Source organism: Paramormyrops kingsleyae, chromosome 3 (assembly GCF_048594095.1).
Source record: "Paramormyrops kingsleyae isolate MSU_618 chromosome 3, PKINGS_0.4, whole genome shotgun sequence".
NCBI lineage: Eukaryota > Metazoa > Chordata > Actinopteri > Osteoglossiformes > Mormyridae > Paramormyrops > Paramormyrops kingsleyae.
This window is the reverse complement of record NC_132799.1, coordinates 15,522,396-15,666,574: the sequence shown is the minus strand read 5'-3', so window position 1 is coordinate 15,666,574 and position 144,179 is coordinate 15,522,396. Positions and strand designations below refer to the sequence as shown.

General features: G+C 46.9%; 1 protein-coding gene and 1 long non-coding RNA gene across 6 annotated transcripts in view; one reads left to right on the top strand and one right to left on the bottom strand.

Moving 5' to 3' along the window:
- Positions 1 to 43,411, top strand: part of LOC111840016 (uncharacterized) — a 45,571-nt gene extending 2,160 nt beyond the window's left edge. The window contains exons 2-7 of one of the 5 annotated variants that reach the window (XR_002837258.2): positions 35,251 to 35,358; positions 36,211 to 36,384; positions 37,175 to 38,980; positions 42,316 to 42,338; positions 42,424 to 42,644; positions 42,738 to 43,411. This is a non-coding gene — a long non-coding RNA (uncharacterized lncRNA). Of the gene's footprint in view, positions 1 to 35,247; positions 35,359 to 36,210; positions 36,385 to 37,174; positions 38,981 to 42,315; positions 42,339 to 42,423; positions 42,645 to 42,737 lie in introns of all 5 variants that reach the window. The other 4 variants (XR_002837263.2, XR_002837262.2, XR_011989501.1 and 1 more) reach the window with 4 other exon arrangements.
- Positions 43,412 to 80,968: 37,557 nt separating this feature from the next.
- srbd1 (S1 RNA binding domain 1) lies at positions 80,969 to 143,711 on the bottom strand. Its single transcript, XM_023804389.2, has 22 exons — positions 143,570 to 143,711; positions 143,368 to 143,444; positions 142,559 to 142,632; positions 142,088 to 142,355; positions 140,876 to 141,121; positions 140,136 to 140,302; positions 135,965 to 136,082; positions 135,573 to 135,711; positions 134,853 to 134,949; positions 134,596 to 134,737; positions 127,795 to 127,898; positions 121,866 to 121,973; positions 121,597 to 121,754; positions 121,123 to 121,213; positions 120,843 to 120,950; positions 109,674 to 109,765; positions 106,517 to 106,599; positions 91,916 to 92,022; positions 90,553 to 90,729; positions 90,302 to 90,442; positions 83,719 to 83,903; positions 80,969 to 81,810 (listed from the first exon to the last, which is right to left on the bottom strand). Exons 3-22 carry the CDS (start codon positions 142,630 to 142,632, stop codon positions 81,518 to 81,520), a joined length of 2,898 nt encoding a protein of 965 aa, XP_023660157.1. The 5' UTR covers positions 143,368 to 143,444; positions 143,570 to 143,711; the 3' UTR covers positions 80,969 to 81,517.
- Positions 143,712 to 144,179: the final 468 nt, after the last annotated feature.

Below are 144,179 nucleotides of genomic sequence, written 5' to 3'. Positions count from 1 at the left end.
GTCGTGATATCAATAGGAGAGAAAACGGGTGTTTACAATTTAATAAAAATGACTCGGGTTTCGCCTTAAGCGAGCAGAATGGTGCTCGGGTATTATCTTGTCTCGCGCTAATCGCTAGGGGACCAGACAGGAGAAATTGATATTCATAGAAAACAATTATTCTATTTAATCTCATAAACGTGCATGAATATATGAAAAAATTATTACTTCGCGATATTAATCTTAATGAATTACGGACTTTAACATGTTTAGGCGTTTATTAAATTTAGCTACTCTGAAATGAATTATTATAATTTATTCAAGCCAGGTTATTAATTATTATATACGGTGTATGATATTCGTTGTTGAATATCTCCACTTGATCGGTTTATGGAGCTGCTCAATTTGTGCACGCGGTGAAAGCAATAAGCACACGTTTTAAGAATGAGCTCTTGAAAACTGTTTGACAGACTGATCACTTAGGGGCGGCTTTTAAATTCGCTTATCCGCCTCTGCAATCTTAAAGAAACAGCAAATGGTGTTCTTTTTGAACACACACATAGTTCCTAAAATGTGTATGATAAATATTCCTGAGCCACTAACAATAATCTCCTATTGGGGACTTATTAACAAGCTCTTTATTAGATTTTATCTTATATAGCCTACACATGCACACTCGTGTATTTTATAACAAAGATACGGTTTTAAAGGGTTGCCCTGTTTTAAAAAAGCTTCCATTATGAAGTTAAGACTTATTTAGAATAGTTGTATTTAGGTATGCAGTCTTAACATTATTTAGTCTGCAACTGATACGCATAGCACAATAATTATTTGCATATACTATTGGAAAAACACCTTTATTGACTAGATCAAAACCATAAAAAGGTAGCTAACGCTTAATTTTTGTTTTGCACGATAATCGTTGCATGGTATCCGACGAATGAAATCCCACAATTTAGGTTATAAACACACATATTTAGTGATGACTGTGCATAAATCCTCTTACGGTGTTTTAGTGATAAATTCCTAATGACCAGCGACCACACTGGCCGTCGCGCCATGTAAGCTGGGAGAGTCACAACAGCGTGGCTATCAGACTCAATCTGTCTCAAAAGACTGGGAGACCCCGGCAGTGACGGGGCGAATCAGGGTACCAGCTCTGCTCTGACAGTGTTTGTAAACCTCTTGTTTCCACTGATCATTTTGATCAGAGCTTCGCCATGCCCGCGTGGCTCTCCCGAGCGATGATTATTACAATACTGATGAATGGGGATCGCGTTGCCTCTAATAGCTAGCCGCTATTTTCACAACCTCCCGCCGCTTACCAGAGAGCTCGCTGCCGCGACCTCCACTAATTGGACTGATTACTGCAAGATGTTCCGGGGAGCGCATGGTGGTTGCAGAAGGGGGGTCTCGGTGGGCCTACTCCGAAGATGGGTCTGATCTCTTAAAGTCGGGGAAATACGGCCGAATAATCAGAGCGCATGTGCACGTGATTACTTAAAGTGAACTAAATGAACTGCTGAATGTGTCCGTTAACTTATCGTATTCTCTTGTTCATCTCCGAATTAACTATCACAGCAAAATGGAAAAAAGTGAATAAGCAGCCAATTAATTTTCTGGGTGTACATACCATAAGCAATACAGTAAAATTACTTCACCTATTATTATAATTAAAGGTTTCCCTTTATCCTTTTTATTGGCTTTTAATGATGAAAATATAATCATGTGCGACCACATGAGGGCAAATAGACAGAAAAATACAGATAAATAGGCTACCGAAGAATAACAATTTACAGAGACGTTACACAACCGCTCGGTTAAACACGTGTATTAAGACGATTACGCATTAATTTACCCATCCTTGGCGCCTACAATAAAATTCTCAATTCTAGCGCTGGAATTTTTCAGGCTCGCGAATGGCTGGGCTACCAAAAATGCATCAGATGGATTTCTTGACCCCCAGCGGCTGAAAGAGCAACAAGATCTACGACAAGCTACTGACTGGGCTACACTAATGATGATAAACCCATTAACTAATTTATTCTTAAATAATTGAATATATGATTTACTACATCATATGTGCCATGAGCGGAATTTAAACGTATGTTTCTTCGCCACTTATGGGTTTACTGTTATGGTTGAGGCTGGGTAACAGTCATGTCCCAAGAGATAGATTGAGCGTGATATTGCGCGTACCTGTGTCTTGTCAAAAGAATATATGACGACGTGGCAACCAAAGGAGCCAACATGGACCATAATTACAAAATTGCACACATTTGCTACTTTCTGGTGGCTGTGTTTTGTAAAATAAACGCAAAAGTCTATTACCGGAGTAATTCCTTCAATAACGTAAAGAAAACGTTGCATACTAAGAGCCATAGTTAAAAAAAAAAACTTTACCTTATAGCTCGCCTGCAAAAATGTAAACAATGCACACTGCGAGAACGGTATGATAACCAAATGAAACCGAAATTCCGATTTAAAATGAAATCAATGCATTGAAAAGTCAGTTCCACGATGGCGACTTATTAATTTCAGTCAACTACAGAAAATTGCTACAATTAGAGACCCAAATACTACAAACGTTAGCCAATGAATTTCACGCACTAGTCGATGTGGAGGCCAGTGGTAAAGCACAAATAATTCATGAAACCGTTATTGCATAAGTATTACAACGGGTCCTTATTTGTGCCGTTATTCGGTACCGTTAAGGTACCGTCCATAACGTCCGCATAACACCCCGGCCGTGATGCTTTTGCAGAGAAGGGGCCGAATCTTAAAGATTACGGTTAGTATGAAACATTTTTCAATCGATACTATTATTGTGGTTGTAATTCAATGTCGTTTAAAGACTATAACCCAGACGAACGTAGTCCTAAATATTCCAGATAATATTTACTTTAAATGAATTTATAATAGTTCAAAGGTTGCGCCCTGGGATTGTATTTTGAACTTTAGCAGAATTTAAATGCAAATAATTGAAAGAATATTATAGTATATGGTATACAAAATTGCTATAGTGTTGCCTAGTGATAATGCACATAATCATCGTAATTATTATTATTATTATTAATAATAATAATAATAATAATTATTATAATAATAATATCAATCCAGGCATCTACATTTATATAATCAGGATGTTAAAAATCTTACTGGTTAATTAAATGAAATTCAGGTATTCACCTGCATATGAAAAGTCGAACAAGCTCTCCACGAATGTTGTAATTGTATCGGATAAGCACGGTTAACACAGAACGAATTAGACCAAAGAAAAACTTTTTACTCGTATAGACATTCACCAATTTAATTGTTTAATGGACTTCCTGTTATCTATCCGTAGTTAACAAAACATGTAGCTGAAATATTTATGTGCCCCTGTTCTACATTCAATAAAATGACAAAACTAAAAGCAAAAATGTATGAATCATAATAGATTACCAGTGTCTATGCAACCTAAATAGCACTACAACTGTCCACGTTACACGAAAGCAACTCCTCTAACTACACTTTAAGCTGGGTTGTACACTGGGGAAAGCTATATGAATTATTTAGCTGATGAGGGGTACTGATCTTAAATTCATTTTAGGCCCTAATTGTAAAAGTTGTATAATAATGTTTTTTCCCCTAAACCAGAAAGTAGATAGTTAGGCCTAGTGGTTATACTGTGAATAAGAGCGCTGTAAATTCTTAACCAATGCCCAATTCATATAGGCAAGTCATTAACAAACTTTCCGACTACTTTGGTGACTGGCATTTAAAAAAAGGCGGGGAGACTTTGGCTGGGACCTCAAGGGAGAGCAGGACTGGCACACAAGGCAGCGGTCCTGTTTTTACTTCAGGCTTCGGCGCAAACGTACTGGCTTCTCGTTAACACCCTGCCGTGCCGTCTCAAATATTGCCCAGGGACCAATGCACTTTCGTAGTGACGGATCGGATGTCGTTGAAAGAAAAAAGTAAACACACAACAGTTAAAATAGAATGCCCATTGAGTGGGCATTTTACGGCGATCATCTCGAGGGATTTGTAAATGAAGATTTATAAGCGCTGGGGCACATTACGCATTAAGAAGTCGTTTCATGGGTGTAAAACGGGCTGCTTGACGTGCGCTTCTTTCGCAGTTCATCTGTTATTTGTCGTCTGCAAGCGCCGTTTATTCAAAGGGTTTGCACAAGTTCAACGCCGTCAAACAGGCAAATAGGGAGCATAATTATGGAGAGTAAACGTTTAAATGACAGCCTGTCTGTCTCTGAAATGGCCACCCAAACTGGTTTAGATGATCAAAGAATAGAATCAATTTAGAGTATTCTGGATTCAGTTTTTTTTTTTTTTTTTTTTTTACTTTTTAGAACGTTTTTCCGCTAAACTGGTTGAAGTTTGAAGACATTATTTAGCTCCAAAACATCTTAAATATACTCCGAGAAGTATATTGTTCAGTCTGCATGGATAACTGTACGATGAGCTAATTTTCCTACATAAATCAGCTGTACCAGAGTAATGAAAGACAGAGCTCCAGCAAACTTCTGACTATGGGAGAATATAATCTATGGATGCTACCATGTTAAGTATGTTCAAAATTTGTATTAAACTGACTCTAAGCCCAATAACATTGCTTTACAACAAACTGATGACCTACGAATCATGTCAATATCAGAATAAGAGCATGTAGTTTTGCCAAGATGACAAGGGATTTAAAAAAATGTTTTCACTAAAAAATTAACTATAAAGTAAGCAGGAAATGGCTCCAGTCAGCATAAGGCCTTCGCACACTGTCTAAACTGCATGCTGATACAACTCCGAGAGATTAATTACATGGCCTTTGTAAACACAGAATTAAAGATTTGACAGAGCTAGCTGCTGTGTTTACTTAACTAAATGAATTATACAGAAATTATTCATCAGGCACTTCCAAAGCTGGGGCTGAGAGACTGATAAGGTCCCAGTAATATATAAGGCGATTAAATATTTCAGAACAAGTCCCGAAATATGCTCCTTTATAAATCTGACAGACTTGGCCATTTTATGGAGGGGGAGGTAATGACATACTAATGATGTAGGAACACTTTTTCAGCATACGTGAGAAATCTTACACGAACATCTGGGAAAAACACAGTTTTCTAGATGAAGGATTCACATCTCGAGGACCTTGGTGGGCCTATTGAGCTGGATGACGAACAGCGAAGCACTGCAGGGGAGACAAAGTGCTGATTCTGCTATTTGCTGAGGATGTTTCGGTCATGGGAGACGGACTGGTCTACCTACCCTGGTCACATCACGTTTGGATTTAAGCAAACATCCAGGTTTCTCTCAAAGCAAAGTTTTTCGCCAGAGGGCTCGTCTAAATGCCTCCGGGTGAACTTTGTAGCAGGGAATTGGAAATTCCTGAATCCATGGTAAAGTAGAAAAGAAGCCCAGATCCTGCAGACTGCGAGGTCGCGGGCGGCCTTTTCGCCACCCGCCTTCCAGGCACGTTTAATGCCCCAATAGGGCACTATGCTCCCCTGCTTGGTTCATCAGCCTCCTGTAAATTCGGCAGCAGTGACACAAGCAGGGACGTGTCCATGAAGCCGACCCTCAGGATTTAGATCCAAGGTCTATTTTTGGTTATTTCTCATTTACAAACTTCCAACCTTCTTCTAACTCATAAATAAAGACGGCAAAGGTGTTTATTACAATTACAGTTGGCCTGCTGAGTGTCATCTATGATTGGGCCAAGAATCCAACATGCCAACTTGGTTGGAAAAGGGTGAAACATGGCCAACGGACCACAGGGACTTTCAGAGGAACGGGTCAATTTGCAGCCGAGGACAACTATTAAAACAAGAAGGATCTGGGCCATTCTGGGAACACATACACTATTGTGATACTTGCCCACATCCTGGAACTACAAGCTATGCAGACCCTGATGAGTTTTGGGCAAAGATGGGACATTTCCCTCCCCCACTCTTTCAGAAGCTGGCCAGTTTATATGTTTGCAGGCTAATTTCCACCTGGAGAGGGAGCTTCCAGCAATTTGATGCGTGACTAGGCAAGCTGTGTACTTCTACAAAGCCTAGGACATTTCTAGCAACCACTGGGTATCTGTACAACGTATATGGCTCATTTTTATCTCGGGGGGGGGGGGGGGGGCGGGGTTGTCTCCTTCTTTATATCAAGTCTCAGTTTATAGAAAAGCGACAGACCACTTCATGCATTTTTCCTTCATTATCTCCATTAGTGGCTTTGGAGATTATATGTCTGATAAAGGTTTTTATTAAAGCGACCCAAAAAATTAGTTATGTGCTAACACTGAATCTGTGCCCCTTTTTGTAGCCAGGGATTTTACTGCACTTTGTGGTTCTGCTTGAAACAGGAAGGTCACGGCGTGTCACCAGCCACATGGTCTGTAAATATTTCCTCGATACAGTCAGCCGTGACAGTATGGAGTTAAAATCCGTGGGGCAACCCAGACGTTCGCTATTTAAACTGGCTTGGCTGAACTCGGACAAAGTTCAGGGAGGACCGTGGTTTATAACTGTGTCGTAACCCCGTTAATACATGCATTTTACTGATGCGTGTTCCGGAGTTTTAATACAGACAGCTCGTCGGCGGAAATTAAGGGAACTTTTAACGCAATGATGCGTGTTCTGCATTAATCTCTCTAATCAGACCTGACACACAGATGGCTTGTCATTAATACACGTCTCTGTTACATTTGTCACTTAAGATGTACTTAAGCTTGACTTCATTAAGACCTTGATGGTAATGGATTTGCAGAACACTTAGCACTATAACCGAAAATTAGAATCACATCCGTTTCATATGCCAAATCGACAATCCTGATCCCATCTTTCAGCTATTCACAGTGAATCTCCATTTCAGAAGATAATCGTTTCATTTGTGTAGCTTTTCTTATTCGGAAATGTGATACAGTGATCGACAGTGGAAATGCCAAATTGGACGGGATCATAAAATCAGCTGGTCCGGCAAGTATTTGAGAATTCTGATAAACGAACGGAGGCAAGCCAAACCACAGGCTGCAGAGATTAAGTAAGAAACATTAGCCCAGTAAGAGGAGATGGGCACATTCTCTGCGGCCGGATTGAGTTACTTCATTGTTTTTAATACACCAAGCCAGCCTAATTAAGTGCTTGGGAAATTCAAACTTTTTTTCCCCTGCTCTCTTCCAGGAGGCTACCAATTACAATCAGTTTGGATATGCAACCACATTAATTTACTGGGAAGGGGGGGTGACTGAGATACATACAGGACAAAATGGATAGAGGCAGAGAGCACGTGCAGCAAAACAATTATTACTGACATTTCATAGCTACGCATGTATCGAACGACTTATTTCGCAAACTGAGGAAAAACCTAACCTTCACATGCTTTGAGAGTACTCGAGCTGCAATATTCAGACTTCCCCCCCCCCCGCTTCTCTGATGAATGAAACATTCTGCTCAGGAAATCATCTGCTGGGATGCCGCATTGTCAATTATCAAGGCGTGCACGCAAAGCATGAAGAGACTCCACGGGCATCCAGAGTCTCCCTGTGGCGATGGGATCTTCGTGGGCCACTTACAAACAGCCCTAATTCCCAGACAGCTGGCCACCCACACATATAATTGTGTACACGCTGGCGATAATCAGGCACACGTGTCCGTCGCAGGAAACCTGTGCGGCAGACAGTCCGCTGCCTTCCTATTCATAACCTCTTCCATAAAAGTGGACCTGCCTGTCAGTGCAGCTGTTCCAATCATCCTACTGAAACCAGTACTGCTGATTAAGTCGTCGCAAAAAGTTAAAGTGTTGACAGGCATATGTACCCCCCCCCCCCATCTGGCCAGCCAGAGATGTTCCCGACTGCAGAAGCGGACATCAAAGGAGTTGGCCTTCCTCGCCGTTCATTAGACTCGCCACCAGATGGTTAATTGACTAACTAGGCCCGAGATTTCGGGATCGAGCTGGCGGCCATCTTCTGCCTGGGGCTTTAGATTAGTATCAGGTACGTATTAAAATCGGCAGAATCACAGCCCCCTCCGTGTTATTGGTGCAGCCACATTAAATAATGACACCCCCCTCCTCTGAAATTGGCGGGACATCAATGTTGCGGGGGGGGGGAGGGGGGTTTGTGGAGCAGCTGTGATTTTTGGTGGAGCTGGGGCTGCATCTGGATATCAGTTGGTACACAGTAGTACAGAACATTCAAGCGGACTTTGCACCAACAGGTCAGAGGATATTACACACACACAGCGGGGTGGGGGGGGATGCGGGGGGGAGACTGACAGTGTAGCTTGTCAGCTGGATGTGGAAATGAGGGAGACACTGTGTGTGGGGGGGGGGGGGGGTGAACAACATCACACCACAGACAGCCTCCGTCGTGCTTCTGGACCATTGTCGACGCCCCCCTGAGACGCGTGTTAATCGAGTCGTGATGCGTCACCAAACCACAAATATGACATGAAGAAAAAGTAAATACATGGAAAAACAACACAGGAGGTGAATGAAAACGCTTTGCTGAGTCGATGGTGCCGCTTATCGTTTCCTACAAACTTTCCCATTTCCTGTGGCGCTCTGACTTGCCAGCAGGGGGGTCATGCTTTGAGTGCTATGGTGTGAACTGGGGGTGGGCTCATGTTTACGTCAAAACGGCTTGATGTGGTTAATGATCCTGTCGAGCCAGGCACTTGGGGGCCTGGCATCCAGAGGTGGTGGGGGGGGGGGGGGGCAATGGATGGATCCCAGCTTGTAAAACCCTCTGTGGGGTTTGGATTATAGTGGGGTGGGGGGGCTGATACCAGTCACATCATCCCCGGTGAGAAACAGCAACAATACCTGAATGTCCTTCTCTGCTGAAGCCCCCCAGAGCCCCCTCTCGTACCTACACTGGAAACATGGGCGTTAAATGGTTAGACTATCAACGCTAAGCCAGTATGAAACCAGCACACATTTATTTGAATAAAACCTATGTAACAAAAGGCTTCAAGTGCTAAAATCGGGGAATCAGTCAACGTTTGTAGCTCAACTGGAGTCCTATAGGGATCTGCACCTTCTGCACCCCCCTCCCGACTTTAGCGCAGGGGGTCCCGGGTGCTTTTTCGGAGTGGAAGTGATACAAGATACGCCGAGATGAAAATTGCCCCACTTAGCCGAACAAACTGCAGGGCCCCGAACCCGCTGTCTCCCATGGCCAGTGAAAGCGAGACGCGAACCTCCCCAGTGATGGTGAAATCAGCGAGCCCAAGTGCATCCCCGGTTAATGACAGTTCATTTCAGTAGGTTTCAGCAAGGTCGGCGAGCTCTTTGGGTACGTGGGACGCACATAATACCCTGTACATTGCTTTTATAAGCTATTAGCCTGCTGGAACCCAAAACCACCTGGACAGAAGACAGACCCTCGCATACAAAAAAAACACAGCAAATTCTGCACTTGGACTTTGATGTTCTGCATGACCTTTGTTACAGGCAAACTCCCATCCACAAAATTTCCCCCTCTCCCACCCCCCATCCTCCTTTAAACTTGCATTCAAGCTATAATCCGAGTCACCCCATAAATCGGAGGTCTGCAATCATCAGATCGGGAAAAATTGAGCATTCCAAGGAGATGCAGGAGTTCTTACACTCTAATACTAGAAATACTTGGGTTTTATTAGGATGGAGGCAGAGCTGAGGGGGGGGGGGAGAGTGGAATTGGGAAGGGGGGGGCTCTCTAATGGGCACTTTGGAAGCCAAATGTCCTTCATGTCAGCCCGAAATTCTACAGTTACAGTTTAGGTTAGTGTGAAAGACAGACAAGTTGTATAATAGGAGGCCTTGGGGCTTTAAAAACGATCCCACTGTATCGCATTACCGCCAATAAATTCAAACCCGCGATAGCGCTGACATAAATTAGGAGGGCCGGGTCTTGCAGAGAACGTGCGTCCGAGAGCTGTCCTGACGCTAGGGCCCGCCGCACGCACCCGCCAGCTGTTTGCCGGCTGTTAATCTCTGCTCCACCGATGGTACGGCACCGAACCATGAGTTTGGGCCCTAAAACATCCCTCTCTTTGGGGACCAGAGCACGAAACCAGAACATTCTCCCCGTCCCGAGGGCTCGCTGAGAGTTTAAGACATTTTTAAATTCAATATCCAAGTTCAGCACACTTAATACAGGGTTGATAAAGCACTCTGCATTGATCTTAGCTCCCCGTACATTATTTGTGAGGTTAAATTTTGATAATACGGTCCCTCCATGGGGAACAAACAGAAAGAAACAAAAATATTATTTTTTAATGTTGCATACAAGCATTTCTGAATAATGTTAAATAGGAAGTTAAACACCTGAAAACCACAATTTGTCAGGCTGGCCGATTTGCGTACACACAGTTTGTCTGCACCTGAAGGACTTCTCATGAAAAACCCACGTCTATAGATGGATATTGATATGTATGATCTGTACTGGGCGATTTTCTCCCAATGAGAATTTCCAGCTGTAGTATCTTTCCCAGTGGTTATCCGTTCAGGGAAAAAAAAAACTGTCCGTCTGGTAAAAATGTTAACAAGAATTGGGATTTACAGGAGTGAAAAGGGACAGAGCGAGAGAGAGTCATGCAGGAGTCCAGACCGTCCCTCTGACCTCCCCAAGCACAGGATGTGAAAATGATTACGTCCCTTCCTGGGGTTTATGGAGAGACGTGGGGGTTTGTTATTCGACATAGATGGAGATTTACTCAAGGAGACGGAACTGTCTGGTGGCTCTACCTGTTCGATGGGTTGTCGAGTTGTCGTACCATGTGGTACAGTGACCAGCCGAAGATGGAGGTCAAAGCGACGGCCCTTATAACGCATCGCTTCCACAAACGCCGGCAGTTCATTTTTGACCCCCCCCCCCTTTCATGGCGGGAAGACAGCCTGCCACCTGTTAGCACTTCACCTGTTTGTGTGAGCCTCCCTGTCACAGGTCAGCCACTGAAAACATCACAGACACGGGCCCTCGAACAGTGAGCCAGATGAGCCACGACCCAAGTCACACTCGTTTATCTCTAATGCCAGAACGCTGCGTGTAGATTGCACAACTCAAAAGTGCTTCAATTAGGGGGGGAAAAATTTCATGCGGTATTTAAAACCAAGAGCTGAAAGCTTATCTTGTGCATCTCAGCATGTTTGTAGATATTAACTTTCCTGGCCTCATGCAATCTTGCGTGTAATTTGATAAATTCCGGCAGCTTCACGCAGGCAAAGACGACCCAGGACTGGGAAGGCAAAAGCTTTTTCTGAGGTGTAGCCGAGTCGAGGTCGATGGAAATGTGATTGGACGCATATACCTGCGTGTCACTTTTCCCGTTTACACTCCGGCTCAAAACTCCGGGTTTGAGTTTGCTTTAGTAATTTCTTGGATATCCCACCCCCCCCCCCGCCCCGAGTACCTTTCAGAGGACGTGGCAGGATAACGTTCCTGATGGAGTTTGTGCCTCGCGTCGGATGAACATTAAGTCATGGCTGGGAAAACGGGTGCTGTTGACTTTACTGAAGAGGAGGGAGGGGGCAGGAAAGGAACAGACAGTTGTGGTGCAAACCAGGATGACCTGTGTGGATTGTAAACAGGACTACGGAGATAATAGTACAATGGCAAGTGATACAAGATGCGTCTGGTTTTCATGACGACAGAATGGAGAATCAGACATGAGTCATGTCATTGGTATAATATCCCAAGCTGAACAGTGATGAACGTGACCTTGAGAGACAAGTGACTTATACTGAAAAAATATTTGTATAGAAATATAACGCATTACAGAAAAACTGACTGACAAATGACAAACTGTCAATGAACAAAACCACAAGCAGAATAAGAACCTCTGGAGAGGAGACGCAGGGTTTGTTCTATAGTTATTCAGGTATAGAACTTCCTTTTACCTACAACCTCAAATCAGAAAAAGCTGGGACAACATGGAACATGCAAATTTAAAAAATGCAGTGATTCAGTAATTGACTTTTATTTCATTGCAGATAGTATGAAGCAAAGATATTTCATGTTTTGTCTCATCAACATCATTTCTTTTGTTTACATCCTCTCCTGCATTTCAGGCCTGTTTCATATTCCAAAAAAAGTTGGAATGGTAACATATTCACCACTTTGTAATGCTGCCATTCCGTCTCACAGCACTGAACAGAGGTTTTGGCACTGAGGATTCCAAGCGATGAACTGTTTCAGGTGGTATTTTGTCCTATTCTTCCTGCAAACACGTCTGAAGGTGTGCAACAGTACGGGGCCGTCGTCAGTACATTCTCTATCGGGGACCAGGGAAGACTGCAAGCAGGCCAGTCCAGTAGCTATAGACTTTTCTGTTGCAGCCATGTCTTTGTAATGAGTGCAGAATGTGGTTTTGCATTGTCTCGATGAAAGTGCATGGACATCTCGGGAAAAGATGTCGTCTTGACAGCAGCATATGTTGCTCTAAAATCTCAGTGCACTTTCTGCGTTAATGGTGCCATCACTGAGATATAAATCACCTTTGCCAAGGGCTCTGACACAACTGCAGGCCATGACAGATCCTGGCCGGTAACAGTCTGGATGGTCCTTTTCGTCTTTGGTCCAAAGCACACGGTGTCCATTTCTTCCAAAAATGATCTGAAATACTGATTTGTCTGACCACAATACACGTTTCTACTGTGTGATGGTCTATCCCAGATACCTCCGAGCCCAGAGAAGTTGATGCCGCTTCTGGACATGGTAACATAAGGCTATTTTTGCACAATAAAGTTTTAAGCAGCATTTGTGAATGTAACTCCATATTGTAATACCTGACAAAGGTTTGCCAAACTGATCAATTACCCATGTGGTTATTTCAGCTATAGATGAATGTCGATTCTTAATGCAGCCGTCTGAGGGATCAGACGTCACTGGTGTTCAGCTTAGGCTTGCGCCCTTGCTGCACTAAAATTCCCGCAGATTCCTTGAATCATTTAAAGATATTTTGCACTGTAGATGGATAAATATGCAAATTTGTTCCAATCTTTCTTTGAGGAACATTGTTTTTAAACATTTCAATAATTTCCCCATGCATTTGTTGACAATCTGGAGATTCTTTGCCCTTCTTTGCTCTTCAAAGATTTTTGCACCAAATCATGATTACAGGGACCTGTTTGAAATCGCATCATTATTTAATTTTGTTTACCTCATTACAGTGGTACCTCAGAACTCGAATTTAATCCGTTCAGAACTCCAGATCGAATCCTAAAAAGTTCGAATTGTGATCGAATTTTCCCCTTAAGAAATAATGGAAAACCAATTAATTGGTTCCCGGCCCCCAAAAATTACACCTAAATATGTTTTTTTAGCATTTAAACACAAAATGAACCGGATACAAGAGCATATACTGTACTAAACAAATCTAATCACATTTATCAAAACAGTAATTTGTAAAGTAAGAAAATAAATGTATCCAAACAATGTGTCCTGCCCCAATCGTCTGCTCCTTCCGTGTGCCACGCCCCCTCATTAACCCCATGTGGAATCCCCATGTGACCAGCTGTTTCTGGTTGTTGTCATTAGTCCTCTGTATTTACTATTTAGTCCGTGTTTCAGTTTGTTTCCCCAGTCCGGTTATTGTATAGTCTGTCTGCGTTTTGTCTGCCTTACCTGTAATTAAACCCCATATTCCCTGATACTCTGACGTCTGCGCCTTTGTCTCCATTCCGTCCCAGCTTAGCACAACAATATTATTATGATTAAATGTATTAATGGTTTATTATTAATATTAAAATAAGAAATCTTAAAAATAATAATAAAAATGTATTTTATTATATAATAATAATTACTGTTACTGTCTATCATTGTCAATGTATTTTTACTGTCTAAATATATGTATTCAGCTAGTGTAAACATGCACGATAATATCACAGCGAATGCAAGGCTGAGACTGAAGCTTTACCCTTTGTTTCCGCTGAGAGATGTGCCGCATGACTCATTTCCCCACGTGTACAAGTTATTTTAGGTCGGCATTCACGGTTTGACTTCTGAGATTCAGATCGAGCTCTAGGTAATTTTTTTTCGAACTGGTTGGTTTGATTTTTAAGAAATTCGAGTTATGAGTTCGAGAACTGAGGTACCACTGTACTAGCCCTAAATTGCCCCGTCACAGAATTTTTTTGGAATGTATTGCAGGCCTGAAATACAGGAATGGATGTATATTAACAAATGAAATTAAATTGACCAGACATACAGGACTGTCACAGAAAATTAGAATATTGTGATAAAGTTCTTTATTGTCCGTAATGCAATTAAAAAAACAAAAATGTCATACATTCTGGATTCATTACACATCAACTGAAATATTGCAAGCCTTTTATTGTTTTAATAGTGCTGATTATGCCATACAGCTTAGGAAAACTCAAAAATCCTATGTCAAAAAATTAGAATATCATGAAAAACTATACTAGCAGGCTATTTAACTAATCACTTGAATCGTCTAATTAACTCGAAACACCTGCAAGGGTTTCCCTGAGCCTTTAAAAACAGTCAGCTTGGTTCAGTAAACTAAATCACAAGTATGGGGAAGACTGCTGACCTGACTGCTGTCCAGAGGACCATCATTGACACTCTCCATCAGGAGGGTAAGACACAAAAAGAAATCTCCAAAAGAGCAGGCTGTTCACAGAGTGCAGTTTCAAAGCACATTCACAAAAAGTCTGTTGGAAGGAAGAAATGTGGCAGGAAACGCTGCACAACCAAGAGAGAGGACCGCAGACTTAACAGCATTGTGAAGAAGAGCCGCTTCCAGAATTTGGGTGAGCTTCAAAGACAGTGGACTGAAGCCGGAGTTCAGGTATCAAAAGCCACTGTTCACAGACGTGTCCGGGAAATGGGCTACAATAGCCGTATTCCCATGGTCAAGCCACTCCTGAACTCAAGACAACGGAAGAAGCGTCTGACCTGGGCTATGGAAAAGAAGCACTGGACAGTTGCAGAGTGGTCCAGAGTCCTGTTTTCAGATGAAAGCAAGTTTTGTATTTCATTTGGAAGTCAAGGCGCTAGAGTCTGGAGGAAGGCTGGAGAGGAGCAAAATCCAAGTTGCTTGAAATCCAGTGTGAAGTTCCCACAGTCAGCAATGGTTTGGGGAGCTGTGTCAGCTGCTGGTGTTGGTCCGTTGTGTTTCATCAAGTCCAGAGTCAATGCAGCTGTGTACCAAGAGATTTTGGAGCACTACATGCTTCCATCTGTTGAACAGCTCTATGGAGATAATGATTTCATTTTCCAGCATGATCTGGCACCTGCCCACAGTGCCAAAACCACCAGTAACTGGTGTATTGACCATGGCATCACTGTCCTCGATTGGCCTGCCAACTCCCCTGACCTGAACCCTATAGAGAATTTGTGGGGTATTGTGAAGAGGAAGCTGAAACACACCAGACCCAATAATGCAGTTGAGCTAAAGGCCGCTATTGAAGCATCCTGGGCATCCATAACACATCAGCAATGCCACAGGTTGATTGCCTCCATGCCACGCCGAATTGATGCAGTAATCCGTGCAAAAGGATTCCCAACCAAGTACTGAGTGCATTAATTGACATTTTCAAATGTTTGATTTTGTTTTGCTGTTACAAATCTTATTTTTTTACTTGGACTGAGGAAATATTCTAATTTTCTGAGATGGGATTTTTGAGTTTTCCTAAGCTGTATGGCATAATCAGCACTATTAAAACAATAAAAGGCTTGCAATATTTCAGTTGATGTGTAATGAATCCAGAATGTATGACATTTTTGTTTTTTTAATTGCATTACAGACAATAAAGAACTTTATCACAATATTCTAATTTTCTGTGACAGTCCTGTATCTTGGGTTCATACTGTCATGAAATAAACCTGTAATGAAAAAGTCAATTTCAGAACAGCTTTTATTATTTGCATTTTCCATGCTGTCGCAACGTTTTGTTACGGAGTTGTACTCGGAAATCACATACACCTTGGCCCGAGGTGCCGCCGGTGTCATCTTCACTCCAAAGGCCACCACAACAGGAAGAGCCTCACGATCCCACCGTGACACGACACTGACGGATGAGCGAAACCAAACCTTGGCGCAGTGAGAGGGAAAGGTGTGTCCAACCCGCCATTTTTATGGCTCCTCTGCAAACAGTCAGTATGCATCCACTGGCAGACAGCCGGAGTCGGGCAACGAGGAAGGCGAAGAGAGAGGAAGAGGAGGAGGAGGGAAAGTAGAGGAGGAGAGGGCATTCCTTGAAAGACAACGGACCGGTGCAAGACTTTTCGATGGGTCTCAACCTGGCAATCTATGGTATATCATTGTACCAGAGAAAATGAATCCGTTATAGCAGCATAAATCAAACCTGACACCCTAAGCCTCTTTCAACATGAAGCGTTCTGTCACCGCATCGAGCAGGCGAAAATGCGGCCCCCACCCATTAGTGGTATCCCCCCCCCACCTGGGAGATCTCTCTCTTGAATCAGATCGAAGAATCCAAAAGGACCAGTCGGGACTGTTGGAGAGTTCAGTGTTCTGTCTCGCATCTTGATTCGACAGCTGTACAGCAACACCTACACGACAAGCCTGAAAAAATATATATAATAATAAATCCATATTACGGGGCTCTGAAGAGGCTGAATTGATCAAGCAGACGCGCTTCTGGATATGGATTTGACCGCGTTCTCCAAAACAATCGCGTCATTGTTCTTGATCGATTCTGCACACTTAATTAAGAGGCAAATTATGGGATGCCTTCAGGTCGAACGTCCACAGACCGGGCTCTGCGTCGAGTGGGTCGGGGGGGTCTGTCTGAAAGGGCTCTGACTCTGTTTTTTATCAACTTGTTCAGGAATTCTGCAGGTCCCCTCCCTTCCAGCATCCCACCCCAACATACACACATAGGACCTAATTTAAGGAAATTGATCAGGCATGCTGGGGTAACTGCCCTGAACCATTTATGCGGGGGGGGGGGGTGGAACTGCTGTGGATCAAATTTTGCACGTGGACGAGTAACGAGAGGTCGAGATTTGGGTGGCAGACCCAATTTTAAAGGCGATCCTTCATTTTCTCCCCTCGCAGTTGCGGGGGTCACACTCATACGCCATCCCATGTACTCCCATTGACGGAAACAGAGGGGTGGGGGCACTACTGGGGGCCTGCCCTGCTCACATGATAACGGTCATCAAAAGGTTGCCAGGGAAACGGAAGGGGAAAGTCAACAAAGCTTAAAAATCCCATCGTTGAGGATGGAGAATCCAGAGCAGGTATTCAGAGCCTGGCTGCCCACACGGCTACGGCCCGGCCAGACGCTCTTGGCACCTGCGCCACAGTCTCAAGCTTCCACCGCTGTGGGACCCAGTCCCTCATGGAGGACCTCAAGGACTCCTCTCCTCTGGGACCTCGACGCCGGAAATGAAACTTCCCCTATTGATTAACGTCGACTCAAAGTCACCATTTGCTCCCTTTCAAGAGAGTCCATGGAGGTCTGGAGGGACGGGCCGCGGTGATGTCACACGCAGTGGACACGCCAAGCGCCAGGAGGCTGTCAGATGACTTCGCAGCTCGCTCTCTGGCGTGCCGCCATTTTGGAGGCGTGGCTCTGAGGACAGAACAAGCCTGCGGCGAGAACAGCCCAGTATGGTCGGACTGGTTTGGCCCTCTGCGACAAAGTGCAGCTCGTTGTGATGCCGACACTCGCAGCCAGGCGTCGGCCCTCCCATGTCCGTCAGTGAGGCGGGCAGAGCCCACGGGGCAGTCACATGACTTCTTTACTCTAGGCACAATGCCACTGGTGCAGAATCACAATGCGACAGGAAGCAACTTTGGCAGAAAAAGGGGGAACAGAAGTGCAGGTCTGTGCCATACGGCGAATAAGCCAAACATTAACGAGGCTGTGTAACAACAAGAGCCTTGTAAGCTGAGGTGGGGGGGGACAAGGTGTCGAGATCACTCATTTTAATGAGAGAAGCCAACACAACTGCAGTAGAGTGGCAGGCCCACTGTGTGGGGTTGTGTGGGGGGGGGAGGGGGTCTTTTTTTGAGAGCGGCTGGGGGCAATAGGAAGCCCCAGGACAGCACAGCTTGGATTCATTACCGTCAGCGTCTGCGTAAACGGCGTTATTGGGAGCGACTGCTTGGGGGGGGGGGCTGTGGCTCTCCAAGCACTGAGACGGGGGCCACGGTCAACGGAATTTTAATTGTCTGCGACAAAGAGAGTTTTGATCCGCCCCCCCCAGCCAATCCATCTTTCGTGAAACAGTAAAACGGTCTGGCCGGACTTCTGCGGACCCTCTGAAGTGCCGTGGGAGTCCATAAATAAAGTGGGCACCTCTGGGGGGGGGGGGGGGGGGCACCCATGCGTACGCGGTCCGCCGCCCATCGTGATTTGTGGCCGTCTGCGTCGCTGCTCCTCAGACACCGTAAATCTCAACCCCCCCAAATGCACCGTTAAGCTGACAGGGGAGAAATTGGCCAGTCTCTTATGGTCATTTTGCGCTCAGCTGCGATTCATTGGTACCCGCTCTCCATCCCACCCCCCCGCCGCAACCCCACACCAGTGCTCAAACCCAGCCCTCGGCGTGCTCTCATCCGGAGCGGCAGGCACCCCATCCCACACCGGTTGTCCTACAACCTCATAAAAATAAAATAATAAAAAAAGCCATTCTAAGAGGAGGTTTCTCGGCAAATGCACCATTTGGCATCTTGAAAGAGAACGGGAACGTCAGAGGAGGAATAAAACAGAGTTACTGTTTCCAGTTTCTCCAAAAAAATGGCAACAAGAAAACCTAAGCGTGTGTGTGTGTGTGTGTGTGGGGGGGGGGTTGTGCACTACACCGCCCCCCCCCCCCCACTACCCGTAGACACCTGCACACGTCTCAGGTTTCCTCGAGCCCTGAAAAATAAACGTGCAGCTCCGATCTCTTAATCCGCGTGGCTCCGCCGGGCGCAGTTACACGAGACGCCGATCTGATGACGCCGGGCGGCACTGGGCCCGGCTTAATCTTTTTTAATTCAAATCAAGGGCGTCCCACGTGGCGTGCCGATGATACCCAATATGGTGCAATCAGGGCTGACCTCCACACCGGGCGCTCTAAATGATTAATGAAGCTGCCTGCCGGTGGGTCTCCATGGTGACGGGAAACCCGATAGCCCTCAAGAATCCAGAGTTCGCTCGGGAGGGAGGGAGAGGAGTAGGAGTGGGGGGGTGGGATAGAGAGTGAAAGCAGGGATGTTGTAGGGTCTTAAATGTACCCCCCCCCCCACTACCTCCACCCAAGACGATCTAGCCACTGTCTCCCCAAGTAAGAGGGAGGTAAACATGGTGTTGGTAGGGGGGGGCAGCCGATCTGAAAAAGGGAGATTCAGCGTGGGGGTGGGGGGGACATGGCTTATATGGGGATGGGGTGAAATTTGGAGCACTTGGGCGTAGTGGGGAGAGCTTGTCAGGTAGGAGACACAAGGCCAAGTAGAGCAGTGTGAGGAGGAGGGATGTGTGAGAAGGGAGCTCATTGGCTTTGGCGGATGGATGGTTTTACTCGTGACAACATGATGCCCATTCGAAGGGGATCCCAGTCACATGTAACTAAACGTACACAGGTCTGGCTCAGCCTGGTCAGCAGGATTCAGCCCTCAGTGCTCCTCGGGTCCTGATTGCTCGACTGCGTTAATTAGTTGGACAGTAGCCACCTTACATACTAATTAAAGCTGAATTGTAACTGCAGGATGCGAGTTGCTGCTTTAAGATGCCTAAAACAGCCCTGAAGTCCAGAAGTAATCAGAAAATGTCTTGGTGGCGGTACTAACGGCCCAGCCCGGCATGGCGACGCCCCGGCATGGCGACGCCCCGGCAGGTTGACGCCCCGGCATGGCGACGCCCCGGCAGGTTGACGCCCCGGCATGGCACACAGTAGATTTCCTTACTGACTGAAGATGAAAGGCGATCCCAAAATTAATGAGGCGCGTCCAAATATCAGTGTGCCTCAGAGAGGCCCATATTTACAGGACCCCTTATTCCCAGCCCGTCGGCCGCTCAGAGAGAAGGCTCTAGAAAGACGCCTGCTAATCGCTTCTGCAGACCCGCCGCGGACATGTTCCCCTTCCCCTTCGCGGAGCCTGACTTCTGTGACATTCTGGGGGAACGATACCGGGATCGGAGGACGGATTTACGAGCGGCCGAGATTACGAGCACGGCTCCACCACGTTAAGCGTTCCGGAGCTTTGGGATGGAAATACCACAAGCAATTTAACAAAAACGTATTTTTGAAATTGGGATTTTAAAACTGCGGTTAGTTTTATCAGCGTGTACTTGGGTCTGGGGGCGATAAACCATATGCAGGGCCAGAGCTGTTTGACGATGGACCCGTCTCTGTGCTCATCCATAAAAGTGTGGGCAAGTTAAAAAGAATATTTTTAAAACTGCAAATTAATCAATAAATGACTTTTGCAGGAGACAAAGTTCTCGTCTCGTATTTCTGACTTCCACCCCCCCTTTCCCAAAATGCCATAAAACAAAATGTGCATGGAGATGCTATTTCTGCGATGGCAGACGATCCGCTAAAAATACCATGTTTACAGCCCACTCTGGCGTCCCGCTCGGGTTCAGGGGCATAGCTCGAGAGAGGTAACGCTAATGACCCCCCCCCCAACATGCATCCATGCACCCGGCCCTCGTCCGGGGAACGCTTGAGGAGAGATCCATGTTAATGAGGTGGTACCTCTCCATCTGAAGTGCTCCTTATCAATTAAAAGAAAGAGCTGGGGTTGGATTTAAGGGTCTACATCGATTAGGCTGCCCCCCCTCCCAGGTTGAGCAGTGTGAAAACATGTACAAAGGGACTAGGGGGATGGGAAAGGCAATGGCAGACACACAGGGATGTAATCTTCTGGATACCAAGGAACAGGATGTAATCAACTGATCTTGCAGGCTTCACTTGGAAAAAACAAGCATGTAAGCCTGGTGGATTTTTAGGGCAACAGACAAGATCAGCTTGTAAAATCAGGCCTTACTGATGAAAATGTCCATCCACCTATTATATTATTTCCATTAGTACACACTCTTTCTACACATTTAAAGCAGAGACCCGCATCGGTAACACAAGGTGCCCTTGCTGGAGGCCCTTTTAAAGCTACAGACTCCAGACCGCATCCTTAACGCCCACCCCCCCCCCCCCACTCCACGTCTCACGGCCAGCCTGACAGCAGATGGTCAAACAGACTGCTCAGCTTTCAGGGGAAACCACATCGAACTGTCCCTTTCTCTCTTTGTATCAAAATACCCACCACACTGCTGATTAGGAGGGTGTCTTCAGGTAACTGTATATACGTCCCACCACAACATCATGTAAGCCCCCCACGCCCCCAACCCCACCCCAGGAAGGGTTTGTGCTGAGCAACACAAAACGGACCTCAAACGGATCACAGTGCAAAGCCCCTTTTCCGGTCCCCACGCAAACTCACAGAAACCCGACCCCTTTAAGGATCACATGATGTCGGACGGGTCCACCTACTCAGAAGGCGCCATTCCTGAACAGGGGGTCTTATCTTTATCCATGGTTTAAATTCAGGCTCTTATCAACCCGACACACAAAAACAGGTAGAAAGGACCCCCTGTAAGAGAAAGGAAGGTGCACCTTCCCATGAGGACGTTCTCTGTAACCTCAGCAAACACATAGTATCTCGACCCCGGACTCTGCCGTCGCCAATGGCCACATCCACACACGACTCTGAAGGATCCAGTGCGACCTTCCGTCTCCCGCCGGGTCGGGTGAGCTACACCCCCAAAGGATTTAAACAGCAGCATCCAGGCCTGCGAAACCACGCGGTTTGAGAGAATCATTCAAGGGCCGCGATCCTGAGTAACAGGTGCCAGCCTGGTGCTGTCAACAAGGGGACTGTTAAGGGGTCCAAAGGGGGGGGGGGGGGTGGTGGTAAGAGGAGTGAGTGTGGCCCCCCCAAGGCAAAACTGCACAGGTTCATCATGTCAGTTTAAACTGTGGCATGTAGTAATAGGTATTAAATCCACCTAATGTTACAGTGACACATTGACCCTCTGTGATACACTGCTTGGTTTTTAAGGGGATGGTGACAGTGTCATTGTGTAGTAGCTGGATGGAGGTGGAATCTAAGGTCAGGAGGTCTTTATGTGGGGGGGGGGGGTGTTAAATATATAGTACAAAGTGATAAAAACCTGTTAAGGGGAAACTCAATTTTATAAAAAGATCTGTGATGCAATCAAAAATCTAAAAAACTGCCAAAAGTATTTTGTTTGGTTCTTTATGCTTAAGGTTAGGGCTGGGAGGTGTTAAGGTCGTCATTGATATGATTAGGGTTTTGCCCGTAGAAATGAATGGATGGTCCCCACAAAGATATGAATACAAATGTGTGTGTGTGTGTGTGAGTTGGGGGGGGGGGGGGGGAGATATTCAGTGACATAAAGACTACCAACCAGGTTCAGACTGCCTCCTGTGTGCGTCTGTAGGCAGAGGGGGGGGGGGGCACAAGAACCTTAGCCCGCACCCAGCTCCAATTTTCAGATTTCCTGCCAAGTGACAGTCATAAAGGCCATGCCCTCCTACCGCCCCCAAGCCCAATCTCCCTTTTTCAGATCACCTGTCCCCCCCTACCACCCCTTTAAACATGTTTACCTGCCTCCTTCCTGGGTAAAAGACATGGGGGGCATAAGCGAGGAAAGCACACAGGAAGTGCTCACGATGCGGACGGAGAGGATTCCTGTGAAAACTGAATGCGCCTGCTTGTGGGACGTTAAGCATTTAAACATGCACACGAGAGGCTCCATCCGCCCAGTGAAGCCACTGTAAGCGTGCGAGTATAAATGGGCTGATGTGCCCCTTCCAGCCCACGTTTGTGCCAATCTGCCAGCGTAAAGGTCAAAGAGGGGGGGCGTCGGCCACAAGTTTACAACAGATTTTTTTCTTTTTTTATTCTGTACAACGAGTATAGCTCAGGAAAGCCCCGGAATGCAGGCCAGACTTTTACCATCATCTAATTCAAACCTGTCACCATCTCACAGCACGAGTATTTATACTCACAAATGAAAACAAATTTCACCCAAATGTGGTCCGTGGGGTCTGCGAGCCAACGACACACACTCATCTTCTCAACCGGCCTTAGATTACCTGAACAATTCAAAGCAGGCGGGCTCATCCATGTCTAAGCATTCCCTTAAAGTGTTAGAGGAGAGAGAGGAAAAAAAGGCAAAGAAGTTTTAATAAGCAAATAATGCCCCACCCTTTCCCAGCTGGCTGCAAATACCCCCAGATAATTTATACCGGGAGACGATCGTCTTGGAAGCGTAACCACGAGCGACGGATCCGAAAAAGGTACAACAGGAAAACGAGTACCGGTACTCGCCCGGCAGCGCCGACAACGCTGTTACATGATTAATGAGGGGGGGGGGGAAATGGGGTCTTGTTTTATAAAGAAAATGTGTGTTTAAACCCAAAACCGGTGCCTATCAGCAGCTTAATGCATCAGCTATTGACTGGATACTTGAGCCCGGTCGACTGTTAACAGAATCGATACACCACTGAAACATTCATCACCAGAGTGGGGAGCTCTGGGCAAAAAGCACAACCTTGGTCTGCACACTGCTGTCATCTATCTACTGTAAGGTATAACAGTACATTGTACAGGGATCCAGAAAAGCTTATGTATGCATGCATATGGACAATTTACTTTACGGTCATCATACAACCTTTTCTTGATCTCTGGTGTATAAGAGTGTACCAGGAATCATTAACCCATTGGTACATGGACAAATGTGTCTATGGTATGTGTTTTATTATACAGTCTATGGTACAAATTGCAATTCGATCATAATGTCCGTCAGAATGCGCCATGGCGTCGACCCCTGGTATATACACACACTGTTCATTAATGAAACAAACACTTTAATTACAGTATACAGTATATCAACAGCAGTGCATGCAGTGATAAATGACATTTGACCACACAGCTGAGACTGCCAGCTATAGTGAATCCGTGACTCAAATGACTCAGGGAGAAGTACGTTGTCAAAGGTATGCAAGTGTGAAACCTTCCTTTGCTGTAACCAGAAGCATCTCAGTTCATAAATACCACTCCATATCACCACCCTCACTGCCGCAATAAATAGACAAATAAATATATAAATAAATAATGCATGTGATGTTCCGCTGTTGTCGTACCTGCTGTCTACTTTGTGATTTGTAGTTAGTTCTAAGGGCTGGAATTCACCATGCCTTGTGTTCTTATTCATTGTCTACTGCCTTTCAATTAAATACTTCAAATCGCAGGCCAAAGTAAGGACGATTAGGGTATCTGTTCAAACTTAAACAGACCTGATATAGAACATATTACAAAGATTTTGAGAAATTCTTCATTTTAGATTAACGGTTTGTTTCTTACTCTAAAACAAGGCTCCATAGGTGATATGTGTGTATCACTTGTGTAAGCATGGTGAGAAAATTATGGTGGAAAGAACTGAAGCAGTCTACTTCCCTCGGTTATAAAAATAAACCAACATCACACGTCAAAAAAACAGAGGGTAAACCCAATGAAACAATTTTACTGTTGATAGAAGTAAAGTAACGATTAAAGCGTAGCATTGTCAAACGGTAATTTGGCATGAGGAAAATGTATAATGTGGACAGATATACACAGGGCCGATCAATGCTACGGGCTAGGGGTTCCCAACCTTTTGTCGTCTGCGGTCGCACTGTCTGAGATAAAGTAAAGTCAGTAGTTGTATAAGTAGGGCCTCTACTCGCGGCTTCTGCAGAACCAGCATAGAACAGTTTCAGGATGTAGAACGCCTCTAGAAATACTCGTGCCCTCTGCTGTCCCGGCCAAGAACAGCCATGCGCAGCGGTGCCGCTAGAGACTTCGGGCCCCATGAAAGTATATCATATTGGGCCCCTACCCAGGCCAAGCATGTTCTAAATTTTTAGGGCCCCATCACTCGGGGGCCCTTGGAATCACCGTAACTTCCCCCCCTTCATGGCACCCCTGGCTAAGCAGTGTGTGGTGCTGACTTGCCAGCCAGTTTCACGTTGTCTCAGATGGGGGCGCTGTGCGGCTGCAATGCATGTGAAGGATGCCGGTGTGAAGGATGCCGGTGTGAAGGACGCCAGTGTGAAGGACGCCAGTGTAAGCAAAAAAAATGTAAGTAATAGTAACAACGAGATGACCATCATTTCAAAATATTCAGATGAATAAACGATTATTTTTAATTATTAATTGCATATACAAGCATGTTGCAATAATACTGAAAGGATTTTATAGTCTATATATTTAGTATAGAAATTTTATTAACAACCTTTGCTCATACAATTCTCCCATTGGGGTATCAATATTAATGCAGTACAAGTCAACATGTTTAAAGAAACAATACATTATGACTTCAAAGCACCTGTTTTAAAGATATTTGATTGTATAAAAGTTACTATTACTGCATTACAACAAAATATCTAAGAATATTAAACAATGACCAATTATTTCTTCACTCTGATCGTTTGCATATTTATTTTGGCATTGAGTGCAGAGGCCATGGTTAGCTAGATGGGCTAGGGTTGGCTCTGAGACTGGTGGACACAGCTGCCACTCTTCTATGAAGGCTTTACACAAGATTTTGGGGTGTGTCTGTGGGAATTTTTGCGCTCATTCATGCAGAACATTTGTGAGGTCAGACGCCAATGATGGACATGAAGGTTTGATTCGCAATCTCCGCTCTAGTTCATGCTAAAGGTGTTCGATAAGGTTGAGGTCAAGGCTCTGTGCGGGCCAGTCAAGTTCTTCAACACCAAATTCACTCAACCACATCTTTATCAACCTTGCTTTGTGCACTGGGGCACAGTCATGCTGAAGCAGAAAAGGACCTTCCCTAATCTGTTGGAAGCATAGAATTGTCATAGTAAATTTTATACAAAACATCACAGCCACGCCAAAACAATGGAGTAAGTAATTTTGTTTGTTATTTGTTATTTATTGCAATCATATGAGTGACATGATTATGATTCTTATTAAATCTGGCCAAAAGATCAATCTTTCTTTTTCACACAGAATAAAAAATTATGTGATATTATCCCGGTAATAAGCTCTGGCAAGTTTCACAACTGGCACTGGCAATATTAGACAAAAGCATACTGGTTATCAATCAAATTTTCCAATGCAGAAATATGGAGCAAAAAATATATTAATTGATGCATCAAATGTAATTAAGGTACAAAAATAATTCCATCTACTCAATTATTGCTCCGTCGCATCTATATCGTTTTCCTGCACTTCCGCGTAACTTCCAAAGTTAGTATCGGTGCTTGTGGTCAACCAATCAGCTAGCTATTGGTGTAAGCACCTCCCTTGTAATTCGTGTTTGAATGAAAAGTATCAAGTTTGGAGTAGGTACTAAAAAGGGTTCTGGAACTGCCTACGAAGGAATCGGGCCAAGTTCCGGCGTTGTGAACACGACAAACGTCCGTATTACCAGAAAAAGTTTCTGATTCCAGAAAAAGAAACTATAAACAGTGCCCTTAACTGGAACTAAGGGGTCTAGCCCAACTCCTGAAAAACAACCCCATACCATTATCCCTCCTCCACAAAATTTTACAGTTGGCACAATGCAGTCAGGCAGGTAACGTCCTCCTGGCATCCACCAAACCCAGACACGTCCATCAGACTGCCACACAGAGAAGCGTGATTCGTCACTCTACAGAACACGTTTCCAGCTCCAGAGTCCAGTGACAGCGTGCTTTACATCACTCCATCCGACGCTTGGCATTGCATTTGGCGATGTGAGGCTTGCATGCAGCTGCTCGGCCATGGAAGCCCATTCCATGAAGCTCCCGGCACACAGTTTTTGTGCCGAGGTTAATGCCAGAGGAAGTTCGGAACTCTGCAGTTACTGAGTCAACAGAGCGCTGGTGACTCTCACACTATGCGCCTCAGAAATTTCATGAGCTGACAAAGGTGGCATCCTACAACAGTACCACACTTGAATTCACTGAGCACTTAAGGACGACCCATTGTTTCACAAATGTTTGTAAACCTGACTGCATAGCTAGGTGCCTGCTTTATATATATATATATATATATATATATATATATATATATATATATATATATATATATATATATATATATTAATTATAGGTTGACCCTAACTAACCTTTCTGTAAAACCCCCAGTGTAGCGGGGGTTGGGAAACCCTACTGTAAAGGGTATGCCTATGCCTAAGCCATAAGAAACATGATGAAGTGCCCAAATAAAGGCCCCTCCAGTGGAGAAAATGTGATGCAGTGCCAAATAAGGTGCCCTTACCATTTGGTAAACCTGAGGTGCCCCCACAGGTGCCTTCTGGTTAAGTTAACTCTAGCTCGCCCCTCCTTGGGATGGCACCCCACTACTACAGATGTTGGGCCCCCCAGTCCAGACCAATCCAGTTATTTTCCAATTCCTTTTAGGGCCCCCGGCACTCAGGGGCCCTTAGAATCATCCTAATTCCCACCCCACCCCCCCTCCCCCTACATAGCAGACCATTCTACAGGGGGGTGGGGGGGGGGGGGGGGAATTAGGATGATTCACGTTATGCAGTAGGTGTCCTTTTTATTTTTTTGTCTCTCTCAGGACAGCCTGAGTCCACCACTGGGCTCTGCATAAAAATTGCCTGAAGCAGCAGATTAGTTATGATTATTAAGCGAGTAATTCAATCACTGACTTCCAATCAAAAACATAAAAAGCGATAAAAAAAAAAAAAGATATTTGGTCCAAACAGGCTTGTCATCTACATGCCAGCAACTAGCGACGGCTACCAACTACCAATGCTGGCCCAGGCAAAATTTAATACGCATAAACATGAAATCTCATTAACAATCCCATCATTTCCCACCACAAAACAGATTAATTGGTAATTTAAAACGTCTTTATTCGCTATTGCATAGATGATAGACACTGTACCGCAGCACTATATTCTATAAATATTAAACAGGGATCCAATATTACACCTAGAAACTAATACTATTTATTATTAATTATTATTATTACTATTATTGCGTGTTACTGAACATGAAATCTGTCTCGTCAAAAAATATGACCAACAACACAGATCTTCAATAATCCAAGTATTTATGACTGCCAGCCACTAACTATTTTTTTTATTAAATTCAATTCTGTCGTAACGTGACCCAGATTGATTTTGTTTACTTACGAGACTGATCATCCCTCGGAACTTGTCAAAAGTTACCGGTTCCCCGCGTATAAGCCAAATAAATACCATAAAAATGTTGATGGAAACGTTGACGGGGATGAATGAGCAAAGGACATTTTCCAAATACTAAAGTAAAAAAGGAACCGTTTACCATTCTTGACATGTTATTTTGTGTATTGCTGACTTAGCTATGTATTGACGGCGATGTTTGCTTCCTGCATAAGCAGCTCACAGTCATAAAAGCAGCACGTGGAGAATGGCAGGAGATGCAAATAAAGGCCAGTGTTACATATAATATTACACACAGGTTTAAAAAAAATCTGCAGTTCGTGTTGCGGAGCTGTCGGATCCTCCCCTTACAAGTAAGGGAAAACGTATAGTCCTACCAAGTTGATATAAAAAGACTCCGTCGCCCCCGGCCCATGCCAATGATTTCAACCCGCGCAGAATCTACGAGGGGTTTTATAACCTCGACCCAAGACTGAATGGTCCGCAGAAAGTCGATGCAACACTAAGGTTTGAATAACATTAGCCAGGTGCTTACCTTGAAAGAGAGCCAGAGTGTATTTTCCTTTCCTTCCTGCCTATCAAGTCAACGAGGAGAGCCGGCGGACCAGTCCGCAAGCGACGCAACACTCAGGGGTCTTAAGACATCATAAGGTCTTTGGTGTGATTTCTGTCATTGATTTAAAAATTATAAACAGATCGACACACTTTATGCTTTCGCCATTATTAAGACGTGGGTTCGTTTATTCTGAATTTCTTTGCATTGTGGACAACTGACTAAGAGGGTGATTAGACTAGGCTATATATGCATTATATCGTTTGAGGTTTACTGTTGAGAAGAGCAGTTTAATTTTTATAAACTTAACCCCACTTCAGGGGACCTCGCCTGCGTCCTTTTCTCATTTGTACAAAGTGAAAATCAAGATTTTTTTTTCTTTTCCCGCGACCGGCACATCAAAACGCGGTTTGTAAAATGAATAAATATATTTTCCTTTTCTACGGTGAACTGAATTTCACCCTGTGTACTGACCCAGAATTCCAGCTTTTATAAAAACACTGTATAAATAAATTCTCTGGCTAAAGTTTATAAAAGCCTAATCGTGAAAAGTTAAACCCGACCAACGCACCTGAATTACAATCCAAGTGGAAAGCAGACTGCCAGGCGGTTTAGAGAAATGTTCGCACCTAAAACTAATTAGGCCGCCCTAAGCCACTTACATAAAACATTTTCCGGGTGACATATCCGGCCAAATAATTCATTTTTAACAACAAATAAACAAGCAAACAAGCCCAAAAGTCAAATGTCAAAAAAATGAAACGTGAAACGTTTTAATCAGATAAAACTGCCAACAAAATTAGCCTACACATAGAGAGAGACGAAGCAGCAACACGGCTTGTGGGGCACTTAAATCTGTATTTTTTTATTGGCTGTAGCTACGGTTTAGGCCTACTGTTTCTGCCCTGTAGTATATAAGGAAGAGGTGCAGAGCTGTCATGTCGGGTTTGTACGCTGATCACTAAACACTGAGCAGAGCAACGAGCGCACCTCCGGCGCGCGCCGGAATGAAGCTGTATCACTTTATGTGAAAAGGGGAGGACAAGGCTGCTGAACTGCGCCGACCATTAACAAATGAAGATCATTGATTACACACTGGCCTATTGACAGTGCATATATGATCGACAGTGCGTATAAAATTGACAGTACATATATATCATATATATATATATATATATATATATATATACACCTACTTTACTAAAACAATATAGGCCTATCAATAAAGTAACGGTAATGACAGACTACGACAATATTGAACGAGGATGTAAAACAAATTTTAAATACTCTTAATAGTATAATGTATTATACACACGGTTAAATAAATCTACAAAGGACTTCATCTTAGAAGCAGGCAGGTAAATATGAGTGCGGCACTACGTGTGCCTACCCATCCTATATATCCTATATAAAATGACTGAATGCTTTTCCCTTTTGCTCTAGGCGAGATGATGTTTTGCCGAGGTCTTTTTCTTCCCCTCCCCCCTCCGTTTAAGTCCACGAGCACTGCCGTGCGTTAGCCTTTGGTCGGGATTAAAAATAAACACCACAGAAGGTTAATTCAATTTCAGAAAGCCCACTGAAATGTTTTCTTACAATAGTGTAAGAGGATCACCTTTAGTTGTTCCCAAAGACTGCTCGTAAAGAAATATGAATCCCGTCATACTCTCGAGTAATGGCAGACATCTTCAGATGTAGACATGAGCCTCAGTAAACATTACTTTTTCAATAATTACGTACTTTATATATTTGTACATATAATAAGCTGCTATTAAAATTATTTATGAAAGCATTTGACATCTACTAGGTCAATTATGGAGAAATAGATCGGTTTACATTTTTATGAACTTTTATGAACCGCTAAAGGGACATAATACTCTATAAGTTTTATCATTGATACTGCTGTTAAATTATCTCACAACACTGACCTTTCAGAAGTCACTTTTTTATTACGGTATTAATTTCAGGTGAATAAAGTTTAAACTTTCCCTGAACGTGCCCTCACAGCATTCGCATTATATAGAAAGTGAATAGGGGTTGAATCTTTGACTTGAATTTCAAAATAAAAGCTGACCTGTTTGTGTAATAACACGCTATGCGTACTGGTGCACTATAAACACGGAAACCACGGAAAAAATATAATATATATTCAGAAAGCAGTCACGCAAAAATGTCCCGCTAGTCATTAAAAAAAATTTTTCCATTAGTCTTATACATATTAAAAATATTTTACACATAACATATTATGAAGCCATTAAATTCATATTTCTTGCAATTTACTATAGCTATTTCGGACATAATATCCTAAAAGTAATTTTATTAAATTTCACATTTATTCATTTAAGAAACAATTTGCCATTGAACATTATTAAAAAATATTTTTATTAAAGATGTTTATTTTTATATTATAAAGAAAGCATAGGTTTGCAGGAAAAAGATTGCAAATTTATCATTTAGTTAAAAATGAAAATCGGTTATCTTGTATAATAAAATACAATTTAAATATATGTAAATGATAAAAAACATTTGTGAAATAATGTCATTTTATTTATGAAACTAGCCACCTTGTACATTTTTCGTATTTTTTTATCAGATGGTGTTAATATTTTTCAAGTTTTCGTCTTTTGCTTATTATATATCCTCTATTATACATAAATCTCTTAACCTCCATTAGCCTTACCTGCTTGTCAGCCTGACCTTTTCATTATGAAATAGATGTGGACATATTTGGCTTATGAGGATTACAGATTCAGGTCTCGCTCATCTCTCCATTATCATATGCGGCTGGGGTCAGAGGTCCCGCGATTCATCAAAATTGTTTTTGTTGAACGAGGTACACAGCGAGTCCCGTTGGTTTACAGTGGGCTGAAGATGGCCTCCGTTGTTTATATCACCAACCGCGATGTTACATTAAACTTCCACGCTGGGGGATAGTGTGAACCAATCAAACGTTCCATTTGAGTCGTGTCGTGCGGTCCACCATTTTGTTTCTGTCACTGTGATTTGCCGGCTGACTGCAGCCCTGGCTACATTAGACCTGTCTGTGTTTGTGCACGTAACACGAAATGATGCATTTGACCCGACGTTTACGTTTGGCCCTGCAAGACAAAACCGTCACTGCGGCTCTCAAAACCGGGAAACCCTGAGAACTCATCAGGCACGATGGAGTATATATTACCCACGATGCACTGCTGTAGGATCACACTGCCTTTCAAAGGCTGAGATATCACAAGCCAGCACCACGTCGGTTGTAATTAGTGGCAGGTTTTGCGTGTTCATCTGTTAAAGCCGAGCAGCTCAGATTCCTGTGTGTTTTTGTCATCCTGCAAAATGACAAGCTCTGATATGACAATTAAACTGTGGGCACTCAGCCTTGTAAAACAAAATGTAAAAATAACTGATAAGGGCAACTTAGTTGGGCTGATGTATCCAGCACTTTATCAAGAGCAATATTTTTCACAAGCTTTTGGTTTTTGTTATTGCTGGAATTCTTGGTGGCAGCCTCAATACAAACCCTATGTCACATTTAATGGGAAAGGCTGATAAGCAACCACTACTCAAAGGTTAATCCTGCAATTGAAAGCATTGTTTTTTTTGCTATTTTGGTAACGCTTTACTTAAAGTAGTCATCATAATGCATTATGGATACCTTCATAATGCATTATAATGCATTCATAAAGTATCATGAACACGGCTATAACTATTTATTAAAAGGCATGACACGTTATAGCCATGATTATTATGCATTATGAATGCTCTGTGAAGCTCTGATCTATGCACTGTAGATACCTAGATATTGCATTATTATGGTCAGTATAAGTCATTATAATGCATTATGAAGGTGTCTATAATGCATTATACATGGGACCTTTACTTAAGTAAAGTGTTACCGATATTTATTTTTTATAACAACCTCGACAGATTAAATAAAATCTAAAACTAAAAAATCTAAAAAGCTTTAAGACAATGACGAGTGCTCATATATCTTCTCGTGAAACTGTTATTTCATTCTCCCGTCGTTTCCCAGCCCCGGGGCTTTTCCGCGCTCTTAAAAGCATGTGATTCGCGCGGCGCCATCGGCGGCTTAAGCCGGGATTTCTTCGCGTAAAAACCAGAAACCGTCTTGCCTGATTGTGTGGGCTGCGTTCCGCTAAATGTGTAAAGAAAAATTGGATCTGCCCCTGTATAAACCCCCGCCCGTGGGGTAAGTTTAGGCAAATGAGAAGAGGGGCCTTCGAGTCCTCAGATGACGAATGAGACGCTGCTGTGCTCTCTCTCTCTCTCTCGCTGCCTGCAGAGGCATTTTAGAAGGACTTGCGTACCCCTTAACAATGGTGGTCTTTCTTCATTAAAATATTAATCACCTCTTAATAAGTGTTTATGACGGGATGACAGGTCTTCCACGTGCACAGCTGAGAAACCTGGCCTGGGGCGGCATTTTCAGGAATCCGGCTGGGGCCACTCAGCGCACTAACGGTAGGTGGGTGGGAGGAGGTATGGGGCCGGAGATGGGGAGGGAGGTAGGAAAAGAACCGTACGGAACGAGCCTTTTACAATCAGTTCCCCCATGAATAACAGTCGAATACCCGCATTATTTTCTGCCTCTTCATACATTTTAATTGTCTTCCCCCTCCTTGGCTTAACCTAAACAGACATCGTTTGCTCGTAGTGGAAACGATCCCTGTAGTAGTAACACTGATTTTTGTCAGTTTTATAACCCCAGTTCTGGCGGTGTTTGAAACGATAATTTTGGACGGTACTGTAATTGGTAATTGATTACCGCCTCAAAGCTATAAACATCAGCTATAAACAGGCTTTAGACATAATACAAATAGGTCTACTATTGCAGTTAATGGGGAAAGTGATTGGAAGAATGTTTAACTGTTATTTAAGTTCGGAATACTACTTTTAATAGTAATGAAAGCAATTCTGAAAAAATGTATTCGTTTACTGTTTATGTAAAAAGCAAAATAAGGAATTCGTAGTAGGGAAAAAACGGCGAATTGTAAAATTAAAAGACGTTACAGGGAAAGAAAAAATGAAATGAGAAATGATTGGCGTTGCTCCGCCGGAAAGGGCTTACAGTGACCGGCTGACATCACTGGGGTTCCTGCAGAGGGATGCGCGCAGAGCGAGCGCATCTCCCCGCTGATCATTCATCAAATCCGCACGTGTTTATTTTAAGAGCCGGGGGCTTAACTGAAGCATCCCCCGTCCTCTCAGCAGCCAAGCCGGGATTCGGTGTCCTTACGGCCTCTGGGCTTCGCCTGACACCCCCCATTTGCTTATCTGCCGTGGCCATTTATTCTGCTTTTCACGTGCGCCGCTGTTTTTGAAGACCACAAACTCGCAAAAGTATTTACTGCTTAATACAAAGAAGTGGAGCAATCACGCCCGTAGGCAAAAAGGCGTAAGATGAGAAAAACGAAAAACGAAATGCACCACGCCAGTAACAAAATTCATGCCAAATAAAAAGGCAGATGATAACGACAAAAACGCATACAGACAGTGAACAGGAGATACCGCAATCGTAATTGCACGATGATTCCCCTGCTGCATGTGCATAAAATAAGATAGGCCTACTACAATAAGTGAATAATCAATGTCAATTCCATAAGCTGGGTGAAGTTTTATAAACAGACCGAAATATCAACGTTTTTGACGCATGTCCCGAAGCATGGCCGGCAGCTAGTCTTACTTTGGTTGAGTGTATGTTTGTGTTCCCTGTAAGTGCCAGTTTAGTTATTGCAGAACAGCAGTACACACACAAGCACGGATAAATGAATGTGCTTGGCACCCATAAATCAAAAACAAACAGGCTTGCAAGAGTAAGCAGTATTTTAGGCCTGAGACGAGGCCTTGCGGGCACCGGAGCCGGGGCTCGGAGGAGCCTGAGGCAGGGCGGGCGCTCTTCTTGGCAACACCGACCCATGGTTCATTTAGCCTCCTCAAAATATTTTTACCCCCTGACGGCGTGATTGACACTAGCAGTGGCCACCGCGATCAGAGGTGAACGATCTGCAGGCTGCGACGAGTCAGATGAGCTGGAAAGGGGGGGGGGGGGGGATCAGTCGGTGTGGGGGATCCTGCGGTTTTACGGTCAGCTGGCTGGAGCTAGTGGAGTTCAGGCCGCTGGAAGCGCTGAAGATGCCCACATGGACCCTGTGAGTCCACATCTCCATGCCACACTGCCGTCTCAAAAAAAGCCTCCCACTTTAATCGGTCCTATTCCCTCAGCTCGTAAACCCAATTTTAGTGTCCCAGCATAAATTCTGGAAATAATCTGTTTATATAAAATAAGATTTTTTTTCTTAAGTTGTAATTACATTTGGAGTGAGGTTAAAGCAGTATTTATTTTACTTTATTATATTTATGGTCATATTAAGCTGCGGTAAACTTTAATTCCAAAGAGCGTGTGCTGAGTGTGCATGTTAGGAAGGTGAAACACATTCCAAGGAAACTGCAGCTCGGGGTCAGGGCACAGGGCTCGGGGTCCTGATAACAATCAGAAAATTCACTCTTTTTAATTCCTCTTTCTCTTGGTTTCCTTATTTGTGCTTCCACAGCAGCACCGCAAGCGGCCGCGTGGACCAGAGAGCGTCGCAAGGATGTCCGACTGGCACGTCCTGGACCCTTTGTCCACTGAGCCGAATCGTACCCAGAAAAGGATATATTTGGTAAACAATATGTCCCATAATCCTCTGCTGCCATCAGGTGTTTATTTTCTCATGGTCGCCCTGGCTTCCTCTTGGGGCTGAGGGAGAAGACACTGGGTCCAGTCCCCTCACACACATTTTACTTCCTCTTCCCCTTCAGCCCCCCCCCCCCCCAGAAGCTTTGTTTGCAGATTGGGTCTATAACAGCCCCAGTTTGTTTTACTTTAGTTCCTGGGGGTGCTTAAATGCTTTCTCAAGCACTACAGGAATAAAGGTGAGCATTTAAAATGACGCCGTTCTGGGCTGCAGACGACGCCATGGCATACGGCTGTGGAATGAGGTCCGCATCTAATTTACTCCAGCAACGATTCATTGAAGTATGATGGAAATGATTATTTGCAGTAAGTTCCCTCCAAGGGACAGTGCTGCGTGTGCATTTCTTACACGGCCTGAAGTCCCAGTGTGTAAACACTGCGGGTGTTAGAAAAGTACACGTGTGATGGCGTGAAATCATCCAGACACCCCTGATGGCAGAGATTAGAGATGAAGACAAGTGCAGGCATCTTATTATTAGTACTGTAAATATTGTAGAATTATTCTATACATGCTGCTCCAGCAGTAAAATGAAAACAATTTGTGTTATGGATATGAGTGCCTAAAGTAAGTATTTTTCATGCAAAAAACACACAAATAGTGTGACCCACTAGTAACAGCATGTACTTGCTTGGTTATGTTATTGTCAGATTAATTTTAATTGTTTGCCATAAGGCTGAGACAACACAATGGCTAAATACAGTGATATCAGCATTTCAAGGAAACTACTTTTTAATATCTAATCAGATAAGACTATGTTTATGCTGCTTATTTTGAAAGAGCAGAGAAGAAGAAGAGAAGAAATAAAAAAGCAGCTTTTGGAGAGATTCGCTCTTTTCCTCAGCTTGGCAATCTTCAAGTTAAACGGAGCGAAATCTCTAAAAGCAGAGATGTGCAGCTTCATCGGCAGCTTGGCTGGGACTTGACTTTACTTCAGGGGATGCCAGCGATAAAGTAAGTACACATACGTATCCATCTGGATTATTTCTGCAACCTCAGACCTCGTTCCAAGCAAAAGACCTGGTCGTTAATGTTGAAATCTTACATAAATATGGGTGATGCAACTTAATGCAGCTTAAAAGAAGAAAAAATAATTCCCTGTCAATATAAGATTTGAGGCCGATAAAGCAAAAACCAATGCAATTTTTTTTAACTTAACACTGGGGTGAAATCGTACACCTGGGTAATTTTTTAACACACCCAAAAGATGGTATTAATTTAGGTCTTTGAAATCACAGCATATTTATATCTGTGTATTTCCATGTTGTCCTTGCCATATATAGACGCTCCTCTACTTACGAACTTTCAACTTACGAACTTTCAGACATACGAACGAAGAGGACTGTAAGCCCAAAGGGTGTTCATTGGGCTCCCATTTCCTGCCCGTAGCATCAATTTTTTTTTCTGTGCGCCAATTCCATCTAGTACGACTTCTGGCCTCATACGCCGTGCAGCTGCGTAGCGTGCGTACTCCCAGCATCCTAGTTCTTTGTACTTGCGTATACCCCTAAAATGATTTTGAATAATGACTTACGAACATTTCAAGTTACGAACGGCCATTCAGAACATATCTCATTCGTAAGTAGAGGAGCGTCTGTATGTCTATTTTCAGAACTGGACATAAAAGTGCTATTCAGTTTGAACGAAATATTCCCTCATAAATGTGTAGGAAGCAATAAAAACATATTTCACTACTGATCATTGACTGTGTTTTTGTATTAATCTGGTCTGATCCTACTCCCAGCTGCCCTGCTGCCGTGGCGACATGGGTGAAAGTGGCCTATGTGGCTGATTCATCAGTTCCCACTCTAGAGGGAAGGTTGGTCAGCCAAGACCCGACGAGACGAGTGCCTAACTGAGTCTGGGGATGAACGGAAACAGATGACACCTGCTGTGACCACTACTGCCCCGCCGTCACACACACGACACGCACATACATAAGCACACACACGTGCGTGCACACACCAAAGCAGGGGGTGAAGAGTGAGTAACACTCAGAGCCTAGGCAGTGATAGGGAGAGCAGTAATAGGAAGCCATGTTATGGCAACAGGCCTGTAAATGTATAAACAGTCCACGGGATATGAGTGACACTTCACAAACATCTGGTTCGGTGATAAATCTGACATTTTACTTTGTGCCGGGATATCAACGTCCAGGAGTGAGATCCAGCGAGAGGCAGAAAATAAACAAGCCAGCCTGGAGAGTGGGAGAGAGGAGACGCCATTAATGGGAAACACTCCCCGTTGTGTGGCTGCGTGTAACTGTAGCCATTTATTTAACATTTCTGGTGTTTCCACCATGCTGAGATTAGACACAATCTCAGCAGATTACGTCTGGGTGTATATATGTGACACGGCGTGGTTTATATGCAGGTCATGTGATGTGTGACCTATAAAGTTCATTTAACACCATACTTGGTTATTTGTACCTGTTACCCAAAGAGCGAAGGTACGGAAGTGAATTAGCGCGACGTGGCAGCACTTTTGAAGGATCTGAAATGGGCATTAATGGAATCCAACCCCCCCCCCCCTCCCCCCAAACACACACATGCACACACACACTCGCTGTTCCCCTGCCCATCCCTGCTCCTGGGCGATCGGGTTTCCACGTTCGGCCCATCAGCTGAACATTCGGCTCTTGATCAATGGCAGGAAACCAGAGGATCCAATGTTAGTACATCAGAGGATGATATTCCCCTACCCCCAAGAACACAATCACACACACAGACACACACACACAGAACACTTCTGCAAGTCTTACGTCAGACAGTATATTTGTTTTATTAAGGCTCTGATTTATCACATCAAAATACAGTGATATAAATGTAACTGTGAAACCTGTAATGGGTGGGCACCTTGGGTTTCTCCCTGCGTTACGCCCATTGCTTCAGGGACAGGGTCTGGAAAACCACAAGCCTGCATAAGACAAGCGGCTATGGAAAACAGATGAGGAGATACAGTAAATAACAATCAGCAAATAAGTGTTGCCGTTGTTCTTCATGAAGTGACTCGGCCTGGAAACAGTGGGTTTTTGCCAAATTGCGAGTCCGTTGTAGAATTTTTGAAAACGAACACTTACGTATAGTGAATATCAACGTTGTGCTTCTCTATCCTGGGTTTTATTGCTGGCAGAATATTTATGAGTATTAATTAAGATCATGTGTATCTGATGTGTGAAAAGCTTGACATTTTTATTGAATCTGGAATTATTTTTTTTCAGCTGTAGAAGAGAGGTCAGCCTCAAACATAGCGGGGGACATGGTGAATAGGGTCATTTTGTGACCTTGTTTGTTTTAAATTCCTTCCACTTCACCGTGCCTGGAGTCAAACTCAAGGCAGAGATGTTGGGATCGGTTTAATGTGCATTATTATTACTTACGCATTCTCTCTCTCTGTCTGTCAACAGCTGGATATTAGCGGCAAATGCATTGTTCTACAATCTATTTTAAATCTGTCCAAAATAAATGGACAAATCATCAAAGTTTTACAAGTCATCAGAACATGCTGTGTCCCTTTGCTGTGGCTGTAATGTATGGAAACATCGGCACACGTATGTCTACAATTAATGGAAGTATTAATGAGGTGTTCATTATCATCATTAATTTTATTGGGTAATTTGGCAAATTCACCATTTTAGAGTTGGCGAGATGAGAGACCTAGCATTTGAATGCCATAATCAGAGAATTAAGTATTGTTTGGAATGGAATAATTATCATGTGTGATTTTTATAAGATATAGCAAAAGAGTTTTGGTGCCCATGGCTTTGTCACCATGGTGCACATTTTAACACCTCCATCTGTACCGACTCTTAGCCCCGGGTGGGGGGGTGGGGATGAGGGCTTTGGGGGCAATATTTTGGTACCTGTATTTTAAATACAAAATTGTATTTTTTTTGTATCTGACTTAATAAAAATTACTATGTGATTTGTATCAAAATACTTTGATGTTCAGTGTTTTTGTATTTAGAAATATACAAGAAATGCTTTCCCTATAATGTAGCCATGATGATGTCATGTGTGCAAAGCGTTTGTGCTACACAAAGAAGAAGTTTCGTTTTTTCAGACATTATAAGGAGCCGACATGAAATTAGAGCCGACAGGTGATCACTTCTGTTGAACCAAAAGACTTACAAGCTCCATTTAGGGCTGTTCGTCTTTCATGTTTTTAAGATGCTGAGTAAAGCATTTAAATTGTGTTTTTAATTTCTCATTTTAAATTTTGTTGATTTGAGTTATTTACATTTGTGGGGCAAAGTGGAAAATATTTTGTAAACTAAATTACAAAAACCCCAATGTTTCTGAGTTTATTGTTATTTTTGTTCGATTGCCTTACCATTATCTGAATGTTCACGTGAGTAGTTGGGATGTATTTATGACACTTAGGAAAATTTGATCTTTTGTTTGGTTTCACATTTGTACTGTGGCTCATTAAGCAGCGAAAAAATGTGACTCTTATCCTCGGCCATTTGAGTTAATGTCTTTGTGAAGGAACAGGCTAATATAGAATATAAGTATATTAAATGTATTTTTAATTTTTAAATGGCAAAATACTGTAGTTTATTTGAATACTTCACTTGGTGGCTGTATTTTGTAGTTTATTTTGATACACTTACACATGGGGTATCTTTCATTTTGTATCAATTTTCACGTATTTTTTCCCCTCTCTGTTCCCAGCCCCCTGCTCTGCCCATGCCCCCCCAGTTCACCCAGTCACTCCTGGTAACTCTTTGCTTCTGTCAAAACAGGATCCTTCAGATTGAATTAAAGCCCTCTGCTGGGCTCCAGTGGACATCTCTCACCTAATTAGGGCCCGGTCTCACCGGCATTAACCCTAATGAGGCGGCGCTCTGGCAACCCGCACCCGTGATTGGGTGGGGGAGGGATCCAGGAAACGACACACCCTTAATTCAGTGCAGATGAGTATGTGGGATAGTGAAGTGGCTCTGGACGAACAAACTAGAGCCGGGGTCCCATTGGGGACCTGTCCCGGCATAGGGCATCGTAGGCCACATGTCCAACACTGACACTCTCGCTCACTGTGAAGAAGACGCCGTTGAAGGTCACACCCACATGGAGAGACGGGCTAAATACCAATGCTTTGGCGAGACGGCTTAAATTAATATGCCTGTGCATCTCTGTGTGTGTATATATATATATATATATTAGACTAGGCACCTGAAAAATGAACTCAATGTTACGTGGGCAGTAATCAAATTAAAAGTGCAATTTATATGTGTGTATACGATTTGAACATTTAAGGGAAAATATGTATTTTGTCAAGGAAAAAATGTTATGACTGCAAAATATATCAACAGCCCCATTTATATAAGAATGATTACATTCATTTAGCGTTTTTAGCAACAAATACTTCTATTAATACTACCACTGACACGAATGACTCGGTGTTCATAATTATTATATCTATTCAATAATAAAAATAATATTAATTATATTGTGTCACGCACGACCGTTTTTGGATGAACGTTCAAAGAAATCAATGAAAGTTAAACTTATCGGTAGAAATAACACCGTCAATGCGCTTAACAAAACGATGTGACCGGTTTCTTTTTCGTTTTGACGAGTACATGTATTGATTTATAAATTTAAATGACTGCTGTCGTCACGTCGTCACTGGATGCGTTAAATGACGCGTAGTATCGTTCAATGAGGTGAGAGTCCCGCGCGCGCTCCCCCAAATCGCTTTAATGAGTCTTTCTATAACGCTTTAACTGTTATTAGATTTAATATTTCTAGCCCGTGTGACCGGGGCAGTTAATGTATCACAATATAATAGATTTGTTCTTGGTAACCTTCTTAAATGTGGTGATTTTCTCAAAAGCAAATACGGTGAAAAACACATATGTTAATGTAATTTAGTTGTCACTAAGTTTCGTATATGAATTTACAGTTAATGAATAGTAAAATTCTGTTTTGTAACTGCTTACGAAACTGACCTCACTGAATTTAGGAAATGCTCTCAATAATATTTGTCAAAACTGAAGCGGTAAAATAAAACAGTCATAAAAGTCCTCAGGGAGAACAGATGAAATCCTTTTAAAAAAATAAAAAAAGTTTGTTTTTTATTTTAACATCCCCGCTGAAGCCCTTGGTGTAACCAAAGGGACATTTGATTTACTGTCTTAGGCAGGGTCCCCCCACCTTTATATTGTTGTAATTGGGGAAAAGTCCCCAAATGGCCCCTTAATGCACATATGCGCGTAATTTTTTTTCTACCCTGCTTGAGTTTTCCAGTGTGCTTGTTGTCTGCAGCCAGTACAGATCCCCTGTCAGTCCCTAAATACTCACATCTTCGGTTCTCGTGTCTTTGTCCCCAGCCTGCGTTGGGCTCTGGTTCCGGTTTGCAGCCTGTCTCTTGCGCTGCACTGTGACTCAGATGCTTTTGGACAGTCGTGCTTCACCTGTGTCAGGTTTCAGCTCAGCTGATTGCAGTCTTCCTCTTGGCCTCTCCGGGGTGACAGGTCTGGGGGTGACAGGTCTGGGGGTGACAGGTCCGGCTCAGCCTGACGCAGCATGCAGACCCCAGGTCTCACCTCTGTAGTTTATTGCCTAACTGGCCTTGTTTTCCATTGCTGATGTCCTCTTCTCTGTCTCATCTGCCAGCAACAATAGTTTCATCATGGGAAGAATTTGGGGGGGTGGGGGCAGACCGCCCTAGGCCAGTACTCTAGGGGGCCCCATGCTGATCCCCACTTTTCTTTTTTTAGAAACAAAACACATAGATCAAATGCACTCCAAACCAGGCGTGTAACTATTTTGGTTAAAATATTATAATCTATAATAATATCATGTATCTTACATTTGGCTGATCAATCCTCTGGCATGATACCTCTCCCCCCTCCTCCCCCATGGTGAATTTTACCGACAGCAGTCCCGCCCCCACCCGGATCGGTAAGCTTTACCGCTGGCACCCTTTGCTTTGATTAGCATATTATTGATGTTCTGCCATTTTTAATCCCCCCTCGTTTCCACTTAGGGCCCCTTCCCCACCCATGTCAGCCCAGGGCCCCCAGAGAAGTCAGCCCGCGCCCGAGTCTCGCCTTTTCCTGTGGAAACAAAAACCAAGAGGTGACACTGTTACTCCGCTCCACAGCGTTATTTCACAAAAACCGGTGAGCAGCTTGAATCTCACAGCGTCCCTTGGATAGACCCGCATGGGTCACCTGGAGAGCAAAGTACTTCTCAGTCTGTATAAAGGTCAGCTTAAAAAAAACGTTTTTACCGGTTTATGTTTATGCTCAAACATGGCCTCTGCCTCCCTCACAAAGCCCTTCATTGTTTGATATTTAGCTAAAAGCACAAGGCCTCTGCTAGACGCCCTCATCATCCCTCAGCTACTCGCCCTTCTGACTGACATTCTCCCCTAGAGCTGAATGGTTCCCTTTGGCAACGCCAGGTCTGACCATCAGACATCAGCAATCTTCTTCAGGATGATGCTCCTTCAGCAAGCAGCCAACGACCCTGCTGATGTCCCAGCAAACTGGCTGCCCCATAAAGAAGCAAACTGCTGCTGTGTCTTAGTGGCAGAGATGAATCTTGCATGGCGCGTCAAGGGACAACCGTTTTGAGGCGGGGAGACCTTCTGGCCATCTCCAGAGGCGGCATTCCTGGAATGTGCTAGTATCTCTGGGAGTTATCCAGATAATGCAGATGTTATGGGACAATTCTGGGACAGAACGTAATATGTGTGCCACTCTGGAATCCAGGCGGTCTTTGTCTAGTCGCAGGTTCCTGGGGAAAGCTTTTGCTAGGGTGAGGGATTGGTTAGAGTGCTGCTGGTTAAGTACCTGCCTCTGTAGCTACAACCTGCAACAGGTTTCTTTCGCAGAACTCGTTAAATATTAACTAGAGTGATGGCATTGTGACAAAAGCATCCTGATATTGTAACCTAACCTAGAGCGGAAAAGCCTACAAAGGCACTAATTTGTCTTTTTATGTTCATTAAAAACAAATAGTAGATTATTGTGCGGCTGGGTCACCTTGCTTTATTAATTTTATACCACATTATGAAGGAACTACAGTAATAATTAAAAAACGTACCGCGCGCCATTCGAGCTGAAAGAGACTAATTGATTTCAAAACACATCGTCTGGCGCAAATTAGATCCTGTGTCGCACATGTTTGCGTGTGTATGATGATGATGATGATGATGATGATTGGTTAATTGCTGTCAGGTTTTTTTCTACTGAAAAAAATCGTGTTCCAGAAGTCTGGTTTTCACAGGTTGAAGTGAGGAACAGCGTCGATGCAAGCAAGAGGCGTGTAATACATTTAACTATGGTAAAGTAGTGTTTTGAGAATTGGTAATTGCTCACATCCTTCTCTGGCAGTGAGGATACTATCCAGATCTCACCTCAAATGCACGTGCGTTCTCATGTAGGGGCCGCGACGTGGAAAGAGTCCAAGTGCCGTTTAAACATGCGTCGGACCTGCAGAATCGATTGATTGACTATGAAAACAGTGGGCCAGAAGCAGGCAGAAAAAAATGAGTCTTTGTCGCACTTAAGACAGCGCAAGTCTGTCTCTTCTTGCACGTGCGCCCTGATGCTTCGAAGCCCTTCAGGCCTCGCTTTCTGCAGTCTCACAAAACACATTACACAAATGAAATAATGAATAATAAAAAAGAAATCTTAGTTCATCATTCATGAGTAAATACCAAAATATTTAAAATATCACTCTTGAAATCCTTAATTGAGGAGTTATACATTTTAAGATAATACGGCATTAATTCGTTCATGTAACTTTCTTTCAGTCATCAACTGGTGTTGCATTAATAATAATGTAGCTAATAAATGTCTATAAAATCAAGATTTATGTGTCATGGGGCACGCGCCTCCGTGAGTCGTGCACGGTTTTGAAAATCAATCTTTTTGTTTGAGGAAAGCGGGCGGGCAAATATACAAAAATCTATGTAATTAAATGAGAAGGTTTATTTTACTTTGAAAGTACCAAAAAAGAAAATCCCGCCCAATACAGGTCTAACATCCAGGCACCAAAAACGTCTGATGTTGTCTGTAATAATCTGCAGAAGTGAATGGTTTGGATTTACTGCTCCACGACAGTAAAATTGCCCTAATCACTAAGAAAACAGATACTTCCCCTCTCATCAGACCTCGATTTGAACGTGGAAAAAATATTTCACTTTTAATTGTTGTTTTCCTACTTATTCTGGTTTAAAAACATAGGCATAATTATTCCTAAGTGGCACTTTAATTTTAAAAAAATTGTTTGAAAGAGGCTTAAAGTCTTTCAATGAATTACTCGCCCGGTTCTGGCCGTGGGGATTGTTTGCAATTTTCAGAATAAAGCGAAATAAAAGTTTTAACATGGATAGTATTTCAGTCATATACACCTATGCCTATCCCCTTTCCCACCTAAAGAATACATATATCATAACTCTGTTAAAGATGGTCTTCGTACTGCAAGCTGAACATGCTTTTAAAATACTTAAATGTAGGCTACGCTATGATAAAAACACAAACATCTCATAAACTGCAAAACAGTTTTATTCGTTGTTTGGCAGTATCTAAAATCTTAACAGATTGCTAATATATTATTATTATTAGGTTAATCATATTATTATCATTATCATTATCATTGCCATTATTATTATTAATAATAATAATAATAATAATAATAATAATAACAATAATAATAATCGTAATCATCATCATATGCGATTGATTGTCATTGACCGATAGGATAATGTTTTCTTAAAAATATGCTCAGTACAATTGTGGATGTTAAACATAGCTGTCATTTAAGATATTTTTTGCAACAAACCAATGTGTAATATAATTCAGTTTTCTATAGAAAGCGACGGACCGATTCCATACAACAACACAGACGTTTTGTATTTCACGTAAGCCATCGTAATGGATAGCGCGCTGCAGTCTCCCTATTCAAACTGCACGCTTGCTGCGCCGCACAACTCCATCAGCGGTCCGGCTTCCTGGTGGTCTGACTGGTCTCACACCGTAAAGAGCGGCTCGCTGGCCGCGCGGAACTGGTCGTAAGCAGGGAACATAGGTGGAGTTTGGTGGGGGGGTCTTATTGGAGACAGGAAACAGTAGACTGCCTTGATTTATAACACGGGGAGACAGAGCGCACTACAGCCCTCTTATTCCGACGCCGTATTTCTACAAATCCGGCGCACTGGACTACGCATTACAGACATTGTAGGTCTTAAAAGTTTTTTTTCCGTTACGTAAAAATCACACACTGCGGAAATTCAAAACGATCTGATATGACGCTTCACATTCTCGTATCTTGTTACGATGACTGGAATTTAACACGTTGAATACGCGCATAAAAGCAAGCATCAGGATGTGACAGTTTGACTGAGAAATATGGAACGCCTGTTTGCGCCGTGAGAAAACGAAGAGGAGAAGCGGCGATGAAGACGATCAGACCAAAAAGCAGTGAACGTCCCCCTTGTTTTTAAAAGTCGTAAATCTGTCAACAACCCTTCTTACCCACCACCACTGCAAAATAATCCCCTGTCCTAAGAAAAAAATTCTAGGGATTATTTCAGTAATTCAGACATTTCGGTACGCGTGAAAATCAATTTCCAGTTGCATTTGCTACCAAATTTTCTTATAGGCTACATAAATTATACAGAATAGAAAATTCAGAATACAGAATTCACATAATTATTTCATTTGTTTTGATACATAACTTGTTTAGGACAATAAACATTCTGGTTAGGACTTGGTAACAATAAACAGGCCGAGTAGGAATCGCAAAAAGCTATTTGGATATGAATATGCTCCAGCATATTTAACATGCAATAAACAATTTAACTATGCGTTATTAAATAGTATAATTAAACAAATAAAATAAATAAGGATTCTATCAGAACTGATCAATGTCAGGCCAGATCAATGTAGTCACTCCTACGGTGGGGTCAATGTACATATTTAAACAGCCGCTACATAGAAATACAGCGACTGACGCTCTAGAAAGTGATGGGGTCAAATATCATATCAGGACAGTTTATGCGTGCAAGGTCTTCCAGGTTTTCATAAACATTGTACGTGGTGCATTCGAAATGCCACGAGTCCCACCCCGATACTACAACGTAGCGACGAGTCGCGTGTGCCTTACGCCGTCCTCTCAACCACCCCCCGGTCCGAGACTGCCTCGTGCCCGATGGCTAGTCTACGTGCCCCGGGTGTGAGCATGTGGATCGCAGTGAAAATCCCTTTAATGGTCTTTAAATTCTTAGCTAGTGCACGTCTTTAAAAGGCGATCCTGTCTTTATTGCTTAATTAGGGCTGGCGAAAGGTGGAGAAAATGATTCATGTTGTTTAATTAGTCCCAGGGCATTTCTGTGAACACTCTCACACCAGGCCGCCAAATAAAAGAAACGGAGACAGAAAATACATGAAGCGTCTATTTGTTGAAACTGCTTCTCCCTCCCGTGCTCCTCCTCACTGGTTACTTTTCCCATCGTTTGTTTCCTGTGAAAACGGGATGCCAACCTGACATACAGGTAACGATGTAACCTGATCACCCCAGGATCAAACATACAGTCAGGCAGAAAAATGGTTAGGTCAGGGATGGGGGCTGGGGGTGGGGAGCTTCAAAAACTGAGGAGCATGATCAGGAGTTGAAGGGGGGCTTTAATTTTTATTTTTTTTGTCTTACCGGTTCCCATATTGGCCTGGCCAGAAGATGGAGAATACAGTGTCTATAAAGCTCAGGCGGAGGATCAATTGAGAGGCACAAAACCTCTTTTATTGCATTGGTGGTTGTAACATTTTTACCCCTTTAAAACAGCAAGGTAAGAGAAATACGTACAAAAACAACATGCACCCCCACAGTACATTTACAGATGGCCTGACTTACAGTCGCCCCCTATTGCAGGGGAGGATAACTGCCACACTAAATCTGTGGTGTCCATGGTAAGGGCACAGTATCAGAGCATGTGTGGTGTCACGCTAAGCTTCCTTTCCTACTACATGCATTTCAAAACCTCAGCATAATCACCCTCGGAAAACAAACCGAAGTGCACTTGAGAGAAAACCCGCAGAGGCAGCACTCGAGAAGGCGTGAAGGCGAGTCTGACCCGAGACGGTGTCATGGAAAGACGCAGTCAAACCGCTGGATGTTCGTGTGCTTCGTAAACCCGAGTCGGCGGATCTGGCCGCTGTTCTGAACGTCACTTAGACGCATTCTGGAGCTCTTGAAGGAGCGACTATATGATATCAATTACTGTGTTTATAAAACGCATATTATACCCTTATTTATGACACTTTAAAAAACATCACTGGCGCGCTAAAAGACATGACTGTTCGGGCTGGCAGCTGCGGGAAAGCCGCGACGGCGTCAGGTGATTTTCCTTCATTATTTGTGTTTACCCTCGGCGTGTGTCTCCCCGGGACTGACGTCTCTGGTTTCCCGCGTCCTCCACATCAGCTCGCGAGCTGCTCCTGAGTCCCCCCCCCCATATTTGTGTTTCCCTCTGTGCTTTGACCACAATTAGCCTGACTCATTTTACATGCGCAAAAGTGCAAGAGGATGAAAAGATTGATAATCTATATTTATTTTTTCCCCTTACATTCTCCGGACTACGATTGGTTTCTTTATAAAATACTATATGTACAAAATTTGACCCTGCAACCCATAGATAAGTAGCTGGAAGTTAGATAGGTTGACAGATGTGGAGTTTTTATCAAACGTCAAATAAATACAAGTATTTTATGTATATATACATATACATTTGTGTGCGTGATAAACCATTCCTCAAAAACACATCTAAATTTTTCCTGACCTGAAGTAGCTACACTAGTGGGCAAAATTGTGGAAACACCTAGCATTTTTGGCATTATGCTTTATAAATTACTGCTATCATTGCTATTATTATTGATTTGTAAACAATCAAAGGATGTTACAAATATCATACATGGGGCAATTAATTAAGTAACTGGAGCATCAGTTGAATAACGTTCTGCAGTCTCTAAAAATGTTTCCACAATTTTGGCCATTAGTATATGTACAAAGTTTACATTGCAAACATTGTAGATGTCACCAAAACGGCCTTATTCTGAGGGTATAAATTGGTTCCATTTGCCCTATCTGCCACAACCTAGTTGGGGGGGGGGGGCATAAGGAGCAGCATTGACTTATTATGTAGGTTAATACCGAGTGAAGGTCAGAGGTGTGGCTTGGGGGGGCCTCTGTCCTGCTGTCCACCCTGCCTGTCTGTGCTGGCTGTCTGACACATGCGGGGCTCTGCAGCGACACCCACACTGAGGCATGGTTACCACGGTTACCAGGAAGCGGCCCCATGGATATTCCAGACCCCGGTGAGGGCTGTTTGAACGACGCCGGGGCTGTTTATCCCACCAGAGCGACGGGGTGTTTCTCTTTTCCGGCATTTTCCTTTGCTAGATGACATCAGCCTCCCGTGGATGTGTCAGACTCCACCGGGCAAAAATTATGGGATGGAAACTGTGGTAGCTCTTTAGATCCATTCTGTGTTATAGGACGATTCGCTCAAATAACGAAGATGCAATGTATCAAAATGATAAAAATCGACTGCTCACATGTATGATGGTCTTGTCATGTAATCCTTCGTATTTCTCGTTTAAAAACATTTTGATTTAAAGTGATGCTTAAAAACATCTGGTGTATGCATCTGTAAGAAGACTAGTTTGACCAATTTGTCAGGGGCTTGGATGGAGCCGTTTAACAGAAACCAACACAAGTAAGAACATGGTCAGGCAGGGGGTAGACGACAACTGGAAGAGGACCTCCATTGGGAAAGGGAAACGTTACATGTAGGATGGGACACGGTCATTGTGCTTTTACACATTGGCAAATGAGTAACTAATGGGCTTGCCAGGACCGCAGGCATTACCTGGAGGACCTCTGCAGAGCAGAACATCCTAAGCTGAGCAGAGGCAGACCTTTCTGGAGGCTGGGGCCCCCCGACCTAACATACAAGTGGTAGACGGACCCCTCAAACAGACGTCATAGGATGAGGAAGGGTTAGATGGGCTGTTTGTCTGGGAGGTGATCCAGCGTAATCGAAATGGTGCCAAACCGTCTACTTCATTAGCCTGGCTATTACTAAGTGCCGCTAAAATGTGTGTGTGTGTGTGTGTGTGTTTTGGGACCGAGCAGGGGCTGCGAGGCGTCGTTAAATGTCGTTGATCCCCCCACCCCCAAACGCTGACGGAAAGCAGATGCCAGCGATGTGTTAAAGGACGGTCTTGTTGATAATCAACTTGCTATTAGAGAACTATGTGTCCGTGGTCGGGGGCCTGCGGAGGATTACATCAGTCAATCCCTCTAGTGTGTGTGCGGCAGGCAGAGAGAGAGAGACACTGGAGAGAAGCGTGACACCCCCCGAGAGGGATGGATGTAGCAAATTAGTTCACACTGTTTATCACCCCTTACATCAGGCTCTCTTCACTTATCTTTTCTGTCACCCCCCCCCCCCCCGCACCCCTGTGTCCTGGGTTGCGCGTCTGCACAATGCAGGAGGTCCCGCAAACACGGCGGCCCAAATGAGGCGCTTTATTCAATTTCGGTCCTCGGGGTCCCCGCCTTTCTGTCCCGGGGAGGATGTAATAACCACTCTCAGCTTACAGTCGGAGCTGCACCCCCCCCCCACCCCCCCCGTTTCACCGGGCGCCAGGGGCTGCAGTGTTCAGCCGCAGCCTGGACAGCTGCATCTTTTCACGGTCCCGAGTCAGCAAATTTACATCGGCTGCTCTGCCAGGGACCGCAAAACGGTTTCAAACAACGGCTCACTTCATGAATTTTTGTCTCGAGTGAAAAAAAAGTGGTGGGGGGGGGCGGGGTGTGAATGTGTCTTGACTGTGTGGAGTGAGCGCCATGCATTAGGGTTAGCAGATTAATGAAAACGTTTCTTTGGAAGAGGAGTCTGATTGCTCACTGCTGCAGAAACTGGGGTAGAGGACTGCGCCTGCATGTTCTGGACCTGCTCGCTCGCCCCATACATTAGCACTTGTCAGGGGTGCCTGTTAAGGGGGGGGGGGGTGAGGGGGGGTGCTGAAATTTAATTACGAAACCATTTATTTCATTGAAAGGAAAATAAACTCTGGCCTCCTCCAAATGCATTAGGTGGGCGTCATGGCGAGCCGATGATAACACCCCAGGCCGCAGGAGTTGCCGCGTGAAATAATGCATCCTTCATTTGCGTTGGTGCCTCTATTGGATCCAGCTGTGAGTCGTTCTTTATTGAAGTCCAATTAAGAGAACCAGTCACTTAACGAAGGACCTGATAAGCACATGGTTAACCATCCCTGCTGACCATTGACATGGAGGGTGGGGGGGGGGGGGGGGGTTGGAGGGAGGACTTCTCCATCCTGGGGGTGTGATGGAGGTGAACGGTCGCAGATGGCTCCAGCGTGGACATGAAAGGCATTTGTTTTGATTTCCTTCCACTGTGAGTGGTGGGGGGTGTCACCTTAATCAAAGCCCAAAGGCATCTCTGCTCCTTCTCAGGTGGGCTGAGGCCTCATTGAAAGAGTACACCCCCCCAGGTAAAAAAAAAAAACAAAAAAACAAACAAAAGCTAACTGTCCCCACGTCACCATCTCTTGTTGTCCGCAAAGTCTGACGGCTGCTCCTGGCCAATCCCTAACCTGTCGACGTCTCGCGTCAAATGGCACGTTTGTGAAAAGGAATCCCACCCCCCCCCCCCCCAGCCATGTCGTTAAATTGACAAACGGGTCCGTGTTTTCCACGGCTGGCCACGAACGAAGACGGGTGGCTATTTCGAGTCTGGCTCCCCGGCGCCGTGCCAGTAAAGACCCCCCCCCGGCCCAGGTCCGGCTTGGCCCGTGTAATCGACAGCTCGTGAAACCGGAGATGTCCCACCGATGAAAAGCGTGATGCATATATCCACACCGGCCGGCCCGCCGCCTAATTGAATCCGCCGTGATCATCGGCCACTGTTTCCATCCTGGCCGCCGGGAAACGGGGCCTTGACGCCCTGACCTCTGACCCTTAAGGAGCTTAGGTGCATCTCCGGAGCCTAGATCTGCACCCCTGCCTGCCACCACCACCCTCTCATTCCCAACCCCTCCCGTGAAAGAGATGTACAAATCACTCGGCCTCGTAAAAAAGGTTAAAAAATAAATGAGGGTTACATAGCACTTTCTTTGGTTACAACACTTACTTATATGTTACACCCCCATAAAAAACATGTGTTTCAGAAGCCATAGCATGCCGCCTTGGTTTAGCGTCAACAAAGTGCTGCCCTCACCATTCCAACTCTTCGATTCCCACGGGGTCCGCTCCTGGTATCACCAGGGCGTCTCTCTACCTGCCTGACAAGCTGTCAGAGAGAGGAGCAAGAGGGAGATGGATTTTTAAATAGATACTGGGTGTCAGTGTTCTTCCCCTGAGAATCTCTATGATCTGATCTGATCACATGTAGGTGGCCCAGCCCAAACTGGGCACCATGGTGCCCTCCAGTCCCACATCAAACCCATCAGTCCCTGGCGTCCACTGCTGTGATATAATGGCCAGATTCTGTGGGTTTTTACACAACGTACGTGCACTGGGTTATGCGAAGGGACATCTCTGTTCTGCAGCCCAGCTGGAAGATGGCGATAAGCCCCTGTCGCAATAAAACTTGTTAGAGAAATGACACGGTGTCCAATAGCAGCTGGGATGTCAGATTTGACAAGACCGTTCACTCAAGATGATACTCTTTCAGCAGGTGCAATTCTGCTGCCCCTCCCCCCCTCACCAGCCCCTCCCAATGAAAACAGGAGAAAAATTCAGCCTGTTAGCTTGGCTTGTTCATACTGCCTGCCATCTATGGTGGCGACTGGATCTTCCCCTCAGAAGAAGTGAGGGATTCTGGGAACGGCGGTTCAGTGCAATGAACGAGGAGGAACAGGCCCCACCTCCTTCAACCGCCTGAGTGCCTCTTTGCTCTGCTTTCTTCCTGGGGATGAAGGGCAAGAGTTTTTGGGGTGGAAGAGTGAGAAACTAGAAATTGTGAAATGATCCACAGAAATGACCAGCTGACAGTCTGTGTGAACCTGGACCATATCTGCTGGTGGTCTTTGGAAACCAGACTCCTCTGCTGGGTCCCCAATGTGAAAATGTTGCAGAATTATTTTTTTTTTCATGGCTGTAAACATTTTTAAACCCCCGGAAAGAGAAAAGAAAGAAAAGCAAATGGTTCTCTGAGGCTCTAAGCATTCTCGCAGGCTCTGACAGATTTCTCACTTAACACAAAAGTAACAATAAATATGAAGCCTTAACCACTGGAAAGACACCTTGGAAGTGACAGTACCAAAATCAGGTCCCCATAAGCAATCGGGAATAATGTGTTAATTTAGATATATGGCATCAAGAACAGAAACGTCATTGGAGCCATGGTGGTAGAATGGAAAGGTTCAGTCCCTTGTTAGGGCACAATTTGGGGGGTAGAGGTGGCGTGGGGGGCACGGTGGGGGTAGGGAGGGGTGTACAGGAACACTTCTGTTGACTTCTATCTCACATATCTTCCTTTGGGTATAACAGCTGTCCAACACCCCGCCCCCCCCCCCCCCCCCAAGTTCTAATTCAGGTTGATGTGTTCAACTTGACAAATATGAGAGCGATTTTAAGAATGGATTGTGGGGGCGTTAGGCAGGGTGACACGGTGGCGTGAACCTGAAAATGGAGGTCTCGTAAAAGGCCAAATATTCGCAAATGATTTATGGGAAAAAATATACGCGAGAGGAACAATAAATCTCCATCGTTTGGAAATGGATCGTTCCAATTAACTTAAAATGGGGGTGATTGCTTACATATTGTTCCGCCTTGTGGGAGCAGATTTTCCGCAGGCTCTGGATGTCACAGAGCATTTTCCAATTGAGAACATGTTGCCTCGCGGAAAGATCCGAATACACGGATATCTCTGCAGAGCCGTGTGTGAAATTTCACCGCGTGTGAATAGGGTTTTACCTCATTTGGAAGAGGGACATGATGGAACCAAAGTGTCTAATGAAACATCATCACACAACAAATATCAACATGTAATGCCATATAATATGCTTATGCTGGTTATTTCGGCTTAGTTATTTAAGTTTAGCAGTTCAGTAGCTTAATTTGATGACGTAAATTCCATGAGCGATGCCTTATCTTGAAAGATATTGACCCAAAAAGCCATTCGGTGTGCATTGACAAGAAAGCTGTGATGCATCTTTGTGCATGTTTCACACCCATGTTTAAACACAACCTTCTCTTTAATATGGAGAGGCAATCTGTTTACTTAGTGCGTTGACCTTTTCGTGGCAACACTTTCACTGTGGATATAAATACCGCCAGGTTCTAAATCACAAAGTGTTATTCAGGTAACCGGATCCCCATCAGGCACTATTGGCCAAGCCCAGGTCACATGGGTTACGGCCGAGCCAATAGGATGACGCAAAGATATTAGAAAGATATTTTTATTCACCGCTTGTTTGTTAAGGAGCAGTGTGTAACGCTGGGGGTGTATGATCACTGCCTGAATCAGGTTCCACTTTGAAACTGGATAGTCAGCCTTGTGCTAATATGTCAGAGAGAGTGATAATTATGGGGCGATAATGTGCAACCACTGGGCTCATTCCAGCTTTCAGTACTGTGAGAGCCCAGATGGGGCCTGGGATGGGTCGGGTCAGCAGGGGGGTGATATCGCCCTCTGCCAAAGTGCTGCCAGCTTCGGGTGACGAAAGGGGCACACGCCACAGTCGCACGCCATGTATGTCACATGACTGCCTTTCACATGGTTGTCATCTTCAGCCAATCCGTGGTAGGTGCGACTTGATGTAGAAGCACTCTACTATACCCGGTCCCACCAAGTCAAAACAAATACTGCCAAAGTGGTATTAGTGTTACTGTGGTTAGCAGTATTAGTAAAAACATTCATTCCTGCATTCAGTCATTATTAATAGCAATTTTAATAGGGCAGCCATGATTTTATGTGTGAACAAGACAAAATGTTTCAGGAAAAGGCACTTAACGTGCCAGTCCAGGCCCAGAACCACCCTGCCCTGTTCCCCCCGCTGCCTGCCGATCTCAGGTTGGCCTCAGTTGGGCCGTGCCCATCTCCGAGGGGGTGAGACCAGTCACCGGCTCCATGACACCAAGAGACGTGTGGCATGGCACCAGGGCGGACCCCGGCGATCACTGAAAGTGCATGGAAACATGGCAGCGTGTTTTCTTAAGGGCCCGTGTTTGTAGCGTGTTTTCTTAAGGGCCCGTGTTCGCAGTCGTTTCCTTTTCATGTTTTCGAGTTACACTCAGAATTTCCAGGTTGGGATTTAGAAAAGCGGCCGAACAGATGGGTCATTAATGACCCCCGGCGATGACGTGTTCTGCCTCCATCTCCGCTGGGCTGGTTACCACCCATCTACTGTCAACTAAACCCTGAACGCAGTCCCTACTACCCTCTTTGCCTGCATGTTGGGAAATTTAATTTGACATATCAATCAATTGTTTTATTCAAGCAAAAAATCCGTTTAACAGTATCTGATTTTGATTAATTTTATGTTCTTATGACATGGGTCACATGACAAGCATGCCCAGCGAAAAAGAAAAAAAAGAATTATATATATACACACACACACACACACACACACACATACACACATCCATCCATCCATTTGTCATGCAGTATCAGATGCCAGAGCCTATATAACATACCTTATAAAATGTTTGCAGTGTTATTATTTATTGAACTTCTCCATTCATTCAGTAGGATTCCTCTGAAAGTACCCAAAATGGGGTAAAATTCTCATACACAGCACCATTGTTTCTCCCCGTCCTCAGTGCTCAGTTTGACCCTCATGGCTACCCGTCATCTCCTTTTTGTCCCCGTCGATGGTGGACAGTGTGTTTTCTGGCCAGAGGCATATTTTGCAGGCTTTCTCTAGCAGATGGCTTTTGGTTACGGTATCGATTTAGAATGTGGTCCAGAGGACTTAGCTTGGAATGACGGGGGGGCTCAGGGGTGTGCAGAGGTTGGTCCCCATCCACCATGGCAGAGGCCTTCTTGGGAGGTTCAGTGGAATCTTCTCTGAGCGGCCAAGCCTGCTGGGCAACAGATCGGGGGGGGGGGCACTTCGATCCTGTGGCAGATGGGACTCAGTCGCGTCCCCCTCAATCCCCTTCCTAGGAGAGGAGGGGTGTCCAGCTACCCCCCCCCCCCCCCCCCATAGGACAGGCTGGGAAAACAGCAGACATCCATGACGGTGAGAAGCCATCGCGGGCTCTGGGAGGTCCTGCCCGATCGGCAGGGTCGGCGTAAGATGACTCGTGGTGTCCAGATGCGGGGAAGCGCGGCGGAAAGGGGGGGGCTGGAAGCTGGGCGCTGACAGGTGGGGGCGACCTCGCGCTCCACTGACGGGGATGACTGACGTGCCCCGGTGGTTTCTTGCCGCGCGACGTGCGGCTCGAATGCTTGCTTGCCATTGGCTGTCATGGTGCTTGTTCCTGTCAGGGACCGTGGAAACGCAACACTAAAATAAATTAATACCAACCTTTGTTATATTACAGGTCGGAAGCATTTGAAAACAGATCCTTTCATGATGTCTAAATATATTGGTGATATTTTGACACCCAATATCCAGATCATATTGCAAATAAAAAGGAAATGAGGTAAGAAAGCAAATGTTGGTAATACAGTTAACGTTAACTTCCTGTTTGTACTGCTACAGTCTGTTCTTGCTTGATAGTGCTGTCAATCACCTCGTTTTTTATGCACTAAACATATAAAATGTAGGAATTTGTCAGATACTGTGGGGAAATTGAACAGATATGGATTTTATGGTGGGATGTCACATGACGTATCAGCCACATGCAGGTCCAGTGAGCGATATGTCAGACTGCAGGAACGCTGGAATACAACTGGCGTGATGGGTGAAGGTCCTGTCTGCAGGGATGGCGTCACCTTCACCTGGCAGAACTCCTGCCCAGCACCGCGTGGGTCTCCCCCCACCCATCCCACAAAATGGCACGTTCCGTTACTGTGGGACCTGCCAACGCAAATGAACAACCACTCCTTTTTGTTCCAGGAAGTAAAAAAAAAAAAGTAAAAAGTAGAGAACTTGTCACCATTTTCAGGAAAAATGTTTCTGGAACAGTGTGAAGCGATGGGGAAATGGGACTCTTTTTGCTGCCATAATCACTGGGGGGGGGGGGGGGGGGAGTAGGCTGCCCTCACAATGCTCACATGACTTTGCCCGATCGTCTGTCTGTCAGTACACCCGCAGGGGGGTGGGTAACGAGAGGTCAAAGGGTGCTCAGGGGCTTTTGTGTCACTCAGACAGGGAGGGGGGGTGATGTTCCTCCCCAGCGCATGCTGAGACTGAACCCCGCCGCTCGCATTTCAGTTTACCTACAATAACTAAAATATTTTAATTGTGTTACTGTTTTTCTTCCAAATCCAGTGTTTGGCTAAAACACGGGATTTAATTCCCAGTTTTCACAGTGAGTTTGGGGTCTGGCATTCGTAGTCTGCCAAGAGGCCAGCCGTAGTTCATGCAAAGAAGCCCTAACCTTCCTGCGCTCTATCACAGCGCCTCGCCTGGTCAGCAGGGGGCGCCGCCCTGAATTAGGCAGTGGGTAGTCTTGTCAATCATAATCCCTGCAGAGGACCTGCGGTCTGACTCGGGATAACGTGCGATCGTAAAGTCACCGTGGGCCGTGACTGCGGTTGCTACGGTGATTATTCTCCATGGGTGACCGTGCTCCGCTCCCCACTTTTTCCTCCCCAGGACTTTTTTCGGTAAGCTGAGAGCGCAATGAAGTATGTATGGGAAAGCAGGGTGCGGAAGCTTGCCCGCTCTTCTTCAGATAAGGAGCTACACATCTCCAGTTAGTGCTGCAGGCACATTCTGTTACTAATACACCACTGTTTTTGTTCCTCACCTGCGATGTCACGTCCCCTTCGGGGGGGACCTCAGCTTCCAGTCCACCCCCTGATTCTCTCTGCCAACCCCAACCTCCCCCAAAAAAAAGAACACATGAAACTTCAGTCTCGCTCCTTACTGTGACCCACTATGATCTGCCCCCCCCCCCCCACACACACACATCAGTAGATTCGTAATCACATGACGACGGAACAACCGTTGTAATGTCTCTTGGCCGGCAGCTGCATGTATGCTCAAAAGTCTTCTCTCTTCACCGCTTCACTGTACAGCTCCAGCTTCTGCTCAATTATCGCAATTAAATATGACTTTTGCAAAAGACATTTGGCTCCCAGAAATTCTGCACCGCCAACAGAATGAAGAAGACGACTCCACATCGGAAAGCCTTCAGCAAGCTGGGGTCAGCACATGGGGTCATGTGACCAGCTAACTGGGGTCCCGTTGTTTGACACTGTACCTCCCAGACAGAGCTCTTCACCCACCTGGCTAGCCAGGTCAATATCGCACCTTTCCTCTGACCTCTCACCCGAATCAGACGGCCTCTGAAACCACTCACACACACGCTCAAACACACACTCACACACACACACACACACACACACACACACACACTCACACACACACACACACACACTTACGCACTCACACACACGTTCACACACACTCACACACTCACACACACACTCACACTCACACGCTCACATACACCATGGCTTCCCAGTGGCAGGGCATAGCATTCATAAGACCTGGACTTATAAATTCCCATCTCAATCAAAAAGGAGAACTTCATTTGTGTCTGTTAAACTAAAGAAAACTTTAGTGGTAAAGCAGGATAGTAAATTACCAAATGACTCAACAGTTTTGTGCCTTTTGCAGTTGTAATTGTGGCTCAGGTTTCAGCCCTGGCATGATTTCTCCACCTGAGACATAATCAGACAAAGAGACCGCGGACAAACGTGCATCTTCCCCAATGCGAGCTCACGAGATGTGCTGGAACGGTGTGGGTGGAGACCGGGTCAGGGGTCACAGAAAGTATGGGCTGTAACTGACAATATGGCAGCTGTGGCGGTGGGGGGGGGGGCACGTTGGCAGAGCAGCGCAGATGCTGGGAAGCTGCAGAAGAGAGCAGTCAGGCTTCGAGCCGTGACGCCTGTCGCTTTCAGCTGCTACAGCAGTTCAGATTCAGATGCCTGTGCTGATTCACCCTAAACAGGCAGTACAATAATTAGTATTGCAGACAAATGTTTACTTTTATTGTGATTGCTGCTGTTAATCCATCCATCCACTTTCTGTAGCTACTTGTCCCATTCAGGGTTGCAGGGGGTCCAGAGCCTAATCCAGAAGCTATGGGCACAAGGCAGGGAACAACCCAGGATGGGGCATGAAGCCATTGCAGGGCTGTTTTATAACTCCAATTAACCTCAACATGTTTTTGGACTGTGGGGGGGAGAACCGGAGTTATCAGAGGAAACACCACAACAATGCGGGGAGATCATACAAACTCCATACACATGGAGCCAACGCAGACACTCGAACCCTGGTCTCAGAGCTGTGAGACAACAGTGCTAACCACTGCACCACCCTGCCACCCACTGCTCTTAGTTATAAAATAAATTAAAAATGCTGTGCAGGCTGTAAATCCTCCTCCCAAAAACCTGAGATGGTGAAGAGGGCAAAGGGCATGTGCCCTCCTTGCAGGATGGCTCGGCCAGCGTCCCGTCGGAGAAACCCCTGCTATCGGGTTGCATGTGCCCCAGTAAGACACTGGTCTGCCTCCTGCCCACCAGCCCCAGTCCTCCCAGCATCCAACACTGACAGAGAGCCTGGCGAGCACCAGCAGGGCATGAAACCACAAACCTTCTGTGGGCCCGCTGCTCACTCCTGAGAATTTCCTGGCCGAGTCACAAGAATGCCGGCGATCGGCTGTCCTGACTCTCCTGGCCAAAGCACGGCCTATTGTCTATTAGCACATGCAAAGGAAACTCTCATTAGGGATGCAGAGTCACCAGTGAGCGCGGTCACTCCTGTAACACCTCACACACACACACCGTTCAGTGCGAACAGCAGAGCGACTTCGGTGTAACGTGACTAAAACTCCTCCGGGACACACCACAACGCTTCACCACAGGGGAGACTAGTGTAACGAGTCTGGAGTAATCGTGCCATCTCACAATATTTACTGTCGCCAGAGAAAATCATTTCCTCGTTCATCAGTAGGGCAATCCCGCCCATTCCAGGCTCCGGGCGTCCTGATTGGTTGACAGGAGTGGCCCGCGCCCACGCGTCTGGTTTCTCAACGGAGCCTTGTCTCCGTTGTTGGAACCATGGAGGTGACATAGCGCCGTCCTGCTCCATGTTTCTCGAGCCACGCCTCACGTGTCCTGCCCCGCCCCGCCCCGCCCCGCCCCCGCCCTGCCACAGCGGAGATCTCCCCCTGCTGGGTCACCTGCCCTGAGGATAACAGGCAGTATTGTTAGGGCATTTCCCACATTCCTCACACGACACCTTAAACCTCCCTCGCGCCTGGCTTTCCGGCTGAGCGCTGTCATGTTCGGGGCTGGGCCGGCTGACACGTCGCGACCGAGGCTCGGACTTGGCTCGAACCCTGAGTCGGCACTCTCACAGGTAGCCGTTACCCCACCCCCCCGTTCCGCCTAAAAGCGCTTCGAAAGCCTGAAGCTCTCAGAACCTCGAGGGCTTTCAATGTCAGATTACAGCTTGAAAGGCAAATGCGGATGAAACCTGATAATGTGCTGGTTTTCTTGTTTCGGTATGCCTTGAAGAGAAAAGGACACACACACACACACACACACACACACAGGCACGCACACACAAAGCATCTAGCTTTATTCTGGGCAGAACAACATGTACGGTTTGGTAAAATCAGGGCGTGCAGTATGTTCACTCACTCGCACGCATGGCAGGGCTTAGCCATCAACACCATCCAGTGAAGTACGCTGGTCAGGAGGCCCCAAACCCGGGGGCCTCAGATGGGATGATAGCAGCCCCCCGCAGTGCAAAGGCAGGTGACATGGGCGTCACATGCCCCCGGACGAGGTTTTCAGCCCGACTATGTGACGCTCACGGCCCCCATCTGCCACCCTCATCCCACTGTGGTTTCCAGTTGCCTCAGCCTCCTTCCTGTCCCCCGCGTCGTCTCCTCTCTCTCAGGGCACCCAGGTGAGGAGAGGCGGACTGGCAGTGCCACCACGGCCTCCTTGGATGCCATGTGCCCACTGCATGGTATCAGCCAGAGTTCATCCAAGCTAGAAACCCCGACTGCCAGAAAAGTCGTGCCGCGACAACGCAGGGGATGAGGCGCCAAAGGCGGCGGGCTCCACATGATACTTCCTGCCAGACACAGACAACACACGATGTGTTTGGGGGGGTGTCAGGGGAAGGAAGATTCAGTAAAAGATACGAGGCTCACCAATAGGCCAAGGTGACGCCCAAACACCCAAATGTATTTCACTGACACCCTGGCGAATTGTGAGCGCCACACACCGGTGACAATCCTCGGTCTGGGAGCTGGGTACTCAGGGCAGGCTACACCTGCTCTCAGTCCCAGTATTCATGCTGTCCAATCAACACACCAAAACATGCTCCAGCCCCCCCCTCCCAGCCACCCAACAGACAGAAATCCGCCAGTGTGTGGATCTGAGGGGAATTTCCTCTCGTCATAAACTAGAGCAGCTGTTGCGATGTGTGTCTTCTGTGTGTGGACTAAGTGGAAAAAGTTTCAGAGACCTCTACATTCATCAGTGACACCCCCCCTCCCCCCCCAACACTGTCGTACCTGCTCTTTCTGTGACTGGCTCCTCTGTTTCCCAAGGTAGCCAGAAATTCCCAACTTGGACCATCATGCCCCTAGTGTCACCAGTGCTACACGTCAGATTCGCAGATCAGCGGTACTTCCGGACTTGCATCCCAGCCGCTCCCCAGCTGTGCTGGGTCCCTGCCGCTCCTGGAGCTCTCCCGCTCGCTCCCTGCCAGGCTAATCCTGGGAGATTATCCCGAAAGGAAAGCGAGTGCCTTGGAGAGGGGCCACAGCTATGGGCTCTGCCCCCATCAAAGACAGCGTGGCTCTCAGGCCGATCCCCCAGGTGTCAGCCCGGCCAGGGGGTTCGGGCGTGGGGGTGCTGAGTGAGCTGGGCCTCCTGCTGCCATCAGGCCTGTGTGTCTGTTTGGGGGAAGGGGGAGGCCCGGGGGGGCAAGCTGGCAACCAGGTGGAGACTCGGTACTCCCTCCAGAACCCATGGGCGGACAGATGCATGCTGGGATTGCCCAGAGAATGATCCCACTTCTGTCTTACGACTGCTGAACCAATGTCTAATCGTGCTGGGCTACGATTTATGAAAGTACAGTGGAAGGGGACAACCCATAATGCAGAAAACACCAAGTAAGAGGGAGAGAGGTGGAGAAGATGCTCCATGTTACAGGACCAAAGGGGAGAATATGACAGCAATTCTGTAAGTCTGCAGTGCAAGCAATGCAAACGTAGGATTCCGGGTCGTTAATTCCGCCGGGCCAAGCCGGGTGAAATAAAGCCCCCCCCCGGCAGCTCCGGACCCCCACTGCGAGATTCCCTTTCGTCAAGGAGCAGCAGAGGGAATTCCATGAGCAGAATGTGGAAGGGAAGTGTTTGTTCGTGAAAACAAGAATCTGGAGTAAACAGTTTGTCAGACCCCTACTGAATTATGCCGCTGGAGCAACTGAGACAACTGACTAAGAACAACTAACAGGCAGCCGGGAAAGGGGGCATTTACCTGTCATTAGCCTGTTTGCTTTATCGTACATTATATGCTGCTCTAATTAATAAGGAATGACAACAAATGTTTCATAACTGGACATGCACATGTAATTACTGTATTTTGATGTACTGTCTCTTTAAAATGAGTCAGATGTACCGTCTTGCTGGCCCGACGGAGATTGACCGCAAAGTGACCACACAAAGATCAGTGCTCGACAGGTCAACGGGGAGCAAGAAGACCATCTTACTGTCTGTGAGTGTACAAGGGCAGTGTGTGGTTCAATGTAACTGTGAATTTACATCCATCTTCTCACTGGTTATCCAGTGACCCGGAGCCAGTGCTGTTTGAAACCCATGTGGTTCCCTGGACAAGTGGGTTTGGCTTAGATGCTCTCTACATGCACATAAATATAAATTACAGGCTGTCTCTCTCTCTCTCTCTCTCTCTCTCACACACACACACACACACACACACACACACACACACACACACACACATAGACCTTCATTCACTTCTATGGGGAAAATGTTAATGCTAGCTATGACAACCTTAACCCCTATCCAGCCCTAACCATAACCATAAGTAACCAAACACAATACAAGATTTTTTAGCTTTTTGATTGCAGTCACAGATTTTTTGAAAATTGCATTTTCCCTTATGGGGACCAGGAAACCAAAAAAACTAAAAAATAAACAGCCATTCATCACGTTGTGGGGACCTTTGGTGCATCTCGACCACACACACACACACTGGGATACTTAGTGCTGCCAGTGCACCTAGCTGTGCGCCTTTGGGATGCGACCCACGTCACATGGGTAGAATATGTGGACTTCACATGCAGGGGCAGAATTTCCCCTCGCTGCACTGGAGGTATGAGCCAGGCATGCTGCCCACCGGGCACTGAGCCCCCCCCCCCACTGCTTTACTCCAAGTGTAAAATATGGGAAGTGAAAGAATACATCCATACTGGAATAAATGGGAATTAATAGATACATTTACTCTTTTTATAAGATTCTTTTTGGGGACAAACTTCTAATGTACGAGTTCGTTACATGGAGACTTTAGGTCATCTCTGGGGTAATTTAATTTAGTTAAAAAAACACACATATCAGCTTTGATTTTTCAAAATAATTTTATAAAATAGTTGTAACCGATCCCCGTCTCCCCCCCCCCACCATAGAAACCTGAGCTGGATACTGTGTTCTGACTGTATGACTTTGTGAGAGAGCCAGATAGGATGGGGGGCACAGGTTCAGCTTTCTCTGCTCTTTGGAAGAAACATCCCCCTCAGAAAACTCCACACAGCCCATTCCTTTAACCAACACAGAAACTCTGTCTGGCCGAGCAAGATCTAAGGGCGTCCTCCATAAAACGCCAGAGAGTGCATTCCCCTGCTGCTCTGGGAGCGGAAATCATTCTGGTTACGCCGTAAAATGGTTCCTTAAAATGTATTTGCACAGTTTTATGACCCAGATTCACAATGTCAAAGCTTAAGTGAGCTTAGGAAAAATCACCTGGCTCTCTTCAATACCTCCAATCACAGTTTTTTTTTTTTTTTTTTTAAGAAAAACTTTCCCAGAATGCATCAGGGGAGTACCCTATGGCAATATCGGAATGAAGTCCTATTCATTCAGTAAAACACAGCCCTCCCGTTCCGTAGCTGGCCAGACGGCGCTTACATGGGGGGGTGTGGCGAATGAGAGAGTATCGCGTGTCAGTCTGGGGGGGAAGGGGGGGGCTGGGAAAATCACTATTCCAGCGTCTCTTCACCTGTGGGAAAAAAAGAGAAGCACTGTGAGTGACAGGACAAGGCCGTGAGCGGGGGCCCGCCCCCCAGGTGAGATACAGGGCTGGTCGTCTTGGGTTTCCTCATCCACCTGCTGTACTCGTGCTTCCACCCAAAGAGGAACAATGACAGGCAGGGCCGCGCCCCGAGGGGGGCGTGGAGATTTACGCTACCCCCCCACCCCCCCACTCGGCTCCCAAGTTCCTGGGAAAGGAAGTACACCTGTAACACTAACCCTTTACCTGCAGGGACCATGGCCCCCACCCCGACACCCACACACAGAGCCCCTCCCACAATGGCTCTCTCTGCGGTACGACAGCATGGAGAACATTCCCATATGGGCGCAACCTCCGGAAAATTCCCCTCGTATCAAAAACACAAAGGCGTCAACCAGAGCTTCGCTGAGCTTCCATTCCTGAAATCTGCATCAGACACAATTACTCGTCAGATACTCATCAATTACTCGTCAGTTACTCACATGACATGCACTCTGCTGCCCGTTTCTGTGAAGAACATGAGCATTCGCTTCAGCAAATGACTGAGCTCGCCCCAGGGCCGGACTTTCTGGACTCCCGTCCAGGAGCAGGTGACGGAGCATTTCAGAATTGACACATGGGGAGTCATGACCCCCCAGGGGTCTGAGGAGCCAATACAGTGTCTCCTAGGAGGTCATTACTACCAAACACCAAAGGTCACAGACACAAAGAACATGAGATCAGACCAAATCTGTCAGGGTCCCATGGGGGGGCGACTGGCTGCATGCATGTGAGTGTGTGTGTGTGTCCCTCACCATGTAGACCTGAGCAGGTACAGCCCCAACATCGGGGGGGGGTCTGTGGATATGGATGACAGAAACAGTATCCACCCAGAGCAGAGAGGGCCTCACAAACCAGAGCAGGAATCAGCCAATGACTCTAGTCAGTTTGCAGAGATCTTCTAAATCAGGGGTGGGCAATCTTATCCGCAAAGCGCCGGTGTGTGTGCGGGTTTTCACTGCAACTCCCTAATTAGATTACTAATTAGAGGACTGATTGGCTGAAGAGTCCTCACACCTGGGTTTGAACAGCTGACCTACAGGTTATTCCAAAAACCTGCATATACACCGGCCCTTTGCGGATAAGATTGGCCACCCCTGTTCTAAATAATCAAAAAAAAAATTGTGAGTTTCATTATATTCATGTAGGGCAAACAGCTGAGGTCGAAAACGGGCATCAGTGGAGTATCAGATTGTGGTAAAATCCTGCATCTACCATTGTCAGCTGGTGACGGTGTCCGTGTCCCCTGGCTCTGTCTCTTTGGGCTCATGCGTATGTCATCTGTCTCTCCTATTCATCAAATCCTGCCATTGCTGGTTGGACCTTTACACCTGTCTCATTCCGCTATGTGGCAGCACAGCAGTGGGCCGCCGGTTGGGCAGGCCGTCGCGGCCCCTCGTGGTCGGCCTGTCTGGGGAGTGGCTCCACACGCCGGTGTGACCCGGTGTCCCGGCACAGCTGTGCGCTCCGAGCCGCTCGGTCACCAAGCCTCCGACAGCTATATCGCCACAGCCACAGTTGCTGTGTTCCATCATCAAGACATTTTTATATACTTTGTACAATTATGGCTGTTATTTATACTTTTTATGGACGCTGCTCCAGAAGAACCCTTCTATCGAATGACGGCTTCTCTCCCAATATTCAGGCATTTTTGTTTCTTTTCCCTGCTTTTTATAGCCTCGGGAAACAATACTGTACTACCGTAAATCACCGTAAAGCCCTCTTTGACAAGTTAACCTGTAAAATTGCTTTAGACTAAATATGGTGTGATTGACTGACGGTGCTTCATTCGAGGCTGATAAACAACATTCTAGTTGCTCTTGATGTCACAGTTTCAAATGAAAATAAACAGATAACCTAGCGGGGAGGGTTTGAACCCGCAACACTCTGGGGACGGTCTCGTTGTCTGAGACCTGGGTCTGGGCTAATAGCATCACCAGGAACATAACAGGCGTGGGGTTAAGGGGACTCAGTGAAAAATGGGTATTTTAGAATAAGTTACTAGGTCTGTGGTGTAGATCAGAGCAGCTAATGCAGGTCTGCTGTATAACATCAGAGACCCATCACCCAATGAATATCTCAGATGCCACACCCTCAGCTTTCTGACTTGTCGGCCCTATCCGGGCAGAAGCAGGGCCTTCTGGGATTGATATATACTGGTTTCCTCCTAAATCGTACATGTCAGGCTTGCCTTTCCCTAATATTAATATTAAGTCCTTTTGGACCCGGCACAGATCCTGACGAGCGTTTCGTGTCGGCTGTTAGGCCCTAAGTAGTTTTCCATGCAGCCACCGCAGCACAAGCCTGCAGAGATATGATTACTTAAACGGATTCGCTCTCTCCTTACCTTTCAGTGCTTTTTGTTGTTTTTTGTTTTTTTTTTTTACCCGCCCCCCCCCACTACAGACAATACTGTCAAGAAAAATTGATGTTCTTTGTGGCTCCCTCTTAAAACCTAAGTATTTAATTACACTTTAATGAGTGGGGAATGAGCGCTAATTTAATCGGAGAGAGAAAGCGGTTAAAAATACACACTTTCCGATCACAGCTCCGCCCCGCATTTATTCTGGAATTGTCTGGCTGAATATATGGAATATTTGATGAGGCCCCTGATGTGGGGGCCCCTGGGTCGGACCCGAGGCCCCTTGGGCTATGAGCTCCCCATTTTAATATCCTTAAACTGGGCTATCCTGAGAAAACATATCCAGGCCGAGAAACTGGGGTTAAAGTCCGTAATTTTCATTAAACTACGGTAAAATAAAACATCCAGGAGTGGCTACCGGCTGTTATCAAATGATCACACAGCTTTTACGCCGGGGGGGTGGGGGGTGTACTTATACTTAGACATGAAGGCGACGCTTGTTTTATTAGTCTGAAGAAACACATACACAGTTTTAGTGACACTGGTGTGATTTCTCGTATGACAGTCGTCTTCAGGGGCCAGATGGCACGAAGGATGTCATTTGGCATTTAGCATAGTGTCACTGGCCATGGTAGACAGGGTGTTTGGGGCTGGTCCAGCGAGCTGAGCTGCGTTTCAAATGACCGGGGGAGGCAGGGAGCAGGAAAGGGTGATGAGGGGCCGGCTCTGGTTACCGCGCATGTGAAGCGGCGTCTGATTGGAAAAAATGAGGGTCTCGGGTGACTGCGTAAACAGCCGCGACGGGAGCCAGGCCCAGCGGAAACAGGACCAGGGAGAACCGGGCGCCGCCTTCCTCACCAAGCCGGGACCGCGGCCCAACACCAGCCCATCAGCCAGCAGCATGTCCCCCAGAAGCAGAGGCAGTGTACAATTTATCAATATCATGGAAAACGCCCACGCCATGCACTACTTACAGCCCCACCCACCGCGGTCCACCGAAAAGGGGGGGAGCAGGAACATAGCAGGAGCAGGACCTCCCGGACACAGCACCCGCAGGCCCACACTGTCAGCGGGACAATTAAAAAACAATTAAGCGCACGCAAGAGCAGCACTCCGAGAAGGCTGTACAAATTCAAGAGGAACACGCCTCGCTGCACGTTCAAAAGGACACACTGCTTTTTATTTAGTGCGAAACCAGAGATGATTTATTTTGGCGACTCCTGTGAGATAAGTAGCCGGTGAACATGCCCAACTCCTGTGAGATAAGTAGCCGGTGGACATGCCCGACTCCTGTGAGATAAGTAGCCGGTGGACATGCCCGACTCCTGTGAGATAAGTAGCCGGTGGACATGCCCGACTCCTGTGAGATAAGTAGCCGGTGGACATGCCCGACTCCTGTGAGATAAGTAGCCGGTGGATATGCCCGACTCCTGTGAGATAAGTAGCCGGTGGTCATGCCCGACTCCTGTGAGATAAGTAGCCGGTGGACATGCCCGACTCCTGTGAGATAAGTAGCCGGTGGTCATGCCCGACTCCTGTGAGATAAGTAGCCGGTGGACATGCCCGACTCCTGTGTCCCAGCAGGGTTTCAGATGGATGCCGATTCCCATTGACCCAGACTGTAGGCGGAGGAGTTGCTTCCCCCGGATTTCATCCAGGAGAGACTCGGTGCTCATGTTCCAGGTGTCTGAGGAACAAAAGGAAAAGCCCGACGGTGCCGGATTTTAAACGTTAAACTTAGGAGAAGCCTCACGGGGGTAGTCGTGACCCTGAGTGCTCAGTTATCAGCAGATGAGTCATGCCTGACTCCAGGGCAGCACGTAACTTCCAAAAATAACGTGTTCACACAGGGAGGCGGAGCCAGACTCACTGGCTGGGGGGGGGGAATGAATCTAATTTAATGAGGCCCATTCAAGCCCCACGGGTCCACAGCAGAACTCATTATTTACTGTATGAAAATACTGTCGTAATTTCCATCGGCTTTTAACGAAAATGAGCACTCTCTCCCACGGAAGACGTTTCAGTATTTCTGTTTATTTCCTCACCATCCGGGATCCGGTTTCAGCTTGGCACCCGACCGGGTGAGAACAATGCCCCAGCCTCTCGCCAGAGCCGGATCGCTGGAGATGCTGGACAGCGGCTTGAGGAGCACAGGAAATTCCAGACGTTCAGCTCAGATCCGACTTAAAGCCGCTCGTGTCCTGTGCTGCTCCTCGGAAACGGGGGTTGGGGGGGGGGGGAGCGGGTCATTAAGCGCGGAGGAACGGCGAGAAACACCGCTTTCGTTCTGAGTCTCATTCTCAAAACGGAGCAGAGATACAGCTTTTCCACACGTTGAATCTCAATTTGAACGGAATGGCATTAGACACACATCTTCACACTCGTGCTGGCCAATGCCGAGGAAGCACGCATGGCCCAATGGTGGCGACAAGCAGGCGCAGAATGACATCACAGGGAACACATGGCATTCTGGGAAATCAGAGCTCCCTCCCAGGCCAGAATTGGGTTTACGAGGACATTCGTTATCACTGCATGTTTGAGACCACAGCCAACCCTAACCCTAACCCATCCTCTGACATTGCTGCTCATGATCATTCTGAACTTCCTGGGGGCCCGATGCAGGGTTCAGCTGGGCTCGGAACCCGATTAAATATTTTTAGGTTTCATCAGATATTTGGAGCCCGTGCTGGATTATACACAGTCAGATTCTTTTCTGATAAGTCTCGGGATAAATCCCAGAATAACTCGGACATTGGCCATAACTCTGAAGAATCTAATGTTTTTGTTTCTTTGCATTTGTGTTATTTGTTTTAGTATCTGTCGACCTGAGTGCCCAGTTCAGTCCTCCTCTCCTTCCTTAGGATGCTGTTCCAGCCTCTGGACCACAATGGTGTCTCCTAGTTAGAGCAACAAAATCCTGTCTTATTTTTCAATAAAAACAGAAAAAGACCGTAGTAATATATAGATTAAATTTTTTCACTGTTGGATTTATGATAGCTGTATGCAAAACAGAATTCTAAACATTCGCTTCTAAATAACTAATCATTTCTTCTCATTCTGAATTTATTTTAATATTTGTTTACATAAAAAGGATCTAGTTTCTGCCCTGGGTGGTTATACAATCAGTCCTCTAAGGAAAATGAATGGCTTAATATTCCTTTGTATAAATTCACAGGAAACAATGACAACAAACACAAATATCTCAAAATAGCCCTGAGACTGACAGAGAGGCACTGGTTAATAACGAGGCTGCCGTCACGGGGATCTCAGTCCCTGGGGGGGGGGGGGGGGGACGCCGGATTTAATATCAGAGAATGACTAATGATGTGTATCCCTCCAGGTAATGCATATTAAAAATGACTTGCAGGTAGTTTTTACAATGTAACATGATCTAGAAGCTTTTCTGGGACCGTCTTGAGAGACTTACCTCATAACCGGACATGCAGCGCACTGACTGTGCCGAGAGCAATCACTGGGAGATTTGGGCCTATCTGGGACTAAGGAGTCAGGAGAGCACCCTGCCCCCGCCCCACCCCCCCCCACCCCCCACCCTCACCCCCCCCGCAGGGACACACTCGCTTCTGTGTATGTCCTCACATCCTACATGTTCCTCGGGCTCTGAAAGAAGATGGAGAGACCAAACAACCTTGTCACATGTGTGACAGATTTATGGGTGATTTTCCTCCATGTTGGCCTCAAGCTACCCCAGATTTGTTGGGTGCTACCTCACCTGGGAACATCAGGGAGATGCAGGGTGTAAGAGGAAGCAAGCAGGGGCGTCAGACTCAATTACAAGCCCGGATCTTCCCACGCACCTTCAAGGGAAAATCCGAAGCAGTTCAATAATTGCGTATTTCGTTTCCTGGCCTGTGAATCAACTGGAGCGGGGCACCTTCCCCAGACCCGAGGGCCACGTGGAACCAGCAGCCAGAAGATGGCCCAGAGTGAACCTCCGGGTTGACCTGCCTTTGACTTTTGCAGCTGGGGCAACGGGATTCTGCACTTCACCTAGGGAGGATGGGAAGACTGGAGAGCTGAAAGTATGCAGAATCTTTAGCCGACGGCCCAGAGGGGACATGCACTGCCCCCACCCCCAAGACACAAAATGCTTCACACTTTGCCCCAAATATGTCTGGACAAAAACCACAGTTCAGAAATATTAGCTTAGCAAACATTGCCAAGGTTGTTGCTACTGTGTTATGTATAATGCATTTATGAACCGTTTCTGTTCCTGTCCCCTTCTAGTTATCAGTAAACAATAAAAAAAAGAAACGGTTGCAAACGTCAAAACCCTGTAAACAAAGCACTTAGAAAGTAGGACCAGCTGGATTGAGGCCCCCCGCAATCTGAGGAGGCGTCTGAACAGCTCCCGCTCAGAATGATCGTCCTTAGGGCCTGTCACATGATTCATGCTGCTTGTACATGTCAGGCTGCAGTGTTACAGTGTGTGAGTTTGACCCCAGGCTGAGGTTTTAAAAGATTGCTCACCGTGAGAGCTGCTCTGCACTTCTGGCAGCACGGAGCTCCGCGCTACGGCGAGTCTCGCCTAGCATTCGTCGCTCATCACCGCGCTGGACGAATGTCTCGGCGCCGCGGTTACCGCGCCGGCTATGAGGCAGCTGTGAAGCCACCCCCCCTTTTCCGGGACATAAACCACACACCGTGTGAGCGTGAGGACTGAGCAGGAATCACAGACCCACAGTTACGTGGTCTAGAACAGAAACACACGTGTGACGGTCTCAGGGGGGGGGGACAGCAGACTGCAGGGGCTCTACGTTACATTAATACTAAGCGATGTGTAAATGCTGGAACATGCTAACATCCAGCACAGAATACAGCATTCCACACAAAAGACTTCCTGCAATTTTTGGCCCCCAAATTCTCTTTTCCCATTGGTGGAGCTTCCCTCATGTAATCTCACCAGGCCTGCAGTCTAGGTTACCTCAGTGATTCCATACCTATGATGGTTAACCTCAGACCCCCGTCAGGGCTTTGGTTTAAATAACAAGAAAAAATGACATAAAAAAGTCAACATATATGAACATAACTGCTTATCTAATGGGAGTGAACACAGAACCCAGGAAAGTGGACAGTATGCCAGGTTCTCGAAGAACTAGGTCCGTGTGATACGACGATATTATCGGTAATCGACAATATCAGACCCGGTATCGGTATCTGACAGTGACTGATGATTATCGCCTGCCTTTGTGGGGGGCTTAGGCCACACACAGAAAGCAAGATAACAAAGCTTTATAATTTAGCTATCAGTCCAGCCTTCTCGTCTCCGTTTATGATGTAATTTCAAAAAAACACACACAGACACTGATATTATTTTGTACTTTTTATATGGTTACCAAAGGTACCAGAGCGTGTAATCATCGGTTGTAACGGTGGCATGCAGCTAGGGCAGAGCTCATTAACCACTGCTTTAAATCATTTAAATCCAGCCCGCTGATCTATCGTTTTCCAGAGATTAAAAACAATGATCACCACCACTAATCAGCACCCCCCCTCCAGTCAGCAAGTATCAATGCCAACTGATTAACAGATATATATACGTATATATATGTGACTTTTCATGGTTTCCCGGTTTTCTTCTGGCTAAGAAAATGTTTAAGCTCCCTGCTTGCTGTCCTGTGGGTCTGTGCTTGTGTGTATATGTGTGGGACGACTCGATATTATCGGTTATCCTGATGTTGTTCAGTTAATATATGCCGTGTTATTTTTAAATATCGCCCAGCCTTGTACAGAACATACCACTTTGATCTACCTCAGGGGCATTCTCCTTATATCTGGGGTTATTATATTTCATGAAAAATAAGGCTAAAACTAAAGCTAGGAGTGAAAAAAAAAATTGGAAAACTGAAATAAAAATAAATGACAATTTTCCAAAAAAAAAAACACAAACTACAATAAAAACTACAATGAAAAATGCCACATGCACTAAAACAAAATAGAAATACAGATAAAATGAGCTTCATTTTCTTTTTTACCCCCTCGATTCCTACTGTTGTGGGTTGCCATTACGTCACACTGCCCCGGCCACAGGAAACAAAGACCGCCGTCCGCCATATTGGTGCATTTCTTGTCTGGTCGAGGTACTCCTGTATACTGTTTTTCTGCGTTTGTCAAGGTTGGGTATGCTGTTTTGGGCTGGACTAAGAACAGTGTTCGCGACAAAGGAGAAGGATTCTTTAGGATTCCAAAATAATTGTAAAAAACCATGATACATAGAGGAATAATTTTATCCTGTGAGCCCCTCACTAGAATGTAAGGCAGGAAACCAAAATGCTTCACACTTTCACCTTAACCATTTCTTGTGCAGCGTGAAAGCATGTAAGTCACTTCTATTGAGGTATCAAAACGTGGTACTAAAACTAAAATTAATACTGAAAGTAAATAGAAATTAAACTAAAACTATTTGTACATTCTTAAAAGAAACTGAACTAAAACTGAAAAACAATACGGAAAAATAAATAAAAATAAAACCTAATGCAAATTATAATAACCCTGCTTAGACCTTAGGAGTAAACCAACACAAAGAGGAGGAGAACATGCGTACACACGTTCAGGGCCAGGGTGGGAATCAACCTCACAGCCCTGGAGGCATCCCACAGACTCATCATGGTGCCCTGATCAGAAATATCCACCTGACTTATGGAGGTGCATGACTGACAAGTAATGGTTTGCAAAACACAATTGGCTGCTTTCAGTCAGCTGATGTAACGATAGCCACTGCAGCCATTGGCTGCATTTGTTGACAGGTAAAACCCTTCCCTTTCCTCGAACAAACCCGCTCAGGAACAATGAGAGCGTTTATCTGTGTAACTGAACATCCTGTATCCGGAAGGCTTTCGTGACATCACATCGGGAGCCCCACCAATCACAAAAGAGACTGGTGACAAGGGTGCTGCAGCAGGAGAGCCGTCTTCAAAACTGCATTATTAATAAACATGGGTCATCATAGGCCACCTTCCCTCATCTTTACGCTCCATTTTCCCACTGGGTGCAGTAATTATTTAAAAATTATTAATTAGTAATTAATAAAATTAGTAATTATATTAACCAAAAATTTTAACACTACGAGGTTAGTTACATGGCAGTAATTAGCTGAGAGAGCCCCCCCCCACTCCCTACTTGAGAGCCCAGGGCTATGGGGACTGAGAGAGGAGCTCAGTTGATCCTGAATAATGAAGAAGGTGAGTTAATCGAGCTGAGACCCTAGGGAGACGACACTATTTATGGGCAGAGGGCTGGAGACGTGACACCGATGCATTTGCCCACCACTTACCTGCTCCGTGGTGGGGAACAGAGCCCCCCACAGCAGCACGCCTTGCATCTGCGTGCCTGGGCGGCTAAAGGACTCCAATCCGGAACTGAATGCATTTTACATATTATTCTTAGACAAAAAATACATACATATGGGTATATGCAACATGCTTACATATCATACTTACAAATGTAAGAATTAATGCACGACAAGCCAGTGGAGGGAGCTTGTCTCTGCGGAGGGCATTTGAAACCTTTGCACAGTTTGGTGTGCAATAACCATCTTGTATCACTACACATTTGGATGGATGGATGGATGGGTGGATGGGTAAAAACATAAAGACATTATTTTATCAAAATGTCAGTTTGTTTTCTTTCTCTCCCTTCATTCACATGGATTCAGTAAAGTGTTCAGCAAATTCAAGTCTTGCTTTTTGAAACTTTGTGGATTTTGAATGTTTTCAATCTGCAGATGTGTAACCCATGGATACAGAGGGGTGACAGTGCATACAGTATTCACATTTACAGTATAAGCTAAATTAATAAAATTCATAAAACAATGGAAGAAATATATATATATATATATATATATATATATATATGTATATATGTACACACACACATATTCATCCATTGTTTTATTAATTGTATTAAATTAGCTTTATGTACCTCCTGGTATTCAGCTGCGTTGGGGGTAAAACCTGAGTTATTTATTATATACTGATTATTAAATCCGGACTTGTGTATCATCCCGTTTAGGCAGATGAAACTGGACTGTAAAGCACGACAGAATCACAAATCCTGCTCGTCAGCCTGAAGCGCTGTTGTTAAGTTATTTGTATCAGTTTCTTTGCTTTTATGGTTTCTGCTAAATAACATTAGTTACAATTAAAAATTACAATCCTGCATTGATTTACCACCGTGTTTCGTCTGGCTGGCACGTGCGGTTATGGAAAGTTAATCAACAGCCTTCTGCCCAATCAGATTCGGGAATTCATCAGCGCTGTGCTGTAAGGTATACGCAGTGGTATAAGGTATACGCATTACATATACAGTACACACATGCAACATATACACACATACAGCACATATGTAGATACTTCAGGTGAAATTATAGACACCAGGAATAAAGAAGTTCATTTCATGTAAGAAGAAATCAGACATCTTCAGGATCATTATTATTTCTTAAATCCACATCAAAGACACCTGCTAGATATCCTGACAGGCTGAGTCATCATTACTGCTACCGCGGTAAATCTGTCAGTATCTGACTAATCAGCCAGACACCGATTAGCTATAATTAAATTAGTGCTTACATTTTAAGTTACCTAAATTACTGTCAATGAAAGAGGACGGTTCATGTACCGGCGGCTGGGAGACTGCCGGCACCTGCCGCTCGACCGCAAATGGTACAAAACCCCAGACCCCCCGACTTGGAGTTGATGCGACAACCAGCGCATCTCACCTTTCAGCTCCAGCTGGAGGTCAGTGCCCGGGTGAGGACTAAAAGCAGCACTGGGATGTGGCCCAGGATAACCCCACCACCAATCACATGGGTGAGCTTTTGTTCCAAGAGGCAGAACTTCCCACACCTGCACGGTAAAGAGTCCATCTGCGGAAGAGAACCCCCCGCCCCGATACGGTGAAGCGTTCCTGAAGAGAACTGCTCCCTGACCTCACTTCCTTCTGTGGACGGGACCGGAGATGGGGGAGGTTGGGGGGGCGTTGGGGGATGACAGTGTTTGAAGGAGCACATTTCAGCGACTCCCACGGCAGATGGACACGAGGTCGGACTTTGGGAAAACGGAGAAGAGCCCCCCATGGAAGGAAAGCAAAGTGAATCCTCCACGGGCTTACCCCCCCACCCCCCACCCATCCATCACTCAGCATCAGGGCCTGGGACAGGAAGAGGCCTATAGTTCACTTAGAGCTGTTCCCAAACGGGGATGTGAAATGCCACTGCAGCAAGGAGCAAGTATGTTTTTTTTTTTTTGGGGGGGGGGGGGGGGGTGGCATTCTCCACCACCAAGGTGAACCCGAGCCACAGACAGCGAGCAAATGTTCAGTGTGACAAATACCCATCTCAAACTTTTCTTGAAAGGCACTTTCTGGAATTGAATTCTGCAGGGTGGGGTATCTGTGTGTGTGTGTTGGGGGGGGTCCTTTATTTTGGGATGAGTGACCTAGTGAGTAAAAAGGAATCTGAGGTTTTCTGTGGCCAATAGCGCAACGCGGGGATGAAAGCTTTCAGTGCCGGGCTGAATTATTCATGAGACATTCAAGCACATCTGTCAATGGCTTCCCGACGGCAGCGTCCGCGGGAACACAGTGACCCGGAGATGCAGGAGTCCTTCTGAGGCAGAGCGCTGCCCAGGTGGGGGATGGGGGCGTGTGGAAGTGGTGGGGGGAGGGGGGGGCGAATCTGTGTTACCAAACACAACAAGGTGTCCATTACCCATAAGGCCGGGCGACCCCAAGACACAGAACTTAAGTCGAGGGCGCTTTCTTTCCGGTGAGTTCCGGCACCTGGGCTGTGGGGGCGGGGGTAATCAGTTTAAAGGCATTATCCACTTACCAGTGATGAGATGATGAGATGAGAGCGGGGGGGGGATTAGCATAACATGTTTAGTGAGAGGGCCAGTGAGCTGGGTAATAAATGCCACAGCTCGGCACCGACAAGGTTAACCGCTCACACTGCGTCTGGGTCCTTCCATTTAGGGATGGATGTCTGTCAGCACTGTGTGTCTGCCTGGGAGCCTCTCACACCTGGCCTGGGGTGACACCATTGGGGCTATGCAGAGGGCAGCGCCTGTGGGCGTGGGGGCGGGGGCTATGCAAACCAGTCATGCAGCCACTTTTGCATGTTGATCTTTTGCTGCCCAGCTCCTCATGTGACTGGGAGACCTGGGATTGTAAATAGGGAGGTTTGCGGATTTTAGGAAGTCTCAGGAGAGACGAGCATAGGGTCCGACTTCTCCGGAATCCGCCACCTTTGTTCGACTGGCACCGTGGACTGCCAGTCAGGTCGTACGCCTTCCAGAGTGGGAATCTGTGGGGAGTGGGGACATGAACCGAGTCCGGGGGGGTCCGAAGCCCGGCGGGTATGAGATCAGTCCCGTGGCCCTTAGGGCAGCTGCGTGCCCCAGAACCGACGAACAACAAGTCAACTATATAACCCACGGATAGATCACACCTGCACATTCACGCTGAGCGCCCCCAGAGCAAACACGCACTCGCCCGTGCCACCCCCCCCTCGGAAGATTACATGCGTTCCAAGCCCGTGTCGCCCATTTGGCACAGCGCTTTTTCACATCCCGCTGAGGAGTGATGTGGCCTCTTCCGCTCGCCCCATCTGACATTCATGAGTGGTTTGGACAGGTGCTGCTGGAGATGGGTTGGGGGGGGGGTCTGTTTATCCTCTGTTGGAAATTTGGCAGTGGGTCATTATGAAGCCGATGGGCGATGGGGGGGGAGGGGGGCTAGGGGGATGGGATTGATTTTTCATCCTGTCAGAGACGTACTCTGCCCCGTCAGCAGCAGCGAGAAAGGATTCCGAGGATTACAGAGTTGGGGGGGGGGACGCTCATTGCTAGGGCCCAGCTGGGGTCTTGGATACACCAGCCAAGAAGTAAGAGTGCCTCGTAGGTGATCGATTGGTGATGCACAACCATGTTTTAATTTTTCCCATTTTTTAATATTATACCGCGCGTGTAATGTGTACTCTTTGAGCTAGCTAAGAAAATAAACTCTGCCCCCTATTTGTGTAAGTGAGAACGAGTGAAGTGGGGGGGGCGTCGCCGAAGAGGCGTGACCCCACGACGGCCGGCGACACACACAGGGCTCCCGTTTCATAGCGGGGCGGGCCGGGCTGTGGGTCAGGTCAGCGGCCTGCTGGCACCAGGTGGATCGGGTTCCCCCCCCCCCCGCTAAGGCCTTGCAGGTGATTGTGAGCCATCAGTCATCGGGGTCGGCAAACCGCTGCTGAGGGACACACTAATCTGTAATTAACAGCATCTGGGCCCACAGAGACTAACAAACCATCAGCTGCACTGGGCCTGTTGGGATTCCACCCCCCCCTCCGCCCTCCAGCAAATAATTCTAAGAACAATTGCACTCTGGCTGTCAAACCTCATATGAAAGCATGTCGACCCAAATCTACAAAATCTGGGCCTCAGGTTCTCCTTGTATCTTTTTGGTCAAGCTGCAGCTGGCAGCCCGTTCTGTGGGGGTCCGGGCTCAGTCACCCAGGCTGAGGTGTCCCCACGGGTGCTGAGCCGGCCTCCCTGCCATTACACCCCCCCCCCACGTGAAAGCAGGTGACGCTTTGACGGGAGCAGTTGTTAAACATCTCCATAATCAGAGGTGTCATGCCTATTTAACTCAATGGAGGCAGGTCTGACCCTCATTTTCCCCAGTCTAGCACAGCAAATTGGACGAAATTAATGCCCTGTTTGGATTGGACTGCTCTTTCATTCCTGTTCCTTAATTTCTCTCGTTGGTATAGAGCAGTTATTCACAGAGGTTACTTCTGAAGCCAGGACAAAGATTCCTGCATGGCGCTGAAGGTGAGAAGCTCATGGATATCGACATTCAGACAAAGATCGGAAATCCAGTGTCACTCTGACACCGATTTAGTTGTATTGGGTGAAAAGATGAAACTGCACTGACCTTAGTTTGGGGCCGTCACAGATATCCAGGTAACTCACCCGACACAGTCAGCTACAGACACTCAGATAGGAGCGGCGTCATTTATAAATGAATAAAAGCCCCCTGGAACGATCATTAGTTCCCCTTCCAAACTATTTAGATTGTGATACTCCCCCTCCCTCACCCCAACATAATGTAAACAACAACTGTCCCACAAGAGTTCCGTCCCGTGAGTAATTTAAATATTTATTTACTAGCAGCACGTTGCTAAGTGATACAGCTGGAATTTCGTTCCTGAGTGTCCATGGAAACGGCGGTAGGTTCGAGTCGGCCCCAGTCGCAATCCTGCTCTTTATCTGAGATCAACTGTTATGGATTTCAGCAGTACCTCGAAAAGCAAATAAAAAACCGTTATTTAGTCCTATGAAATTAAAAACATGCCCTCCTACCCATGACACGCCGGTCACATGTGCATGACCGCACATACACAACCATGACCGTAAATAAAACACAAGTGGCCGGCGACTTTTTTGATGGGTGGCAGCAAGACACAAACAGCGCCCCCGGCCCCCTTTACCTCGCCAGCCCTCACACACGGACCCTGGCACCTGTGCCAAAGACGTCGGCCTGCCGGAACGCTTGTTTAAATTACATCTGACATTCACCCTACCTCAATTTAGCTAATGAAAAACGATGTAATGGGGAAAAACCGCGAGGTGACTCACTGGCAAGGGCGGGTGCCTGGGGGAAGGGACTGTCACCCTCCTAATGGCATAACAAAACCTGCCCCCATCTAGTGGGGATAATGACGAGCATGTCTGATTACTGCAGGCCAGCTTGGGTCCGGAGGACCGGTCTCACCGGTTTGGGATTCTTTTTGCCAGGCTTGCGGACCCGACCAGATGAGCAGGGATCATGCGGAACCTCCTCCCCGCACAGCTGAGATGGGTAACCACACGCTCCAATAAAAACAGGGCCCTGGCGCAGTGCATACGTCTGCCAGTAGTGGGCGCTCTCTGTTACCGTGAGTGACAGCCATCACATCGTTCCACATCGCCCTCAGTGGGACGGCTGTGCGAAAGCGGTGAGCACATTCAGCACATGCCGATGCACTTCAGGGGCCGGATCCTGGGTCACCCCGGTTCTCTTGGCGGCCATCTTGGCGCGACGCTCCAGACTGCGAGGTATTGCCTCTCGGCCCTGCGCCCTCACGTCCTCGGCCCGCTGTTCCTGCTTACTTGGCAGCCGGGCCACATTACGCCATCCTCCACGAGCAAGCTCCGCCTGGGCCTGGTGCCAACAGCGTCCTGATGTGGCGGAGAGGCAAACAGGACCTCCACCTGCTCCTTCTCCTCCATGTCTCCCACAAGCAAGATCTCAGAAAACGACTTTAAACCCCCCAGAAGCGGCGAGAGGCCCATGACATGGAGCTGAAACTCACAATAAACGTGGCAGGGGCAACGGTGTAAATGGTTAGTGGGCTCAGCGGAAAGACGAAGTGAATGAACCAAAACCGGAACGAAGATGACTGCCACAGAAAATAGCCACGGGTCTACTGGCTTCTTGTGATTAAAGATCTCGGGAAGGCAAGATGGTGTCTCAGGGTGTACTTATAATTTATCCCATCCTGTGGGTGGCAGCCATGCTGTGGGGGGGGGGAGGGGGGGCTGGCTGGATGTTTCCTTGGGCTATGCCTCATGGTACGTGGCATGTGGCCTGTTTATTTATTTTTTTTTCTGCTGCACTGACACAAACAGACACAGTAATATCGGCAGGGAATATGGGATTAATTTTCAAAATGCCTGATTAACATGCTGATGTCCTGTGATAATTACGTCTGGCTTTTCCCCAAACCCCCTTCATGTTATTGCTGTCTGGCAGCTGGATCCTTGAACCCCCACCCCCACCCCCCAACTGTGAGGGACCGTCAATCAGCCGCTGGGCAGATCCTGCTGAAGAACAGCTGGGGACAGTGCATCTGCTGGCAGGCACCATAGCGATGGCATCGTTTAAGGGGTTACCATAGCAACTGCATCACTCAGAGGCTGTCGTGATTCAGTCAGAATGACAAGCTAGATATCACAATCTGTTTACTGCTGTATAACTGATATGTATGCATTTACATAACTTATTATAGAACCACTACCATGAAAAAGGGGTCAGATTGCAGCAGTCTGGGTTAACTAACTTGCACGTGATGTGGTAAGTAGTATGTAATTACATATTGTCGGGATATTCTCCATAATAATTCCCAATCTGTCACCCCAGGCCAATCCCATTGTCAACACCCATCCGGAATAAAGAATGTTAGTATTTCCTCTTTGCATTTAATTTCCAGTGTCAATTCCATCAAATACATTTTTTCCCCCTCAACTGCCAAACTCACTCGATGTGACTCGCATTCACAACAAAAACATATTAACAGTGCTAGAACTGTACAAAATGTCAAAACATTTTATCGCGATTTTATTTCATGCCAGTTGATACCGATAATTATCACGGTATTATTGAGCTCGTTAGTTCTTTACTTTAAGGCTCCATTTTTGCTTCGATTGAATGGACTGCAACCTGAAATCCAACCTTTACATATACGTGATACAAAAATAAACTTTTTCGTCATAGGGTGTAACACACAGAATTGCCACCCGTCCCGTACTGAAGGATAGCGTGCTGTGTCCTGCTTTGAATGAGTGCGTGATGTGATTTGTCCTGTATTTCTTCAGACTGAAAGCAGAAACCCTAATTACTGGTGCCTGTGACTGTAAGCACTTGCATTCTGAATGTTCTACTGGGTGCCAATGCTTCAAGTAAATCAGTTTGCAGTATTTCCAGTTTTTAGTTGGTACAAGTCTTTCTTTTTTTTTTTTTACAGTACACACCACCAGTCTGTTGTGTATCATCCGTTAAATTGTAGTACGTGTACCACCACACCAATTTCTTACCGTTTAAATTTTATATGACGACGTTGATGCAGTGTTTCTATCACCCAGCTCTAAATAATCCCGAGAAAATGAGAGACCCCCCCCCCCCCGCCGGCACTCACATGCACCACACATTTTCACACCGCGACAAGCACGGCCTGTCAGAACCGGTCCCTCTCGGCTATGGAGTCTGATTCCAGACAAGGAAACAGGGAGGTGAAGTTGAATTTTATATGGATATTTTGCGACTTTCAGAGAAGCACTTTCTTTTATTAAACAAAAACAAAAACTAACAGCGATAACTTTCGAGCTCTCAGCCCCGAGGGAATGTTCAGTGAGAAAAAAAAAAAAGTTTCCTGTTTCTGCTAACTCGCAGAGATGAACACTGGCCACGCAGACGGTGCGCAGATTAAGTGACGACCCGCAGGAGGTCCAGGCCAATGCGTCCACGCTGGGAGTCCACGTTCAGCACCCGCACCTCCACTCGCTCCCCAGGGCCCAGTGCCAGGCTGCGACCGCGACGCTGGGTGGGCAATTTTTCCGGAGTGATGCGGCTTTTGTGAATGAGTCCTGAGCGTCCAACGCCGATGTCCACGAAGGCGCCGAATAGGGTGGTGTTCTCCACGCGGCCTGTGAGGACGACGCCCGCTTGGAGGTCGGCCATCGAAATGATGCCCCGCTTGAAATCCGCCTGCTCGAAATCTGGGTGGGTGGGGGGGGGGGGGGAGTGGTGAATGAGGTGGAGGATCAAACACATGCGGAGAGTGCAGCACTCGAGAGAGCTAAGAACAGATTGCCCTAGATGGTCGGATAGGGATGTGGAAGTCGTGCCTGTCCCTGCACCATCAGCACAGCAAGTCTCGTCTCTGCATCATTAGCAAGCCACCTCTGCACCGTGAGCACGCCGACCACCATCTCCGCACCGTCAGCACGCCGACCACCATCTCCGCACCGTCAGCACGCCGACCACCATCTCCGCACCGTCAGCACAACGACCACCATCTCCGCACCGTCAGCACGCCGACCACCATCTCCGCACCGTCAGCACACCGACCACCATCTCCGCACCGTCAGCACAACGACCACCACCTCCGCACCGTCAGCACAACGACCACCATCTCCGCACCGTCAGCACGCCGACCACCATCTCCGCACCGTCAGCACGCCGACCACCATCTCCGCACCGTCAGCACACCGACCACCATCTCCGCACCGTCAGCACACCGACCACCATCTCCGCACCGTCAGCACACCGACCACCATCTCCGCACCGTCAGCACACCGACCACCATCTCCGCACCGTCAGGATTTACCACATTGTGGGACATTTGGACCCCACAATGTGGTAAATACAAACCCATACACAACCTTACTCATTTCAGGTTATGTTTTTCCATTTACTGTTTTTAAAATTCTTATCCTATTACTTGTTTGGATTGCCTACAAGCCCCGCTAAGGAATCATTCATTTAAGAAACATCATTTTTGAGAGGTGGTGGAGGGGGGAGGCGGGGGGGGGGGGGAAGGGGAACAGAGGCCCATCCTTGAACCACAACCCAAAATAACAGTGTTGGACGGAGAGATGTTCCAAACATTAATAGTGAAGATAATAGCATCTCACAGCTACTCGAGGAGAGCGACCCGACATTGTGATAAAAAGCAGAAGTTCAGTCGGGACGCCAGGCGATCCGAGAGAGCAGTGGAAGGTGGAGAAAGCCCAGTATATCAAAGCAGCGGGCAGCTCCACATGGCGACGACACGGAACACAGTCTCACGAAAAATAAAGGCCAAAGTGAAAAGAGGAAAACCTCGCTGAGCATCCCGTTAAACGGGCTTTGCACGTCCACGCGGGGTGGGTGGCGCTCCCAGCTTTCATCCCCCCCCCCCCCACCGAAGATGCGGCTTGTTATCTGAGAGTCTGCTGACAGTGATATTATTAATAGGCCCCCTTTTAGAGGTGATCGCACACAGGGATGCATCACTGCTCTCTCCACATGTGGATTCTATTAGGGCTGAATACATGGCAACCCTTTTCATAGGACTAGACGACAGTTTCTGGAGTAATAGAGCTTGATGCCCAGAGCAAGCAGGCACTGTAGTGCAGTTTGCCGAAACCGCAGCAATTTGTCAATGCTTCTGATGGACAGTAATTCTGCCTGAATTCTGGTGGACTCCTGCAAAACCCAGGAGTGGACAAAGCTGTCGGATCCAGACCCTGTTCCGATTACAGGTCTAATAAGAACTGTTTTATAGTTTAACTTCTGCATCCACCTATATATTCAGCAGGGATTGTTACTTTGGCAAATTACCAGAGGTGCCAATTTCGGGACCAGAAAGTAAAAATCCAGACCAAGATTTTGTTTCAACCAACCAGTTGAGTACTCTGTTACTCTTTATGCTCAACTGGTTGGTTGAAAGTAAATCATGGTCTGGATTTTTACTTTCTGGTCCTGAAATTGCCACCTCTGCAAATTACTACAACTAGACACTCATGAGTTTGTGCCTTTACCCACTACATGACCAATTAAATGCTAATCAGCATCAGACTGATATGCCTGAACACCTTCCACATGCGCCTCTCTGCCAAGGGTCCCCATGACACGGACAGTACCCTGGCGGATGTCAAAGCCCGGGGGCTGGGTGAGGCCGTCCACGAGGAGCTGCAGCGTCTCGGGGGAGGTGTCCAGAGTGCGGGCCAGTGCCTCCAGGCCTCCGAGCTTCACCCTGTCCTCCACGCGCCACTTCAGCTCTGGCTGGCCGACTTCCTGCACCTCGCTCTTGATCAGAGCCAGGAACCTGGGACCAGGGGAGACAAGACACACTTTATAGTGGGGGGGGCGGGGGGGGGGGGCATGTGGCCAGCACAACTGCCAGACAAAAGCAAAACATGAGAGAGGGTGCTTAACGCCGCCTCCTATGTACTATAAACAAAGAATGGAGTGTGTGTGTGTGTGTGTGTGTGTGGGGGGGGGGGGGGTGTGGATTAATAGGTAAGGGAGATGTGTGAACACAGTGTAAGGTGAGGCAGCAAGATCCCGACCCACAGGGGGGTTTGACACAGAAGTACAGGGGAGAGAGAAAAAGATGCTTAGGGGAATGGGGGGGGAGGAAAGGAGAGAGGGAGAGAGGGAGATATGCCCCCCCATGGGTGACACGGGTGGGGTAGAGCTGCGGAGGGAGAAGGCAGCACGACTGTCAGGCCAGGTACAGACAAGCAAACTCTGAACAGCGCCCTCCAGAGGGTAACAGAGGGTATGCCGCATGGTTCACGTTTGTGCTCTACATGCAATGTGGTCCATTTCCTTATCACTCCTACCCAACTGCCACAAGTGGTGCCCGGAAAACTGTGAGAAGCCCCCCCACCTGTCCGGCTTTGATGAGCGGGGACTCCCTTTATAGCCTGTGATGGGAAAGGCAGATCGGGGGGGCAGGGGTGTGGGGGCCCCAGGATGACCCACAGGGGAGCCACATGAGCCTGAATGCACTCTAAAGTCCTCTAGAAATGGGGGGAGAATCATGTATGGGTCAAAGACATAGATTTGGACATGGGGGGGCAGCAGAAGGAGTAACTGCAGCCTAAATCCTGGGTTCTGCTGTCCCAGAATGCCTGGCTTGCCGGCTTTGGGACCGAGCCGCCTATAAATCTGTGAGAGATCTGCTGGGACATCTTCACCACCATCGGTGCCATCCATCAATCTTCCACAGGTACTATGGTGAAGGATGGTGCCCCCTGTGCTTTGAGGGCCCCGTCTTCACCGACTCCCTTGACTTCTGGGTATTTTTCACGGCCTGTGTTTTCACTAAACCGAGCAGGAACCATCCATCGCGACCCCCCCCCCACCACCACCCCGAGACTCCTGCGTCACAAACAGGAGACTCCATGGATGGGGCTGGGGGGTGCGTAGCAGAGGTGCCTCGAGGAATGTGCCGGGGCTTGTGGGGCTGGAATTTAGGCCGCAGCTGAAGGGGGGGGGGGGGCAGCATCGATGATGGATGTCTGCCACAGTGCCAGCCTGACGCCAGCCTGGGACCGCAGCTGTCACTCGGGGTGAGGGACAGGGCAGGTGGGGTTGGGCCACGCCCACTTCCTGCCCCCCTTCCCCACCCCCCCATGGGTAAACGGTGCCGTTGGCAGGCCGGGGCCTGGGGCTGTAAATCGACACTCTCTGTGCATATGTCGCTCTCTGCAGCTGCGCACGCCATCACCACGGGCTCAACCCCCCAGGCTCCTCCCTACCCCCACCCCTCCAACACCAGAGCCATCATGAGGACCGTGACCGACACGGCACCGAATTCAAGGGTGACGACCACCGGCCACCAGCCACTGAGAATGATCTTAGTAATGGGACCTTAGGATTTAACACCAGCAGGCCAACAGAGACCTTTCAAGGCCCCCACAGTATGACAGACAGAGTGAAGACCCCCCGCCTTAATTTCCCCAGCAGTTGCAGCCTCTTCCTCAGATCCCCAAACCTCACTGAGGTGAAAATCAGCATGGCCAGCGTCCCATGTCGGTCACAGAAGGATCACTTTACCCTCGGCAACAAGTTAGTCGGGGCGGGCACTTTGGGGGGGGGGGAGGGGGGATCGATACATGGCTTGTGGGTCAGCGGTGAGGGGCATGCCATTGATTCTGAGCCATTAGCAAGTTCCAAAGCACAGAGTGATTCCCTGGGAATATCCACATCTTGATGGAGGAAAAGAGTCGAGGATGGGGTGGGAGGGGGGACAAAAGAATTCACAAACCAACCACCCGCCTCTGCGGTGCTCATCATGGGGCTCAACACTTTGAAAACTGAAAGGCTTTCCCCTCTGTTGGCTGCCCCTTCGATGAAGGAAACTCTGGGTTGATTTATGAACAGCCAGAGCACAGGCTCTCGCGGTGGCCGGCGATTCCGCGGTGGCTCGGGTTTCCACGCGGACCCAACCTTGCTCATGTTTCCCCCTGTATGTTTTTCTTTAAGGTATCATAAGCTCAAATGCCTCTTTTTTTTAAGATTCCACTTATTCCGACCCCATAATGAAAAACAGGGACTTAACACGGCACGGGGACTAGTTCTGCTTCTGGGTTGTGTGGGGGCGTAGGGGGGGTGTGCGGGTGGGCCCCAGAGAGATGCTTTCCAGAGCTGCATCCGCCCTCCTCCCTGGGAGATCCCACCCCTCCAATCAGCTTTTCTCTGCCAGGCACGAGACGCGATCTTCACAGGTGTTATTGGCAAACACTGTTAAGTCCTCGACCCTGGATTCCTCAGACAGCTTTGGTAGATAGCAGGGAAAAGCCTGATGCACCTCGAAGACCATCTACACACACCTGGCCCTGAATCACTGCTGGGGAGGCCGGACGTCCACGTGGATCAGGGTGTGTGTGTGTGTGTTTGGGAAGTCATTCCCAGCGGCTGCGCTCCAACACTGCCGTGCTGTTCTGGGTATCCGGTTCATCGCATTAGAGCAACTTGATACCCCATCACTCCTGACCGGCCCGCACCTCGGAAACGGCCCATAATGCAACACAATCGCTCCCCAAACAAAGCGGGCCGACCCTCGCCTGGTTCACATGCATAATTCATTTAAGTTCGCCGTCTGCCCCCTACATCCATTACCTTAGTGACTACCCTCCTGGCAGGAAGGATGCTTTCTATACCCTGACCGCCCTGGGCATGTGTTCTCTGGCCAGCTATGCGCTGGAATAGCACACCAAGATAATCAGAAAATCCTGGTTCATCATTAAGAAACTGAGTCCATAGCTGGCAAACACAGAGGCTGTAAGGCTGGATGCAGAGAAGGGCACACAAATATATAACCTTAAGGATATGCAGATAGTGTGCAAATGTTATGCTAAAGACTTAGGGATTGGTCTGTGTCATACCCCCCACCCCCACGCAAAAGTCCCGGCAGGGTAAAGAGAGAGGAGTGGTCCTGCCAGTCTGTTTAGGTAGTGCCACCTGCCAGGACCTTCTCTCGTGAAGGGGGGGGGGGGGGGGGGGGAGCATACTTGTCATTGTCATTAAAAGCTGTAAATCTTACAAACTACACTGTTTGATTCCTTAACATTTACCCTCTGTTCCGAGCACAGACCCCCCCGCCCCCCAGTCCCAGCAGCCCGCCACAACAAAACACTCAGCTGAAGTAAATCTCCCATCGCAAGGAAATGTCTCATTTTGCATTCAGCCCTGAAACGTGCTCACTGCCCCAGTGTGACGTGGTCACTGCAGCTCAGTGCTGGTTACACTGCACGGAAAACACGCACGAACAGCCATGGCTCAAACTCCATTTGGTAACAATACGATGTAGTAACAATAATTACTGGTATCAGGGCACAGTCTTTCTGCCTGGTTTAGCGGGAAATGAAGCAGAACCGATAGGAAAGAAAACAAACTCAGGAGAAATGGCTTTTTTTCCCCCGTCCCGCAACGTCAGCGCCGATGTGAAGAGAACAACTTCCTCAGCGAGTCTATTAGTAGTTAGACTCCGTCCCTATCTGCCCTGCCCCTATTTACCACACCCTATCTGCCCTGCCCCTATTTACCACACCCTATCTGCCCCCCAGCCCCACCCTTGTGACCTGACAGCTGAGTAAAGGTCAGAGCTTGTTGGCAAATTCACACTTTGACGTTAACAATAACACACTAACACTGGACATACATGAGCAAAAACCTTACACAACACACACACACACACACACAGGTTTGTAATTATATATTTGTGGGGACACTCCATTCATTTGTATGGGGAAAACTCTAATCGCAACATGACGACCTTAACCCCCACCCAGCCCTAACCTTAACCATAACTAACCAAACAAAATGAGACTTTTGGCATTTTCACTTTTTTGATTGCATTCACTGATCTTTGTGAGACCTGAAAAATTGTCCCCACAATGTCAAAAAAGAAAACAGGTTTTTATTACATTGTGGTTCCCACATTTGGTCCCCACAATGTAATATAAACCTAATCCACACACCCAGACACACACACACACACACCTTTCCATCTTTCTGTAGACCAGAGTCCTGCACCGGGTCGGGTACCCGCAGATAGTTGCTGAAACGGGCGGATTTTAATGTTCTGGAATTTTACGGGCGGGTATGTGGGCGGGTAATTCATTACACACGGGCGGGTAGCAGGTCAATCAAAACAGTACTGTAGCCTGCAAAAATAACATATAAGCGAAAATATCTATGTATTAGACTATTATGTACAAATTGTCATCATCACAGTGTGTTCAGTATGTCGGGGGTACCTTATGGTGCTTTCGATTATTTCTCTTCAAGTAGGAACTCGTATGAAAACGTCACGAAAAACGTCACTTCCCGTCGGAAACACGCCTCTTTTATGACATTGATGTCGGACAAGATTTTGTTGTCCGAGTTGCCCCTGTGACGTAATTTCAACATGGCGACTTACACACTCAACAGTAATTCTATTTTATAAATCTTTAAAAATGTTTATTTTGTTAAATGTATTAATTGTTATAAATGTAACTGCACGTGTTCGATTTAGAGAATACCATATCATGAGCGTAAACAGTATCCTATCGTGCAATATCAGATTTTTACCAGACTTGTTAGTGTCTTTGGTTTGTTTGTAGTTTGTTTGCCTCTCGAAAAAAGAATATTGCTATGAATGTGCTAAAATATTTTATAAAGCTTTTAATGTGGTTTGACTAGTTTGTGTTTCTTGTTTGTTTGTTTCTCGGAAAAAATAATCTTACTCCAAATCTGCTAAAATATAAAGCAACAACACACAGCAGCGTGTTCATGGAGGCAGCCATGTTTGTTCTGAGATGCGGTAGCTCGAACGGGAGATTGTCGGACGTGATGTCACTCAACTTGGAATTTCCGAGTTCCGAGTGAAAAACGAACGCACCATTAGATAACCGCCTCGACAAACATTCACATACACGTCTGAATCCTTGCTGAAGCGTGTCGTCGTGTTCTCTCTTTCACGCTCGTCACAGTATGGATAGCTTAGATCTATCTGATTAGATTTTGTGTTAAACTGACTTTTTCATTTAAATTCAAAATTCATGTAAGCCTAGCGCTTGTCACGTTGAGAGGTGCATAGAAAAAATAATTGTGTGTAATTTATCACGGGTACAGGCGGGTAACGGGCGGAATGTTAACGGGCCCGGGCAGGTGTGGATTTAACTTTGAAATATTCACGGGTGCTGTACTGTGCGGGTGTGGTGCTGTGCTGTGCGGGTGTGGTGCTGTGCTGTGCGGGTGTGGTGCTGTGCTGTGCGGGTGTGGTGCTGTACTGTGCGGGTGTGGTGCTGTGCTGTGCGGGTGTGGTGCTGTACTGTGCGGGTGTGGTGCTGTACAGTGCGGGTGTGGTGCTGAGCTGTGCGGGTGTGGTGCTGAGCTGTGCGGGTGTGGTGCTGTACAGTGCGGGTGTGGTGCTGAGCTGTGCGGGTGTGGTGCTGTACAGTGCGGGTGTGGTGCTGTACAGTGCGGGTGTGGTGCTGAGCTGTGCGGGTGTGGTGCTGTACAGTGCGGGTGTGGTGCTGAGCTGTGCGGGTGTGGTGCTGTACAGTGTGGGTGTGGTGCTGAGCTGTGCGGGTGTGGTGCTGAGCTGTGCGGGTGGGTGCGGGTCTCCAAAAGTGGACCCGTGCAGGACTCTGTTGTAGACTTTGCATAAAGTTGCACATGATCATTCCGAAACAGCAAGAAACCTCAAAATCACCCAAATGTTTACAACAAGCAGCAATAATATGCTTTGCATGCTTCTTTTTAAAACAGCTAAACACACACACACACACACACACACACACACACACACACACACACACACACACACACACACACACACAGAGGAATAGTTTGGCTGTCCTGGGGAGATACTTTCCCCTGGGGGGCTCTTGGGGTAAATGTAGTGAGCCGGTTTCGGGCAGCTGTGAGCAGGGTCACACAAAAGGGTGACCCGCTCAGCAAAGCCCCACCCCCCCACGCCAAGGGTCCTTCTGTACCCAGAGCATTTGGGAATATGCCCCGGGCCCTCGTTGCCCAGTTCACGCCCGTTTCACCTCCCGCCGCTGGAACATGTGGGTCTACACACAGATGCCTGGTATGCCTCTGACATCAGCACCAACTGTGCAAATCGACCACGAGCCGCCTCTGCCCGTTAAACGGAGGACAGTGACAGAAGCGAGACACGCTCCAGGCACCAGGCCTGCAGATGCAGTGGCATAGCCTAACCTGAGGGTGGTGCTGTAGGACTCGGGGTGGATACAGGTCTGGTCCAGGGGGTTTGGCTGGCAGTCACCAGCAGACAGGGCCTTCCCCTTCCCCTTCCCCCTCTTAGGAGGTGCCGTCCCTTGGACTCCTCCTGCGGTATTGCTGTGGGCACAGGCACAAATGTGGCAGCTTAGGCTGTTACCAAGCAGCCCCTCTGGTGGTCTGTGATTCGCAGGGCTGGGGCACCCACGGAGGGGGCAGCGCTGTCCCACCTGCACGGGGCCTGGCCGTTCTCAGGGTTGACCCTGATGAAGCCGGCGCACTGCTGGAAGCTCTTGGGCCCCAGACCCTTCACCAGCTTCAGCTGCTCACGGTTCAGAAAGGGCCCGTTCTTCTCGCGCCACTCCACGATGTTCCGCGCCCGTCCTGCATTCAGGCCCGCCACGTACCTGTGGTAGGAATATCACAGGGGCAATGGGTGTCTCTAGAGAGACTGTGACTTGTGTGAAACTGTCAATGTACAGTACAGCCAAAATACTACAATGTTACTACAAAAATTATAGACAGATTACTGCCTTATTACTCAAGCTGTTTATTGCTACAACAACCTGTACTTTGGTCAGATTACTACGATATAACTACAGTGGTTTATTACTACAACACAGATTATAATCAAATTACTGCAACTGTTTATTACTATAACAATTTATAATTTTGCTAGAGTACTGCAACATTATTACCACTGTTTATTACTCCACCAATCCACACTTTTCCAGATTATTACATTGCTATAGCTATTCATTACTATAACACATAACCAACAAATTACTGTAATGTTACTAACACTATTTGTTACTACAGCAGAAACCCACAGTGATCTCACACCCTACAAATGCTCTTCTCTTTCAGTGCATCTAATGCACAAAATTGTGTATATTTTCAATATCCCACTGCTCTGTCTTATATCCTTTCACTTTCATGCTGCAGATTCAATTAATTTTTGTTCCATTTTCATTTTTTCCACAAGACTCTCAGTAAAAACAACAATGCCTATTAGTACAATAACTGTAGGCATGAGCTGCTTTCTGTCGTCACTCCTCAAATACAAACTCTGTATCGGAACCGAGAAGAACTGAGCAAACTGAAACGGAGCAAAAAAAACAAAAAAGTCACAGATTAAAACGTCCAGAAACGTTAAACGACTGCAACCCACCAGGGCGGGAAAAATGCTTCTCGCAAGCAAACAGAGGCCTTCCCTTCAGGAAGGTTCCTTTTTTTGTTGTTAATAAGGAAGGTGCCCCAGTCAAGTGCAAATACATCACATCACCACATTACACCTCAGATGGGGGGAGACCAGAGGCAGTCAGTGGGCCAAGCATCAGAGATCAGGCCCGATAAGCAGAACAGGGCCTGAGCTCAGACTGCAGCGCACTAGGAGGGGTGGAAGAGGTGGGAGGGGGTAAGGGGATTGGGGAGGTTCAGTCCGGACCGGTCGGCCGACGCTGCGGAGTGCCCAGCGATTCCCAGCCCAGGACCTGACCAGGGAGTCAGACTAAACAGGACCTGGGGAAGGGGGGTGCGTCTGACCGGCTGCTGCAGGGGCTACTGACGGCTGATGGAAAGTATTCGGCCTACCTCATCAGGGTCTCAGAGCACATGTTAATGTCCACCCCCACAAAGCTCACACACTCCTGTACCACCGCGTCCAGGGCAGCCTTCAGGGACGTCTGTGACACATCGTGCTGTGGGGGGGGGGGAGCAAGGAAAAAACAACAAGTTTTTCAAAACAAGCATCACCCTCCCCAGTTTATACCCCCCCTCCCCCCAATGTAAAAGTGTGCCAGCAACAACACTGTGGTATTAACACACAACTGCTAAGGTCTGATATTCAATGAGGTCTTTCAAACACATCAGAGACGCTGCCGTTGGGCCTCTGAAGTCCCGCTCAAAGCCTCTGAGTAACGGTGTGGGTGCAGCAGAGTCACATGCACTGCGCAATTAAGCGTGTACACAGATTTTGGGGTTTTTCATAGAGGTGTAGGGGTGTGTGTGTGTGTGTGGGGGGGGGGGGATGAGGTGCCGCTGTGTAAACAAGTAGCTCATCCGCTGCAGTCAAAACACCATTCATCTCAGTCCTGTTTAAAAGAGAAAAGACGGCATGCCAGTGCAATGATGTCAGAGCACTAGAGGGTGCTGTTGAGTGAGACGCAAGCACTCGGCCTGTGGGCAGACGGCAACCTCTTAAGTCGTGATCAGAGTTCCCACAGATGTGGTGAGACAAGCCTAAAACACTGTCACTGTACCGAAGGTGGGCGAAAGCGGACTGCAAGACTGCAGTCCAGCGCAAGAAACAGCTGAGAATCACACCACCGTGTGACTGCAACTTAAAGGCACAGGAATCTTATTTTCCACTCGTCGCTCCCTGATCAAAGGTCAAGGTTAGAGGTGGAGGAAGGCATTGTGGGACTGAGAGGAACAAGTAAAATAATGACACCTTTGACAGTTCCTCAAATGAACGGCAGACCGACTTCTGTTTTCTCAAACGTACAGCAGGGCCGGGAGCTTTTCTCCAAACACATCCCTCCAACATCCTCACCCCCTCAATCCTTAGTGAACGAGACAGCTGAAGGAACCCTGACTCTGGCATCTCCAGGTAAGAGCTATTCATTAGAGACCAAAGTAACCGAGTTAACCCAGACCAACTATATGCTGGGGTTCACAAGCGACAAAATAAATGGAAAACCTCATTAATAAAGACAGCATTAAACCAAACACAGATTCTCTCACTAGAAGCTGTCTATCACCATGGGGGGTCACATAAATCTGGAGACCCTCCCCCACCTGAAACAGGCCTTAGGTTGTCCACCCCCAGCTGCCTCTTATGCTTGGAGAAGACAGATGATGTCACACCCAATCTCCCAGAACAGGAAACACTGCTGATCTCACTCCTGTAACCACTAACCTTCACAGGTTCAGAGAAAGCTCAGCTTCCCAAGGGTTCAATACCACTAATCAGAAAAGACACATTACTGTACTTTGACTAAGAGGCACCATCCTCCGATTAATCTACCAGGATGTGCAGTACATATCTCACAATGCTATTAATCCCTGGTTCTGAAATAAACTCACCACAGTGGCTTATGAAACCTCTCCAAACGTAAATAAAAAAGCTAATTTCTGCCCAGGCCCTGGTCCCTGCTAAAGACTTCTTCTTTTTGTGGGTGTCATGTAAATGGCACACGTCTTGCCATCTGCTAAGTGGCGCGTGCTATACCCCACCGTCATGAGACACCTGCCCGCTACCCTCAGAGCTGTGTATGAGACAGAGACACGACCACCTCCATCTGCAGTCAACAAGGGGGAGACGCAGCCTTATCCACAAACTGACAGGTAAATAAAAATGCATGAATGGGTGGATCGGAGGAGTTAATCAGGATCATTAATCAGAGCGAATGCCTCTGAACGGAGCCAGGAAAATCCCAGCCTCGTGAGCTGAACACTTGGATTTAACAGTTGACTGATATTTCAAACAGCTGTTACTGGACTTGTTTATTCGACGAAAGGGGGAAGGTTTGATATTCACAACGTCAAAGTCGCCATAAATGAAGTAGAGTCAAATTCGATTTGCACACGGCTGCAGGAAGACTTCCCTTTGACTTTTTTTTTTTAATTTTTTTTAAATCACCACAGAAGACGTTCACAAGACAGATCAATGGCGGGGTTTCACTGTGCTGTGGACCAACAGTCACACTTTTCTTTTGATAAAAAGGGCGAACCACAAATCACTGATCTGCCAGGAAAGAGACACTTTTAGTCTGCTTTGATTGCCATTACCGTAATGACTGTTGTCTGGACTGATGTTTATTTTTTTTTTACATAAATAAATGGAGGAAAATGCCAGAGAAACACCGCTAGGGGATTTCTGCCACACACAGGAAAGGCAAACAGCATTTTCACACAAGGTTTTACGGCACTTAACATCTAAAAACAGAAGAGAACATCCTTTAATCCTGGTAATAGGATTTATGTTTAAGGGTCTTAATAACAACTTGCTCATAACCTCTGGATCACACAGAAACCCACAGCAATAAATAATAACAGAATGAGACATAGAGAGAGTAGTTGAAAAGGTGAGCTTTCTCACCGCTTTGCTTGATTTGGGAAAATCCCCTTCAATCAGTCTTTATTAGAGAGCAGGAATCGACCTGCAGAGGGATCAAAGGGTCAGGCACCCCCCGCAGACATGGTTTGAAGAGTCTGCATGCTCCCCTGCTCCCCTTAAGCTACCCAGGAGGAGCTGAGAGTCATGGCAGATGCAGAGTCGTGCCCCCCCCCCCCCCCCCCCCCCCCCAACCAGCTGTACATGGCACAATGTCACACGTGAGCGAAATCACTCCGCGCTGTGCGGCCACATCTTTCACTGTTCCTATTTACACTCGTCACCTGACAAGCAGGTCTTACCCAGGTGACTGCAGCACCAACAAAGCACTGCAAATTTCATCAGAAAGAGCCCCCCCCCAACCCCCCCACAGCACTTAAGGTCACTTAATGAGACAAGTGAAATAATAAACAGTGAGGCCTGAATTTATTTTTACTCCACGTCCGTCATTCAGAAGGGATCGCGTGGAATTTCACAACAAATTGGCCAGGGATTGGTGGGGGGGGGACGACCGTGGATAAAAAAAAATGGCAGATATGGGGCGGGGGGGGTTCTGGAGAAATGCAACTCTATACTGCACGCCTGGCGGATGGCAAGTGGGGATTGTATAGCCAAAGAAAGTTCCTTTCTGTGAGGGGCTTCAGATTAGCAATTACCCTGAAACGATTACTGTCTAGCAGAGTTTACCCTGTAACCCGATCGACCACTGACAAACAGCCCTTGTAAACTAATGACAACCTGCTAGCAGACTGCCCTCGCTCTGTCAGCGATGGCAAGTGTTTCAGCAAAGTGGGCACCATATTTTTTTCCACTTGTCCTTACAGGAGAAGGGAGGGGGAAAAAAATTGTAATAATAATAGGAAAAACTCCCCAGTTCCAGAGGCCGCACTCGTTTTCTAATTCTGTCCCGCTAAAGTCACAGAGCTGTGGCCTACTTTGGCCTTGCAAGAAGAATTCTGTGTACAGAAATTTCACCCTGAGAGAGAAGAGTCTTCTACAGGATAGGGGGGGGGGGAGCAGGAGAAGCAGACTGACAAAATGTTTTCTTTACACTTGAGCCTGCCAAGACATTTCAGAAAACCTCATCGTGTTTAATGGAAAAATCAGAAACAGCCAGTGAGTCTGAGAGGAGCGAAGGGACTAGGGATGGGGTTTGGGGGGGGGGGGGTAAAAGAGTCAAGTTTTAAGGGAATAAATAAAAGACAGAAACTGGATCTTACTCGTGTACTGTAACCCTCAGGGGACACGGCCGACACGCGGCAAAGCCGCCCGAGTGTGCAAGAGCGAGCGCTCGAGCAGAAAAGGGCCGAATCCCTCACCGTGTCACTGGACACCACGGCCGCACCATGCCAGGCTGCCGGACCAGGGTGCGAGGTCTCCCCACCAATAAGAATGAGAGTCTGTGGGACCAGAATGAGTCTGCAGGGCCCAGAATCAAACACGCTGAGGGAGCTTATGGAGCGGCACCTCGATGTCAAGCAAAGAGACGATACAGACCAAGAGACGTCCGGCGAGGCAAAGAGCATGGCATCTTCAAACTGAAGCAAGTGAGGCTTTCTAAAAACAACAGGGCTCCATTCAGCACTTTAGAGAACGCTGAAGATAAGTTTCTACACATGAATATTAATCAATGCAGCCTGGTAGAGTTACCATCATAACGGGAAGATCTTCCCACAGGCCAAGGAACCGCAAATTCAGGTTGTGATTAAACCATTACTATGAATCACAGACTGAGTCACTCTGTTGACTTGTCTGGTTAAGCATGCTTGACCAAAAACAATTCATTCCATCTTTGGAACAATAAAAATAATAATAATAATAACAGTACAATTACAATCAAAACACTTTCGGTTCATTACAGGTTTGTGATCATTTGTAAGGCATGAAATAGATCCTGAAATGGAGACGCCCGTACGTACAAATGTGGTACTAAGGATGCCTTGCCGTTCCCCTGCTGTGAAACCACATGTTGCGCCCAGCAGACGACAGTTCTGCTAATTGCTAGCTGTGGTTCCTCTGCTTTGATGTCTTCAGGTTTAGGGTTGGGGGACGGGGGGGGGGGGGGTGGAGGCGCTAGTATGGGGTTAGAGAAGCCTGAGTACATCAAGGAAGCAACACAGAGAGGGAGGGATGGCCAAGGAAGCAACACAGAGAGGGAGGGATGGCAAAGGAAGCAACACAGAGAGGGAGGGATGGCCAAGGAAGCAACACAGAGAGGGAGGGATGGCCAAGGAAGCAACACAGAGAGGGAGGGATGGCCAAGGAAGCAACACAGAGAGGGAGGGATGGCCAAGGAAGCAACACAGAGAGGGAGGGATGGCCAAGGAAGCAACACAGAGAGGGAGGGATGGCCAAGGAAGCAACACAGAGAGGGAGGGATGGCCAAGGAAGCAACACGGAGAGGGAGGGATGGCCAAGGAAGCAACACAGAGAGGGAGGGATGGCCAAGGAAGCAACACAGAGAGGGAGGGATGGCCAAGGAAGCAAGGGAAGGAGAGAGGAGGAGGAGGGTGAACAGTGAAGCAGAAAAAAGGAGAAAAACAACGTTGAGGGACAGATGATGAATGAACTGGAATGACAGAGAAGTGGAGCCAGAATGGTCAAAGGCAGGACAGACCCACGCTCCCAGCAAGACGCCTGCCGACCGCCAATGGTCCAGATGTCAGGAATGATGGCAGGACTGACAGCAGCCAGGGAGGACGAGAAGAGAAAGGGGGCGAGCATGTGCCGAATGACCCCATTCCCTGGATGGAAGACCACCACATGGACAGGAAGTATGCAAGATAATAGGGTGAGATTTTGGGTGTTTATCCAAGTCCCAGTTTCAGGATACCACCATCGGGGCAACTGTGAGAACTGCCCACCCCCAGGTGGTTCGAAGTGTCACTCAAAGCCCAACACTCTTACTGTACCCTATGTTCACGTGCCAGTGACTGGGGACGTCTCAAGTTTCAGCGTAGCTCCAGAAGCGTGGACCCAAAGTTACTCAAAGTCCTGAATTACAAAACCCAAGACTACCCCTAGTGGAGACATAGAAAACAAAACCTAAAACCCATAAACATGACAACAAGACCTATGTGCCCGTCAGACAGAAGTCTCAGAAGACATCAAGCAGATAAAGGCAGACCATATGAGTAAGTCACGACTGCTCTTCTCTATAAAGCTGTTTCTGTTTTTAATAAAAGAGAAGGAGGTCTGGGAGATGGATACAGGTGTGCTTTCTTCCCTGAAAAATGAAAGACATACTTCCTGTTACACTGGCGACAGTGAAACTGATCCGTGCTCACAGTGTGCCGGGAAAGATCGGCAATGACAGTCAGGGGACGTCTTTGCTTTACAAAAGAGTTCTGGCATCCAGTCCAGTTATGACCCATCAAACTATGGTGCTCAAATGATTCTGTCCCAAAGATGATTGTTTGCTCAAAAAAAATAAAAAATAAAGAAATAATCATAGAAAAAAAAAGGCCGTGATAGGCCGGCAGCATGGAACACGAGAAGCCGGATTCCCTCCTTTCTTTTGCGTCGAGGCACGTTTTCCTGGGGGTGGGGGGGCGACTTTCAGACATCGACGGGGATTCACGCGGTCGAGCGGGTCGAGCGGATAGAGTTGAAAGTTCTCACCGTTCTCAGGCAAGAGGATGGAGGACACCTTAAAACTGTCCCCTTTGGGCAAGTTCATCGCCGGTGCAGGAATGTACGTTCATTAACCACCCATCAATCAAGGACCAGGAAAACTATTTTTAAAACTTCACGCGGCTCCCGTCAGGCCACCGGAGGCGGCGGAGTCATTTGCAGAGTTGTGTTAATTTACGACGATACCCCCCCCTCAACTTCACGCAATGCCAGGCCAGGCGCGGGGGGCAGAAAACCCAAAGGGCTGCAGGACGCTGAAACCGGAGAAGACCAGAACAGTGGGATGGAACGACCAAGGACTTCGTCTGGGGAGGACAGAAAACCGTGCAGGTTGAGAAACTTGAGGAATGCGACCATACAGTGGACGACGGTAATGGGGGTCGTGCTTCTCATACTCACCGTAAAACTACCAAACAGAGCAGGAAAATACACCAAAGAATAGGCCCACATTAATCATTATTTCCCAATGTGCTTTAAAACTCCGGTTTTCCTATTAAATTGGATAGCCAGGTTTTTTGGGTTTTTGCAGGGTTATGTTTCCCCGTTCAGGCAGCCAAAGGATGGGAAGATGTGGGAATATCACAGGAGCGTCAAGAGGCATGTCGCCACGGAAACCCGGCCCTGTCGACGTGTCTCTCCAGCTTTCATTTTACATTGATGGAATTCATCATCTTTATCCAACCCAACCCCCCCCCCCCACCTCTTCTCTACTCACAATCCAATTCTATAGGCAGTTGGAAGCAGTCAAAAGCACTCAAAGCCGCGATGTCTCCCCAACTCGAACTCTACAAAAGAACGCGCTCACTCGCACCTGAGTGCGGGCCAGGGCCCCATCCGGCCAGTACTCTGCACCCACAAGACTGACGGGCGGACTCCCCCGTGTTAATTCAGAATGGCAGCCGAGAGACAAAACACCGAGAAGCAATTTAAAGCAAATCAAACGCTGGGGCTTCACTGAACCTGGGGTGGGTTTTATTTTTTTTCCCCTTTGCCCCTTCTCAGTTCGTAAACACGAGCAGGCCTGGCAGTATTAGACTCCCCCCCACCAGCTCCCGCCCCACCCCGTACAGAGCTCCGCGATTAAATTCAGGTGCAAGGTCCCGTTTGAGTTGGACAGGCCCCAGCAGCAGAACAAAGTGTGTCTGTCTGCGCCCGGCGGCCCAACTTGCACAGTTAACAGCTTTTTATGAAAAGCTGCCATTCCGAGATGTCAATCAGTCCCTGGGCCGCAAGAGAGAACCGCTGCAGATCTAACCAGCTGCAGGCTCCGAAAACATATTTCAGGGAAAGTGGAAACACAAAAGATGTTTGAATGGGATCCTTTTACATCCCACCCCCTCCCCATCCAACCTTCCTAGCCCCCACGTAACTAGACACATGCACTTTCGCACAACTTTAAGGCCCCCCTCCCCCACCCCCAAATACACGGGAGAAAATTGCACACGAGGTCTTGAAAGAAGTGCTTGCAGAGGCGTTGACTGACAGAGACCCATGATGGCCATCTCTCTCTCTCTCTCTCTGGGTCTCCAAGGCTAGAACTGATTTGCCAGTTGGCAGATTGCAATTTTCCTGGGTCACAAGGGAATGTCAGAACGTTCCGACTGGACTCTGCTGGCTGGAAAAAAGGCTAAGGGAAGACGGGACTGAAGGCCACTATGCAGGGCAGGATATCGCCACTACTCAGTCAGTGCATGAGTTCATGTTTATATGACTGAAGACTCTTGAGTCCTGACAAACCCTAACCCTGTTTCCTGGGCAAATCTAAAGCAGCCCATCCTAGAAATCCTGCCTAATGACAGTCTGGAGGACAGGAGGATGCTGACATCTCACCTACAGCAGACCACAGGGTCCAGTTGTCTGTCTCCCCAGTATGCTGCCGATTATCTTGGCAAATGTGTGCGTGGCTGTATGCCTTGTGGATTCAGTGATGCTCCAACGAGCTCAGGGTTAGTCGGTGGGCCACACCTTGTCAAACCAGGACAGTCGCTGAGTTTTACTTGCAGCCGGTAAACATGACATGGCAGTAACCAGCCGGAGGGCACTGTGGGCTTCTTGGGTACAAGTGGCAGATTGTTCGGGATGGAAGACGAGACATCCCCTGCAGCTGACTGACCACAACAGGATGCCCTACTTTCATCAACATTAAGTGACGAAGGGGTTCAGTCACATTATAAACAGAGTGATTGACCCTGTCGGCACCTTTCATTGATACTCCAAAAGGCACAAACATGCCTGACTAAACCCAGATGGAAGGAAGGCGAAGTTGCGATGCAACTGCTCGGACATTCCGGCACTCCGCATCTCCGGTGGCCTGTTGACGTATCCTCTCCCGAGAAGCTACCTCACCACTGTGCTTTGTCATCACGACGTCATTCATCGCGGCGCGTGATGCTCCAACCACGGTGTAAAAATAAACGGAAACCTTAAGAAAATAGCATGCTCTGCAATATGATAATATTTTTGGTGTGTTTTCGCAGCTTAGCGCCACACGACATGAAAACCGTGACTGTATCGGTCCTCTAAATTTACAGCTATCTAACAAAGGTCGTGAATTTTCCAGCAAGACAGACGAACAAAGCACCTCCGATAACCCCAACATGCGGCTCTTAATAGTGTAATTAGACACTGGGAGTCAATTACTCAGAGAAAGCTCATTACAAGAAATGCATTCAGCTGCTAACCGTTGCCAAGACACCACGCCGAAGTGAACAAGCCATCTCTGGATGATATTTTTGACTTCCGATGCGTCGCTTGACAAGGGAGCAGACTGGGAAGCCATTTTGAGGAGTGCGGCCCAGCGGGATGTCAACCCAGAAGCAGATGCAGGCTGTAAACAGCCCCTCAAGTCCTTTTCTCACGTTCAGCTCAAAGATCCTGCCGGTGGAAGGGGGCCATTGTGAGCCCTAATCTGCGTGTAATGAAACACAGGTATGCCGGGCAGGTGTTTATTGCCCCTGCAGCCACATCCCCCCAAGTATTCAGGGTTTCTACAGATTTATCTTCCCCATCCAGAGAAAGGAGCTCATTAGGAGCCCCCAAAAGGCGTGTTAATCATCATTTGCCAAACAATCAACTCACTGTACTTTTCTTTTCTGATTTGGCGCCAGCCACACACCCCCGGTGCCTCGACAGGGATGAACGCCAGCTCAAACGAAACATTACCGCGGGTACGTTACCCACAAAATCGTTAACACCCCAGCATTTCCTACACACGCCCCGGTCGACACCAGCCCTAAACCCGTTCTGCCCAACAAAGGATTTGAAGGCTGGAGGGCAAAACCAGCATTAGGGCAATCAAAGGCTGACAGTACGACACCCATCCGCTTTGTGTACGCGGCGATGCCAGGGCCCGCCCTGTACACGCTCTAAATAACAACAGTAGAGGCATTGTTCTGCCCCGTCACATGGACAAAAAGCAATGCATTGTGGGTGAACACAATACAGGCGCTGGGGAGGGAGGAAAACATTTTCACAGTAGCGGGAGACGCAGGGTTCACCTGCAGGACGAAACAAAAAAACTGGAAAGGAACATAAGCGGTGAAGAGCGCTCCTCGTACACGTTCAGTCGCCTCCTGGAGCCGTATCAATTAACGAGAGAGGCAGCACTCTCCCACGGTCGGCGCGCCCTAGCCCGCCGTCATCGGCAATCACTGTCAATCCTCAAAAAACACCTCCACCACACCCCAGCCTTCCAAAGTTTCCCCAAGGGCCTCAGGCACCAAATCTTTGAGTCGGGGAGCAGAGGTAGGTGGAAATTGGGCCGGAAACGTGTGCGAGTTTAATAGAAAAAGGGAAAGAAAAAAGCTCGTTATGACATCACATGCCCCCGTCCACGGAATGGGAAAACACCCCAGAGAAGATGCCAAAGGGCAGGACTGGAGACCAAGAACACCACATTCTCTGTCCAGCCCCCACCCCCAAAGACAGGATTAATGATGCCATTCATGCTCAACCCATGCATACATCATGACAAATATTATACTGCATACTTTTATTAATTATTGTAACAACAACAACTTATAATACAAGCTTTCGACCTGCATGAACTGTATATATACACAGTCTTAGGCAGCCAAAAGAAATGTTTAAAGCTATTTATCTGGGCAGTAAGGGTATATGTGCTCAGAAGAAAATACTATTTAACATTAGAACACATGCAAATTAAGGGTAACAATAAAAACTAACTGGATTTTCTTCTCTCCTGCAAAATGTTACTGATATGTAGTTGGGCCCAGTTTCTCAAAACATTCTTAACGCTACATTGTTCGTAAGTTCCATCTTTTAACATAGGACTTACGAACGAGGTAGGGTTAAGTAGATTTCGAGAAACTGGGCCTTGGATGACTAGATGAACATCGCTTCAGTTCCCAAACCTCTCCTCAGTTGCACTCCAGCCATTCCATATATTTGTTAGGTTTCAATTAATTAATCAATCTACCCATCCATCCATTTCCTGAAACTGCTTATCCTATTTAGGGTCACGGGGAGTCCAGGGACTATCCCGGAGGCTACGGGTGCAAGTCAATCAATCAATCAAATTAATCAAATCAACCAGATAAATGAGTCAGTGAATGAGATATCAATTAGCCATATGACGTATGCTAGTGGTTGAGTAAAGAAAAAATGCATGGGTGTATCGACAGTTACTGTAAATACTGGTGTGACCTTAAGAGAGGCTTCAACATGGTTAAGCTAACGTTCTTTGACAGATGTAATATAGTTATACACCAACATGAAGATCATGTTAGACATCATCTTCTTGACTGCTTAATACTTTTGCACAGCTCTGTATAATTCTTCCATGTATACAAATCTTCCCTGCTAAGGACGGATGGATATATATTACTAGTGTCAGTACATTTTTACCAGAATGCTTGGTTCTTTCCTTTTCTCCACAGTCTGCACTTTCTCTTCCTAAACGCTTCAATTTAAAGGGGAGCTTGGAGCTCAGAGGATACTCTGCGGATTCAGATGCAGGGGCGACGATTGGAATCGCTGAGCGATCGCCGGAGTGTGGCTTTGACACTGCGGGGGGTGAGACAGTGACCGTCGAATCCTGGACGAAACGGAAAGGTCAGACGTTCTGATTGGGCAAGGAGAGGCTAATACCAGAACCCCCCCCCCCCCCAGGAAATGCAACCTCCCCTCCTCAGGATCACACAGGCTGCGAAATGAGCAGCAAACGACTGAAGTCCAGAGTAATTACATAGTTACAGAAAAAAATATGGAAACATAATTAACAGCTACACTTCTAATTAAAATATAATAAATAATGCTGTATTATTTTCTATACAGGTGATTTACCTATACGATTTATCGAAGTCGAATATGATGTAATAAATAAAAAAATAGATTAACTACCGTCACAGAATAAGTTAATATTTGGTTAAACAGAAAAAGCACTGCATGATACTCTGTTGGGTACTGCATGATACTCTGTTGGGTACTGCATGATACTCTGTTGGGTACTGCATGATACTCTGTTGGGTACTGTATGAGATAATTACACTTGTGATTGCTTCAGAGACTGCAGCTATCAGTAGAATGTGTCATACGGCATATCGCTACCCGGCAAACAGGTCAAAAAGTTGAAATGTTTAAATATCTCAAGTCAAACCGCTGTACAGTGAGGAGCATCTGCATATTCATTCTAAATGAGTTACTTTAAATGTCATTTCTAATCAGAGGGGGCGCTGTACCGAACGCGGAATGAGACTCTGTGACCCGAAGTTGCGGCTCATGCTTAGAAACGTGAGGAAGTCCAGTCTGTACAATGGGGCAGCAGCCACACACACCCCCCACGCGGGATGACATCACAAGGCTAAATGCACGGCCCATGGGATCCACCCCAGTTGGACAAACAGCCAATAGGAAACTGGCTTTTTGCAGAAATACCAGCCAGAATACCAGCAGCCCACCGTTTCCCAGCATGCTTAACTTCACCGGAGATCTCTCTTCAGAGCCTGACCGAAGCATCTGCTTCGAGTTAAACATCCTAAAACAAATAAACATGCTCTTTGCTCAGACCGATAGGTAGCATAGAGGGATGGGTGTGGACACGCGCGTGTTCAGTGTGCAAGCATGCGGGACGCCATGACTTTTCTGTCTATTTCAATATCTCCAGAACTGACCCCTGACCTCCGGATGTCTGCCACAAGCATCACCCTGTATTCCGTCCATGTTAATACTTTCCATTTGCATTTGATTGCCTAGGAGGTTCCGTTTGGTCTTCTCCGCCAACAGTGCCCGTTACTCACCTGTCCTTCTCCATGGTGAATGATGGTCAGGGGCGGAAATAACAGAGTTTCAGCTGCAAAATTAATAAGTACGAGGCGGCGGGAGTAAAAGGGAACCGCGGGGGATTAACTGGGAGGTGGCCTTCGGGGTAGAATAGCGATTAATCAGATTCAAATGCCATAGGTCCTCTAAAACAACGAAAACGGTGGTGAATGTCACATGGTGGGGATGGAGATGAGGGGAAGAGAAAGAATAGAGGAAGGAGAAAAAGTGAGGCACGGAGAAGTGGAAGGTGAGAGAGAGAGAGAGAGAGAGAGAGGTTCTGAAGATCAGGTGACAGACCGACCTCCTCGTGGCCGGACTCTCACCGACACACAACCACACAGCCTGGTAGGGAGTAGAAGAACTCGGGCCGGACTGCTCAGGTTTCTGGAAATCTCACTGCACTGTGTGTGTGTGTGTGTGTGCGTGTGCGTGTGAGGGCACGTTAGCTGATGGCCTGATCCGGCAGCAGAGAGCGGCCTCATATGGGCAACCTGGAGTTAAGCTGGTGGGGGGGGCTAGGGGGGGGGTTGGGGTTGGAGGAGGGTAGGGTTACACGGGCCCCGAGGGGGGGAATCTGAGTGACGGCAACCTGAGACCCAGCCCTTAATACTTAATGTTCTCACAACGCTGCAGTTATGTTATGATGACACACAAAAAAAACACAAACATGTTAAAATTCCTCCATGATCAATCTCCGTGTGTGACGGGAGTGCACTCGCAGATCACGCAAGGCCTGAGTGGAGGGGGCGGCGCTCTGCATGATCCGTGCACTGGCATCGTGCCGAATATGAGCACCGGCAGAGAACTGTCGGCACGTCCCAAACAGACCCCGCCTCCTTGAGCGACATCAGGGGCGCAGGTCGTGACCTCTGACCCTGAACAGCTTTCGGATCTACACTGAGATATCAGTCACACCGCAAACCTGTGACAGTCTGTCTTGGGATCTTTCTTTGTATCATAGTGAAACTGGGACGGACAGATATGGAGTGTGTGTGTGTGTGTGTGTGTGTGTGTCAGAGGAGCATAAAGTGAGACGTAGCGTGAAGATGGAGGTCGGGCTGGGTGAAGTGAGCCGGCAAGCTGGGTGGGGGGGGTTTGGACTGGACACCCGCCTGCTCCCTCACGCAGCGGGTCTGTAATCAAGCAGAGCGCTGAAAGACACTTTCAAGGCGACCGAGACGGGAACAGGAGTAGTGTGCAGCCAGCCGAGAAAACCCCCCCCCCCCACGCCGCATGCGACACGCCGACTGTAAGAGCACCAGGTCAATGCACAGTGTGCAGGACACACACGCTTGTAGGGAGGGACAGGAAGTCACAAAAATCTGACCAGTCCACAAAGAAGCAAAGTGCCACGAAAGCCCAGTCTGTCCAGAGGAAGGGGGCTTGGCTGAACCCCCCCCAAGGCAGGACCGGGGATTTCGGGTCATCTGTAAGGGGGATTAACCTGCTGGCAGCCACAGATCAAATGTGTCCCGCCCACACAAGGACACGTTAGTGTGGGACACGGGCTGGGGAGGGACAGGAGGAGGCGAGTATGGAGACAGTGGACGGTTGGCACTGTCAGCATTACACGTTGCCAAAGTGATGCTGGAAATACAGACAAACTCCCATTAGTAAATTTATTACAAGCTCTGACGCCATTTTAACTGTACTTAACACGTTCTGAGGAAAGGCATTAGCTGGGGGCCCTTTCCCCACCAGACACCCCCCTGCCATGGCCAGCAACCCCCCACCCCGATCAGCTTTCTGCCCCGAGACACAGGACAGCCCAAAGACTTCCTCCCAGGGTAGCATTTAATAAAACACTTTTCTACCACTTTCATCCGGCCTCCGAGTGTGTGTGGAAGTGGGGGGTCATCTGTCCATCTAAGACGTAGGAACACTGAGGGGGGAATCACTTGTCCACTAGGTATAGGGGGTGGGGGGCATTCAGGGGTTAAACACACAAGCTTGATTGACAGCCAGGATCTGTGTGCAGACTGGCAGAGAATGTTCATTTTCTGCGCGTGTCAGCGGTGTTCACAGGATGGCCAGGAGATGGTGCTAGAGTGCCCCCACTCGACTCTGACCTTGAGAAGCAGAGGTCCAACCACGTCACCAGAGAGGTCCCGGAGAACACAAGAACCACATGTGGCAAGGAACCGGAGGCACCGGCGTGATACCTGATAGGTTCCGATGCCAATGTGCTTCGGGTCGATTTTCACCAACTCGCCCAACGGGTCCTGGACACGCCTTCCGATGGACACTGGAAAGAGAGACGCCCCCCCCATCAGTACTGACCGGTAGAAACGGGGAGAGCAGTGTGAATAAGAGCCCCGCATCCAGAGACACAAAGGGGGAAGCGGGGCATGGACATACACCGTCACAAGGCGTGAAATGGCCAGCACACAAAAGCAACATGAGAGGTGTTTACGGCCATCAGAGGATGGCGTCAATACAGCTAATAGACGACGAGAGGTTATTAAGCACAGCTTAGATATGCAGATGAGGGTCTCGCGGTTGTGTCGTCGGGTTTGTTAATTGGAGCAGATGAGCAGCTAGATTCAGGATACTCTAGTCGGGATGCCAGCAGTCACCAGCCTGACTAATTACTGTTTGGTAATAAACTGTCCCTGTGGAGGAGCACAGCACCTGCCTCTGGCCCCTCCCACCACCCCAGGCACACGCACACTTTTTCTGGCAGTCTAACAGGCCCAGAGCAGGATCACAGATACCCACGAGTGACAGGACAGAGTCCCAGTCCTAATCACTAACACATGAAGAGCTGGCCACAAGACTAGCTTCAACAATAACACCCCCCCCCCCCCCCCCCCACATATGCTGACTTTTCTGGACTGGAAGATTCAGTCGGGGCCTGTGACTCCCTCCCTTTTCCTTAATCCCAACCCTTATTAGTTGAACTGAGACAGGAGGATGGTTGCTAGGGATTGGCCAAAACTGGCAACAACTGGGCAATTACACAAAAGAAAGCACAGTGCCCTCCCATTATTACGGGTCGGCTGGCCGGCCAATAGCAACTTAACTTAGAGCAGGATCAGAGCGCTGTGCCAGACCGGCGTCTCTGTTTCGGGGGAGTCCCGAACACGCCGGCGGGGATCTCGTGGCAGACATCCCGACTCCGGTGGCAGCGTGATGCCGCGTGGGGACGCTTCAATGGCTCTGCAAGCCTCGAGGTACCCGGGCTGCATAACGAGACTCTCACAAGCTGCACCTACTTCCTGCTTAGAAACCATTAATTCTGTGCTGTAGAGCGGAATCTCTGTCTCCAGCGAAACCTCGGAAAATATCATGCTGGGGTAAATATTACTTCGAGGAGACAAGATGGACCCTAAGAGAGCAGCCCCACCTGGAGCCAGCCCCTCTGAGGAGGGGGCAAACTCAGCATCTCACCCGTGGCCAAGCGAGAGTGGCAGGCAGACGTGTCCCCCTCCCCCACCCACGGAACCCTAGCCACACTGGCACCTGATGATCACCACGCCTTGGAAAATCCCATCTACACACAGAGCATCACTTCCTCTTCTGCCGTGGGCGAGTCTTCGGTCAGCTATGAGTGTCCTCAACACACCTCATGGAAGACAGGGATGTGCGGAATACAGTTGGAACAAAACTGAACACTGGATGCTGGGAGATTTGAAACGTGCGTTTGTGATCCTAGACCCCGGTAATCTACATGTAGTTCACGCTCCTCTCATGCAAAAAAACCAACAAACAAAAAGCAAACACACTACAGTATGATTTTCCTTTCTGCGACATGACAGCACCTCTGATGGGGGGGGGGTTTGTAAATTTAAACAGGAAAGGTGGGGTCAGTTTAAAAATACGGGAAACCGGGGCCTTATAAATCTGATATTTGGGTCTGAACACCCCCGCCCACCGATGCGCCACCAGGCCAGGCTGTTCTGGTGAGGCAAGGCAATGCCGCCTCGCGACTGGAAGGGGCCGCCGACGCATGGCGTAAGCGGGCGGACGCAGCGGCTGCCGAGGTATGCGTGCTGTAAAAACAAACCTCCATTAGCTGCGTTCAGGGTCCAGCTGCCATCTGGAGAACTGCCTTAACCCAAACCAGGAGCGGCGGTCCGAGTGCTCCCAACATAAACACACGTGCGAATGTGATGGGAGCAGCGGGTCACTTACGCACACACACACACTGATGCAGGGAGAACAAACCCACGGGTCAGTATGTCTGTTGACCGGGAGCTGCCATGCACATGCTCCACCACTAGATGGTGCTGCTGGCGGTTCTAAGAGGCTGTGACCTCACGCCTCTAATTCCGGCATATAAACGCATATGCTGTGTGAAGCCAGAGGTTTTGTGGGACGTGGCAGGCAAAGGTGGATAGAGCTCTGCGAGAGCGGAGATCCGGGGGCCCGAAGTCACGGATTGACTCGATCATCACCTGAATGTTACCGCCCGCCCGAACCAGATAAGGCGTGGTCTTACGTTTGGTCTGGGGGATAAAATGCCAGGCGCACGTCAAGAAACACTCAAGGGAGAGGAAGGGAATGAGCATGGAAAACAACGTGAAAAATCCTACTTTCTGGCTTCTTCTTTCATTTTTAAGATGAAAGGAAATGTACCGTTAATGTAATAAAATGACCCTTATAGCTACTGTACTGAAGTTTGCCTTCCAGTCCTACCATGACAGAGCTCCCCCCTCCTCCCCCCGTTTACACACAGTAACAGGATGTAACTAAAGTCTTTCTCCAACGCCTTTCATTAACAGATAAATATAGCTCTCACATTCTCCCTACACCAGGCCTGACCAAAGAGAAATTTATGATTAATTCCCATTCCGATTTGCCTTTTTTATGGAGGAAGTCTGGAATAATTCTCATTCCTCTATGGGAAATGTTTGATTTGCCTCCAGAGCTCTTTGACTCTTTCCTCGTTTGAGCTGTCGATGGGGCTGGATGCTTATGTGGTTTGTACACGCGCGCACACACACACACACACGTGTACACGCACATGTATGCAAAAACTCTTAAACAAAAACTTAAAGTATCTAAATGTTTTGCTGACTTTTACTTAAGTAGCTGTACTGATGCATCCAAGTCACCCTGTAGATGTTTAGCTTTCTACATGAAAATATAGAATATTACAGATTTTGAAAGCCAATTTGAAGGCGAGGGGAGGAGGACATGAGCTTTTGGAAACAGCACTGCGTTGGGAGAGTGACAGCATCACTGCATGACATTCCAGTGCACGGAAAAAAAAACATACATGAACATGAAGGCACAGGGCTGCAGTGATGGGGCTGCACACCTGTGCTGATCACTACGCTCCTGTTCCTGCCTGAGAAGCTCAATGGGCAATCTCACCAGCACTCCGGAGGTTGGGATCCAGGTCCGGCATCTCCTTCACAGCTTCGGGGCTCACGCTGTAGATGGAGGCCCCGGCCTCGTTGGTGATGCTGGGAACAGGAAGAGAAGAGAAGAGAAAAAGAGTGACAGAGGGATGAGGGGAAATGGGTATCCGTCGTGTCAGCACTGACTGTCTGGGCGCGTTTCTCTAAAATTACTCACCCTGAGGCTTGGGAACTCAAAATGTGATAGCCATGGCTGAGGCTAGGAAAGCAGGTCTGGGGGGGGGGGGGGGGGTGAGGAAAGCACAGAAAGGAGAAGCTTAAAAAGCCCCCCCAGGCGAAGCAACAACCCAGCCAGCCGAGTTCAGGGGGTGCCATGGTGCTCAGAAAAAACTTTTGTCGTTTAACCTGAGGTGCCGTCGTTATGGCGATGACAGATGTTAAAGCGCTCGGTGATGTTTGCTCAAACAGCAGCATCAGAGAAGCGATTCCAACATATAGACCAGTGGTCACTGACTGCAGCTGCACTGAAATACAACTGAATCCGAAACACGTGATCCATCCCCCCAATCAGATCGCATCGTCATTTATGGCAATGACCTTGGCTTTGTGTTGCTGATGGAATTTGGGCCTTGCAGGAAAATTGCTGGGGATCCCTGATACAGATGGAAACAGGGGTGAGACAGCCATCCTAAACAGTGATATCAGGGCTCTACCAAGGAGTTTTACAAAAATATTTTTATATTTTCTCCAGCAATAGTAATCAGAAGATGAGAGTGTTTGTCAATGAGGAGCTATCTGGAGTTTAAGAAGCCTGGCTTTCATGACACTGTATAAGCAGCACAGTGTTTTGTGTTTTTAGTTCAGATACAAGATGAGGCTTTGCTCGGAAACAGCCTGAGGCTTGTGGCACAGACACGACGTTGCAAGGGGCCAGCCGGGAGCAGACACAGGAACTGTAGCGATGCAGCACTGTTGGGCGGTGGGGGGGGGGGTTTGCGGTTGGGGGGGGGGGGGGAGTAGGGGGAGGAAGGAGAGGGAACGGTTTAATGAGAAATGGATCACAAAGTCAAAAGGGCAGGGAGGGGAAGGTGTAATTCAAGAAGCATCATGAAGAGGCGGCATCGGTGGCAGCAGGCTGGGGCAAAGTCACACTGGCAGGTGCGTGTCTCTCCCAGAGAGGGAGCCCGGCTTCAGGGCCACACCTCTGCAGAGAGCCAATAATAAGCCCTGCTCCCTATTAATTAAGCTCCAGCGGATGTTTAACCAGCTCATAACGTCTGTTGGATGGGAGCGATGGTTTCGGGAGCCGCTGGAACACAGGATCCTCGGAACCAGACTCCTGCTTTCCAACTCTGCTTTTCGCTGTGGGCCTGCGGACGGTTTTAAATATTTACGCGGACCTGCCCCCGCCACCGACGCACTGTTTCTATACGCGGCAGCTTCTGCGTTAAACAGAAACGTGGCAGGGGACTTATTCTGTGTAAACAAGGCCTTATCCTAACAGGTCCAAGCATCAAGGCAACGTGTAAATAAAGCCCTGTGTGCACACCTAAGGCTGAGACCGTCTCTGTCACAGCTGACGTTTACATGGGGGGTACCTGGACACCCTCTGCAATGGTATCGCAATAACTGGAACCAAAAAGAGGGCACAAAAAAACACATAACTGACAATTCCTGCACGTCACATGTCATGACAATATCCATAGTAACAAGACAATTGTTATAATTCTGGGTGTTTTCCTACGATCGAGTTACCAGAAACGCCTGCTTTGGAGTTTTATATTACACAGCAACACATCATCCCCGCTTACCATATTTTGGGGTTAAAAACTGGGTTAAAATTGGTTGGCAGCACATGCTTTGCAATGCTCGCCACTTAGTCAGTGACAGACAGCAGAGAGCAGCAGCCACGGCCGACCATTTTAATGAAATTGCCTCATAATTATAACAATGATCGGTATTCATGACTGACACTTTGTACATTTTATTTTCCACTGTATACATAGACTTCTTGTTACTTTCTGGTCACACAGCGAAGGTGGTACTTATTAACATATCTCAGATGTAATGGCCATTTGCAACATTTTCCCTGAGCTTAAATCCCGTCTTTCGAACAGAACAGTGCGACTGCAGAGTCATCTGCAAGTGCAGGTAGTGCAACAACAGCGCCACCCAGTGGCCCGAAACATGTACTTTCGGCGTCTAGCAACATCACTAGATGCGAGCTTCCCTGAAACTGGTTTTGCGTGAAAACTAAAAACAGAAAAACAAGTTAATTAGCATACTTTGTTCACTGAAACCAGAGGACTAGTTTAGCCAGAAAAACGGACGATCAATAACAGAGAGACAATGCTTACATGGCACAAAGATATTTTATGAAATTGTATGATAATTAAGCACCGGAAACAGCGGAAGGGACTAAACACCCTGGTTGCTGTCAACCAGGCCTGCGTGAAGGTGAGATTTCAGCATCTCCATTTCACCCATCTCCAACCTCAGACCTCATTGCTGGGCGACTCCTGCTATTCTTAGTGGTCACACACAACGGTGCTAATTACTGACATCCATCCCGGCAACAGGCAGCAGGAGCCTTCTGACAAGAATGAGACCCCAGCCCACCTACCCCCGTTGGTCCATTTCCCCACCCGACACTAGCCTAACATCCATGCCAATGCTCTGCGCTAAAACGGCCTGGCATGTGACCTTCAGCTGGGTCACATGGGCTTGGGCTGCAGCACGGCTCATTAATCTGATATTCACACACATTAAAGTGCAGCACAGGCAGCCACGGTGGGTCAAAGGAGCCACGTTTATTTGTAGACTTTTGGTTCCCTGAGTGCTGGGAGGCGGCACTGGGCTGCAGTGGAAACACGCACATGCCAACACACACACACAGGTTTGTAATTATATCTTTGTGGGGACTCATTTCTACGGGGAAAAGACTAATCGCAACATGACGACCTTAACCCCTACCCAGCCCTAACCTTAACCATAAGTAACCAAACTAAATATGAGACTTCTGGCATTTTTAGTCTTTTTATTGCATTCACAGATCTTTGTGGGGACCTGAAAAATGATTCATGGCAGGCCATGTTTCACCCAAATGGACATTTGGTCTCCAGAATGTCATATAAACCAAACACACACGCGCGCGCGCATATATACACACACACACACACACACACACACACACACACACACACACACACACAGAACAGCCTGTCATTTCATTGAGCAGCAGACATATCCCCAGTGTGTCACAACAGAACCTCATGTGCGGAACAGGCAGTGACGGAGACGCCCGAGAGCCAGGGCCTTATACAGCAGCCACGGAGGAGAGGGCGTCTGGCGTTCATAGTCGCAGGAACGAGAAAAGTACACCAGCTAGGGATGGTGCAGGAACACTAAGCCCTGAAACGGAGAACGTGGGTAAAAAAAGAAAATACTTTTACTGCATTACTTAGTGGACATGGTGGCGGCATCGACCCAGCAGACCTAAAAATGCACGCAGGGCAAGGGCGTGGCATTCCCTTCCCTGGTTAAGTGGTATCAGACACCCTCACCCCCCCGACGAGCTGTCGGTCAACTGAAAGGGAGATGGATCCTCAGATTAGGCCCCGAGGCCTCTGTCCCAAGGGAAGGTGCCCCGCGAATGTGTGCTGAGGCTCGCAAAGCCAGGATCATGTCCAAATTAATTACCGCACCGCGTGCGGCTGCCGGCGCCGAGTTTCCCCAAAGCCGTGGATGCGGCTACACTGACACGGATACAGGGGTGGCCGGGGTCGTCGCCACGGAGAGGGCATCGCTATGGCAGCCAGCAGAAGGTTGTCTCTGGCCTAGACGGACAGGCATCTAGGCAAACGCCCCCGGTCGCCATCGGCACATCACCAGCTAGTCGTTCTGGGCGTATTCCTCATCCGGCCTCTGTCCCGTCCGTCGGCAATGTCACCACTGGCTGCTGCCCCCTCCCTTACTGAAACGAGCACTCCTGGAAGGCCATGTTTGGCCCAAAGACGACAGCCATGCATTCCTGGGAGAAGGATGTGGGCTCTGATAGGTTGACCTGCCCTCGTCTCCGTCGCCGGAAAACTCTGCTAATTAAGTGCACCCATCATGTGCCCAAAACAAGAAGTGGACGGAACGCACGCTGAAACCCGGCTCCACCTTTGTCCCCCCCTGCATGGATGGGGGCCAGGTGCGCGCATCAGATCACGGACGTCTGAAACGTGAAATCTGAGGAGAGGCAGAAGGACACACGGAACCGTACCCCCGCGCCGCTGTGGCCACTGGTGGCTCAAGGACTGCTGAACCGTTTGCAACTTTTTTGGGAGGGACGTTCATGCCAAATTTGGAGGGGGCTGACCTTCACCGGCGTGGTGCGCCCCGACACCAGCGGCAGGAGAAGCTGCCTCCAATTGAGCAGTGACCTCCCTGCGGTGTCATCACCACGACCCCATTTCCCATGATGCCCCATCCTCATCAGGCATCTGATAAATGCATCATAGGGCAGATCTTCAAACGGGGCTTTTAATTAACTGGAGCTCATTTAATTAAAGCCTTTGGGAAGCCTGCAGATCCAGGCGAGACGGAACGTTCTGGAGAAATGCCGTCTATGTGGTCATTGGGCCGACAATGACCCGACGGCACCCAGTAAGAGTAATTTAATTAGCCAATCCGAAGGGACTCAGACAAGGATCCATAACCGTCATTAGAGTCTTTATATCAGTCTTTCTCAAACCAGTCCTGGGGGAGCCCAGACAGTCCACGTTTTTGCTCTCTCCCAATTCCCTGGCAGTTTGGAGGACTGCTTTGAGAAACACTTCTTTAGATAACTTTTGTGCCCAAGTTAGCCGCAGCTTCCTGAAAAAGGCCGTGGGGTGGGGGCTGGGGGTGCTTGACTTTCACTGGAAGAATGAGAGAAAGTTGCAGCTGTCTTCATTCCGTCACTTGACCTTCACCATAGCGACCAGGACACTTCCTCTCCTGTTCAGTCAGCTGGGAAGATCAGACCTCCGGGGTCATAGCCATTGGAAACGACATCAGATATCGGTCGTCTTGTCTGCAATTTGTGACATTTTTCACCAGAAAAGGGGCCAAATGGCAGGTGCCAGACAGCCTTAGAATCACGCGAAGTACCAGAGGCGAATCAGCATGCAGCCATGTCAAAGCTACCCTCTGGAGGGCAGTAGAGTGCGCATCTGAAGAGTGCAAACCTTGCAGCCAGTGACATCAGTCCACTGGCAGTGACATACACAATGATGCTCTGCTACGCCCCCTGCTGGCCACGCCTGCCTCATTTGCAGACTGAGACCTCCCGGCTGCAGCTTTGTGATGGTCTAGCCTACACTTCTGGGATTTGTACGACATGCCCGCTCCATATTTTTGGGAAGGCTTCACTCGTGCAGCTTTGCTCTGCTGACGGCACCGGGACATTTTACTTCTCATTATAAAAGTCATGGATGTCCTGTTCAGTATTATCCCTTGCTTCTGACAGATGCTCATCCAATTCAGTTTTTATCATAGTCACAGCCCCCACCCAAACCCCATATTCAATGCCTTTCTCCCTCTCCCAGAAGTTAAAATATTTTTCTGAAACGTTCATCCTGAGGAGTTTTTCCCCCTTTAAAATCTATTTTCTTTCTTTTATTCCAGAAGAAATAAAACGGTCTTCAGCCAGCAGCTCAGAACTTTACGGAGCGTAAAATATGAAAGTCAGTGAAACTGTTAAGCGGAGTTCCAGGCCTCCTGCCGTCACGTGACACGGGGGGGGGGGGGGTTACATGGGAGTGGGAATGGCGGCATTCCCATCGTCAGCGGTCTCCGAAGCCAGGAGGGAATGTGGCACTGAGGAACAGCAGAGCTGGGAAACGCTGGCACACGCTGGCGATTCATACCAAAACAGGAAAGGAAGGGACAGATTACGCATGAAGACTACAGAGGAGGAGCGCTGTAATACCATCACTCAGGTGACAGCGGGAGTGATGGGGAAGATGCGAGACGCCGAAACCCAGCGACGGTCCACCACTCTCCCCACGGCGCTGCCATCACAGACCCCAGGCAGGTTGGCCATGACCGGATCCAAGGTGAGAGGAGGACTGGGCAATACGAAGAGGTTCCTACATACTGTTAAATAAAAGAGGCAATGGGGAGGCAGGGCAGCCTCTTCACCCACGGGCCAGATTCATAATCAATCTCATGTCACAACATCCCCCGGAACAAGACGGAATGTGATTGGTGCTGACTGGCTAATTTAGGGGACGTGACCTTGGGCTCGATTTTGAAGAGGGCTTGTCTCGTGTCAGATCAGGCTGGGCGGAAAGTGGCCTGAGTGCTGTATCATGATACATGGGGGGGGGTTGCTCTTGAAGGACATGGAGGACCAGGAGCAGGGGTCTGCCATTTCTGACCTTAATGATACGACATGCAGCATCAGCGGGCCTGCGATCCGGACCGGCTCTGAAACGGGAATGTCGACAGACTATGGGAGAAGCCCAAAATAGGCTAATCGGGATTCAAAACAGACTCTTCAAACTGAAAAGGAAGCAGACGGATAACCTTCAAGTCCTGCATTTATTCTGGTGGAACGAAGGAGCACAGGAATGAGAGACGCTGATGACGGAAACATCAGAAGCAGTAAGGAAAGCTACTTCTGCTGTGCATGGGAATGAAGGGCTCTGTATATACTCTCAAATGTGGAATAGTCTAGAAAATTTCAGCCCAAAAACAGACTAAACATCAGTTCTGCTCCAGTTAAGCACAGAAACATCAGAATGCCAACCCCCCCGACCCCCACATCCAAAAAGATGCAGCAGCTGAAGTTGACTGCACGGTTGGCGTTGTGTGACCCCCCCCTCCTCATTCCTGAGCCTGTCAGGAACCATCCTCCCACAATCGCGTCCCGGAAAACATTGCGTGTCCCGCCCACGCTCCTGTTCTTATTCTGGGGGGAGGGGGGGGAGTCCGCTGTGATAACGGCCCCATAAACAAATTGTGACAACGGAGGTCAGCATGTTGTTGAAAGTGAGGCCTGATGGCACTAGGGCAGCCAGCCAGGCGGGAGGGAGATCGGCGCCCTCGACACCACAAGGCCCTGGAGGCGCCATGAAAACCACGCTGACGGTTCCCACTAACCGCTTCCCCACAGCACCGGCAAAAGTGGAAGACGCACACAATCCGGGGAAGGAGGACGCTTCCCATTTTCAAAGTTGAATGGTCAAAAGCAATTAGCCACACCCCCGTCCTCCAGCACTCCCAGCGGAATGGAAAGTTCAGGGGCCAGGTGCACCCTGGGAAGGGGTGAGGAGGGTCACTGTCACAGACACGTGCCGGGAATCGGCTCACCTGCTCATCACAAACATGTCAAAGTGTCCTGGATAGGGTGCGGCCGCTGTACCGTCAACAAAGGAACTCCTCTACCAAGAAGTACGACCATATGCCAGCGGAAGTACACTTTTATTCAAAGTAACATCTGCCAAATACAGTACCAGTCATAGCCTGGACCGTTCAAACTTTTTTTTGTTGTTGTTACAGCAAAGCAGTGTTAGGCGCCCAGTATCGGCAAGGCAGCAAACACACAATACAAATGACAGCCAATGTAGTGTAATAAGTCGTGTAGAGTAAGTCTTACACAAACGATAAATAAATGTGTACAAAACCATTGGCTTAAAATCTTGCAGTCTCTGACATGAGGAGCAGTCTCTGACATGAGGAGCAGTCTCTGACATATGGAGCAGTCTCTGACATGAGGAGCAGTCTCTGACATATGGAGCAGTCTCTGACATATGGAGCAGTCTCTGACATGAGGAGCAGTCTCTGACATGAGGAGCAGTCTCTGACATGAGGAGCAGTCTCTGACATATGGAGCAGTCTCTGACATGAGGAGCAGTCTCTGACATATGGAGCAGTCTCTGACATATGGAGCAGTCTCTGACATGAGGAGCAGTCTCTGACATATGGAGCAGTCTCTGACATGAGGAGCAGTCTGACATGAGGAGCAGTCTCTGACATATGGAGCAGTCTCTGACATATGGAGCAGTCTCTGACATGAGGAGCAGTCTCTGACATGAGGAGCAGTCTCTGACATGAGGAGCAGTCTCTGACATGAGGAGCAGTCTCTGACATGAGGAGCAGTCTCTAAGCCCCAAATGCAGCCTGGCCAGGTAATGAGCCCGTCTCTGAAAAGGCTGCGTGTTGAGACAGAGCTCCGTTCACTGCCTGAGTCCTAGAAGGCTGAGGATTCCGGAAGCCCCATCGCTGCTCCATGCCGTCACGCCGACACCCCCGGCAGCCTGGAGACAGGCTGCCCCTTCATCATCCCCCACCTCGAACCTTTCCTTCAATACAAACATGGAGGTGGGGTGGGGGTGTGCAGTGGGGAGCAACTGCTTCTAAGCCTCCCTGTGGAAAACCCCCTGTGAAGAGCCGTTCGTCAGAGGGCCAGTCACTTGACCCTTCAGCATCAGTCCCTGTGCCCATTATGGTTATTTTTATAACTGACTGGCACTCTTTGTACCTGCACGCTCAGCACACCGTGACCTCAGCGCTTGTCACTTAAGGACAGAGGACAGGCTCTTGCCAGCCTTCACAGGGAGCCCCAGGGTATCATGGTGGGGGGGGGGGGGGCAGGCTATCAGCGGGACGCACAGAACTCTGACCGCGTTTGAGGCGGGAGGGTAGGGGAAAATGGTCCCGAACTTCCCCCCGCATTTTATTTTCCGCACACCAGAGACGGGAAACAAAAAAATGGATGAAAAAGGGACCTTTATCTGAAAGCTATTTAAAGCTTGAAAGGTCAGACGTCTAGAATTACAGCACGCAGGTACTTTGGCAAAAGCTGGGAATTTAATTGCTGAGTACAGAACAGTCACTCAACAGGCGAGCCCTAACCACCTCCCCCCGCAGCCCCCTCCCTCCAAATTCTGAGGATGGAGTGGGCCAAGTTGTGGCAACGGTCAGGCTAACTGCCGCCCCCTATCATTCTGAGGGTGCGGTGAGGGGGGCCGATGTGACTGGCAGGGCTGGCACGTAGACGGTGTAGGAACAACCGCTGAACTAACCAGCATGAGCCGGCCGGCCTCACAAGGTATGTTGTGTATGAAGCCTCTCGCAACCAAGTGGGAGATACAGCAGCACTTTCACTTGGACCTGAATACCCAGAGGGCCCGGGAGGGCGACTGCATTCACCACGAGCCAAGAGTGCAGTAAGGAGAATTTTTCCAGTCGCTGACTAGCTGAGTATGAGGGAGGCAAAAGCAGAGAAAAAAGATCCTTATTCTGACATGGTACAGACAGCTTACGGTTTGAGGGAAAATCAAATAAAGGCACCACGCCTGGCCTTCGCTCATTGGAAAGGTGCATGATTGTTCTGCCGTAAAGGATTTTTCCCAGGATGCATCAGTCCTTCCCCGACATCTCTGTCTGGCTGTTAGCCGCGGCACCGCTACAGCAAACACGACGCGTGTCCCTAACGCCCGTCTGAGGTCACCCTGGGGTCACTCCACAGTCTTTTAGGAGTTCCTTGGGAAAATCGTGCACCTCCATCTCTGGACTATTGGGAATATTCTCCCCCACCTCTTCCTGCCGGGATGAGACACCCCAGAGGCAGCCGCGAAGAGACACCGTTACTTTTCAACACGGACGCGTTTGCGTTGCATACAACTTTTGGGAACTGCAGCTTTCAGGAAAAATTCGGCACAGGGCGACACGCCTTCCCAAATGGAAGCCAGTTCACTGTATCCGCTTACTGACTGATTGGAAGCAGTGGGAGAATGGGGGAGACGGGGGGGGACGAGGAAGATATTAAACTTCAAGTCATACATTAAGGTTCAGTCAGAGGAGGGTCAAGCACAAGTTGGCCAAACCTGCTTTTGTGCCACCAGAGACAAGAGAATAAACAGAGAAATAAAAGTCAAGCTGGGGGGAGAGGTGAAGGGTCACGAGGTCAGGGGGCAGGAGTTTCAAACAAGCAGACTTCTGAGAGGCTTTTTACATTCATGGCCGTCACTCATGAGGGGGGGCGAATTCAGAAAGAAAAACCGATGACAGTAAATCAACCTCATATTTAACAGTCAGCGCATTAAATCGAAATTTAAAATGATTTAAAATGTCATGCTGGGGCCTGAACTCCCCACTCGTTAAGCACAAAACCCCCACTGGGCCTGGGGGCTGCAGGTGGGACCCTGGGTAGTGCCGTTAGATGGGGTAGATGAGACCTCCAGGCCAGCGGGGGGAGACAACGGTATCATTATCGTTCCGATTCTCCAAGGAGCCCCTGCTCCATCTGACAAGCGTTTAGTCTACAGCCCCTGGCTGAACCGCATTCCCGTACACCATGAAAAGCAGGAGCGCAAGAGGCCGCCGTCGCATCCAGAGCGCCTGACTGTGTCCAGATTAATCGGGCCTGGCCAACTGTAAATAAACCCACCCGTTCAATCCCTTAACATACACGCCCACTGGCCTGTGGGACCAGCCCTAGCCTCTCTCCCAGTCTCCCAGACCTGCTGGCGAAAGAGAGAGTCCGCCACCACCTCTGACTGGTTCTGGGAGAAGGTCCAATCCCAAGCCTAAAGTCAACAAACACAGATCCGCAAGAGTAAAGGAGGGGAAAAAACACTAATAATAATTTTGTAAATCTAGCAGTTATTTACGTTGGATTTAAGCTTACGAGACTATACCGGCTACAGAAACAGTAAGAAATATTTGTTTTTAATTAGTCAAATAATGTCCAGATGTCGCGTAAACCCAAACGAATCACACATTCCGGACTGTTCCGCTTCCAGCGCCGCTCGACTCCTCCCCTGCTCTGTTTTCCTACCTTCCACACGGTTTATTGACAGAGCTCAGCAAAAATGCTGGCGAGAAACTGCAAGTGTTCGTAACGCAAAGCCTTCCCCCTCCTCCGACATCGCGGCCTGTCCCCGCACCCCCCCCCCCCCCCCGCTGCTCCGGCAGGTCGGCCGGGAGACACCTGAGGTTTGGTGAGAGGGAGCGAGGTGAGGGAAGGAACAGACCCCCACTGAGTCCCTGGGTCGTCGGGTTCAAAACAATAACGACCAACACAGCACGGCAGTAAATACCGCATTCTCACATCAATGCGTGTCATATAATGCGACGCAGGTGTGCCCCCCCTCCCCACGGATGGCAGAGGTAACGACACAACTCACAACGTGACGTTGTAACTCACCAGTAACAGACGTCCAAGGGGTGGAAGAACTTCTTGGCTATGAGGTCGGCGAAGAACGTTTCGGTCTCCCGACATGCTTTGCCATTGCCAATGGCAACAGTCTGACAGCTGACAGACAAGAACGAGGGGGGGGGGGGGTTCTATGAGCATGTAGGACCTAAAGCACTCACTCCTATTCAAACACAGATGTGATTACTGATGTTACATCAAGTTATTCATTTAATATCAGGTCATTACTGTCATGGGGTGACATGACAGAGCTCAGCGTCGCCTGCATTACTTGTATTTGACCATCAGGTGGCGCAGTCGTTCTGCCTCCCTGGGCCCTCCGGGGCTGTGCAGGTACACCACATCTGTATGCAGGATCTGGCCTGTGAAAGAGAGCAAAGGGGCCGGCACTGATGGGGCGGGGGTGTAAGCTGGGGAGGGGGTGCCCCAATCAGGTTGGGAGTACAGCCAGGCAGGACTGGCGGGTCGTGACCTGCAAGCCTAATGCTGCCCAGCACTGAGCCTGGTGCAGTGGGGGGGGGGGGCTGGGGTGGGCGGCGGCACTCAGCTGTAGCACTGAATGCTGATTGGCTCTGACGTTGGGGGAGGAGGGGCAGCTCTGTTCCCTATGATAATAGCAACAACAACACAATAGTAATGGTGCCAGTTTTGCCTGCTTAGTGTTATTAAGAGCGCCAGAGGTCAGCCAGAGGTTACAGTGACGCAGCGGAAGGTGAACTCGAGGACCTGGCGAACTGGTCCTTACTGGTTGGCGAAAGGATGGCCAGCTTGCAGCCGTGCCGGAAGCCCGGGTCCACGCCCATCAGGACCCGGCCACGGACGGGACACATCAGGAGCCTCTGTCGCAGGTTCCTCACAAACATGGATGCTGACTCCTTCTCCGCAGCCGCCGTCAGGCTGCTCCTGTGAGGACGGGGATAGGGCGAGTACAAGAGAGCAATCAAGTCACATGGAGAAACGCAATCTGGCGCCACCCTGTGGTGGAAAGAAGGCGGGGCAGGCTCCGACACGCACCGATAGCTTCTGCTCAGCAAGGGCAGGATGAGTCGTTTGTAGGAATCCTCTGCAGCACCTTTTAAGATCTCCATCTTCTCCTCGGCCGCATAACCCTTAGGCCACCACCTGGGACCCAGACAAAAGAACTCAGGGATGAACTATATCCACTCACAGCATGGGTGGGGAGGGGCTCTCTACTGTCTCATCCCACACCACCCTGCACAGTTCTGACAATATGGCATTTAAATGGCCCAGTCGAGTACAGTGCCATTAAAACAGCAGAATCCAGATGTTCCAGGGACCGGGTTAGGGTCTCGTTTTACTTTGGCCAGATGGCTCGTCCGGCTCCTCCTGGATGATTTAGAGCGCGCGACTGACAGTAATTAATGACCAGAAGGGGGCGCCGAGATCACAGCTCTTTAAGGCTGCAATTCAAAACAGGTGTGCCATTGCAGCCCCATGACAAAAAGAATATGACATGCTAGTGTAATGGAGATCAGTCGCCGCTCAGACCACTGCGGCTGGACAGAGTGGTCTGAGGAACAGCCAATTATAAACTCAGGAAAATGGACACATCACACCTTTAACCAATAGTGAGAGAGGCTGATGACAAGAAGTCAGTGCATCTGCTGATTCAAGATTCTGGGAAGTTTCTGCAGCGATTACCGTATGCAGAACCGTAAATGGGAAAGCAGGAAGATCTTTGCAGGAGAAATGTTTCCCAACAGACACCTCCCTGTAACTTTAGATTATCGTGCTTGTGGATTAGATTTAAAAAAATATTCAGTGAATGCCTTTCCATAATTATCTTTTTTGGTGAACACTGGGAAGTAAACATAACAAGTTAGCAAGTTGCTGGTACATGTTCTAATGGGTTGGGGAAGAACAATGGGCCGCATTCACCAAGTTTTTTTTCTTAAATTCGTTCTTGAGAAAGGTCCGGAATGGAATTCCGAAGAAAAGTCTACGTCAGATTCATGACGTGTTCTTATCCGCAGAATTGCTCACAAATGTGTTCTTATAATGATGAATCCCTCGTAAATTGAAAGCGGGCGCCAGTTGTTCCTAATTAGCACAGGTAAAAAAAATTTATGGGCAATCCCCATAAAAGGGCATCAGACTGAAATATCGGAAAATATTAGGTGGGTAGGAGGGGGGAATCACATATTTTTGGATTTTGCAAATCGCTGCCTTTTGCAATCTATTACATAGCTCTTTCCTTAGCTTTCATTATGAATGAAATGCGCATTAGTGAGGCCAATTCGATGTGCATGCTGAGCGCAAGGACAAAACATGCAGCTAACCATGACTGCAGTCCTGTATCAGACAAAGTCATTTTATCATGTGGATCAGGTCATTTTTTTACGTTATGTTTAGTCGCGAAACTGCATCCTAAAATTGTTTTAAAATCTGTCTTATATCACGTCCTCGCATTTGTGCACACTGCGATTCGGCATGTACCCCGCACCACTGCGATTCGGCATATACCCCGCACCACTACGATTCGACATGTACTCCACACCACTGCGATTCGGCATATACCCCGCACCATAAATAACATGGAGTTCACGTAAATTGCAAGACAGCACCCCTTAAAAAAAACTGCTCCCGTGCTCCTGGCCATGTGCAAACACAGAAGCCACAGTACGCTTTTCAGTGTGCACGAACACATCCTAAATAAGAAAACATTGATGGACATCAGAATCTGGACAAAAACTGCGTAAGCGGGTTTTAAGAAGAAATTTTTTAAGAACAGGTGGCAAATGAGGCCCAATGAATGTTAAAGATTAAAGAAAAAGCAAGGGAATTGGACAGTTAAACTGTAATTTTCAAAAATCAAAAAGCCTGCAAACATTTCTCATAACCCCTCACTCAAGCACAAACGCACAAAGAACAATTATCCAAGCAGAGTCTGCTGCAAAATCCCACAGCGACACCCTCCTGTCAAAGTCATCAACTGAGATATTCAGACAAACTTCTTGTGGAGGGTTGATCTTTTAAAAAAAAAAAAAAAAGTCAAGCCAAGACAAAAAAAAAAACATTTGCCTTGAGGATACACAGAATTTATCATCTTACTACCCAGAGAGGACAGTTGGAGGATGAATTCTTCTGTGTATCATTTTGGTAAGTATAATTTTACCTCTCTCTGCCAAAGCAAATGCATTGTGTATAAAAGATTCCTCTTCCGCAGAATGAAATTCAGTTTCTGAATTATAAGGTGATTGTTATTATAGGTTGAAAACTGGAGTTCGAAAGTACAGAGCAGACGCAGGAGCGAGGAAGGAAGGGGGAGGAAAAGGAGGAGAGGTCGAATGCAGGCATCACTGCCGACCGGCGTCGCTGACCGAAAGCGAGCCGTTCATTAGATAAAACACATGCTTTCATTATAGGTGCAATACCAGTAACTGATTCCTGATTCAGAGAAGAGAGAAAGTCATACAAGTAAAATGTTTTTGTATAAAAATAATGGACGACAAAAGAAACAGAAGAGAAATAGCAGATCGGTTTGGTAACAGCATAATTTAGGTCCGTTACTACGATTATGTAAAATTTCTCACACAAAAAAAAGGCACATTAAATATACACGGTATGTATTTGCCAAAGTGTTTGCACCATTGTGACGTCTTTTGGAGTCTACCATTTAGGAAAAAACAAACAATCAAGACTATAACAGACTACATTCTGTACTGATTAAGCGAGGACCCAGTGATGGCCCAGCTTCCCAGTCAGGGAGTCCCCTAGCTCTGTGGTATGATCCAACCCCCACCCCAGGATCCGGGGCGGGGGGGTTAATAATGTATATAGGCTGGATCAATGTTTCCTTATAACAAACAGGAAACTGATCTCCTGAAGCAGTAATTAAAATCACTTCGTACTGTTTTTGTTTGCTGTATAATTTATGACTTCCAGACTCTTATATTTATGTTACGAATCAAGCATATATTATGATTTAGTTTTATATACACACACAAACATCAGTTACCCATCCACCCACCTTCCAGCTCCTCCAGAGGCACACCCAGGCAATCTCAGGCCAGCAGAGAGGGATTATCTCTCCAGTGAGTCCTGGGTCTGTCCCGGGGTCTCCTCCTGGTTGGACATGGCTGAAGCACCTCCCCAGGAAGGTGTCCAGGAGGCATCCTAGAAAGATGCCCAATCCACCTCAGCTCCTTCCAATGTGGAGGAGCAGTGGTTCAACTTTGAGTCCCACCCAAATATCCTGTCACTTGTATTTCATTCTTTCTGTCACAACCCAGAGCTTGTTACCATAGGTGAGGGTAGAACTGTAGATCAGCCATAAATCAAAAGCTTCACCTTTCGACAAGGCTCTTCATCACACTTCAACGTGCACCTAATTGGTGACACTGCCCTGATCTGCCCCTTATTTAGTCAATAATAAAGCAGTGGTTCTCAACTCCACTCCTGGGGCCCACTGTTATTAGCTGATTGAGAGTTCAACCCGTACCCACAGCAGCTCTACATGGATCAGGTTCACCACCCCTGCAGTGACCCATCCCCAATCTGGAGGGGGCAGTCCACTGTTTTCCCAGTGATAACCATGGCCTCAGATTTGGAGGTGCTAATCCTCATCCTGGCTACTTCCCCAGTGCATACTGGAAATCACAGCTTGATTAAGCTAACAGGACCACATCATCTGGGGAAAAAAAAAGACAGCGATGTAATCCTGAGGTCACTGCACTGGACACTCTCCAACCATTGGCTGGCTGCAGTCGCCTGGTTGTTTGCCAGAATCTCTTCAAGGATAATAAAAAGTAATTTTCCATGGCTTCACTAAACTTCTCCAGCACCTACATTCTTGTTTCCGTAACTACCAAAGCTGCATTCTGTTTAGGCTGCTGGTAAATGTCAGTAGCCTTCGTAGTCTCACAAGCTAACGCTGTTGTCCACCACTGGGTTGGACACTCCGCAGCAACAGACACCAACAACCATATGACCACAGCTCTGCACAGCCACCTCAGCAATGAATGGAACAAGGCCCACAATATCACCAGCCAACCTTGGCTCTCTATGCATTGGGGTCTATCAGGCGGTCTGGCATTTCTCATGTTATCCGATCCAACACTACTACGTGGTGATCAGCTCAACTCCTCTCTTCACCTGAATATCCAAGGCATACTGTCTCAAATCTGATGATATGACAACAAAATCAATCATCGAGCTGCGGCCAAGGGTGTTCTGGTGCTGAGTACACTTATGAACATCCTTATGCTCAAACATGGCCTTCATTAACATGGGAGTCCAATAACTGGGCCGTTTGGGTTGAGTTCGGATGGGTCATTCCTCCCAATCACACCGGGTTTCTCTCCAGGTCATTACCTACCTGAGCATTCAAGTCCCCCAGCAGAACAATGGAGTACCCATAGGGAGTGCCTTGTAAAAGCCCACCCAGAGTTTCCAAGTCCAGACAGTCTGTTCGGTACATAAGCACAGATAACAGTCAGAGCTCATATTCCAACTCAAAGTCAAAGAGAAGCAAAAATCTCGCTAGAGTGGGTGAACTCCAAGTTATAAGTGATGAACCAGGCGGCTATAAGTAGACCCACACCTGCCCTATGCCTCTCAGCCAGGGCAAATCCAGTGTGAAATCCAGTGTCCAACCCCTCTCAAGGAGTTTGGTTCCAGTGCCTGTGCTGTGCACTGAGGTGAGCCTGCCTATATGTAGATGGTATTTTTCGACCTGCTACACCAGCTCAAGCCCGTTTCCCACTTGAGGTCAGATTCTATGTCCCTACAGCCAATTTTGGTAGCTGGGGATCAGTCCACCTAGGCCTCTGCCTTCAAGTGCTGCCCAATCATCAATGCACCAGACCCTTATGGCTCCCCCTGCAGGTGGGGGGGTCGTCTGTTTCAGGTTAGGCTCCTGAGTGCTTGTTTTCATTCTCCATAAGAGTTGATTGAATTGCCCTTAGTCTCACCTAGGACCTATATGTCATGAAAGATACTACCAGGGACAACTTCCCCTGATAACATGGCTCCTGGGATCACTGGGACTCACAAACCCCTCCACCATGGTAAGGTGGAGATTCATGGAGGAGACACACACACACACACACACACACACACACACACACACACACACACACTTTTTCCAAATGCACACAGTTAATGTGGAAGGATTTCTTTTATGTGTATAGAAATGCAAGAATCAATAACTACAAGCATTACTAAAGACCTATTTGACACTTCATTATACTATCAGATTTCAGGGTCGACAGCACCTGTGCAGTTCCGGGAAAGATTATAAAACTAAATTTACTAACAGACCTGTTTCATGCCTTTGAAGGCAAACAGAAAGCAGGGATTTCAGAATCAGAAACAGATCTGGAATAAAAAGCCTTTTTCCAAATTACCAAAAACTTATGCTGATTACAATAAATAAACCCCCCCAACACCACCTGGCAAAATAAAATGACCTCATAAAGAGAGAAACGGACTAAATTAGCAAAGCGCATTTCGTTAAATCATGGGGTTTATGCCTTTTGGACAAGTGGAGTCAGGTTTCGGGTTACTGTGCCGAGTGTGGGAAACGGCTGTAAATGCAGCTTCTCATAACGACGACAATAAAATGGAAGACTCTCCCCGCTAGTAAGCCCAGCTGGGCCACTGGTTCCGCATTTGGAGCGGCTTGCAGGAAAGACGCATGCGATGCCGTTCTCCTGTGATGCAATTGGGATGTTTGCGTCGCAGCAGGCCAACACGATGGGAATGGAAACAGGTGTGTGCTTGTGTGTGTGTGTGGGGGGGGGGGCTTACTAGTGTGGCAAACCCTGCTGTGATGGCCTGTCAAGGATGGTACCATTTCACAAGTAGGGGGGGGGGGGGGAGGGAATGTGTGCATGTGTAGGATCCTGTAATCGTTCTGTTGTGTTGGCTGGTCAAGGGAGAGACTGACGGACAGTGTGAGCAGGAGGGGGAGGAGACTAACCTGACATTAACACACCATCTACAGAACTCGCTCTTCACCCTGTCGGGGATGTTGACCTTCACTGTCAGAATCTTCAGATTCTCCCCTCGGTTAATGGCCAGAACCTGCAAGGCAAACGTAACCCGCTGAGACAGATGGTGGCAGCCGAGGTGAGGACCTCCATCCCACGCCAACCCTGCCACCCTCACTGAAACCTCCAGTGGATGCTGGCCCGCCCCGCAGCGAGCAGACATTTTGCGCTCTCTCGCTCTTGCTTCAAGGAAGAGCGACATGCTGTTAAGTGAATAGTTTTAAGTGTCTGACCTTTTCTGGAGGAACCTTTTGCAGAGAAAAGTAAAAGATGATTGTGAGAGGGGGGGGCATGAGGCATCAATCTGAACTTAAAGCAGAAAAACAGAGCTGACAGACGGCGCAGCCCCCATGCAAGAATTTGACTCAAATCATGGCAGTAAGTATTATATTAAAGATGACGTATTCTTACAGTGGTACATCTTCAGAGTTCCTATCGACATGGATAGACTCAGTGGATTTTAAAGAAACACATTAGAACACAACAAACACACTTTCTTCCATTAATCTGCCATGAAACCAGCAGGAACCAACGTACTTAACCATTCATTCTAGTCAAAATACAGCAGCAGAAATTGAAAAAACAAAAAGACGGAATGGGGCACAGAGCAGCAGAGCATAGATGTCACCCTGACACCAGGGGTGGGGAGTTTCCCCTCGTTAAGGTGAGGCACAGGAGATACCTCTGGCCACTTTTGGCTGACACTCTGTCACAGTAACACGCCAGCAGGTAACCATCTGGCAGACAGATGGCGACAGAAACCATGAGGGACAGTTCATAGGGGCCAGGTCGCCCATTAGCCAGGAACAATCAATTTTAATTACTTCCTGACATGACACCAAGGTGCGTCACTGAGTTAATCAGCTTGGGGCTACACACCAACGCCCAGGCGGACCCGACAGTCACCGGGTTATAAAACGTCCCAAGTCCCATGCAGGGAGCATCATCGACATGAGCCCTACAAGCATCGCTTGGGACGAGCGTGACCTGCCTGCACAAAGCAATGCAACTAAAAGGAAACATTGTTAAAACGGTAAAAATCAACAACTGGTATCTGTTACGTGACATGAGGTCATAATGAGGAAATATGCCAAAAGCATTTTAAATGCAGAAATTAAACAAGAAAACTACGAGAATCATTGCACAATAATGGCACAATAAAACAAAACATTTAAAGGGAAAAAATAAGCCAAGATACTTATCTAAATCACATGCTTTTAATATTAGTTCTGAATAAGTAATTATCACGCAAAAGTTTGTTTAAATTTTATTCTGCACTATTTAAATACTTTACAAATCCATTAAGCAACAAAATCATCTCAATGAGCCAATGCTCATTTTACATACTGATGGTGATTATTAAGACTGAGAAACTAATGCGACATGATGCGCGATTTTAAAATGCATTCAACTAATAAGAAACGTTAAATTGAAGTGTTGCAGTGTTACTAATACAGTGGAGATTTTTTTTTACCTAACTTTGTAGTGAAAAGGATTAAGTTGGGTCAGTTTTGCTTCTCAGCTAAAAACTTTAAAAAATCCTGAAAATAAAAATATGCCTCAGTGTTTTTCCATTTATACTGGAGAAAACAAGACCCCTTATCAGGTCTAATTCAAGGACGCAGTTCACAGTTTTTTTTATATAGAAGATACATGGAGGGTAATAATGATAATGAGGGTAATAGTGATTTAAACGAGGAAATCCCCGCTCTGAGTGTAACGAATGTGACATGCTCTCTGCCAGACGAGAACCACACCCGACAAGCCACAGCGTGAATTCGCTCTGGATAAATTTACAGTAAAAAGAAAATATGTCTTCATCAGCTCATCAATTAAGGAATTAATCTATCAAGAGGAAGAGGAGCCGCCCCCTTTACAGCGAGGAGTTCCTGAGGACGTACTGAGGAGTTCCTGAGGACGTACTGAGGAGGTGATGAGGAGGTGATGAGGATGTGCTGAGGAGGCACTTAAGTGGCACGTTACGGATAAACATAAAGACCCTGAGCTTTTTCTTTTTGTCTCTGGCAGATTACCATCTAATTGACATTTGTATATTTATTACAGAAATATAAGGAAATCAAATTAACAGCGTTGCTATTTACTGAAATTTATTTACTCTAAAAATACAGTATAGGTGTTTCAAACGCTTTTCAAATTACAGTACTGCACAAATTACTGAACCGTGTATAATTCAAATACACTATAATACAGTACTGAACATAAAATACACCTAATTGTGGTTTTGCTGCTGCATCTCATTGACTCATTTTTGGCAGCTTCTCATAAGCTTTCATGAGTCAATCTTTGTCACTGAGAGAAAATGACTTTCTTTTTCCCGTCGTGTTTTCTGTGCACGCAGCATTAGCCTCAGGTAGCTAGCCAGAAAAAGACTGGTTACTGCATGGCAAAGCAGGCAAGTAAAAAAAAAAAAAAAGAATTACCATAATATTATTTTTTTCCATATGTTATGGATAAAAAGACATAAAATGAACACTGTCAGCAGACTACTTGATTACTATAAGCAAATCATTTAAACAGTGTTTGTACTTTTTTTTATAAGCAGATGATCACTGTAACTGATCACTATAAGCAGTTTCCATTGTATTTAGATGTAAGAATCGTAAAGAGACAAGGAAGAAGGAAGAAAGAAGAAAAAAGGGAAGAAAACTCTAAACAGCATCTAATGAGAAGACGTAAATAAACAAAGTTGGTTTTCAATACAGTGATTTAAAAATGACTGGAGCTGAATAAAAGTAGAGGAATCCACAGAAAAATAAATTCACATTTCATGTCTCCCCTTCCAAGTTCCTCTTACGGTCTTGTGAAAGAAAAACTCATTTTGAGAAGTAACTGAGTTAAAGCTGACCATGAGCGACTAATCAAAACGGGAAACACTGAAGCGAAGGACCTCAGTGTGTATCGTCTGAGACATTGAAGCTGCCGACATAACAGGTAATCACTCAATCAGGGCTGCAGGTCACCTGAAACCAGGCCTGTCACTGCACATCCGTCACCCGGGACAGATGCAGATCGGGGGCTGTGTGTGTGTGTGTACATAAAATAAGCTCAGCCCTCATTGTTGAGCCCATCTGCAGCATGCACTCAGAGGGACCGGACCAGGTGCCGTAAAAGGCTGGATCTCCAGTTCTCAGACACTGCAGACAGGAGCTTGAAAATGACTAGGAGTCACCTGGGGATGTGTCACTGGCATATCAGCTACTCATTATTTATTATAGTAAATAACTAGGGATAGGCCAATCCACATTTTCTCATTTCCGAACTGATTCTGATACTGCCAATACTGATACAAAAGCTCTTAACTTTAATATAATAAATATTTATAATATATAAATACTTATACTTGGCCCTGTGGTGGACTGGCGACCTGCCCAGGGAGTACCCCGCCTCTCGCCCAAAAGATGCTGGGATTGGCTCCAACTTCCCCGCGACCCAGATGGAGTAAGCGGTATAGATAATGGATGGATGGAAATACTTATACTTTATGTATTATTGATATTTTTTTAAGTAGTAAGTACAAATGGAAAAAATGTATGCTAAAAAATCTTTAATTAGGCAACTAGAAACATACATAACGTTCTGTTCTACCTCATTTGTGCATCTTGTTTCAAGCGAATGCTTAAATTGCCCCGCAATGTCTCTCCCACTGGCAACAGCGTCACTCACACTTTGTTGCGATATCAGCCCCCCGTGTTTCACAAGCTGCAGCGAGTGTGCAAAACAGCCCAAGCCAGCGACTCCCATAATCATCCATTGCTTTTTCATTACTCGCGTTGTCTTGCATAATTGCGTGTGCTTTGTTTAATGGGATTTCCCACTAAACGCTACTTACGCCTTTCAAAACTTTGTTTTTTCAAAGATTGTAAATTGCTGTGTTACTAGTTGTTGTTAAAAGTGTATCATTCTTCCAGATCGTTACCCTCTTATCTGATGTTACCCGGTGTTCTTGATTGGCTGGGAGCTGAGAGGGAGCAAAAATGTGGGCTGTCTGGGGGTCCGCTAAGAAAACACTTACCTAGACAAGACACCCTCAGAAAGCTGCACCACACACACACACACACACACACACACACACACAACCCCAGGCATCTCAATAGCCTATTTCTTATTTCTATTCAAGTTTTTCGAGAATTTACGTAAGTGGTGCTTAATGTCAAACACCTTACCTACGGGAGGGGCAGCTGCGGACCCCCAAGCTCAGCACCCCACAGCACTGCCCCCACCCTACATCTGCCCTTTACACACCGGCTGGAATGACGTGCTACATTAAATGTGCGTGTTCCTGGGCGCCCACACGCCTTCTGTCAAAACACATCGGGTGCTCAGCCTCCGTGGAAACCAAAGGTCCGCTTTCGCTCCGGTCTGACAGCGAGCGGGTGCCGGCAAGTAAAATGAAAGTTAACACTTAGTGACAAACCTCATGACGGGAACCGCCGAGCGCGTGTGTCGGACTCTGCTCACCGCAAGCCCCAGCAACGCCTGTCAGCATGGGGCACTGCCTGTCAATCTCCGCTGCTAATCCAATCACGGAGCGGCGGGGACATGCCACATATGTTAAAGGGAAGTGTCGGGGGTGTCGGGGGGGCACGGCCCCGGAGAATGTGCTGGCTTGTCGTTGGGCGCTTTTGACAAACTCACAGTGACATGTGCCCCTACACAAGCTGTGAGTAACAAAATTGGGGGGGGGCAGAGGGCAGCAGGGTGCGGGTACCAGCCCCCGGCATGGGGCGCTGTCCACTGCTGGGCCACAAATATCAGCACCTGACTGAATGGCTTAAAGGGCAGCAGACGGGGACGTGGGTGTCGAGCCCCCCACTGAGCGACTGTGTGTCTCCGTCTGTGTGTAAGTCAGCTTCCTAGTCCGCTAAGCATATTAACAGAATGCCTGCAAAACCTGCAGACCCCTAACTTCCATGCTGTAAAAACACGGCTAGCAAGCAAGGCATTACCATCAAGGTCGTCCTTATGCAGAGTACAGAATCACAGAGATTGGGGCTGATAGTTTCACGCTGAAAGGGTGGACAGGGCTAATTTTCCCAGATGAGTTATGCTGCCAAGGCAGGGAACACTCTTCAAACAGATGAGCTTCAGCACTTGTTGAGTACTCATTAAAAACAAGAGTCAATAACCCAATATGCAGGATACCAGTTAAGGATCTAATACAAGTCTTGAGGGAGCAACCGAAAGTTTCAGTTAAATGTCTACCTCAGAAAATACATAAAAACATACATGTTCTCTGGACTAAAACGTCAACAAGCACAGAAGGAAAACAGTTTCCTCACTTATCCTAAATAGCCTGGTTGTTCCACGGCACCAGTAATATGAAAAGCATGTTGTGCTAACAGCCTTGTTGAGCAGGGTTGGGCAACATTCAGTTTTCCAAACTCCTCAATTTGTCTATTTATAATCTTGCGATAATATCGTTTACATTACTGAAAATAAAAAGCGTCACTCATTTAAAAAATTCCAGAATTTGGCCACAAGGAGGCATTTAGCTGCTGTCACTCTAAACCACAAGCAGGGAGGGTTGAGGACAAGCTAGAAAGCCGTCACTTAAGTATCATGCGACTTTTCTGTGTTAGCCGTAATAACCAATAAGAAGAAGAAGAAGAAGAAGAACTAAGTGTGGTAATACAAGTCCGAAAATAAGGGCTTAACAAAAGGTAATCTGCTGTCGTATGGCTGCTTCCACTTCTATTATTCTGGTACTAATGTGCAATGGCAGTTGTCGCAAAGTACTTGTGAGTTGGGACCTCAAAGTGACGGTTAAGTGTCTTTGAATAAATGCACCATAAGTCTCGTGATTGCGTTTCTGCATTCTTTCCATCTTGAACACTCACATCTGCATTTTATGCATTTCGCTAACGCTAAGACAATGGTTGGTTGTATGTGGGTCTGACTGGACTGTCCACCTGAAATATCTGTCCCTGATCCTGACGGTAGATTAGCCTTGCTGATCTTTACAAATTTGCATGGATGATGAACTCTCGGGTGAAAGTATAGATTTGTGGTGTCACCATCTTTTGTTGTGATGTGTTTTTGGCAAATGCGACAAGTGACTTAGTTCAAATTTACCAGCTCGCCTTTCTCATTCGGATTAAAATAATAATAATAATTTTTAAAAAACTGTCAAACAAGTGCAGTAAGCCATTTTCTTCATGATCAGGTCAGCCATCTTTGTTTTTTCTCAGAGCGCATATCATTGTTGCAAAGATAAAGTGATACTGTTGGTGAAGGCTGTCAAGTGTCGTGATAACATCGACATATCGCTCAAGCCAACTGTTGACTCTGCTCCGAGTCTGTCCACCTTACGGTGGCCACCTAATCCACGACAGGGGTGTCACTATGAGCTACTTCAGGTTTTACAAACTGCTTTACAATTGAATGGGTCATGTGCTTGGCTAATTAGTTCAATTCTTCTTGTGCTTTGACTGGTTTGCTTCTTTGATTGAAAAACTCATCCACTAATTAACATTAGTGACACATGCCTGACCAATCAGCACACAGCAAGAACTCAATGCTAAAGTGAAATCCAGGTCTTTTTAACTGAAATGGTAGTTTGCAAACCCTGTCCTAGCTCATAGTGTCCCCACTGACATGGATAAGGTGGCCACCCTAATCCACCTGGAATCGGACAGGAAAGGAAGCGGAGAGGACTGAGGGGTGGGGTTTCTGACAGGAAGCCTGAACGGGTCACTTCCTGTCCAGCTAACCTGATGGTGCTGCAGCCGCTGCACGTTAGACGTGAAGTCGCAGTACAGGTGGAACTTGTCGACGTCCTTGGGTTTCTCCCCTTTGTCCTTCAGGGCTGTCTTGGACAGAGAGGACTGAAGCGTCACCGGGTTCCGGTCACACCTGCCAGACATGCTGTTTTAACGGACCTGGAGAGTTTCACCATTTCAGAGATGGCAAGCAAGGTGACTACAGGGGCAGCTGAGGGGTTACGGGGGTCGGAGGAGGCGGTTCTCACAGGGATCGCACGTAGGCCAGCGTGTCCTTATCTTTGGCCATCATGTCGGCCAGAATCTGCCCCACGCCTGCAGCCACCTCGTTCAGGGAAGACAGCCCTGAAGGGCAGAACATGTAGGTCATTCCTCACTGTACACCAAGAGCTGCGGCTGGTAAACCTCCTCTATAACACACCATTTCCGTGTTACTATAGGCTAACCCACTCAGCTACAAACTAGTGACTCTCACTCACTAATTTCTTACTGATGCAACAAATACCTTTCTTAATACTTCACCAGCATCATATTATTGTGGATGATTTTTGGTCACATCATAAGAAAGTGAACACTAAGACAAATAAATCCATTATAATTCTCTCCCCTTTGTTAAAAAAAAATAACAGAGCTTCATGATTGTGTAATATCATCATGGATGGCTCAGAAATTGTCATACATTTCAGGAGCGATGTTTTGTGACATTTCAGACACAAAATCATATAAAGTCACTAACATCTGGAAGCGTAAGTTGAGAGTTACAAATCAGAGGTGCTCTTCTGCCCTCTAGTGTTCACTTTGTATAACTGCATCAACAAAATTTAAAATGTCCTGAAACATCCAAGCAGCTTCACTTATGACGTTCGGATTAAGCGCGTTTGAGCTCTTTGGCATACGCAAAAAGTATGTGAGAGGGAGGATTCCCTAGAGCCAGCAAGGGACGCTCTTGAGGCAGTTTGCACGGGTACCTTCAACTTGTGGCTGGACCCAGGTCTGCAGATTTAGGGTCTGGGGAGCTTGAAGCAGAGCCAGGGCAGCCGGCTCCAGGCCCAGCTGCTTGGCCCGCCTGGCCTTTGACAGTTTGCTGCCCTTCTTGTAGGGGGCATACTGAAGGCACCAGAAAAAAGAATCATCTTATTACATGTAAATTTTATACTGAGGCCCTTTATAAAGGTTTAAAAATCACATTTAGCTTCCAAATGTTCAATAAGACATGGACATTTAATACAAACAGATGTCCTCAGATCAGAAATTCGTTACCAATGGATGCCAATAGATCATGGCCATTGGTGGATAAGGTCTGATGTGTGTCAGATGCGCGGAGCTTGACGAGCATCAATGGCGCTAGCAGGGCCCTCACCACATGGTCCAGCTCTTCGGCACCCGTACAGTTCTTCAAAGCTTCCTCCAACTCAGCAGTCAGCACCCCCTCCTTCTTCAGCGTTTGGCAAATCGACTGGCTCCTCTTGGACACCGAGCTGCATACGGACCGGCATATTCAAGGGAATGGCACCACATTCCGATCTCGCAAAGGGTCACGCATCGAATCATCAGCAGGTGGCGCTAGCGCATGATCACCTGCCTCTTAACCCCACATGCTGAAATGCACCTTAATCAGCACAAAAGCACCAGTTAATCAAGAAGTCCCTCTTTAAGCATTAAACTAAAGCAAACCAATTCTGACAATCACTAGTGGAATCAGTAAATTATTTAGGGAAACTTTAAAAAAATAAAAATAAAAATGGAACAAAACTAAACTGAACTGAACAGCTAATAACCTTTAAAAACGCTACAAATATTCCTTTTGTTTGAAAGGTTTTAAACCTTGCATATATCACGCTTATGTCACGTCAGGACAATTATAATGGCATGCGTAAATAATGTCTTTTAGCAAAAACTTGTACAATAAATTAACACAGATTGTTACCTTATACTTCACTTGTTTCACTTTAGACATTTGGCATACCAGACAAAACAATGAACCTCTTCGTTTAAATTTTTACAAATGTTGAGTATCAGTGGTTATGATTAAATAATATCATCTGGTATTAAGAATACAAGAGACACGATGCAACAACGAATAATAATGCATTACAGACTGAATCCTTTGCCCTTGAACAGCCTGCCTTAGGTATAACTTAGTACTGAGAGAGCTTTTTAACACATACATTTGTACTGGGTTAATGCGGTATAAAAATGCACGTCACCGCCAGATTATAAACAAGTATTTTAATGCAATGCCGTGTGCAAAAAAGAGGGCAAAATGCCATGTCGAGATGCATTTTCTGTCATTTTCAGTCCCAAAAGCCTTCCATACTCACAACCTGTGCGGACACGTAATGATCAAGATACTGTTAGAAAGAAATGGGGTTACACTATGAATACTGATTAGAAGAAAATGTAGTTCTCAAAAATCCCATGACTTTTCCAAAACATTCTGATATTTTTTATTTTCCATAACATTTCCTGTTCCCAGGTCTGGAAAACATGACTTCTTAATACCATGATTTTTCCAGGATTTTCATGACCATATGTACCCTCTTAAAGGCCTTTACTGCCATCCAGTGTTCATTCTGTGAAATGCTCCAAGCTCTGTTTAAGATCATGTATCAAAACACGAGTTCCCACCGAAGTTTCAAGCTCCTGGGCCGTCTCGACCGAGAACTTTTGTAGTTCCTGGCCACTTTTGTGTATCACTTTCCCACCATACAACAGGAACTGTGAACTTTATGCTAAAAAGCATGGGAGCTCGTAGACTAAAATGCACACGTAATTTATTGTGCTGGTAATTCATTAAAAGATTGATCTGCTGGCCAGATTTGTTTTCCACAGAATAAGAAAACGATGCTAAGCTATTCCGCTAATAAGTGCTGGCAACATTAGACAATATTATTGACTGCATTTTCCAGTGCAAAAATATGGAGACGCAAGCAAAATGGTATTCATTAATGCATTTTATGTAACGGAGATACAAAAATCATTCCGTCTGCTCAGTTTCTGCTCCACTACTTCAATTTCTTATCCTTGCACTGCTACATAAATTACAAATTAGCACTGGTAATTGTAGCCTTGAAGACAGTAGAACTTATGCTCAACTGCTTTTTATTGATTTTAGCTTGATTTTAACACTCTTAAGCCATATTTTCAAATTCAACCAGTTGGATGTCAGCTCTTCAATTATCAAGTGGTATCATTCATTTTTAACAAACAGAACTCAGCGGTTAAAGTTCACAATAGTCTATTCAAGGTAAAAACTATCAGTACGGGCACACCACAGGGCTGCGTTAGGTCACCTGTCATCTTTACTCTGTACACCAATCAGTACTCATCTAGGCACTCAAACTACTGTGTTGTTATACTTTTAAATACTGGTTCTGTAAAATCAATAAAAAATTATTCTGCTATGCTAAGCCTATTCTATAGGCATGATGATACAAACATCTATCATTCAGAAGTAAGGGAAGTTGTTGATTGGTGTGAGGCAAACAACCTTGTTCTAAATGTAAAAAAAAAAAAACTGAGGATTTCATATTTGACCCTAAGGAAGTGGGCGATCATACGTAATCAACCAATCACTCAAGTTTCACATTCAGTCCCTTAAGTACAGTAGAACACCTCTTAACTCTACCAACTCGGACAACTATCAGGTCTGTCAAATTTTATTCAACTTACAGACCGAGTTCGACGTGCGAAAGATGTGTTCCTGTGTTCAGTGTGAATTTTTTTGTGCTTTATACAAATATTTGTAGTACATTTAGTGATACAGTAATCATGGACCCTAAGACACTGAGCACTGATAGCAGCAAACTAAAGAATAAAGTAGTGAGAGTAACTGTAGAACTTAAAATGAACATTATACCAAGACTTGAAGGTGGTGCACGTGTCTGCTCTCGCTTTGGAGTATGAGACAGTCATTTATTCCATGTTTATCGCTTTTGAACGTGTGATTTTTTTGTGCGTATTAGTTTTTATATTAATTGTTAATGCTTTTTATCATTAGTTAGGTAGGCAGATAAGTTAAAAAAATCAGTTGGGTGTCTGGAATGAATTAAGAAATAATGTAAATGAATTTAAGGGGAAATTCGACTTGGAACTCGACCAAAAAGTTAGTGCTCCAGGGTACCACTGTATCTTGCCATCTATATTGATAGCACTTTGACCTGGAATGTTCATGTTGACTGGGTATGTTCTCGTCTCCTTCAGAGAATGTATTTCTTACGCAGATTATATCTGTATGGAGTTGAACAAAAAAAAATGTTTCTGTTTTATCTTAGAGAGTGAAATTAGGTATAGAATGACTACATGGTTTGGAATCTTCCTGCTACATTGAAATCAAAGTTAATGCGTCTGGTACAGCCTGCTATGAAGATCAGTAGTCAGAAGAATCCATATAATCGGCAGTCTATTTTTGATCAATGTGTACTCAAACGGATAGACAGGATCCTCTATAATCAATGTGTACTCAAACGGATAAACAGGATCCTCTATAATCAATGTGTACTCAAACGGATAGACAGGATCCTCAATAATCAATGTGTACTCAAATGGATAGACAGGATCCTCAATAATCAATGTGTACTCAAACGGATAGACAGGATCCTCTATAATCAATGTGTACTCAAATGGATAGACAGGATCCTCAATAATCAATGTGTACTCAAACGGATAGACAGGATCCTCTATAATCAATGTGTACTCAAACGGATAGACAGGATCCTCTATAATCAATGTGTACTCAAACGGATAGACAGGATCCTCTATAATCAATGTGTACTCAAATGGATAGACAGGATCCTCAATAATCAATGTGTACTCAAACGGATAGACAGGATCCTCTATAATCAATGTGTACTCAAACGGATAGACAGGATCCTCTATAATCAATGTGTACTCAAACGGGTAGAGAGGATTCTCAGTAATCCATCCCATATTCTGTGTTCCCAATATGAGTTGCTACGGTTAGGCAGAAGGTATAGTGTGAACCATTTTAAGGACTCTTTTGTTTCTATCTATCAGTATTTGGAGCAATAGTCTTAAATAACAAAAAGAATAAATGGGTATTTATTTATTTGTTTGTTTGTTTTTACTCCTTTGTCTGTCATCTTTTGTATGAGGGAGTGGTGGGTCTACTTGTGTTTTGGTGGGTCCAGCTTTGCAGAGTCCAAGTCAAATTTCCATATGGGGACAATAATGTATGTAAGTATGCATGCATGCATCCATCCACTTGTCCTATTCAGGGTTGTATGTGTCAAGGCTACCAGTGCAAGGCAGGGAACAACCCAGAACGGGGCACTAACCCATCACAGGGCGCACTCACACACCAGTCACTCACACATGAATACTTATGCACGTGTGTGAGTGAATCGGGTGATTTGAACCATGATCCCAGAGGTTTGCGGCAACAGAGCTAACCGCTGCACCCCCGAGCCACCCCTGGTACCTTACAAAACCTGTAAAATACAGAGATGTTAAAGGAGCAGTATTTAAAAATGACTCTGTGTCACTGTCCTACTCCCTCAGTCTGCCCTCACCAGAGGTCCTCGAGGGCGAGCTGGACCTCCCGCACGGCATCTGCATCCATGTGGTTGATGAGCTCTTTTCGGTAGCGCACTATAAAGGGAATGGTGTTCTCTTCCTGGAACAGCTGGACAAGATTGGTACAAACCCAGCCCTCCAATTGCGTCTTCGCCGAGAGCACCTGTACAGAGACCCAAGGGCAACGTCAACCCGTGGCTGCCTGTGTGAGGACAGGCACATTCAAACACTACGTGGATCAACAAGCTTTTTTCCCCCTTTGTGCTCGTTTACATTTAGGGTGGTGTGACAGTAGAAGGACACATTAAGATTTAACATTAAAGTGAGACAAACGCAACATTAAATGCCTTCTTTTAAATTCAGATGCTTTACCGTGATTCAACTTAAGATATTTCGACTTTATGATGACGCGATAGTGATCCACAATCACACAGTCATCAGACCAAACTTTCACAGTTTCAAACTTTTTCTGGGGCTAGCAATTTGCTATACGATACTTTCTACTGATGTCGGGCGAAGGTAGCATCCACGCAGCCACGTAAACATCTCAAACAATGTTTAACAACATATCGTATGGTTATTTATTTATTATATCATATTCGGCTTACGATATTTTCAGCTTACGATGGGTTCATCGCAACATAACCCCATTGTAAGCTGAAGAGCATCTGTACTTGTATCTTTTAGGAGACACAGTGGATCACACATTCGGGAAAAAACCTTTTCGGCACTGTACCTCAACTAGATTCCAGTTCATCTGCAGGTCACTCTTTAGGCCTTGAGTGGGTTTTGCCCGTCTCACAGACACCCCCTGTGGGGCCGCACTGGTCTTCAGCTTCTTGGGGGAAGGCTCCTCAAAGGTGAAATCATCCTCGGGCTCTTCCTTCTTAACAGGCAGGGGTTGCTGGCTGGATGACGGCCAGATGCTCTCCGCTCCATCCGTATCATTGGGGGTCTTGTCAGGCACAGCAAATGACAGCCTCTGAGACCAAGACAAGAGTGGTCATCATGCTGAGAAATATTATAAAACAGGACTGGCATCAAGACCGTAGGTAAGTATACAAGTACAGTAAAACCTCTGATTGCGAGCATAATTCGTCCCGGAAACGTGCTCATAACCCAAAGCACTTGTATATCAAAGCAAATTTTTCCATAAGAAATAATGGAAACTCAGATGATTCGTTCCACAACCCAAAAATATTCATTAAAAAAATTACTAATACAAAATATAAAGTAAAAATACATAAGACAAATTAACCTGCACATTACCTTTGAAAATAATCGTGGATGGTGTGAGGGAGACGAGAGAGAGGAGAAGAGGAGGGTTATTTTGTAGGACGACTTTCACTGTAACTAACGGAATCACTGCTATCTGTTGGCTCACTGGAATCTTTTTCTTTTTGTGCGACTTTAACAAGGAACCCATCCAATGACAGCTGCTTTTGCCTCCTTTTCGATTTCGTGGAAATGTGGACATTACATTGTCGTTAAACAGATTCATCACTCGCACTGCTACAGCCTTATTCAGATGGTGCTTTTCTACTAAATTTTGACTATATGAGTGAGGCACGCTGACTAAGGCCAAGCTTTGGAAAGAATTACCCACAATCCCACAGCGAGAGAGAGAGAGAGAAGAACCGTCGGCTCAGTTGTGATCACGTGACGCTCGGCAGACAAAGCTTATACGTAATACTCATATTACAAGACCACAAGGCTTTGCAGAAAGTACGGTAGATCGGGAAAATGACCGGAGGAGGACTTCACTCTCTCCAGGGTATATAAACCCAGAATAATCAAAGACCAGCGAGACACTCATCTGCGCTCTACCAAGTATCAAGTGATTTGGTATTTGCTGCCACTGTTTAATTGATATTTTCTCCACGTTCCTCTGAAATTTGGGCCACACTCCACAGGTGTACATGTAAACCATACAGTGGGCTGCTCTCACCTCCTCTTTCACCGTCTTCCTTGTCCCAGATGAGCCCTCCCACACGCTGCTCCCCTCAGCTGGACCAGCTGCTGCTGTCTTCTTAGCTCTGGGGGCTCTAGTCCTCTTAGCCGCTGGTTTTCCGGAGGCCTCTGGCTTTGGATCCCGTGGTTTGGTCATCTTCTTGACGGGGGGATTGTTTACCTTTGGCTCCGCTTTGCTCTGCCTTTTGGGGGCCTTCGGCTCTGGGAGCCACTCCTCCTCTTCCTCACTCACATCACCTTGGGATCTAAAGAACCGAAACCACAACCACACCCACACCCACACCAATACTCAAGTGGGCGGGAGACACGACTTTCAGAGTGAGGGTACAGAGGAAACACACAGGTGCTGTATGAAGCACTCAGAAGATGGATGGAAGAAACATTCTAAAATTAGTTAAATAAAGCTAACTCATATTTCAAATGTTACGAAAGAGAAAGTCATTCTCACATGTCCTCAAAGGAATCTTCCACAGCTGTCTTTTTTGCCGTACAGACTCGCGTGGGTCGAGTTCTCCGGATCATCTGAGTACCAGGAGACCATCCATCCACGCATCAACACTTAGCATCAATCCACGGTGACATTCAAAATGAAAATGTCATCTAGAACTGTGCTGCATTTAAGGTCACCTATATTCGCCGTAACTTTTTCATTAACACACTCCAGATTGTTACGGCTGTATTTTCAGCCCCGCTTCAAATGTACTTGTTGTAAATCAAACAACCGATTGTTTTCCTTGACTGAAGGACTTATTAAAATGACCGTACACAGCATTAACGCCCACACCGCTATCAATCAAATGTCAGGCACTTTAGTTAAATGCTGGCTATTCCACGCCTCCCAGACATTACTTTGCAAATTGCTAGCAATTGCATTAGAATTGGTAGTATTAGTAGTACCAGTATTTGCAATGTCGATATACAGGGATGCACATAACTGGTACACAAGTACGGATTCATCTTTAAAAGTGATACGTAGGGCAACAACGTAAATGCGTACTTATTTTATGAGCATCTGCACTGATATGACAAGAAATTATCTGGTACTTTAACCTTTATGTGCTAATTCGTACTTCATTTGCGGTATAAATGTTACAATCCACGGTAATTTCTTGTCATATCAGCGCTAATGCACATAAATTACGTATTCATTTGCGCCGTTTCAACGATCGATTGCCGCACGTATCGCTTTTAATTGTGAATGCGTACTTACGTACCCGTTATGTGCATCCCTGTTCTGTACATCACTGCGTTACTTACGACTTGTGGCGGCGACCGTCACCGTTTTTCAAATTTGCCGCGTTAGCCCAGGTGGACAAAGAGCTCAAGGCAGCTACCTAAAATAACACATGTCGAGTGATCACAAAGCGCGACACTGTATAACTCCGTTAATATAACACCTTAACTACCATCACACTGCTTTTTTGTTTGACAATGTGTCGTCATAATCATCACCATGTACCTATGGAGCCATGACGGTAAAAACCAGGAGACGCGCCATTTGAGCCGTATGAGGGGCGTCAACTTCCGCAAACAGGGACTCCAGGACTGGGCTACCACCGGTCACACAAATGCAAAAAAAAACCCTGTTTAAATAGATGGAATCTAACGTTGTTTACTGATTCGGGTTGAATTGTCCTTACATATTCAACGTAGATTTTAAATAACTTTAATGTTACTGTAAGCGGAAACGCGCCCTGCCGTTGAACCCGCCGAGGTGGTACGTTCCATTTCGCGGCGCTAACTTAAAGTGATATATCCAATTCCGGCAGCATCTTTCGGAATACGGGTTATATCATGCTCTCAGAACCGTATGCTATTATACTAATTCATTATTTTACTTACCATCCCGTCTCGTTTTGAGACAGTTTAAGCTGTAAACAAATTATCGGGGGTTATACAAGCTTTTCAAATTCAAAAGTTGTTCTTGCAAGCAGACCTGTCCTCCGTGAAGGCCGGTTCATGCCTAACCCAAACGAGGTTACTGATTTAACTTCTTAATTGTTAACAACACGCTGTTGTCAAAGCTAAAGTGCATTCAGACAAATACTTTGTAGGACAGGTGATAAAGT

Coding starts and splice junctions, on each gene's coding strand:
- srbd1 (XM_023804389.2), bottom strand. CDS start 142,632: ATGATCCGGAGAACTCGACCCACGCGAGTCTGTACGGCAAAAAAGACA. Junction 140,303..140,875: donor TGAACTGGAATCTAGTTGAG/GTACAGTGCCGA, acceptor GTCTCTGTACAG/GTGCTCTCGGCGAAGACGCA. Junction 134,738..134,852: donor CTGGCCTACGTGCGATCCCT/GTGAGAACCGCC, acceptor CATGTCTGGCAG/GTGTGACCGGAACCCGGTGA.